This window comes from Sphaerodactylus townsendi, linkage group LG07 (assembly GCF_021028975.2).
Source record: "Sphaerodactylus townsendi isolate TG3544 linkage group LG07, MPM_Stown_v2.3, whole genome shotgun sequence".
In the NCBI taxonomy this organism is placed as follows: Eukaryota; Metazoa; Chordata; class Lepidosauria; order Squamata; family Sphaerodactylidae; genus Sphaerodactylus; species Sphaerodactylus townsendi.
Window position 1 is genome coordinate 21532292 of NC_059431.1, and position 133931 is coordinate 21666222.

Below are 133931 nucleotides of genomic sequence, written 5' to 3' on the forward strand. Positions count from 1 at the left end.
CTAAACAGGGCTATCATGTCACCTCTTAACCTTCTCTTCACCAAACTGCCCACTTGCCCAGATAATCCTGAACTTAATGGATCTCACAACTACAATGAATTATGATAATGTTATAATCATACTTGGCTGAGGGAACTGTCTCTGGATCCCAGGCAAGGGATTAGTTAAAAACAAGGTCAGACTTGAAAGCCAACCAGCTGGTTAGAATATGACAGGTGTAGTAAGACCCGAGTCATACTCCGCCTACTGACTTATGAATAAAGTTGCCAACCTCCAGGTGGTGGCTGGATATTTCCCACTATTGCAATCGATCTCCAGCTAACGGGTCGATTCACCTGGAAAAATGGCTGCTTTGAAAGTTGGACTCTATGGCATAATACTCCACTGAAATCCCTCCCTTCCCCAAACCCCACCCTCCACAGACTCCTGATCCAAAATTTCCCAGCCTGGAGCTAGTGTAACCCCCATGCTCAGAATGGGTTGACCCAGGAAGGGGTGGAGACTCAAAGCAGCAGAAGGCTGCAGAGCTCTTTGAAGGAGACAAGGCTACCAGACTCGGACCTTGATTTCTATAAGCCCTTAACACCTTGTTAAGGGTTTCTTTTTGTGGTTGTAATGGGTGAGAGTTCTCCTGGAAACCTTCATCATGTTGAATCCTGTTCACCAAGCCCTTGGAGTCTTCAGGAGCCAACCCACTTGCAAAGAAGAATTGGACTTGGCAGTATCAGTAGACTGTAAATATAAGGACTTGAAAATGCAACCTGAACAGGACCTTGAAGTGTGATGTTAAATGTTGATGTTATATGTTATATGTTAAGAAAGTAAACCATTTTGTTTTTAAAAATCGTTGTTGCAAACTCATTCCAAGTTCTGCCCCACAGAACCCACAAGCTGAGGTTACTCTAGCATTATGAATTGGTCTGGTGGGGAACAGGAAGCTCACATATATCCTTCCGCAATTGCTTGTTCCTCCGTTTCATTCTTCGAGAATGTGAATTCTGGTTCTAAAGAAAGGAACAGAATCCTGATTCAAATGAACCATCGCTTTCAATATGGGGATTTCCCAGTGTCTAGAATAGAGTGAGTCCAGGATGTACTGAGACGGGACTGCAATCATAGGCCAGCTTTTTTTACCCAGTCTTGCTAAATTCCCTTCCTTGTTACTGTCCCTGACCCATGTGGCTTTTGTCCATGCAAGTTCTATGATTCCCAGCACTGCATTTTTGGTGACCAAAGGGAACCCCATCCCCCGCACCGTTTTCATCAGTGGAGGAGCTGGTTGGTTCCAGCCCCCGCTTCGCTTGCCAACGAATCACAAGTTTTCGGCTAAAACTGGGTGGTAGACAGAACTGAATGAGACATGGGCATTTTCTGGAGCCAGACGTTCATAGAAGACTTATAATGAGGCTTGTCTCTCGTTTTCCCATTACACTGGCTTTTAAATGCTGTTTTCTAAGGTGCCTGTCTCATCTCTCATTGGCTCTTTTCAGTTTTTAGTACATTAAGCAAATGAAGGGCTTTTTCACATTCGGTTTTAAAGGACTGGATGTCGCCATGTCAAGAAGATTTGGCACCTGTTGCCTGCCAATAAGGACTTGCTCCCCTTCCCATGCAAAATGTGGGCACGGTTTCGAGTCTTCCCCAGAGTACATCTGCTTCGTTTAACTGATTCTGCAAAGCTGCAAGATATATATTTATTTAAGCATTCCTGACAGCTACTTTTCAGCTCACTGATAAGAATCATAGCAGAGTCCTCAGCCTAAGAGAAGAAGGGGGAAAAGCTGAAATGGGGTGTGCAGGTGTGAATGGAATTAATTAGAGATGTGTTAATATGACAACCTGGGCTTCCATCGGCTCTTAAAACAATTAGAGAAATCTGGATCTTATTAGAAGTGTTAGGACAAATTCATTAAGTAGAAGTATTAGGACAGGTTCATTAAGTTATCATAAATAGTTCAATGAACCCTCCATGCTCAAAGTTTGGGGAAAGATAACAAGGGGTAGCCCTAGTCACTGTGGGGGAAAAATATGGGACTAGACGAAGAGCCTGGCCTGATACTACAATACCATTCTTATATTTTCATGTTAGGATAATTGAATGAAATAATGGCTGAATCTGAAAACTGTGGGAAGGCAAATGGATGAACTACTTTTCAAAACATATGTTAAGGGAACAGAGCAGTTGTCTGCAATGGGGGATTTTTTATACTTAGGTTCATCATTGGCAATGACTACTAAGTGGAACTTCCATAGTCAAAGGCAGCATACCTTTGAATGTCTACTGCCAGCTGCAACAGCATGGAGTGGCTTTGTTCTTGCTCTAGGCATCTGGCTGGCTACTGAGTGAAATACCATGCAGGATTAGATTAAGTATAGGTTGGATGGATTATTCTTGTGTTCGTTTGTTTAGGATATGTAGAAAGGAACTGTCTCCAAAAATCGCATTGCTGTGTTCAGTTCTCTCCCAGTCGCCTGGATTGTCTCACTGTCTCCATTGCATGATGTCTCCACATCACACACTTACTTGCTCCCCGCACAAGCAACCAATAAAAGTATAGTAGGGGCTGGAAAAGTGCACTAAGATAGTGTTGTTCCTCAAGGTAATACCAATGCATAGAGGACATTCATACTTCTGGATTTTTCTGCTGTTTTTCTACTGTTTTTCTGCTTCTTTATATTTATGTTTCTTGCTTTTCATTGGCTGGGTTTTAATGGTACTGAATTGTAATTTAGGTTGCTGTTATTTTATTGTGTTTTCATTTATGAGCCTCCTCATGCCAGTCTCTGAAGCAGTAAAGGTAATGGTAGTCCCATGTGCAAACACCAGGTCATTACTGACCCAAGGGATGACATCACATTGCAATGTTTACTAGGCAAACTGTGGCTCATTCTGCACATGCAGAATAATGCACTTTCAAACTGCTTTCAGTGCTCTTTGAAGCTGTGCGGAATAGCAAAATCCACTTGCAAACAGTTGTGAAAGTGGTTTGAAAATGCATTATTTTGCGTGTGCAGAAGGGGCCTATGTTAATGCGGTGGTTTCCCACTGTCTTCCCCAGTCGTCTACACTTTACTCACAGCAAGCTGGGTATTCATTTTATAGACCTTGGAAGGATGGAAGGCTGAGTCAACCTCAGGCCGGCTGCCTGAAACCGACTTCCATTGCAATCGAACTCAGGTTCAAGCAGAGCTTTTACAGGAGCTCTGCAGTTTACCATTCTGCATCATGGAGACCACACATAAATACATTTCAACATGAGAACACCTCTATTTTAAAAAATATATATTTGCATTAAAGATAACATATCAAACCAAAGGCTCATAGATGGAGAAATTCTAACATTTTCACTTGTTGCTGAGGGGAATATCCACATCTATAACCTATCATGTTTTAAAACATACAAAGCAACAATCAATATTTGTGGGGGGAGAGCCATCAGGTTAGCTGCTTGCCCTTCATTTTGAGCCATACTTGTCTTGGAAGGTAGAGCTACCCTGTGAGGATGGGTTTGCTCTTTAAAGGAAGTAGTTTTGGATTATTGGATGTTGACAGAAGAGGAGGAAACAAGCTAGCTATCATAGCTGGTCTGAGCAGGAAGATGGCGAGAGGAGTCCTCCAGTATCTCCAATACACCAGAGGGACTGATAAGAATCCTGGCATTTGTTAAGATTCCGAAGTCCAGACAGAGTCAAAAGGAGCAAAGACCAGTGGAGGCCAGAACAGAAGGAAGGAATTGCTTGTGGAAGAGGCTGTGAGCAGCTGCTGAATAGAGCCTCCTGGCCTAGTACGATTGGGGGTCTAGAAACGTATCCCAACTCCCAAAGATATATCACAAGTGGCTGTATCGTTTTTATTTTTGAATAAAAACAATTGAGCTTGTTCCAATACCAGCCTATCCTTGGGTTTGGCCAAGAAGCTTGGGATAGACCATTCTCTCTTTACAATGGGTCCCTTTCCATCTGAGAGACTTACACTGATATCGTTTGGATATTGGTCATGTGACAATGCTAAATGTCTAGTATCACCTGTTGTTTCTTAATAGCTCTGCTATTACAGGATTGACTGTATGACAGTCCTACCAACTTTACCACTAGATCTTGTCCAACTCCCTTCTTCACTACAGTTCCCATTGTGCCTGTATTTTGCCCCCATGTATTCCACAGCACAGCCTTTTCTGGGATCAAAATGGCCCCTATCCTACCTTTTTTCCCCCCAGCTGAAAAGGTGGGAGATCCAGCCCTCAGTTTCCTATGGCCAAATACACCAGGTCCAAGGGCGAAGGTGAAGGTTGGAGACTCAAAAATGGAGTGAGAAAAAAAAACCCTTTAAATTCTCTCTACACATACTGAGTTTCCCTACTTACTAAAGATGTTAATAAGGCAGAGAGCTGTATTTTGTAAAGAAAAAAAGGGGGGGAAAGAGCCAACAAAACTTAATGGTTTTTAAAAATCTCATATAGCTATGTTATATATGACTATGGATGGTCCATGTGTGTCACACAGAAGACTTTCTGCTCTTCTTTTTCCTAAACCTGAAGCTACATTTTCCCGTGCTAAAAATCTGCATATTTTCTCAGAGCCCATTTCTTTCTCACAATAGACAATATCCCGTCTTCTTGCCAAAGAAATGTCCGAATGCTAAAGAGTGGTGGCTATAACAGTCATTATTACAAAAGCCACTTTGAGTCGCAAGCACTTTTTATTTTAGAATCATGACCAAAAAAAAAGATGTGTGTGGGTCTTCACTGCTGTGATTAATTATCCGATAACCATAAAGATGCAATTTTTAAAAAGTTATGTTCACCGGCCCAGCGTGAACAAACATTGTTAACAGTGCTTAATATTCACGGCTCATGGTTTGCATTTGCCCCTGAAAAACCAACTGAAATTCATTAAGTATCGGGCTTTGTAAACATTCACACCATTGGTGAGGATAGAATAAAGATTCATGAGACAGTCAAGACTGTGATGTGTACAAGTAATGCCAGCACAATGGAGACCATCAGGAACTCAAGCCAAACTCTATAGGGATCAACTAGGTCTGACCTTGAGAAAACAGTATGATCCAAGTTGGTGATTTGGCAATATGACTGTATGGTTCAGCGGCTGTATCATTTTATATGCTCTTTTCATCGAGCATTAGTGTCACTGCTCAAACTTTCTCAGGTTCCAGAGGGTACAGCACTGGCCCTTGAACTACAGCCCACTAGGCATCTAAATACTATCTCCTATGAAGACAAAAAATTTTTACCTCATCTATGGTGGAACTATGAAGTAGCTCAGAAATATCGGTATAAGGTATATTCTAATATTAAGAAAATAATAAATATAGAGGTTCCTTTAAAACCAGAAGTTTGTTTTTGTTGTTGAATATAATAGAAAGTAAAATATAAAGAAGAATTGAAACATTATTTTTGTATATGATAGTGGCAGTGAGAGTACAATTTGCGAAGAAATAGACGACACCTTTAACACCATCAATGGAATATTGGCTGACACAGTTGTTGGAATATGTAGGGGTGAGCCCTGCGAACCCAGCAGAGCCACAGAAAGAGCGCATGGAATGCCTGTGCCATCTGCACCCTTCTGGGCGCACACGCTCTCCCATCCCCCAGACCCCCCGTGAGTCACAGGTCATGAACTACCTGACTCACGGTCACCAGACAAAGGGACAAAGGGGCTCTTGCCCCCAGGTATGGATTAGACCCAGACGTGGACGCTTCCTCCTGCACGTAGCAGCCCCATGAGATCATGCATCACATGATGCTCTCCCCGCTTCTCCCCAGCTCTCCCGGCTTTCTCTGCCTATCCACCTCTCCTCTACATCGCTTCCCACAAAACCTCCTAATAAAAGGTGCCAGGGACTCAGCACACGGCAGAGCTGCCAGGCCCACAGATCAGAGTTACCCGGATCCAAGGATCTGCGCTTCACTGCTGCTTGGCTCTCCTCTCACGGGATGATATCATCATTGCCTCTGCATGCTTCTTCCTATGCGACAGGCCTCCGAGGCTTCAAAAAAAACTTCAGAATACAGCTAGTCATATAACAATGTATAAATTATCGAATTTGTTAAGAACTAAGATGATAGAGAACTATTTAGCAATATGGGACCCGCTTGTAAATTTTTTGCAAATGATAAAGATTATAAGAATTTACTTACTTGCAATATTGATGTTTTTCGAAAATAAGAGGTAATTAAAGGATGAAAGTTTATGTTAATACAAAATTGGTAGGAGGAAGTTTTCTTTTTATTGGTTCTCGTGGGTTTTCCAGGCTGTGTGGCCATGGTCTGGTGAATCTTGTTCCTAATGTTTCACCTGCATCTGTGGCTGGCATCTTCAGAGGTGTATCACAGAGAGAAGTCTGTTACACACTGTGTCCTGAGAGAAGAGAATGTTTGGGGTATATATTGTCCATGTCCCAGGGTGGGGAACCAATCAGTAAGTGTTTGAGTAGAACTTGTTATGCAAAGATGTGATTGATAGTATTGTATTGCGGGTGGGGCTTATCAGTCCAGTGAGTGATTCACCTTTTCATGCCCTGCAGCAACAGCAGTATTGGTGAATGCAAATCCTGTGTTTGGGTGGAGTCCATTGTTCATGAATTTAGCATGCCCTTGGGGTTTGCTTTTGGTATTGTTAAGTACTGGCAGCCAAGCTTTGTTAATTTCTCAGAGTCTCCTTTCTTTTCCCTGTGTTGAAGTTGTCTTGGTGTTTGTGAATTCTGCAATGGCCTCCCTGTGCAGATCTGGACAAAAGTAACCTCTCTGATTTGTCCAGACTTTCTCCAGTTTTTTTCAGTGTTTTTCAAATAAAATGTTGTGTCCAGTTTTTGTTTAAGATATTAGTTCTACAACTTCTAGATTTTCTAAGGATATTTCTGATTAAGCTGACAGATGTCCTTTTGTAGAAGTGCTCATTAATAATGACAGTCTAAAATGCTGGTGTTTTGTTGTTCCCATGTAGACCTTTTCCACAGCTTCTGCAGAGGTATGCAAGGCTCCTGCAGAAGTGGGAGGGGATCTCTCTTGTCCCTTTGCTGGCCTGTAGCAGCATCTGGCTGTGTATATTTTCCTGGTAGGTTTGAAGATGGTTTGTAGGTTATGTTTCATCATCAGTTTCCCTATTTGATTAGTGATTCCCTTGATGTACGGTAGAAATATTTTTCCTGTGGTGGGCTGTTTCTCCTCAGTCCTCTGGTTTTCTCTTGGTCTTAAAGTTCTTCTGATTTCTATTGTGGAGTAGCCATTAGCCTGCAGAGCCCAGTCTAGATGATTGATTTCATCAGGGAGGAGGTGAGGTTCACAAATTCGTTTTGCACGATCTGTCAGAGTTTTGATTATCCCCCTTTTCTGTTGTGGATGGTGGTTGGAGTTTTTATGTAGATACCGGTCTGTGTGAGTTGGTTTTCTGTATACTGTGTGGCCCAGTTGATGGTTGGGTCTGCGAAAGACCAAGACATCTAAGAAAGGCAGTTTTCCTTCTTTTTCAGCTTCCATGGTAAATTGGATGTTTGGGAGGATGCTGTTAAGGTGGTCCAGAAAATTCAGCAGTTCCTCCTCGCCATGGCTCCAGATTGTAAAAGTGTCATCGTTACCCTGTAGGGTTTTCAAGACAAGAGGCAAATAGATGTGGTTTGTCATTGCCTGCTTCTGGGTAGAGATCTTGGGCTTCCTTGGTGGGCTTCCAACCAAGGGCTAACCAGGGCTGACCTGTTTACCTTCGAAGATCCAATGAAACTGGGCTAGGGCAATTTCCCACTGGCGATTAATCCTGGGATAATCACCCGAAATAACCAGGTTTCCTCATGATCTACCCAATGCTGAATCATGGAACACAGATAAGTCCGATTTGTGGCACACCTCCCACCTCTTATCACAGGATTTTCCTGGACCTGCTTGTATATGCACCTTTTTGAAAAAACACTCCAATGGGAGCTAATAGGAGATGGGGGCTTCACATTTGAGGGTCCATAACTTTGGTCCCCATGAACCAAACTTCCTACTGGAAATCACTGGGTGGTATCATCCGGGAGAGCCTCCTGCACTGAGTACCACCCAGAGTTTTGTGAAGTTTGGTCCAGGGGGTCCAAAGCTATGGGCTCCCAAAGGGGGTGCCCCCATCCCCCATTGTTTCCAATGGGAACTAATAGGAGATGGAGGCTACATATTTGAGGGTCCATAACTTTGGCCCCCATGAACCAAACTTCACCAAACCTGGGTGGTATCATCAGCAGGATCTCCTAAAGATACTCTGAAATGTTGGTGCTGCTAGCTTAACAATTGCACCCCTGACTGCCACGGGCACCTTCCATGAGGGGGCAGGCCTAGACTTCTTCACTAGAAACATGTTGCAATGAGGATGTTGGAACCTGGATGAAAAGGTGCCGATTCTTTTGGAACTTGGCTGTATCTAAATTAAATTTTCAGTGGGAATTCCGCCCTAGTCTGGGCCATCCAGAATAGGGCTTTGGAACAACTGCCCATGCACTAAAACATCAGGGAGAGTTGCACTTGCATTTGTGTCATAAGAAACTGTAGTGTCCCCTCCCCCCAGTGTACTCAGGTTGCCATTTCTCCCAGAAGGGAAGTGTTTGGGGAATCACATCATCTGATAACATAAGTGAGGCCTCTGAGCCCCTGCTTTGTAAACCACAACATCTGGAAGGGCCCTAAGCAAACATTTTAATGCAAGACATGCCATTTTCCCCCCATTGTTGTCTTTACAGATTGGAGTATTTCAGCTAATTGTCAGACACGGGAAATGGGGTGGCGGAAGCAAAAAATCAGGCTATTTTACAAAAGCAAGTATAGAAATTTAATCCCAAGGAAGAAAATGGGGGGGGGGGGGTGTCAAAAATTTAGCATGCCACTCCAGCGCTGTTGAATTCTGTTCTTTTACTGCAGCTAATCCTTCCGTGTACTCAGTTCCTGAAATTCTTTTGTGAATCCCTGGAAATCTTTGTGTTAAATATGGAAAGACCTCCTTTCCCTTTTGAAACTACCAGCCCATTAATACACTAATACTCCATTCTTGATCTGGGAATGAAAAAAAAGAAAAAGAAAATATTTTGCTATGATCACCATGAAGCGGCCACTATGATGCCGTGCCTTCCAAGGCCGCGTTTAATAGCTTCAGACGTGTCCAGCATCCAAAGGCCGTCCCTGGTGACCAAACCAAGTTGGGCGATCCTAAAAGGATGAGAATTGACAAGTAAGAACCCCAATAAAAGATGCATTTTGGAACCGCCGCCCGCTCTCTGAACCCTTCCTAACTTTGGTTGCTGAAAATTCCAACTAGAATTGGATTTATTCTGCAAGACTGTGAAGAGCAAGTCCGGTCTTGTGTTCAGTGTTACTACACAGCCGAGGAAAGACTAGTCATCTCTGAACAGGCTTGCTGTCTTTTCCATAAGACTCCAGTTAAACTCTTGAGAAACTGGAAACAAGTTGCCCAGCCCTCTGAAGGATGCCCCTTCCCAGAGGTGGGATCCAACCAGTTCTCACCACTTCTCTAGAAGTGGTTACTAATTTTTTCCTGAGTGCCGAGAAGGGGTTACTAAAGCAACCTCCCTGCCCAATAGGGACTGCAGGTGCGTGTGTGCGGCGGCGCCACTGTTTGAATCCCACCATCATAGGAACCTGTTATTAAATTTTTCGGATCCCCTTCCCCCCCCGCCCCCAAAAAAAGAAGCGTCGTGGAAGGGTGCCCCCATTCCACCCATGGCCTTCTAAATAAAATCATAAAGTGAGCATGCTCAGTTTTTGCAAAGCCCCCCCCTAAAGGGAGAATATGATTCTGTCTAATTACGTTTGGAGGGACTGGATCCTCGTTTAGGAATGATCAAAAGGACAGCGAGAGCGGGGGAGAGGGAGAGAGAGAGCCTGTGTTTGTTTTCGGTCCTTCCTAGGTCCAGATTTTGCATTTATAATGAAGCTGAACCGACAAAGCGTAAAAGGAAAAACAAAAGCCAGCCACTCCGCTTGCAGGGTGCCAAAGCTCATCAATATTCCTGACGCTTCGCTGCCAGCCCTCCCAGCCACACACTCTCTCTCTTTCCCACTCTCTTGCTTTTTCCCCCCCCCCCCCCCCACCACTCCGCAATCGAGGTCCCTCCCCTTTTCTTAAGTTGCTCCGGCTTGTAAATTGCAGTCTGCAAAACCCATGCTTCTGGCTAGCCTTTGCCGTCTCTTCCGAGTTGGGTTTCCCACGTTTTCGCTTCCCTCGATCCCCTCGCTGTCTTCTGGGAATCTGACTTGGAGTCCTGGCTGCCCGCTTTGGCTTGGAGACGTGCAGAGTCTGAAAAGGTGAGTCCCTCATTGATTGAAATTCCTCCTCTGGTTTCTTTGGCACCGTCGTTTGGGAGTTCACCGGACTGGGATCCCACTTGGGTGTTCCTTGAATCGCGTCCCTCCCCCATTTTAATCATAAATTGTTATGGCAGGTAGGTGGGAACTCGAGTGCTCCTCTAGCCTGGAAGAGATTGGGTTGGAAATGGACACATCCACACTCATATTTAAGCTGTACGGACAATTGCCCCTACCAAGTTTGTCTGTGTTCTAGAGATGGCAGAATTGCACTCCTTTCCTCTGTTGTAAAAGGAGAGGGATGGAAATGTTAAAACAGGAGAGAAGAGAGGGAAATGTACTCAATAATTTGTGAATCGCTTGGTTATAAATATATTTAAAACCTACAGTGCCTGAAGCCACCTTGGAAGACGCTGTGGCAAATCCAGTTGTGCCTCATCCAATATATGTGATTTTTGCAGAGCGATTGTGCAGCTTTCACAGTGGGAGGCTAGGTGAGCAAAGTGTATTGAACAGTGGTGTCAGACCAGATAAATTAATTACAGGAAGCAATTGTGGTATACTTGAAGTTAAGCAGGATGGGTTTCAATCAAGATTTTTTAACATTATTATTCAAGAAAAATAAATCCTTAGAATCAAGTTCCAGTTCTGGTATTTGGTGTGCCTTGGAAGCAAAATATTTTTGCAGCTTTATATATAATAAGCCAACGGTGTTAACTTAGTAGGTGTTTGTAACTTTTAATTGATTCTCTTGACATCAGCATGCTGAACATCGTACATCTCAAGGTAGAGGAGTAGTAATTGTAAAAAAAGTTATAATAGCAGTGCATCTTGTAGAAATAGACAAAAAGTTTAGATGCTCTCGATTCTGGCCATGGGTTTTTGCGCAAGACATTTGAATTGTTTAGGAATAGCTGGGAGAAAGCACATAACCGCTCAATTTCTTCTGAAACACAAACTATATTGGATAGGGTGATTTCTGTTTTCAAAAAAGTCTCAAATATTTGAAGTGGAATGGATTTCTAAGAAAAGTTGTAAGCAGTATTCAAATGATAATGCTTGATCGGGTGGAAGATAAATCCTGTAGGTAGCAATGGGAGCATTAAGTGTGCACTTGAATGTCATCCTTTGAAATAAGTGGAACTTTAAAGTTTGGATGGATAGTGCTCATGTATCTTCTCTCTTGATGCGAACAGCTCTTTTTTCCTTTTATCACACTACATTATCAACTTATTCCATTACATCAGTTGCAGCGCCCTGATGTTTAATGCTCAAACCATGAAGTGGTTAAGTCAGTTTAATTTGTGCAATTTGAATAACCGCCTAAATCAACGTCATATTCAGAACCAACCATGCAGTTGAAAGCAGATATACATCCTTGTAAGAAGTGTGTCACTCCGCTTAAGGAGAGCAATCCTAAGTGTGTTTAATTGGAATCCTACTCTGGTCTGTTCAATGGGAGTTACTCATAGGAATTTGTTCTTAGGATTGCATTGAAGCTTCATCAAACACCTCCAGATATATGAAGTGTATTTCTTGGACATCATAATTCAGTTTTCTAAACAGATGGTTAAAATGTTACCATGGTCACCGTTCATGATTTTGAAGTTCGTAGCTTGATCTGCATTCTCTCTCTCTCTTTCTCGTACTCTCTCTAGGTTTTTGTTACCTTTGCTCAAAGCAAGAGAGATTTCCATTTTCCTCCTGGGGAAACCTTAGCATTGCAAAATTATAAAGACACATTTCCAAGATATAGATGACGAAGAGTAACGAAGACGCAAGATCCAGCAACAGGATGGAACGCATCCAGCAAGGAGTTCGGAAACGTACAGTCATGGCAAAAAAGAAGGTGCAAAGTATCACAAAGGATGATGTCAAAAGTTATCTGTTGAAGAATTTTTTTGTGCTGTTCACTATCATTGCCGTCATTGTTGGTGAGTAATTCAATCGAGACAATCTTGAAAAACATCACTAGAACAGAAGTGTTTCTATTCACTGTTCTTCCCTATTGAGAAGAACCTGTTGGCTTAGAGTTATTTTTCTATCTGATTACTCCAGGCCTGGAGAACGTTTTATTATTCATAGTATGGTTTTCAATCCTGTCTATGGACCCATTCAGTTTAAATTAGTAGCATTCAAAAGAAGTAAATCCGAAGGAAACTTGAAACATCGTTTTGCTAACACCTTAAAAAAAACCCTTAGATGCTCATTTGCTTAGTCAAAATGATTGAATTTATGAAAGAAAATCAACTATAATCTCAATATAGCCCCACCCAGTTCTCCAGGGGCACCCATTTCTCTTAAGCATTTCTCTTAAGCAACCTGTAAATTGTGTTGTCGAAGGCTTTCACGGCCGGAATCATCTTCAGATCCTCTGAAGATGCCAGCCACAGATGCAGGCGAAACGTCAGGAGAGAATGCTGCTAGAACACGGCCATACAGCCAGCACCCAACCTGTAAATTACTAGAAAGACCAAAATTCCCAGTGACACACGCATCCTAAATAGGGGTCTTCTTCCCATGGTCAAAGAATTGCAATTTGCAGCCCACTTACATCCAATGTCATTTTAGTACTTGTGCTGAAATTCAGTGGCCGATGCGAAGTCTGCTTGCTCAGGGAAGGCAGATGGCAACCCGATTAGGTATCATTTGCAAAGCAGATTAGGACAATGTTTGCAGACATTTTGAAGAAATAAAATTGTTGTTGAAGGCTTTCACGGACAGAATCAACTGGTTGTTATGGGTTTTCTGGGCTGTGCAGCCATAGTCTGGTAGTTTTTGCTCTTAACGTTTCATCCGAATTTATGACTGGCATCTTCAGATGTACGTGTGCCACAGAGAGAAACACATCTTACCATGACATACTTTTGAAGATGCTAGCCATAGTTGCAGGCAAAATGTTAGGAGCAGAAACAACAGCTGCCCAGAAAACTCACAACAGCCAGAAATAAAGTTGACTTATGTAATTTTTTTATGCTGCATTTACAATAAATAATATTTGCAATAAATAAATAATATTGAAAAACTACTTTTGCTATAAATAAGTACTGAACAAGATCTGAAGAACTGTGCAAGTAGATTGACGTTTGGAGGATGTTTTGAACTTGTTTCACGGTCTACTTCTTCGGAGCTGAGGAGAGTTTTGAATGCAGTTGATGAGATAATAAGGTAGTCTGCCGTTCAAAGTAGAATAGGTTGCATTCCTAGTGAGCATAGCCAGTTACTGGTGTGTGTGTGTGTGTCCACGCGTGTGCAAAGTGTCAACATGTTGCAGCCAACTTATGGCAACACAGTAGGGTTTTCAAGGCAGGAGGCTATTCGTTTGCTATTGTCTTCTTCTGCACAGTGGCCCTCAAATTCCTTGGTGGTCTCCCATCCAAGTACTAGCCAGAATTAACCCCACTTAACTCCTGATGAAATCAAGCTATCCTGAGCCATCCAGATGTGGGTTTCTAGCCATTTGGATACACTTAAAGTAGCTCTTTAGATCTCATTAGGCTTCTTTTGTGGGAAAGTATTTTTATAAGAGGAAAATATGTCCTCCAAGTTTGCTATGTTTGGGTGCATTAATCTAGAACTGTGTTTTCTGCAAAGACAAAAAAATTGTTTTGAAAAGTTTGAAGTTTTGGGTTTATTACAAGAGATTTGGAGAGCCAGCGTGCTGTAGTGGTTAAGAGCATGTGGATTCTAATCTGGAGAACCGGATTTGATTCCCCACTCCTCCACCTTAGTGGTAGAGCCTTATCTGGTGAACCCAATGTGTTTCCGCACTCCTGAGTTCCTGCTGGGTGACCTTGGGCTAGTCACAGTTCTTCAGAACACTTTCAGCCCCACCTACTTCACAAGGTGTCTGTTTTGGGGAGAGGAGGGGAAAGGAGCTTGTAAGTCCCTTTGAGTTTCCTTACAGAAGAGAAAGGTGGGGTATAAATCCAAACTCTTCTTCTTCTTGTTAGAACCAAAGGGACTGATATGGTTTGTTTATGAAATCTCTGCAGGAATCATACATGCATCACAGTTATTTTTGTGAAGGAAGTTGACAGGAAGGGTTCCTGTCTCAAATAAGAAAATTTAGAAATGTACCCAGCATGCAAGCCTAGTCCAGAATAAATTCCATACACTTTCTTGGGCACAATCTGGTGTGAAATATTCTTGTACAAATGCCACTAAAATTAATGGGACATGCACAAGAGATCCCAAGGTCAGACACAGGGCCTGTTCATTTCAACAGGGCTGACTTCCAAAACCATACTTATGCTTTTAAAGCGCAGTGTTGAACTTCAGAAATACTAAACATGGTCTATTAGAGATGTCATTGTATAAGATTTAACTATCAAAAGGTAACTATAGTCTTTGGCAGAACTGCCCCCCCCTTTTTTTAGTTGAAAAATCTGAACAAATATTTGATTTGTTTGTTACATGTGTATTGTTGTCCTTCCTTCTAAAATCTCAGAGTGGCTTTTCAGGTTGTTTCCCACCAAGGCACTGATTGACAAATAGGCTTAGTTAGCTGTAACAATTCATTAAACCTCACATACACTAAGAAAAAATAATAGGCAACTTCTAGGAGCAGCAGTGGCGTAGGAGGTTAAGAGCTCGTGTATCTAATCTGGAGGAACCAGGTTTGATTCCCAGCTCTGCCGCCTGAGCTGTGGAGGCTTATCTGGGGAATTCAGATTAGCCTGTACACTCCCACACATGCCAGCTGGGTGACCTTGGGCTAGTCACAGCTTCTCGGAGCTCTCTCAGCCCCACCTACCTCACAGGGTGTTTGTTGTGAGGGGGGAAGGGCAAGGAGATTGTAGGCCCCTTTGAGTCTCCTGCAGGACAGAAAGGGGGGATATAAATCCAAACTCTTCTTCTTCTTCTTCTAGGCACAACCAAGAAATTACCTCAGTGCAGTATTTATAAAACTATTCGATCAAAAGAGTGGCACAGTGGTTCAGAGCAGTGGACTCTAATCTGGTGAACTGTGTTTTATTCCCTACTCCTCCACATGTACAGCGGACTCTTATCGGGTGAACTGGATTTATTTCCCCACTTCTACACATAAAGCCTGCTGGTTGGCCTTGGGCCAGTCACAGTTCTCTCAGAACTCTCTCAGCCCCACCTACCTCACAAAGTGTCTGTTGTGGGGAAGAGAAGGGAAGATGTTTGTAAGCCACTTTTGAGACGCCTTAAACGGTACAGGAAAGCAGGGTATAAAAACCAATTCTGCTTCTGAAACTCATGCATCAGAAATTTATGTCTACAAATCCTGTCGAAAGTATGGTATGTAATCTCATTGGAGGAACTTGGTGCCTTACTTCTCATTAAACAACTGACTCGAAGGCCTGATGGATGTAGCTTCCTAGGATACTACAGCATAAATATCCCTATAAGAAAACACTTCCACCCCTTTTTCATAATAGCCATTTGGAAGAGTTTCTGACAAACCTCCAGCTGTTCATGTCTGCAAGAATATTATTTATGTGAGCAGTCTACTTGACTGAGCAGTGTAAGGTTGGAGCCAAAGAGTGACATGAGAGCACAGCTTCAATTCAATGAACCTGAAGGAGGGAATCACAATTTGACCTTTCACAGTTCATGGGAGGGAATTGATGATATTGGTTAACTTTTCTGCTCATATATTACACTCAAGAAAAAGAATGAGTTTGGATTTACATCCCTTCTTTCTCTCCTGTAAGGAGACTTAAAGGGGCTGACAATCTCCTTTCCCTCCCCGCCCACAACAAACACCCTGTGAGGTGGGTGTGGCTAAGAGAGCTCCAAAGAGCTGTGACTAGCCCAAGGTCACCCAGCTGGCGTGTGTTGGAGAGCACAGGCTAATCTAGTTCCCCAGATAAGCCTCCACAGTTCAAGTGGCAGAGCGGGGAATCAAACCCGGTTCTCCAGATTAAAGTGCACCTGCTCTTAACCACTATATCCCTACTGCTTCAGTGGTTCAAGAATAGAACCATGACATCAGTGGTGGGATCCAAAAATTTTAGTAACAGGTTCCCATGGTGGTGGGATTCAAACAGTGGCGTAGCGCCAATGGGGCTGGGCGGGGCACGATGGGGGTGTGGCCGGGCATTCTGGGGTGTGGGGCATTCCTGGGTGGGGCTGTGGCAAGGACGCTTGTGCCACTTGGCATGTGTGAATCCTTGGTAGCTGGAAACAAATGCACTCCAGGCCAGCCAGGCTGACACGCCAAAGACGCCCGGTGTACCTCCACTGCTAGAGGTAGACTGCTCTCAAGTTCTGCAGCTACTGCTGAAGAGAGAGAGAGAGAGAGAGAGGGGAGGGGTGTAACTAAGGCAAAAATCAGGTGGCAAAATCACCAATTAGTAACCCCCTCTCGGCACACACAAATAATTGGTAACCTACTTTCGGGAACCTGTGAGAACCTGCTGGATCCCACCTCTGCATGACATGAGCTATTTCTTGTGGAAGTGACCAGCTTGATCCTTTTCAGATCCTGCTGTGATTCACCGGTAATTGCTTCCACTTAGTATATGTTCATTGGAGAAGAAGTCATGTAAATTGCTTCTTTTCCCCCAGTAATATTTGTCAATTGTGAATATGAAGCCTAAAATGTAAAATTCAGTTCCAGCAATGCAGTATTCTGAATTGTCTTTATTGCAAGGGATAAAATTTGGAAAGCCTAGCTTTCTGAGTTTCCACAAATTAAATTACGTCAGTATAAGAGAAGGTCATTTTACTGCGATGTTTTCAAAGGGTTCATTTGAGTATTGAGTTTGAGCAAGATGATCTCCCAAAACAATCCAAACTGCAACAATATTTATTAACAACTCACAGTTACAAAACCATGATCTAATTTTATAATTTACTGAATTCTTCCTCAAGCTGGGCAACAAAAAAACAAAGAAACAAACAAATAAACAAATAAGACAGAAGAGAAACACATGTGACTTCTACAGACCATGATGAGACCTGCCATACATAAAAGCCCAGCTGCTGGAATTTGTCTTAAGATGGTGGTTCAGGAAACTGTATAAAGGCAATGACAAATTAACCCACTATTTGTGTCCAGTGCAAAAGATTTTAAGTTGCAACAATTATTTTTCCTGAATAGACTACCTGCATTTTTAAATGGTTTTTTTTCTTTGTGCATAGGTATTGTCTGTTCTAATAAAAATGCAAAAAGGCAACATGCAGGCATGTAAGACTACTTCAATGGTACAGGCAGTGGTAATGAGAAAGAACACACTTCATGGCTAAAGCCAAGAAGAAATGTCCAGATAGTATGGTTGCCTGTCCACTGGGGGCAGATTTCCTACCAGCACTCCACTATCTGGCAGGAGAAAGATTATATTTTTAAAAATGGAAATGATGTCAAGACTCTCTGGGGATTGTGAAAAACTTTATGGTAAAACCATAGATATTTTGGCAATTCCTTGAGAGGACTGACATCATTTGGCAGGAAGATCTAGAAGTGATGTCACAGCTCTCTTAATTCTGTGGTTTTACCATAGCATTCATGGTGATTCTTAGAGAGGCATGACATCATTTCTAGCTTTTCTCAGAAGGGTCATCACACTATCACAAATGGCTGCCCTCCATGTCCCCACCTCATCTAGTCTCCATTTGGTTGCTTGGCAACCATGCTACAAGACTATATAGCAAGATCACCATGGGAGACAGAGAAAATGGTAACACAGTCATTGGAACAGGAAATGAGTAGAAGAAGAAGAGTTTTGGATTTATATCCCCCCTTTCTGTCCTGCAGGAGACTCAAAGGGGCTTACAATCTCCTTGCCCTTCCCCCCTCACAACAAACACCCTGTGAGGTAGGTGGGACTGAGAGAGCTCCGAGAAGCTGTGACTAGCCCAAGGTCACCCAGCTGGCATGTGTGGGAGTGCACAGGCTAATCTGAATTCCCCAGATTAGTCTCCACAGCTCAAGCGGCAGAGCTGGGAATCATACCCAGTTCCTCCAGGTTAACCTCCTACACAACTGCTGCTTTAAGATGCCTTTTTCACAGTTGCTGATTGGAGGAAGATGGAGAGTCTGCCATATCTTAATTGTTTGACTTCTCTGCTAATACCTTCAGATTAACAGATGTTGTTAGTTTTATTGTCTGTATACTTGCTGTGTAACTACCACTTTCCCTAAAAAAGTCAATAATAAAAAGCACAAAAAGTAGGAGTATGTCAGAAGGACTCCTCAACATTATTATAATCCCAAAAGTCACTGGTTTTGAACCTGGATCTGGAGTGAAATTAAAGAAACCAAATGTAAAAGCAAGAAAAAAAATTGCCAGGAGTTCCTGTAATCCCCAAATGAAACAATGTACAGCTCTTGGGCTTGACTTTAAAAAGACAATAGTGTTATGTTCTAACAACTGAAGACTAACAACATTTTATTCCAGTATAAATTTATTTTAGCTGCAGCAGACTTCCCCTCAGGGACGAGGTTCAAGGAAAGACTTTGCTAAATCTCTAGACATCTGCGTTTTCTCTTTTCTCCTCAGCCAAGAGAACTCCATGGCCTTTATCCTTTTCTCTTCAGTCACTTCCTGTCTCCAGATGAAAAGAACTAATCAGGCCTCCCGGTGCCCATTTCCAGCTGCCATTGTGGGTGAACATTCTGATCTGTTCCCAGGCAGAAAGAGCTCGGAGCCTGCGTAGTCGTTGAGGCCTCCATTCAGTCTGCACCCTTGAGTGCCTTGTGGTAGCCAAGACTGAGTTACTGAATAAGGGCAGCTGAATCCCCTACACAGGAGCATGCACTTTGTTGTGCATTTGGAGTTCCCATTCCCCTCCCACTGGCCCTTGCTTCCGCTCATCTTTCTCAGATTCCCACCTTCCTGTCACTGCCCTTATGTCACACAGCTCTCCTGCTGTTACCATGCTGCTGCTTCTTCCTCATGGCCTTCCCCATCACCTTGTCCTTCTCCCAACCCTCCCACTACCACCTGCTGTGTGCTGCCATCAGCAGTTAGTTAAGGCATGGTCAGGCAATCCAGAGTCAAACCAGGAGGCAAGCAAAGGTGTAGTCTAGAGTCAAAGCATGCAGCAGACAAAGGTGTGGTCAGATGGTACAGAGTCAAGGCACAGGTCAGGCAGGCTGAGATCTGGAGTTCAGAGGAAGACCAGATACATGGAACTTAACATGAAGTATACTTGTTGCACCCAGGCTGAGCCAAGCCCAAGGTAGGGCTTAAGTAGGAGGCCCCTGCTAATGGACCCAGACTCCTGCAGAGACTCAGGCCCCTTCCGCACATGCAGAATAATGCACTTTGCAGCTGGATTTTACTGTGCAAAACAGTAAAATCCACTTGCAAACAATTGTGGAAGTGGATTGAAAGTGCATTATTCTGCTTGTGTGGAAGGAGCCTCAGTCCTCTTTGGATGCAGATGTCTCTAGTACTCAGAACCTTCTGCCATACCAAGCAGCAATATGGGTGCTTCTCCTTTTGTAGCTTCAGCCTCTGTCTCTGTCATGCAGCTGGCTCATTGTTCTGCTCATCTGAGACTCCTGATGGCTCTCCCAGCTGCACAGCATCAGGCTCTGCCTTGGCTGGCAGGGAATAAATTGGAGCTGGCTCTGATACCTGCATCTCCTTGATAGGAGTCAGTTCTGGATCCAGAGTGTCTTCAGGCTCTACGTCAGAGTTCTCATCACCCAGGGACTGGCTCATGACCTGTTGCTGCTTTCTCCTTCCATTCCCATTTTGGTTGCTACTACTTCCTCTAGCGTTGTCAGCCACTAGTCCAGATGGTGGTTGGAGGTCTTCTGCTATTAAAGCTGAACTTCAGGCCACAAAGTTTACCTAAAGAAAATTGCCACTTGGGAAAATGGCACTATGGCATTGAAGTCCTTCACCCCTTCACCCCAAATCTGGCAACCATAGACTCAGAGCACACTGTCTGTGCACATGAATTAGGCATCTCTTTCCTTCAGGTACTAAAGGACTACAAATTATGGCTTGTCCCGCCCAGCCCATGATATTTTATTATTTATTTATTTGTTGAGCTTTTATACCGCCCCATCCCCGAAGGGCTCTGGGCGGTGTACAACATAAAAGGAAACAATATAGGCAGTTAAAACATTTAAAAGCAGCGACAACCGTAAAAACATTTCTAATAAATATAATAAATTACAATAAGATAGATGGCGTTCAGCAATCTGCTATTATAGTTCCCTCCCCTCCCCTAAAGGGGGGGGGGGAAGAGATGGCGTCCAATGTTCCAATCTAAAAATTCCCTCCCCCTTCCAAAAGGGAGGAGTGGCGAGTCTGAGATGACAGTTGGCCCAGGGGTCAGGGCCAGGGAAGGCCTGCAATCCTAGTTCTCAGTTCTACATAACTGACACATACATTGCATTGTTTCTTTTTGCTTGTACAGAGTGAATAAAGATCTGGATTTGGAACTAGGCTACATTATGCTTTGGTTGGCTCTCATGTTCGGTTTTCCTCATGGCTGAAGGCCTCATAAAACTATTACCTCTCTAAAGCTTGTATTTGCACTGTCACCAGTTTACCAACCCAGCATGAATGGATTGCAAGGTTAATTTCCAGGGTGATTTCATCTCTTCCTTTCATCATTCATGAAAAGCTGACTATACCTTATCCGAACTAGAACCACCAAGCTGTCTATACAGCCAACTTAAAATAACATAGTAATATTTTGATCTCTCTCACTCTATTGTTTATCTCCCTTTCCTCCTGATGTTCTTAACAAGATTTAAAGCATCTGGTTGCACAGTATAGATTGTGGTTTCCTTTGTGTTGATGTAGTGAAGATCCAGTCATGAGGTTAAATCCAACCAGATTTTTTTATTCCACCTCTGACATTTCTCTTGCTAAGTACAGCTCCACATCCCACATGGTTTTGGTCCACACAGGTATCATGACCCCAAACAGAGCCTTGTGAGTGGTCAAAGATGACATTTCCCCCTCTTTTTCAGCTGTAGAGCATGTGTGAATCCAATGCATAGCGTAGACTTTGTATCACCAGTACAACTGAAATGACAGTAATGATCAAACTTATAATTTCAAAGAATAGTACCGTATAAGAAAACATAGGAACTTGTGAATTGAGTTATAAATGATGTGGTACATAGATCGGGCTTATATTGGCTGTAGCTACTCAGGAAAGAGATTTTGGAAGCACGGTGGGGTGCTCTAGGAAGTCATTAGCTCTACAGCAGAGGAGACTGACTAACCAAGGAATTCACTGTTAAAATGTATTAGGAAAGGAACTTTCTTATACTATTGCACAGATTTATGAGTGACTGATTTTTTTCCCACGTCTGGAAAAATAAAGTCCAGGTCGGGTAGGCTGAAAAACTGTCACAAATAAGAATAAACGATCACAAATAAGAATATTTATTTTTAATAATACATTTATGTTTAGAACATCTGCAAGTTTCTGCATCTGGTAGAGGAGTTTGTAGGGCTGGAGAGGGTATAGGAAAGGAAAACACTGAGGCCCCTTCCGCACACGCAAAATAATGCGTTTTCAAACCACTTTCACAACTGTTTGCAAGTGGATTTTACTATTCCGCACAGCTTCAAAGAGCACTGAAAGCAGTTTGAAAGTGCATTATTCTGCATGTGCGGAATGAGCCTGAGATTGGTACAGTCTGATATTACATGAACAGATCTTCAGGAAACTTCTGTTTTACTCATGTGTGGGTTTCTCCCAACCTCTCTTTTCGTCTGTTTTGTGATCCTTCTTTCCCTTCTCTTCTTTCCTTTATGGCCATCAGAGGATTGGGGTTTTTTTTAACTGTTTGAGGCAAACAGTCCCAAACTTACCTACAGGTTTGGCAGGCTGAAGCCTAAAGCCTCAAAATCTAGGAGGCCTCTGTCCAAAGTGTATGGTGTTTTTGACGCTGTCTTACACATGCTGTCATAACGCACTGTAGTCTCTAAACTACTCTTCAGTAATTTTTTTCCTTGTACCCCATTTCAGAATAATACTGTTTTAAGCCGATAACTGTGAATTGAGGAATAATTGTGAATTGTGGAATTTAAATTGCCATCATCATCTCAGTTTCACTTAATTTTGTTTAAAATACTCTGGTCTTCCTTTAGTTGTGAGGGTGGGGAATTGGGAGGGGCCTCACAAGTGGAATACCCTAGGGCCTCTCTTCATCTAAGTCCAGCACTGATGGGAAACAATAGGTTGGAAGCAGAGGTGGGATCCAACCAGTTCTCACCACTTCTCTAGAAGTGGTTACTAATTTTTACTGAGTGCCGAGAAGGGGTTACTAAAGCAACCTCCCTGCCCAATAGGGACTGGAGGTGCGTGTGTGCAGCGGCGCCACTGTTTGAATCCCACCACCATCGGAACCTGTTATTAACATTTTTGGATCCCACCACTGGTTGGAAGCCATTTTCAGGCAAATGCTTAGTGGTGCTGCTGAACCAAGAAATCAGCATCCAAGAAATCAGGAGAAGCAGGGGCATAGTGGTTAAGAGCAGGTGCACTCTAATCTGGAAAACCGGGTTTGATTCCCCACTCTGCCACTTGAGCTGTGGAGGCTTATCTGGGGATTAGCCTGTGCACTCCAACACATGCCAGCTGGGTGACCTTGGGCTAGTCACAGTTCTTTGGAGCTCTCTCAGCCCCACCCACCTCACAGAGTGTTTGTTGGGAGCAGGGGGAGGGAAAGGAGACTGTAAACCCCTTTGAGTCTCCTTCAGGAGAGAAAGGGACTGGTATCAATCCAAAGTCATCGTCTTCTTTTCAATGAAAATGCAGAGCAAAGAAAAGGAAGTATTTCTTCTCCTAGAGTAATGAACTATTTAAAAAAACATTGTAATGCTCACTAAAGTAGTCTGTTTAGGGATGAATTAGACAAATTCATGACAAACAGTTCTTTCAGGTTGTGGTGGGTTTTCCAGGCTGTGTGGCCGTGGTCTCTAGATCTTGTTTCTAACCTTTCGCCTGCATCTGTGGCTGGCATCTTCAAAGGTGTATCACAGAGAGAAGTCTGTTACACACTGTCTCCGGTTCTTTCAGTGTCTTTTACCCATGATCAGTGAAACTTTTATGAGCTGAACCTCTGATTAGTAGATGATAGGAACAAACCATAGGAAGAAGCTACCGTAATTCTCTACTTGTTAGCTTTCTGAGGGCATCTGGGTGCCATTCTTAGAGACAGTTTGCTGGATTAGACAGTTCTAACATTCTTATGCTCTCCATTAACATTCTGTTGAGCCATTAAACAATCTTGATTGCCCTTAATTAGGGTGAGGTCCAGTCATTGTAATTATGTGTGTTTCTCTAAAGGTATCAGCTCAAGGTTGTGTCTTGATGCATTTTTAGTTCAATTCTAAGCAGAATTACACCCTTCTATGTCAATGGGTTAAGAAAAGTATAACTCCATTTAGGATTGCAGTCTGTTTATAACTGCAATCCTAAGTATACCTTTCTGAGAGTGAAGTCCACTAAAATAATTTAAAAGGACTTCTAAATATGCTCCCTGTGTTCCTTCAGGATGACATTACAAAGAGCGTTCAGTGGATTTCTCATAACTGAATGTGACAGGTTGCACAGACTTAAACTGTATTTGTGTTCCTTAGTGGACAAGTGGGATGCAAATTTAATAATATAAATGGGTGAAAGAGATGTTTTATTCAACTCCTGGGCACTCTGTTTTCCATATCTTCACAGAGATCTTCAGCCAATCATGGAATCATAGTTGAATTTTTGTTCCATGTTTCTATTCCAGTTTAACTTGGATAGGAAGCACTGTTATCTTTACTTAACATAACATTTCACTGACACTTCTTAGCACAGAGGTCATCATTTTGGATGACATTTTGGATTCTAAACAGCTCCTTGAACTCTTTCTTGTTTCGGTCAGCTCTTGATATTCTGGATTCAGAAAAAATTCAGGAAGTCTAGAAAGTTAATGGCTTGTAATTATATAATTATATACCATGGTCTAATAATCCCGTAAGTGTATTGTCAAAGGCTTTCGCAATTGGAATCAACTGGCTGTTGAGGGTTTTCTGGGCTGTGTGGCCGTGGTCTGGTAGTTTTTGCTGCTGATGTCTTGCCTGCATCTATGGCTGGCATCTTCAGAGGCAAGTCCTGGTGAGATATGTTTCTCTCTGTGGCACAGTATGGAGTGATTGTGTGGCAGGGTATATGTATTGTCCACCTCACAGGGGAATGAGGCACATTTGCGTGTGTCTGCGTGGAGTTCATTTACAGCTATATTTATTGTTGCATTTGCAGTCACATTCACATTTGCAATCACTCTTGCAATTGCAGGTGTAATTGCATTTACATGTTTCTGGGTGGAGTTCCTTTGCAGTTGCCTTTGAATGTCTCTAGTTTTGGGGGGGTTTTTAGCACGGGTAGCCAGGTGTTGTTGATTTTCTGACTCTCTTCCTTTTGGTGAAACTGTCTGGAGTTTGTGGATTTCAGCGGGTTCCCAGTGCAGCCTGACATAGTAGCTGACAGAGTTGTCAAAAATGTCTGTTTCTTCTAATAAGATCCTATCTCCAGTTTGGTTTAGAGCATGTTCAGCTACTGCTGATTTCTCAGGCTTGATTAGTCAGCAGTGTCTTTCTAGTTCTTCAATTCTTGTCAGAATGCTGCGTTTTGTAGTCCCTGTGTATACTTGTCCACAGCTGCATGATATGTGATAGACTTCTGCGGAGGAAAGGGGCTTCTCTTGTCTTTTGCTGACAGTAGCATTTGGGTGTTGTTTTTTTCTGGTGGGTCTGAAGATTGTTTGAAGATTATGTTTTTACATCAGTTTCCCCATTAGATCTGTGATTCCCTTGATGTACAGGAGAAATACCTTCCTTGTAGCGGTCTGTTCCAATTGTTCTATTAGGGACGGTTCCTATTTTCTGGTAGATGTGCCTGGTAGATCACAATCGGTATTTCACTCTTGTTTTATTTACCTTTTAAAATGTTGGTCGTGACAACTTGTGTGCTAGAACTCAGCACTCGAGTCTACATCCCTAGAAATTAATAGCAGATTTACATCCTTCTAAATCCACTGAAGTCACTTGGCTTAGAAAATTGAACTCTGTTTCGGATGGCACCATGTCTCTTGTGGGAAGATACAGCTTGTATGCAAATCAGGATGCGTGTATTTGAGCATAAAATAATAATCTGTGTGGACAGTCAATGGTGCTGAAGCTGTTTGAGTTGTGGCTACCCTGTAATAATGAAACCAGATCTGTTGTAGGCTTAAACATTTGTTGTTGTTGTTTTTAATGGAACCTATGATGATCAATTTATTTACATAGAAGCTAGTGCAAGGAAATTAAAACTGGCAGTTATCCTTAGTCAGTTAATGAGCAAGGCTGTTAACGATAGGACATTTTGGAGGACATTGATTGATTGGGTCTCTGTGAGTCAGAAGTGACTTGATGGTGTAACCTCTTTCTGTGGGTTCTGTGGGGCAGTACTTGGAAGGAGTTGCAAAGAACCCACAGAAAGAGGTTACAAAGTGGCGCCCAACGTGGGGCTTGGAAGTGAGATTGCAAAGAACCAAATTTAAACAAAACAGTTTACTTCTCTTAACAAATAACACTTTTAAAACATTTAACATTTACACTTTGCAGTCCTGTTAAGTTTGCATTTTCAAGTCCTTATATTTACAGTCTACTGATATTGCCAAGTCCAATTCTTCTTTGCTGGTGGTTGGTTTTGAAGACTTCAGAGGCTTGGTAAACGGGCTTCAAGATGATGAAGGTTCTCAGAAAACTCTCACCATTTACATACACAAAAACCCTGAAACAATAAATTCTAACATTTACAATATAGCAAAAAAATTAAACTCCCTTCCCACTAGTTCCCAACAACATTGCAGTTACCTTAAACAAGGTGTTAAGGGCTTAATAAAATCAATCAAAGTCCCAGCCTGGTAGCCTTGCTTCTTCCAACCTCATGAGTTCTGCAGCCTTCTGCTTCTTTTCAGACTCCACCCCTTTCTGGGTCATCCCATTCTTACACAGGGGTTACAATGGCACATCATACACAGAGACACACACAATTATCCTCGGTGTGAAAATAGAGCACAAAAGAGTACTAGACATGTCTTGTGGGCTTAAACCTTCTGGTGAGATAAGGGGAAGATTCTGGCGTGGTAATTGACTTTCTCATCGGCACATCTGCCAGACCAGACGTGTGCAATACAGACCTAAGCATGTTTACTCCGAAGGAAAATCTAGCTCAGTTCAAAATCATATTTAGAATTGCAGCACTAGGCAAACAACTAGATCTGAGTCCAGTCGCACCTTAGAGACCAACGAGATTGTTGGGGTATAAACTTTTAAGAGTCAAAGATCCCTTTTGTCACATACAATTCCAGTTTATATTGGATGATGATATTATGTTGTTCACCACCCCCGAGCCTGGAAGGGGCTGTATCAAAATGTAATGCATGAAATGAAATAATTTTCTGTTTGTGCATTTTATTCAAAAACTCACACATCTAAACATGCAAACGTTTTTAAAACTTCAATTTCCCTTTAGTAAGCATTTCTCCAGGAAAAAATTAGGTATGTGGAATTGGTTTATCATTTGAAAACATGTGGTTTTCTCCTCCTTTTGCAAAATGTTTGCTTCTCCCCTCCCATGTGAAAGGTCAAGGGAAAAACCTGTATAACAACTCGGCGGGGGGGGGAGCTTTGTTCTGTTGAAGGGCTCATAAATGATTCGGAAACATGAAACTCTTACTGAGAAGTTGCTCTAGATGCAGCTGAGTCTGATCCTGGAGTGATTACAAAGCACCTTGGATTCTCAGTCAAGTACACCCTAAATGTCTATAAGAGCAAGATGTATCGTGTGTCTTGCAGGATCCACTTTGGGATTTGAAGCTTTCGGTGCAATTTGACCAGTAACACTATGGGCTAGTTCACCACATTATGTGTACGCTACTTGATCATCATTTTTTTCACTCCACATTTGATGGCAGACGAGGAACGTTATATCATCCCATGATTTTGCACTTAGAAACAGATGGACATGCACGTGTGAACATAGCTTTAAGCATAGTGTCTGAGTCATCTGTGTGTAAACCTCAAATGAAAGTTATGTAACAGCGTGGTGTAGTGCTTAAAAGCAGGTGGACTCTAATCTGGAGAACCAGGTTTGATTACTCACTCCTCCACATGAGTGGCAGACTCTAATCTGGAGAATCAGGTTTGTTTCCCTAGTCCTGCCCAAGACCCTCATGGGTGACCTTGACCTAGTCACAGTTCTCTCAGAACTCTTTCAGCCCCACCTCCCTCACAAGGTGTCTGTTGTAGGGAGAGGGAAAGGAGTTTGTAAGCCATTTTGAGGCTCCTTACAGGGGAGGAAAGTAGGGTATAAATCCAAGTATTTTTTGTTTGAACATTCCAATTTTGGAATTTAAATTGATACAAGTTGGTTTGGAGTGGCAGGGGTAGAAACAGCCATCATGTTGCAGCCATCGTACGGTGGCCTTGAAGGGTTTTCAAAGAAAAAGATGAACACAGGTAGTTTGCCCTTGTCTGCTTTTGTGTTGCAGCCCTTGATTTCCTTTGTGGTCTCCCATTGATGAGCTAATGGGGACCAATTCTGCTTGCCTTCTGAGGGCTGATGAGATCAGGTCTCCCTGAGCTATCCGAGTCAGTGATAGAGTACTGGTAAGAAAATGGCTGACGTGGTAGCCCTAATCTTTTGTCTCAAACCTCCTCTGAGAGTGTCTACCAGTGAGAAATGTAAGGTACATTCATGCCTGCCTATTACATGGTCATTCTAAAGTGGTTCCTGCTTGGAGGAAACAAGGGCAAACGCAACTTAGATGTTTCCTCTAGGGTATTCTAGGCTGATGCACACGACCACCCTGCTTGTGACAGACACACTGACGTACAAAATGTCAAGTTCTGCTCACAAGTCCGGCGACTCCTTCGCCATGAGAAAGGAACCACTACAGACAAAGGAAAACATCCATGCTATGTAGCCGGGCAGGTCATGAGTGCAGTGACCTTTGGTGATCGGCTATTCAAGTGAAAACAAATGGCACCGCAAGCAAATGAAGGCTTATGTGAGAATTTATCCTCAGGGACAAAGTGTCTGTAAATGAACTCAAACTGTTCGTTTCCTCTTTCCAGAAATCTCTGGGACTTGTCTTGCGGGGGGTAGGGCAGGAGGGGTAGGGGTTTCTAACAGAGTTATCTGTGGTAGCATAGTATTAACTTGATAGAGCACCAATTGGAATTTTGAACAATTAATAATGTTTTTAATCATACTTGCGTTTTATGTATTTTGTTTGGTTGTGTTTTAAATTGTTAGCTGCTCTGAGTGACATTTGTCAGGAAAGGGTGGAATATAAATTTAATAAAATATAAATAAATACAGTTTCCAAGGATTAGGCTGCTGAGGAGGGGGGGCGGTGGCTGAGGGGACAAAATGGGGGGGTCCCCAAGGCTCCCTGAAACCATATTGTGTTTAGGGTTGCCAGTTCGAGGTGGTTGCTGGAGATTTGCTATTGCATCCATCTCCAGGCAACAGAGATCAGTTCTCCTGCAGAAAATAGCTGCTTTGGAAGGTGGACTATATGGCATTTCATCACCGTGAAGTCCCTACCCTACTCCACCTTCCTCAAGTTCCACCCCCCAAATCTCCAGGTACTTCCTAACATGGAGCTGGCCATTTATTTGTGCTCCATTCAGGGAATGTATTTTTAAAAAATCTAATGCAATTCTAACTGCAGCCACAAGGGGCACAGGGAAGGCACGATAAAAAGAATCTGTGGGGCTGGCCCTTTTAACAAGGTTTACCAAGAGGCCGAAGCAAATGGTTTGCTGATCAGATCCTATTAAACCCATCAGCCAAGCCTGCTTTGTAACAAGGCAAGACCAGCCAGGGCAAGCTACAACCCTTGCCAGATTTCAGCCTCCTAACAAGGTCATTATCTCTGTCAGTCTATGGTTTGTTTCTTCCTTCAGTTCTATCCAACTCCTACAAAGCCAGATCTTGCAGAGGGGCAGCTGTTAGTGTGTGATAGCAAAATGATGATGATGATGATGATGATGATGATGATGATGATGATGATGATGATGATGATGATGATGATGATGATGATGATGATGATAATAATAATGATGGGCAAACCAGCTGAGGTCGTCCCAGTGGTAATCGGCATGCTGGGCGCCATCCCGAAAACACTAGGGCAGCACTTGAAACATCTTTGAATTGACAAAATTAACATCTGTCAACTTCAGAAGGCATCCCTGCTGGGATCCGCACGAATACTACGCCGATACATTACAACTTCCTAGGCCTCTGGGTGAGGCTCGAATTGTAATGAAGGCCAACAACCAGCTAAAGATCTGGCAGCTGTGAAATCTATAATAATAATAATAATAATAATAATAATAATAATAATAATAATAATAATAATAATAATAATAATAATAATAATAATAATAAAAGTGTCGTCTTTTTCCAAATTTGTCTCTTTTCCATACTTTTCTCTCCTTTCATTTTTCTCACTTTCTTTCACAATCTGTTATTCATTTATCCCCACTTCAAATTTTACTTCCCAACCAAAAGCTGTTGACATCATGCTCTCATCTATTTTATCCCAACAACAATCCTGTGGGGTAAGTTAGGCTGAGCATGTGTAACTGGCTCAACATCATCTAGCAAGCTTCCATGGTAGAGTGGGAATTGAGTTTTGGTTTCCCAGATCCTAGTCTGACACTTGAATCAGTACACAAGGTTAGCTTCCATTGCAAATAGCATTCATGTGGGGAGGGTCTGGGACTAACCTGAGCCAAGATATTCCAATTATGTTCATTTTGTCCCTGGAACTCCCATGATCATCTTAAAGCTGGTGGCCAGTTGTGAGACACCTAGTTTTATTTTCTGATAAGGTATCAGAGAGTGCATCCATCCATATATTCCTTCCCGGACACTGAGATAGGAGGGGGAGGCCCACCTGGCTGTCCCGCCCACTTGGGTGGAGACAGCCCAGAAGACCTTCTCAACAGTGGCCCCTGCACTGTGGAATGCCCTCCCACCAGAGGCCCACCTACTTTTCTGGAGTGTCAGCACTTGGCAAAGACCAAACTCTTCACCTGGGCATTCCCTACTGGGATGGGGGGGCGGGTGGCCTCAAGGTGTCCTGTACACTCCACCAACCTCTGGAGGAAGTTGGGGTGGGAATTTTTGAACTTGGAATGTTTTATGGTTTTCGATTTATCCCTTACAGATATCAGGAATCTACGATTCCTTTCATAATAGTACTATCAATTTCGTGGTGGAACGTAAACTGGTTTTCATCTTCTTTATGTCTCTATGTTACGAAGCTAAATAATTATTTACTCCTCCGTACAATCTCCCTTTACTATTAGGAACTTATTAGCTATGTCTCACTTATCCTAACACTACTTCTTCTTCATTAGTGCTGTAGACACATTGACAGATGTTGAAGACCTTTTCCATTTTTAATATAATTAACCAGAGGGTCCCAATCTTCTAGAAAGTTAGCCTGGTTCTTATATTTCATTAATTTGTACAGTTTATCTATTGCTAAATATTCCATCATTTTATTTATCCAATCCTGTTGAAGGGACTTCCTCTGAATTCCAGTTCTTCCAATTCTTGGCACTGAAATTATATAAAGTACCATTTCAATGAGATTCATATTTAGTTGCAACTGTCCCAGATACATGTTACAATTTGCTTCTTTACTGATTGAATTTGCTCGTTGATTTTCTTTCTCTACAGGAGTCATCCTTGGATTTTCTCTCCGGCCGTACAATCTGAGTTACCGAGAAGTGAAATACTTTTCCTTCCCTGGAGAACTGTTAATGAGAATGCTGCAGATGTTGGTCTTGCCACTCATCGTGTCCAGCTTAGTGACAGGTACATTTCAGTTCTATGTCTTGTTGGTACTGCAGTTATTAAAGCTCTGTTTTCTTTTTTTAGGCATATGTTGATAAAGTGATCACAGTAAATAATAGATGCGCCGCACTTTATGTGTATAGGGTTATAGTGACATTTTTGGCCTGATTGCTGTTGCCCTAGTCAACTGTAGAAGAATCTGCAAATAGTGGATTTAAATAATGGAGAAGACAAGGGGTTGGATCTTTTGATTCCCTTCCATTAAGTCAGGGGTCTTTCACCTTTTTGAACATTTGGAATCCTGATATTATTATGCATGGGGTAGAAAATGTTGACAGAGAGAAATTTTTCTCTCTTTCTCACAATACTAAAACCAGGGGGCATCCATTGAAAATGCTGGGGGGAAGAATTAGGACTAATAAAAGGAAACATTTCTTCACGCAATGCGTGATTGGTGTTTGGAATATTCTGCCACAGGAGGTGGTGATGGCCACTAACCTGGATAGCTTTAAAAAGGGCTGGGACAGATTTATGGAGGAGAAGTCAATCTATGGCTACCAATCTTGATCCTCCTTGATCTGAGGTTGCAAATGCCTTAGCAGACCAAGTGCTCTGGAGCAGCAGCAGCCGCAGAAGGCCATTGCTTTCACATCCTGCCTGGGAGCTCCCAAAGGCACCTGGTGGGCCACTGCGAGTAGCAGAGTGCTGGACTAGATGGACTCTGGTCTGATCCAGCAGGCTTGTTCTTATGTTCTTATTATGTTCTTATGATACAGTATGGTGTTGGGTCTCGGAATCTGAAGTATTGATCAGTAGTGTTTATTGAAGAGGTATCGAAGCACCACACTTGACAAAGCCAGTTCTGATGGTGCTGGCATTCACAGTACCCTTTATTCCCCATTGAAAATCCCCCTCCCGTTTCCCCAAGAGTTTGTGAAAAACAGTGTTTGGAGCTGAGGCACCTCAAGGTCAGCGGCAGGTAGTAAGAGAGAGCCACCTGGCTTCCTGCCCCCACGAGATAACTGATGTAATTCTTTTCTCATGGGACCGAGGTACCAGGGGAAGCCCAGTTGTCTACAAAGCGTGTGAAATCATAAAGTAAAGATCAAGGAAAGAATGCACAGATGGCAGTGGTTACATATAACAGACTGGTTACATAGATCTCTAAAGCAGCATTGATTTGTTTATCTTAAGCGGTTACACAGAATTGGGACTGCATCTCAATCACATAGATAACATCCCTGTGACACATGGTGGACACAACCATAAAGCAGCTGCTGCTGCAAGATGGCTGCTACAGGAGGCAGAACTAGCCACACAACAGCTGCTGCTGCTTTCCTTCACTCATACAGTAAAGATCTATGCTGGCTACTTATCACTTCCAGACACACGAAGGCATTCCCGGATGCTTCCACTTTCAGCAATCAAGCAGGTTGTGACTCTTGGGAAGTCCTTTTCAGTGGTGAAAATGAATTGCTGGGATGCTGTGAGATTTGACGTACCTGCAATGTTTGAATTTTGGTGCCAGGTCAAAGCCTTTTCGTGCTCCAAGGTTTTCAGCATGGATTGATGTTTCTGCTGCTGCATTTCTGCTGCTGATTTGAATGTAACTCTTCATGTTCTGCTTTCCCAATGTTGTCCTTAGTTTACTTTTCCCTGTGCTTTTGCTTGATATTTTATTGTGAGCTGCTTTGGAGGATAGTAGAGGAATGCCTTAGAAATACTTACTAGTGCAAGGTTTACTTAAAATTCTACTGACGTTCTGCCGCATCTCCATCATGAATTGTTTGGAGTAGTTCTTAAGGCAGGCCTGGCTGTAATGATGACAATAATCACAATGGACAGTGACAGTGACCATATAACAATGGCAGAGTTTCCCTTGAATCTGGGGCAGAGTCAGGGTCAAAAAAGAACTCTGATTGGTGCCAAGGCGAATAGAGCATGTTCTTGAACTCTGATAGAAGCATTAGCTGTAGCATTCTGGATTCCAGCTAAGGTTGCCAGCACTGCAAATTTTGGTAGAATTTGAGGATAGTTTCCGGGGAAAGGAACCCCATGGTACAGAGTGGTCAACTGCAGTACAGCAGTTAGAGCTCTGCTCTGAGCTCTGACCTGGGTTCAATCCTGATGGAAGTTGAGTTCAGGTAGGTGGCTCAAGGTTGACTCAGCCTTCCATCCTTCTGAGGTCAGTAAAATGATTACCCAGTTTTCTGGGGCTAAAGGAGGAAAGCAATGGCAACCAACCTATAAAATGCCTTGTAAATGTTGTGATGGGATATCACCCCATGAGTCAATAATGGCCCAGTGCTTGCACAGGGGACTATCTTTACCTTCCCCCTTTTCCGGGGAGAATGGAATTGATGTGACATCACTTCCAGGTGAATTTCCGGAATTTCCCCTAATTTCTACGAATTTCTGTAATCTCTATAGGAAATGCCAGAGAGATTGTATTTTCAGAGGTTTTCAGAACTGGAATCAACAGACCATTGTGGATTTTCTATGCAGTCTGGTAGTTTTTGCACATAACATTTCACCCACATCTACGGTTGGCATCTCCAGAGGTATCTCATGGTGAGATTTGACATGTGACATGCCCCAAAGGTGCCAGCCGTAGATGTGAGCAAAACAATAAGAACAAAATCTACCAGATCATGGCTGCACAGCCCGCCAGAGAGCCAGCCAGCCAGGCAGCCAGAGAGATTGTAGGAAAATTCCTAGAGCGTTGCTATGGAGGCCATTTTCTGGCCATTTTCCCCTCTCTCTGCTAAGGGCAGGGATTTCCCTGCCTCATGTGGGCCAATGGCAGTCCTAGGGTGAGGCCTGCTAATGTTATTTGGTCCCAATGTGAACAAACCAGTATAGAAATTTCACTAGCCAAGGAAGGTCTGATTAATGAAAGAAGCAGCATTATTGTTCTGTGCCATTTATCTTCTGTCCCCTTGCTCGGGGGTGTCTCTGTTAGACAAGACTAGCATTAGGAATGTCTCCCTTCCTGGAATCCACTCCCCATGGTCACATTGTGAACAACTGTTAGAGGGTTATTGCTGCAGGCTTAATATTGAAGTCTGCGTGAAGTGTAACTTAATTAGGAAATCAAGTAATTGGTGTTCATACAGTGTGTCCCTGAACTGAAGAGAACGCAAGATTCCTGAGCATTTTCCTGATTATTGCACTCAACGCTTCATCACTTGGTTCACAGTGACCCCAGAATTATATGAACAATTGTAAAACAACTGGTATTAACTGAGGTCCACTCCGCACAGGCCAAAAACAGTGCTCCGGGCGCTCTAAAAACACTGTACTTGGGGCACTGTTCGCATGGCTCCAGCCCCCAAAACAGTGGCATGCTTTTTCCTCCCAACTGGTGGGGAAACACTGTTTTTCAAACTCGCTCAATGAGTGAGGTTTTTGAAAAATAGTGTTTTGCACCCAATGCCATGCGAACAGCACCAGGTTGGAGGTGCCGCTTTTAGGTGCCTCCTATTTTTTAAAAATCTACCTTCTCTCCCTGTACAGCTCCGCAGGGGCGTGTCCCCTCATCCCTGCAGAGCTCCGCAGGGAGAGAAGGTAAGTTTTTTAAAAACCTATCTCTATGCAGAGGTGCCCCCATGGGCTGCTGCAGCTCTGGGGCTGCCCGCACGGAAATGTGCGAACCGTCACGGGGCTCCATCGGCATCATATATACCAGTCTGCAGCCGCTGCTGTGGTTTATGAGTACTAGTGGTCAGAGAGGAATCAGAGGGCAGGATTTGTGGATTTCATTAATACCCTCCTACCCTCTCCCCAAGGGCTGATTTTAATAGTATCAGAACTTTGAAATTACCTCAGAATTGGTAGATGCTCTTGAAAGCAAGCCAAACTTTCAATGATTGCTCTAGAAACTCACACTCAAGATTTCCACAAATCAATACTAGAAGGCCTATACAGAGATGGATTTTTTTTTTCTTGGATAGCAATAAGTGAATTAGAAGGTGTATGGACATTTTGTAAAGAATAAAAGCCAGTTTGGTATATAGGTAGGGTTTTGGATGTTTGGGCTTATAACGAGCAGATGTTCTGTGTATTAGAATATGTTTAAAGTCTTCTCATCTGCTCTTCATAGCTTAAAATTCAACAATATTGTTTTTTTAAAAAAACACTTTCCCTTTCATATTGTTCCCTCTACCTCCACTGCTTTCTTGGTAATCGAGGACTTCTGCATTCCTGTCTAAACCTTCTGACCCGCATTCCACCCCCACTTTGACTGAAACATGCATTTTTTAAAAAAACGATTCCAACCGCATGGCTGCATAACCCAAAGACACATGTTTTTGCAGTGAGAGAGCAAGGTTTTCATACTTTCAGTTTTCTTTCATTTTATCGTTTTAATTTGAAAAAAGGACTAATTATGGAAAAATAAGAATGTAGGAAGAGTTTTGCTGATGATATCAGCATTGCTTGAAAAAGAACATAAATGACTTTGTTGTTATCAGCCCTCTGTCTTTTCCAGTGAATTGGGGACTCATTAGAGCAAGAATAATGGAAAACAGTCCTTCACTGCCACAGGGCTTCTTATGCTGCATCTATAGTTAATATTTACATGATTTCATGGGAAAATGAATACATATTTGGTGAACACAATAACCCCCTTTTAGAGGATATCCTGGTCGTCAGACGATACATAGGTGACTTGTTCATTGTTGTGAAATCTGAGTTTAGAGCCCAGCCGTTCATTACCTGGATTAAGGCATTATATACAATTGGCCGGTAACATTGAAAAACGTTCAGTTAATTTTTTGGTCCTTGAGATGTTTGTCTCTGAGAACAACGCATTGCAGATGAGACTATTTAGAAAAAGCACAAATCGTAACTCTTTACTCCAGTTCAAATCTTACCATCCCTCACATTTAGGCAGGAATTAACCTCATGGTCAATTTCTCAGACTAAGATAAAATGCCACCTCAATGGAGGATTATAAGAAGCCTGCCCGCTCTCTTTCTACGCAACTTTAAAACTGTGGCTACCCAGTTCCCTCCCTCCTTTGTATGCCACTGCTCCCCCTCCCCTCCGTCTGGCAGGGTGGGCGGGTCATGTCCAGATGCCGGGCTCCCTCCCTCTCCTTCCCTTGCATGCCACCCCTCACTCCCCTAGGGGGTGGGTGGGCCATGTCCCCTCCCTTGCATGCCACCCCTCACTCTCTCTCCCCTTCACTCCCTTTCCTTTGCATGCCACCCTCCCCCTCTTTCCTAAGGTGACCAGATGGTCACCTTTGTGAACCGGGACGGGGGTAGGCAGCCATGCGCGCGCATGCGCGCGCAGCCACAGGAGCGCACCACTTCTGGGGCTCTGCCATTAATGGCAGCACCCCAGAAGGCCGTGCTCCTGAGGCTATGTGCGCGGGAGGCTGCTGCACTGCCTTGCACCCCAGAAGGCAGTGCAGCAGCCTCCCAAAAATCAGGACAATTGAAATAACCCATGGGTTGTTTGAAGGCGGGACAGTCCCACCAAAAGCGGGACGTCTGGTCAGCCTACTCTTTCCCCTCCCCTCCCTTGCATGCCAGCCCTAACTCCCTCCCCTCACTCCCCTTCCCTTGCATGCCACCCCTCCCCCTCCCTTCGCTAGGGTGGGTGTTCCATGTCCAGATGCTGTGACTCTTCCCCAGTGTCCTCTGCTTTGACTGTTTCCTTGAAATTCTGTTGAAACTGGATTACTTAAAATATCTATCTATCTATCTATCTATCTATCTATCTATCTATCTATCTATCTATCTATCTATCTATCTATCTATCTATCTATCTATCTATCTATCTATCTATCTATCTATCTATCTATCTATCTATCTATCTATCTATCTATCTATCTGTCTGCCTGCCTGCCTGCCTGCCTGCCTGCCTGCCTGCCTGCCTGCCTGCCTGCCTGCCTGCCTGACCTAACCTGCACCTGCCTACCTACCTAACCTACCTATTGGTTTTGTATACCGCCCTACCCCCGGAGGGCTCTGGGCGGTGCACAACATAATTTCCTCAATACAGCATATACAACAAAACCCCAATAATTTAAAATAAATTTAAAATTTAAATTTAAAAACACAGCGGTAAATTTAATAAAGATGGCGTCAGCAATAAACCCCAATTAAACCCTCCCAAGAAGGGGGGAAGCAGAATGAAAAAGTGGGTCCCCTAGATAGCAAAGGGGACTCCGAGCCGGAGGAGTAAAAGGGGCACTTCAATCAGCGGCTGGACACTCCAAAAGCCCGGTGGAACAACTCTGTCTTGCAGGCCCTGTGGAATTCACCAAGATCCCGCAGGACCCGGACAGCTGGAGGTAGAGTGTTCCACCAGGCAGGGGCCAAGGTCGAAAAGGCCCTGGCCCAAGTGGAGGCCAGCCACATCATAGAGGGGCCAGGAACCACCAGCAAATTGGCCTCTGCTAAACGCCGAGTAGGGATATATGGGGTAATGCGGTCCCGAAGGTACGAGGGTCCCAGGCCACATAAGGCCTTAAAGGTCAATACCCACACCTTGAAGATGATTCAGAACTCAACTGGGAGCCAATACAGGCGGCGCAACACAGGTTGGATGTGATCACGGAAGGCGCCCCCTGTGAGCAAGCGAGCCGCCGCATGCTGGACCAGCTTCAACTTCTGGATCAAACGCAAGGGAAGGCCCGCATAGAGCAAGTTACAATAGTCTAACCTGGAGGTGACCGTTGCATGGATCACAGTGGCTAGATCTGCGTGGGAGAGGAAGGGAGCCAGCCGCTGGGCCTAACAAAGATGAAAGAATGTAACCCGGGTTATATGGGCCCCCTGGGTCTCCATTGAAAGAGACAAATCCAGGTGGACCCCCAGGCTGCAAATGGAGGAGGTCAGCGCCAATGAGACCCCCTCCCACACAGGCGGCTGGAAATTCCCAACCTCTCCCCCACGGTCGAGCCAAAGGATCTCCGTCTTCGATGGATTCAGTTTTAACCTGCTCTGCTGCAACCAACCAGCGACCGCCTCCAAACAATGCTGCAGAGCTGCAGGGGCGGCGACAGCTCCCCCCTCCATCAGTATCATGGATCTTTTACACCTTACATTTAACACCTTATTATATGTCTGGGATATTGCTGTCTCCAGCCTTTCCCAGACACTTGAACTAAAAACAAAACTGTAAAACAGCAACTGCTAACCAATACGAATGCTATAGTGCTTTGCCGAGGGCTTCTTAAAGGGACAGGGTCTAACTAAGATTCCCTCCCACAGAATGCTGTACAAAAGGCAACAAACCCATTCTGACTAAGGATACAACTGAGGCTTAAACAAGGAAAATAGTGAGAGTGACTCTAGGGGCATGACACTGCTTTAAGTGGCCATTACAAATGTGGTGGATATTCTGTATGTAATTTATGTGTGACTACAAAGACTTTTGTACATCCATCCACAGGATGTCATTATGAGCTCAGGCATTTCAGCAGTTGTAACTCAAGACACATTATTTATTTAATATAGTGTGCGTGCAGGAAGCTGCAAATTGGGTCCAGTTTGAGAACTGTAAAGCAACGAATTTGTGAACACAGATCCAGAGTGAAAAATTGCATCACGGGTGCCCCTCTTGTCTAGCATTTCTGTCACTCTGAAAATGATTTGTAGGTTCTGGTGCTTCGGACTCTAATTCCCAGTAAATATGATTATGTGGACTCAAGAAGAATTCTTCTACAGCTGGAAGTGGAGTTCATACATAGGTTCAATTCCCTAGAACAGGGGTAGGGAACCTGCGGCTCTCCAGATGTTCAGGAACTACAATTCCCATCAGCCCCTACCAGCATGGCCAATTGGCCATGCTGACAGAGGCTGATGGGAATTGTAGTTCCTGAACATCTGGAGAGCCGCAGGTTCCCTACCCCTGCCCTAGAACCAGATGGACTTCATTCACAAATGAAATTGGGTTGCTTTCTGTAATTATGAAAATGTTTCTGTATTTATGCACTTGGTAAAATGGAGGGGTTGCTTTCTTTCAGTAATCTGGGTAAATATTTCTATGAACCACAGTTTAGGAAGACGTTTGCACCTGCACCTTTAAATAATCAGGCATTTGCCTGATTCTAGTATGTCCAGTGATATCTGGACACTCTTTCTGGATGCCATTATAGCACTTTGTGAACAGAGTGCTCCAGCAAGACCCTGAGATTGTAATACATTACATGGTAAGCATTGAGGGTAAGTAAGCCAACTCAGAAATATTAACTTCAGAAATTTAGAATGGCTGTAACTTAACAGCCAACTTAACAGTTGATCACTATGATTTTTGATTTCAGCAAAACAGGCTGGGCTACCAGGAGGATTTTGCCCAGGAAGTAAGCCAGCCAGGCCTACATGTATTTATCATCCCCGATGAAGCTATTTCTGCAAAATTGTGTACACATTTGGAGTGATTGTTGGGACTCATGCATTATTTGACAGCATTTAAGTCTGTACAGGACTATGCTGGCATTGGTTCTTTTACATTGCAAGGGGGTATTTTCCCAATTTTAAAAGCACTGTGAATTAAAGAGGCATCTCTGATAGTAACAAGTGCACTGCAAGGAACTTGTTCCCTAAATAAGTTTTGTATATGATTAAGGCTTTGTTTTCCTCCCAACTCTGTGTGAAGTCCTCATTAGTTGAATTTATTTGTAGTACAGTGAACTGCACGCAGGTTGCTTTTTGGCCTGCTGTCTTATTATGTTGAAACCCAGTGAGGCGTTTCTTAGGTCACATTAAATTTGTTATTTAGGTCTTTCTGTCTACGATTTAATTTTGACCAAGGTCACCATGGTTGTTCCATCCGCGTTGCCATTACTTTATCACCTCATGGATTTAACAGCTGTAAAAAAATTGTTGAATCAAAATATTCATGTTTAGGGCATTTGGAAATATGCATTATTCACAGCTAAAGCAAAGTCAAATCTCAAAACGACTAAGCATTATTTAAGATTCATTGTAATTTTTAGTTGCACTCTACTCAGTTGAGTTATGAATTAAGATTAAATAAATTTCTTATGACTCATTCTCTAATAAAGGATACAAAGCAGAGAAAGGGTTTTAAAAAATTACCTCACACTACATTTCCAATCTAAATTGAATGTGCCCATGGCTATTATTACAAAAATTCTCAAGAGATCAATTCATAGATTTTTCAACATCTTTTCTAGATTGGTCTTCCTTGATCTCTAAGGTTTAACTTTGCCAGCGTCTGACGGGGCATTATGCTGGTGCAGAGATGGTTTTGCCACAGAGTTTTTGAAAATCCTAGCGTGTCCAGTAATATCACTTCCAGGTTTTACTGGAAATGACACCAGTGCATCAGCAGGTAGGATTACCAGCTGAGGGTTGGAAAATACCTGGAGATTTTGGGTGTGGAACATGAGGAGTTGGGGTTTAGGAGGGGGAGGGACTTCAATGGAGTGTAATGCCATAGAGTCAACCTTCCAAAGCTGTCATTTCCTCTCTAGATGAACTGATCTCTATTACATAGATATCAGTAGTAATCCCAGGAGATCTCCAGTAATCTGATGGCCACCCTAATATCCCCCGTTTGCTCCCGGGGTTGCCAGCTCTGGCTTGTCACGGTTGTATATGTTGTCTTGGAGGCATATTTTCCAACGTTATATCTTTCATATACAGTGGAACCTCGTTTTTCATCCGTGATTCATTCAGAATCACACGACGAAAACTGAAATTGGCGTAGTCCGAGGTACGCCGTTTGCGCATGTGCAGCGTCGTTTGCGCAACGCAAATGGCGCACCGGATTTACGCAGAAGTTGCCTTGGAAGCCGACAGAATCCGAGGCGACCAACGATCACTGAGGCAACAAAACAGCCGTGGGTGACCGGCAAACACCGAAACTGGCAATCTCCAAGGGCAACGTTAACCGAGGTTAACCGAGGGCAACATTAACCGAGGTTCCCCTGTAGATAAGTAGATTTTCAGTACAGATTGCCTTTCTCCACTTCATGATGTTACTGTCTTTGGTGGTGATATCACCTGTTTTTGGGGTGATATCAAGTTTCAGTGGTGCCTGCTCCAGAACCAGTTGCATTGGGAGTACAGAAAACCAAAGTCTTATGGTATTTTTCTAAAGTCAATATACATATTAATTATGGAAGAGCAGGTATTCAGGCAGACTATGCTAAGCTTGCAGAAGCTATGCCCTAAAGGTCTCTTAAAAGTGGGAATGTATCATCACCCACCTGATCAAACCCTAGAGGCTGATCTGAAGATGTGAAAGAAAATGAGGGAGGTAGCTAAAACAGATAGTATTTTAGAACTGGGTGTCAGCTGCCCTCACACTGACTGGGTAAAAATGCTCTGTGTGAAATATGGTCTTGTTCAGAGATGAAAACCCAGGATATAAATTTATCAAGTAAATAGATAAAGTAATACCAGAGCGGTCCTGACTTGGATAGCCCAGACTACCCTCCTCTTGTCAGATTTCAAAAGCTAAGCAAGAAGGGCCCTGATCAGCATTTGAACAGGAGACCATCAAGGACTACCTGCATTGTGAAGCAGAGGCAAGCAATATCAACCAGCTCTGAATGTCTCTTGCCTTGAACATCCTATGTGTTGCCATAAATCAGGTGTGGTTTGACAGCAAACAAACAGAAACAGAGCTATATTGCAAAAGTAAATAGCAATTGCTTTAGAAAGTGGGGTTGGCAAACCTTGACCCTTAGTACAGGTTGCAGAAGAGCTCTGTCAAGAAACTTTTTACAGATCTTTTATTTTACTTAAAATACATTTTACTGCACAACAGTTGCTGCTCTAGACATCTGATCTAGAGTTTTGCAAACAGGCTATGCAAAAGAAGAATAACTCAGAATCTACAAACCTAATTTGTTTTTTCAGTCTTTAAAGGGACAGTATTAAATACCTTAGATCCGTGGTGGCGAACCTTTGGCACTCCAGATGTTATGGACTACAATTCCCATCAGCCCCTTCCAGCATGGCCAATTGGAGTGCCAAAGGTTCGCCACCACGGCCTTAGATCATACCTGCATTGCAGTTTAATGCCCAGGTAACTATTTTGCCAGTTTTATATGCAGGTTTACCCAGTGGTGGGATCCAAAAATTTTAGTAACAGGTTCCCATGGTGGTGGGATTCAAACAGTGGCGTAGCGCCAATGGGGCGGGGCATGATGGGGGCGGGGCATTAATAATTTCTCTGTTACTGTAAAAAACTCTTACTGTAAAAAAAAGTTCCTAATTTCCAGCTGGTATCTTTCTGTCCATAATTTAAACTCATTATAGCAAGTCCTATCGTCTACTGCCAACAGAAACAACTACTTCTCCTCTAATTGACTGCCTGTCAAATACTTAATACTTTCAAATACTTAATTTTGTTTCTAGAAATCAAAAGAAGGATACTTTCCTTAAACAAGGTACTTTACCGTATTACTAAAACATGTTTTTAAAACAGCCCAACAGGGGGAATTATCCCATTTTCTACCTTCGCTAACCAGCCACCTAGGAAACAACAGGACTTTATGATTTTTGGACCTCATGGAATTTCTAATGGAAAATCAGACCCAATTAGTAACCCCCTCTCGGCACACACAAATAATTAGCCACCCACTCTCGGGAACTGGTGAGAACCTGCTGGATCCCACCTCTGGGTTTACCACTTGGTCTCCCTTTAGAGAGAACTTGGTCTTAATTGCCCTCTGGATTTTCAGTACTGGTGGGTATGTACAAAAACGTGAGATTACTTAGTGGCCAATTATTTGTGGTATACGCTCTGGCTAAAGTGACTATGTCTCTAGATGCTCAACTTTTATTTGTGTAATTTAAACCCTAGTGTATTATGCATGTTTTGATTTGACAAGATACAAATGACCAGATTTGGGTGAATTCCAATTCCACTAAAATCGCCAGCAGGTTTACTGTTGACTTCATCAGGAATTTAATGACACTCTTTGAATTTATTCATTCAACAATTTGTGTTGATCAATGGATCTCCAAGGTGAATTATAATTTATAAAGAACTTACAACTGTTGTGGATTAGAACTGTACAGAAATGTGACTTCATGTGAAGTGTGAGTTGCCAGGTATCACTTTCATTGTTTCAACTGGGGACCTCAGATTCTCCCTTTAAGGTGGATTTAAAAGGAGAATTTGGGCTTGAAAGCGATGCTGTTTGGGGGTGGATTCCAGCATCACAGCGGCCGTCCATGGGAGGGGGGGGCACAAAACACAGATTTTGCACTGGGCTCCATTTTCTCTAGCTATGCCTTGGCTCAGAGGAGAGAGCAGAAGGGGCTGCCGGCTGGGAGCCCAGCCAATGGGGGGCGGGGCGGGGCAAGGGAGTCTACTATCCCTGGCCTCAGAGAACTGCTTTTATAAGCACTGAGGCCAGGGGGCGGGACTTGTGGGCAGAGCCCCACCCCAAGGCCGGGTTGAGCATGGCCCCACCCCCAGAGCCCCCCTATAAAAAAATCTATACCTACGTCCCTAGCAAGAGTGAAATCAGTGCATTTAGAAAATTTTAACTGTACCATTTTTACAGTCAGAGAGACCATCTTCTAATGCCGCTGTAGAATGACTACCCCAAACATAAACATAAGAGATGCCATGTTGGATCCAACCACAACTCTTTCAACAACAGTGGCCAATCAACTGTCCTGGAGGGCCAACAAACAGAGTACAAGAGCCAAGCCCTTCACCATGTTGCTTCTCGGCACTGGTACTCAGAGCTTTAGTGCCTCTGAATGTAAAAGTTCCCTTTAGTTATCATACCAATAATGGACCCATCCTCCCTGAATCTGCCTAGCCCACTAGCCATGTAAAAGCCAGTGGTCATCACTGTGTCCATTGGCAGTGAATTCCACAATTTAGATAGTGATTGACTAAAAAAGTCCTTCCTTATATCTGTCCCTATAATTCTGCTTAGTTCTTTTTATTGAAAAGAGTATAGAAACTGATGGTTGGATCCAGCTTCCTCTCTCTCTCACTGTTCCTTCCCAGTTGTCTAGACCAGGGGTCGGGAACCTTTTCCCCTCAAAGAGCCATTTGGCTCACCCCAACCCCCCCCCGCTTACCCCCCACCCACTCGCTCGCATGCTCCCTGTCCGCTCCCCCGCCCACTTGCTCGCTCGCCCCCCGGGGCCGGCGGGAGGCAACCAGCGGGGCGGGCAGGAGGCAAAGCCCGCGGCGCGGCCTAGCCGGCTGTGGGCGAAGGATGCGGGGCCAGCAGCTCAACTCATAGAGCCACAGAACAGCGGCTCTATGAGCTCGCATGCGGCTCGCGAGCTGCGGGTTCCTGACCCCTGGTCTAGACAGAGAGAATGGAGCCAAAAAAAAATCATTTTGATTTGGGGTTATGTTTTTTTAAGAGCTTGATTTGCAAGTGCTGAAATTCCCCAACCCAAAAACTCTGTGCAAAAAAAAGTATTGAACCTCCTGAAATCTCTACATACAAAAACTCAAGCCCTTCAAATAAAATCCAACCCAACATTAAAATGGAGTACTTCGAATTGCACACCCCTAGTAACATTGATTATTTCTGTTTCAACCCCTTTCCTAATAATTCCTAGGATGGAGGTTGCCTTTTTTCACAGCTGCTGCTCACTGAGTTGGCATTTTCACCAGGTTGGCCATCACAACCCTAAAATCTCTTTGCTTCTCAGTCACCACTTATGGAATATGCTGCCACAGGAGGTAGTGATGGCCACTAACCTGGATAGCTTTAAAAAGGGCTTGGACAGTTTTATGGAGGAGAAGTCGATCTATGGCTACCAATCTTGATCCTCCTTGATCTCAGATTGCAAATGCCTTAGCAGACCAGGTGCTCAGGAGCAGCAGCAGCAGCAGAAGGCCATTGCTTTCACATCCTGCATGTGAGCTCTCAAAGGCACCTGGTGGGCCACTGCGAGTAGCAGAGTGCTGGACTAGGTGGACTCTGGTCTGATCCAGCAGGCTAGTTCTTATGTTCTTACCACCAGTTTAGATCCCCTTTGCGTATATTTATTAACGCTTTGCTTATCCTGCTCAGTGAACTTCATTTGCCACCTTGTTACTAATTCACCCAATTGGAAGGGGTCCTGAAGGATCTCTGCACGTTTAGTTGCAAATTGGTTCATTCGTAATGAGCTGAGTGTCCCCAAAAGAGGCCAGAGTTCACAAAGCTTGGTGAAGATCGTCAAAGTGTTTTCAACAATTAACTTTTAAAAAAATTACTCAGCACCTGATAAATACATCCGCAGGAGCAAATGGCCATTCTTGAGTTTTCAAACGGAAAACTGGTTTCATTCTTTATTTGCTTATTTATTAATGTACTTTATTTATACCCCACTTTTCCCCCAGTGGGAAACCAAAGTAGCTTACACTATTATCACCTTTTTATTCTAACAACAACCTTGAGGAGTAGATTACTCTGAGAGGGCGTGACTGGCCCAAGGTCACCCAGCAAGCTTCCATAACAGAACAGGAATTTGAACATGGGGCTCCAAGATCCTGGCCCAATACTCTATCCACTGCACTGCGCTGCCCCTCAATTATTCACGAAAGCGACTAAAGAAGCTTCCTGTACCAGACTAATTTAGTGCAGTCTGTGTGTCCTCTGAAACTATATAAAAACTGTGCTGCTTTGGGGACCTTGTCTGACATTGTCCTGAATTTCATAGATCAAACTTCACTTCTGCTAATACTTACTGAATGAACTTAGGCCAGTGGTGGCAATTCTATGACACGGGTTCCAGAGGTGGCACTCAGAGCCCTCTCTGTGGGCACGCGCAAACAGAGTTCGTCATGTGGGGGGGGGGAATGGCCCCCCCACACACACACACAAATCTAGGCTGGCCTGTGCCGCTGGGCTTGATTATTAGCATTAAACCTAAGATCTAGTTTTGGGGAAGCAGTGTAGGTAACCCTGGTAAGCGCTGTTTAACCCCACTGATTTTCATGCGAAGTACTTAAGCGTGATCCTTTACCTGGCAATGGGGCTTGCTTCTGCGTAAACCCTCCTAGGGTCGTGATTCACCTGTTTGAAGAGTTGCACAGTTGCTTCAAAGCAAAACCACTGACTACCACCAAGCTTACTCCTGAGTAACGCATGCCTCAGAGCCAACCTTTTTTTCTAAACTAAAACCTCAGTATTCAGGTTAAATTGCTGTGTTGGCACTTTGCGATAAATAAGTGGGTTTTGAGTTGCAATTTGGGCACTCGGTCTCGAAAAGGTTCGCCATCACTGACTTAGGCCAACTACAGTTCATAGGGCCACTAATCCTCCTAGGTTGGGTTATTCCTGTATATTTGGGGGTGGATTCTGCTGGGCGTGGAGAGGGGTGACTCAGGAGGTTATTGTACCATACAGTTTGTCCTTTAAAGCAGTCATTTTCTCCAGGAGAACTGATCTGTGCAGTTTGAAGATCTGTTGCAATTCCAGGAGCTCTCCAGGTCCTGCATGGAGGTTGGCAACCCTATCTCTCAGCCTCAGTCCCCCAGCTTGATTGGGAGGGGGTGAATTTTGATTTACTTTCTAACAGAAATAATGTTTATGAAATCATTTTTGAGCATGCCTGAAGCTTAATCTAGACAAGATGGAGGTGCTGTTGCTTGCAGACTAAACCAATTTGAATTGTGCCATTCGCCCTGTTTGTAATGATGTTATAGCTCTCATAGAAGATGTCCAGGTAAGTGAAGAGGCATTCTTGGTCCAGTTTTGTTCCTGGAGGGCCAGGTGGCAGCTGTAGTTGAGAGTCCATTTTATCAGTTTAAGCCAGTGTACCAACTGTGACCCTTCCTGGGGTTTACCTTTGGGTCCAGAATACTTGAAGTCTTACGCAAAAGGAGATGCTTATGCAAAGGTGGGATCCAGCAGGTTCTCACAGGTTCCCGAGAGTAGGTTACTAATTATTTGTGTGTGCCGAGAGGGGGTTACTAATTGGTGATTTTGCCACGTGATTTTTGCCTTAGTTACCCCCCTCCTCTCAACAATAGCGTGCAGAACTTGAAGCAGTCTAGCAGGAGGTGCACCGGCGGGCGTGGCAGCCTGCGCCTGCGTGCATTCGTTTCCCACCCAAGGACCGGCGCAGTGGCTGCGTCCTTGCCACAGCCCCACCCAGGAATGCCACGCCCCCGGAATGCCCGGCCATGCCCCCGTCGTGCCCAGCCCAGCCCCATTGGCGCTACGCCACAGTTTGAATCCCACCACCATGGGAACCTGTTACTAAAATTTTTGGATCTCACCACTGCGCTTATGAAACTAAAGTTATCTATTGAGACTTAGCTTTATGTGCGGTCTTCAGAGACTTGGCATCAGGACAGCTCTGACATGGCCTTTTTGATGGTGGCACCAATTTTGTTTTAGACAAACAGATTAAAATCTTTAAATCTTTAAAAAAATTTTTACAGATTTTTGATTAAGTTCATTTGAGTTTCGTTGTTTCTGTTATCCTCTTCCTTAGTAGTGATTCTCATTCGGCTTTAATTATGGTCAAGATATTTCGCTTTGATTGCTGATCTTTTGTCATGGTCTTAGCACTGTTTTTACCCAATTACATTTTAACTATGTAATTATGATTTTATTATGTTATCCATTTGGGGGGCTATTTTATATGGAAAAGTAGGACATTTTTAGAATAAACAAATCAGCACTACCCTCTCAAAATAGTAGTTTATTATACATTAAGTTTTATGTAATTCAAATGAACTTAGAAGGGTCTAAATGCTTAGGATTGCATGGTTACTGTTTCAATAGAGATACATGGAATAATGTGCATTAGTTTTGAATGGTTTTGTAGTCTTTCAGATCCGTCTTATATTTCCTTTGTGTGCACACAAATTTGTTTGAATGTATTTTTTGGGAAGTCATTAATGGTTCATAGATAAGTGTATTTATCTTCAATAATTCAGCACAGTAACAAATACAAATGCCAGACAAATTGTGTATAATTGGCATTTAAAGGTATGGGAAATTCATAAAAAGAACAATATGAATCATATAGCCAGCACTGAAATTCAGCAAACCATTTGCAACGGCCATATCCACATCGCAACATTTTGCTGTGTTCCTTCCTTTTATCGTGGCATCGGAGCATGTGCGTAGCCATTTTCCTGGCAGTCTCCTTTCCCCACCCTCCATGGCTACCATTTTCCCATTACATGCCCCCAGAAGGTGGTAGAAGGTGCCATGAAGTTGCGGCTGCAACTTGGTAGCAATCTCCACTGTCACTAATAACCTGTGCAAGCTGTAAGAGAGGTCCTCCTTATGCCAGAGAATGGACCAGGTTGGTCATGGCACCAAAATGACAGAACTCGCTCTTCAGGGATATTCATCTCTTCTGTTGTATCACTGTGAGTTCTGTGGGGTTCTGTGGGGCAGATACTTGGAATGAGTTTGCAACCACAACTTTTAAAAACAAAATGGTTTACTTTCTTAACATATAACATTTAACATCACATTTCAAGGTCCTGTTCAGGTTGCATTTTCAAGTCCTTATATTTACAGTCTACTGATACTGCCAAGTCCAATTCTTCTTTGCAAGTGGGTTGGCTCCTGAAGACTCCAAGGGCTTGATGAACAGGATTCAACATGATGAAGGTTTCCAGGAGAACTCTCACCCATTACAACCACAAAAAACCCCTGAATCAATAAACTCCAACATTTTACAACATAGCAAAAAATAAACAACTTCCCCTTTCCCAGTAGTTCCCTAAACAACATTGCAGTTACCTTAACAAGGTGTTAAGGGCTTATACAAATCAAGGTCCGAGTCTGGTAGCCTTGTCTCCTCCAAACTACATGAGCTCTGCAGCCTCTTGCTGCTTTGAGTCTCCACCCCTTTCTGGGTCAACCCATTCTGAGCATGGGGGTTACAATAGCCTTTTGGAAGGGTGAAGACTTTTTTCTTTCATTTGCAGTTCCTTCCATAATAGGGTTGCCAGGTCCCTCTGGGCCACTTGCAAGGGATGGAGAAGTAGAATTGCCAGATTCAGGTTGGGGAACTCCTGGAGATGAAACCTGGGGAGGACAGGGTCCTTGAAGAGGACCTCAAAGGGGGCGGGGCAGGGTACAATGCTATAGAGTCCATTCTCCAAATCAGCCTTTTTTTCCCAGGGCAGCTGATCTCTGTAGTCTGGAGAGCTGTAGTCATTCCAGGCAGTCCCCAGTCATACCTAGAGGTTGGCATTCCTATTCAGTAATCCCCTCCTTCCTGCCATATTTTATTTATTTATTATTTATTTATTGTTTAGTTTTATATACCGCCCTATCCCCGAAGGGCTCTGGGCGGTGTTCAACAAAGTTAAATCATAATACAACTAAACACAATCAAAACTAAACAATTCAATTCCAATGCAAATAAATTACTAAATCCCCTTTAAAAACAGCGGCTAATACAAAATTTAAAATCAAAGTTGAGGCGCCCGGCAAAACCCATTTTTAAAACCTTCCCTAAACGGGAAGACTGCTTTTAATTGCTGTCCTTGTGTTTCATACGTGTATTTTATTTTTTTTCTCATTTTAATTGGTTTTATGATATACTTTTATAATGGTCTGTTTTTGATTGACATCCACTTTATTTATTTATTTGGATTTTTACCCCACCCATCCCTGAAGGGCTCAGGGTGGTTGGACAACAAGAAAACCCAATTAAAACAACAATAAAATCCTTAAAACATCATAAAAGCACAGCTACAATGTAACCATGGCTAAAACAACTAAGACTGCAGGATGGCAACTTAACCCAGATATCCCCTGGGAGGCCAATGAAGATGGATGTCAGCCCAGCTGGCCTCCTGGAAAAGCCCAGTGGAATAGCTCCATCTTACAGGTTTTGGATACTACTCAAGTCCTGCAGAGCCTTGATCTCATTCAGGAGCATATTCCATCAGATAGGGGCCAGATCACAGTACACCCTGGCCCTAGTCGAGGCCAGCTAGATATGTTTTGAGCCAGGGATTTCCAGAAGGTTCTCCTCCAAGGAGCAGAGGGACCTAACTGGACAATATGGGGAAAGGCGGTCCCTAAGGTATGTGGGTCCAAAGCCACTCACAGCCTTAAAGGTCAGCTCCAGAACTTTGAACGTGACCCGGAACTCGATAGGCAGCCATTGGAGATGTACTTAGTTGGCCCTGATTGGGCAGAAAGAAGGAATCTACATTTTGTAAACAAATAAAACTATACTGCACACCTGTTTATCCCAAGAGTCCTTTTGATACCTCTACCAAATCCAGCATGTACAGGGGCCCCGGGTACTCTGGTACTCGCTTCATGGCACCTTTCATGAAGCATCCCATCCTCCAGTCCTACTACCCATGCCTAAGAGTAGGTGATAAGCATCCTAACGGGGCCGGGGTGAGGGTGGGGAACACTTGAATTCCATATGGCCTCCCTTTGCCCGAAGGCTCTCCCCATCTAGAAGCATCTTGATAATATCACTGACTTTGTTCTGGGGCTGTATGTAAAGAATCCTGCAGCCCCAAGTGCCGGCTCTTTCAACAAAACCATGAACTTTGACCCACCTTGCCAGGGGTCAGAATGTAATGACTGATAGCTGGAAATCTGGCTTACAACACAACGGGGTGACCTCTGCCTGAAGCAACAGGGTCATAACAGTGTGTTGCAGAAGAATGCAGTCTCACTGGTTTCCGTCTGAAAATATAATCATCCAGCAATTATTAGGTCTTGGTTTTGGGGAGCAGTCATTGTATTTGGGGAGATGCTGCATGGTTAATGAGCAAGCGGTGCATCGCTGAGGGCAACAGAGTTGAAATCCTGATTCATCCCTTGCCTCAGCCTTGAACTTCCTGGGTGGCCTTAACCAAGTCATTCAGCATCAGGCACCCACCAATGTATGGGGAAAGTGGCTTGCTGTTTAGGGTTGTTGCAAAGATTCCTGAGCTCATGTATGCCACACACTGTATGTGGGCCAAAACACTATATAAAATGAGACATCATTATGCAACATTGGCTTTTAAAATGCCAGGATACAGATTCATGCCCAGACCGCGTGCATTCTGGCTAAGGATTTTGGTGGTTGTGGTGGAAAGCTCCATCAAGTTTCAGCTGATTTATGGCAATTGCATAGGGTTTTCAAAACAAAAGATGTTTAGGGGTGGGTTGCCTGCCCCTGCATAGCAATCCCGGGCTTCCTTGAAGGTCTCCCATCCAAATATTAGTTAGCATTTACCCAGTGGTGGGATCCAAAAATTTTAGTAACAGGTTCCCATGGTGGTGGGATTCAAACAGTGGTGTAGTGCCAATGGGGCGGGGCGGGGCGGGGCACGACAGGGGCAGGGGCAGGCATTCTTGGGGTGGGGCATTCGTAATTTCTCTGTTACTGTAAAAAACTCTTACTGTAAAAAAAAGTTCCTAATGTCCAGCTGGTACCTTTCTGTCCATAATATAAACTCATTATAGCAAGTCCTATCGTCTACTGCCAACAGAAACAACTACTTCTCCTCTAATTGACTGCCTGTCAAATACTTAATACTTTCAAATACTTAATTTTGTTTCTAGAAATCAAAAGAAGGATACTTTCCTTAAACAAGGAACTTTACCATATTTCTAAAACATGCTTTTAAAACAGCCCAACAGGGAGAATTATCCAATTTTCTACCTTCGCTAACCAGCCACATGGGAAACAACAGGACTTTATGATTTTTGGACCTAATGGAATTTCTAATGGAAAAGCAGACCCAATTAGTAACCCCCTCTCGGCACACACAAATAATTAGTCACCCACTCTCGGGAACTGGTGAGAACCTGCTGGATCCCACCTCTGCATTTACCCTGCTTTGCTTCTGAGATTTGCTGAAATCGGGCTAGCCTTGACTGTCCAGATTAGGGCAAATTTTTTTGTTGGAAAAGGCATAATAAATTTGGACAAGTGAACTTAACTCTCTTGCTGGCAGTACATTGCTTTAATGCATCATTTACATGTGTTATTTTTACTCACACTTTTACTAGGATATTTCTGCAGCTCTGCATCTCGCGCAGTCAGGTGGCTCAGCTGAACTTGAGAAGTCACTGCAATAAGCTTGCTTCTAATTAAATGGAAGTCATTCACCATGTTACATTGTTTTATTTAATGTTCGGAAAACCACCAACTGGAAAGTCTTTTTCGGAAGCTGGGACCTCTGCTTGTGAGCATTTCCCGCCTACCCCTCCCAAACACCAATTTTTGTGAATGGGCAACTTTAAACCTGTTCAAGAGGGGAAGGGGGGATTGCTCTCATAAAAGAGGGTGCTAATTTAAATGTCTCAGACATAAAAGGATGGTCGTTTCATGTCTCTGCTTAAGCAGGTATCAGCTGCGTTTTGTTACAAGAAAAAAATTTTGTGCCGCTATTCTCTGTGCTCCTGTGTTTTGATTCTTGGCACTGGTACAGTAAGCCCTTTGTGCTCCGGCATTACAACGAGGCTACCCAAGAGAAAGAGCCTTGGTCTGGGGCCGTCAGCTGTTACTAATCACTGTTCTATGGCTTGCTGTGAATCCCCACAGCTCCCTACCTCCTGCTCTGCTTAGCACACATAAAGAAGATAAATTACTCCCTTAGTGTCCCTTCAAAAAGCAGATTGTTTGGTGCATTCCAGTAGTCTGAGCAAAAGATGGAGTCGTGTGAAGAGTTAAAATTGGTATCTAAACAGCCTCCACAGCGGGGTCCTGCCCTGGCAGATGCAAGGAACAGGAAACAGACCGCTGTGCCGAGCATCCAGAAATTCTTTGTTGCTTCGCACTTGCCAAATCTGAGACTACAGATCAGTTGCAGTCTGAAGAACAAGGAGTCCGGAGCTGACTTCAAGCCAAGACTCACCAGGACTTAGCTGCAGAATTTGGTTTTAGTACCAGAGCTCACAGAAGTAATAATAAAGAAGAAAGTCCAACTGAGCATGTAAAAAGCATCTTGGATGCTCTGTCAAACGATCATGATCAGCTCTCAGAATCTGGTGTTGGAGCGAAGGACTTTAGACCAAATGGTCTTTAGGGTCTTGACTTGAGTTGTTTGTCATCCATCTATGAAAGGCTGAAATGTGGCCCAAATAGGTACATTCGTTTATCAATTTTACTGGAGATCCCCATTCAAACAAGCTATATGTTTACAGAGAGGCTTTGGGATGCCCCTCCCACTCGATGCTTGTGTAACCCCCATGCCCAGAATGGGTTGGCCCAGAATGGGTTGACCCAGTAAGGGGTGGAGACTCAGAGCAGCAAGAGGCTGCAGGAGAGAGCTAGTTTGGAGGAGACAAGTCTACCAGACTCGGACCTTGATTTCTATAAGCCCTTAACACCTTGTTAAGGTAATTGCAATATTGTTGGGAACTACTGGGAAGGTAGTTGTTGTTTTTGCTATGTTGTAAATGTTGGAGTTTATTGTTTCAGGGTTTCTTTTTGTGTATGTAAATGGTGAGAGTTTTCTGGGAACCTTCATCATCTTGAATCCCGTTCACCAAGCCTCTGAAGTCTTCAAAACCAACCACCAGCAAAGAAGAATTGGACTTGGCAATATCAGTAGACTGTAAATATAAGGACTAGAAAATGCAAACTTAACAGGACTGTAAAGTGTAAATGTCAAATGTTAAATGTTTTAAAAGTGTTATTTGTTAAGAGAAGTAAACTGTTTTGTTTAAATTTGGTTCTTTGCAACTCCTTCCAAAGAGTATCACTCTTCGCCCTTTACCAAGGAACCTTGGCTTTTCACAGAAAAAAGAAGGTTACACTCTTGCTTAGTGCCCGCAAGGCAGCTATATATTTTGAGTGTTAGGCAAAAACATTTATTTTTACCTACACTTTTAACTGAGGTGTTCCATCTTTTGTAGCAAAAAAAATTATCAGTATTTTTCAGGTTCAGGTTTATTCAATTTGGAAATTTTTGAAAAAGCCTAAAAAAAGGTGATATTACATATTGACTTTTTGGGCTTTTCAAAAAAATGTTCACGTTATTAAACTGAAAACCAAAAAAATAAAAATAATGCTGTACTCCACATGGTTTTGGGCAGTGGTGGGATCCAAAAATTTTAGTTAACAGGTTCCCATGGTGGTGGGATTCAAACTGTGGCGTAGCGCCAATGGGGCTGGGCGGGGCATTCCGGGGGCGTGGTCGGGCATTCCTGGGGCGGGGCATTCCTGGGCGGGGCTGTGGCAAGGATGCAGCCGCTGCGCCGGTCCTTGGGTGGGAAATGATTGCACGCAGGCGCAGGCTGCCACGCACACCGGTGCACCTCCTGCTAGACTGCTTCAAGTTCTGCGTGCTACTGCTGAGAGGAGGGGCGTAACTAAGGCAAAAATCACGTGGCAAAATCACCAATCAGTAACCCCCTCTCAGCACACACAAATAATTAGTAACCTACTCTCGGGAACCTGTGAGAACCTGCTGGATCCCACCTCTGCGTTTGGGAGGCAGCAGCAGGTGTTGCAGAGCTAAACCCCAATCTCCTGTTGCCTTCGAGACCCACGTGGAGTTCAGAGGCAGGTGCAGAGTTGAACACTGGGCTCAGGCGGGCCTAGCTCAGCTTTCAACTGTAGGCGCCCCCTCCAGGCTCAACAGGAAGATCAGAGATGGTGCCTGCAGTTCAGCACTGGACCTGGCCCAGCCAAACACATTTTTGAACCGCGCGTGCTGCCTCCAGTCTCCACAGAGGCAGCGTGCACAGTTCAACGCCGGACCCAGCCAGGCTGCGAGTAAGTGAGGGAGGAAGGAAAAGAAAGAAAGAAAGAAATTTCTTTTCTTTTTTTAAAAGGCAGCAAGCCAAACAGGCCCTGAGAAATGCTGGGGGAAATGGCATTTTTCAAGATCCACTTTTTTTGGCTCCCTTTTATCGCCACCTTTTTTTTCAGATTAAAAATCCTGAAAAATACCAACAAGATTTGTTTATTTATTTATTTCGGTGTTGTTGTTCTAGTTCAGCATTACCCAGAGGCCCACCCCCAGCAGGGCTGCAAACTCTTGAATGGACTATGCCAAGAGATTTGAGGGTGGAACCTGGGGAGTTTTGAGCAGCCCTTCTCCAAAATATTGCTTCTGGTGATAAAATCTAGAGTGTTTGCACTCTAGAGGAACAAGGAACCAGGGAACTTTTCACCGTTCTGCGTTAGAGAGAAACTGTACTTGAAAGACATTTTTAGTCCAATCCAGAACCCCTGAAGATGGGGTGCAGCGCCGTTCCGGTGCTGTCCCATTGCCTCCAGTAGGGCTTCTTGGCAGCCTTCCCACAGCCAAAAAGTCCTCCATTGGCATTCCAGACCCCCCCCCCCCGTTCCCCTGCATTCCAGTGGCCAAAGTTTGAGTGGAAGGCAACTAATGTCAGCTCCATCAATGGAATGCCCCTGCCAAGGTGACGGGGACACAGAAGTGCCACTGGGGTGCTCTGTGCCCTGTCTGCCTTCCATGGAGGGGAGGGCTGCAGCAGCCGCCCTCCAGTGGATTTGGTCCTCTGCTGGTGTAAGTGCCCTGGGGAGGGCAAATCCTAACCCTAACCCACACCACCTCCAATTCATTCCACCCACTCCCATCTGGTTTGGGCTGTTTGATTCTTATATTTTGATTGCCTATTTGGGAAGATTGATATGGTTTCCATCTCTGGTTTTGGAAATTTCTGGAGATTTAGGGATGGACGCTGGGGGGGGGGGGAAGAGTCTGGAGAAGGGAAGGACCTCAAGCAGGGACATGATGTCATAGAGTCCACTCTCCGACGCAGGTGTTTTCTCCAGGGGTAGTGAACTCTGTAGACTGGAGATGAATTGTAATTCCTGGACCCCCCTGCTGGATGACAAGTCTACAGAATGACTGGAGGCATTTTGTCTTCTGTCGCTGACACCTGTGTCTAGAAATGTGCGCCCTTTAAAGGATTGATGTACACATGCTTCTTTACGTTGTAATTTCAGAGTTCAGCCAGGTTAGTCTGTGGCAGAATAGCTAGATTTGACTCCAATAGAAACCCAGCTTTCCCCCACAATGTATGAATTTTTTTCCTCTATTATAGCTGTTTTGACTTGTATTAATGTTAGCTATACTGCAAAGGATCTCAATTGTAAAAAACCAATTAGCTTCAGTCAAGAGCTTTCCACTACCAAATGAGGCTTTTGTCCTCTTCTAGCCCATTTAATGCACAATGGAGTTGTCAATTTGATTCTCCAAAGTGCGGTTCTCATTTCATTAAAGAGCAATTTGATAAGAGCTTCCCCTCTTTCCCTACATGCTTCTGAACTCTGAATAGGCAACTGAACAGAATATTCTTTTATCAAACATGAACCACAGAGAAGCAAGTGCAAACTCCCTTTCGCCTTGAAGTGAACTCACTGGCCTTGGGTCAGTCACTGGAGGTTTCCACACACACATTTTGCACTGTTTTAGAATTCACACCAGAGTGGGGTTTTGGGGGGAATCCATAAGATGTCATCTCTTAATTGTCCACTGTGGCTGGTCGAGATCCAGCCCATTTCTTGAAAGCTACTGATCTCTTTTCAAACCTGGAATGTTCACTGAACGGGTATCAGTTGGATCAGGGCCCTTGAGGCCTTGACTGAGTAGACGGGAGAAGGAATTTGAAGCAAAACGTAGCTAAATAGCTGTTGAATGTTGTTCATTCATCTGACAGTGAGGCAGGCCAGGTAAACATTGGTCTCAAGAGACAACATGTCTCAGAGTCTGATTTCAGTGGAAGAACACTGGTAGAGGTCGATATCTAAGAGAGACTCACAATTAATGATTTAGTATTACTCTGATCTGGATGACCCAGGCTAGCCCAATCTTGCCAGTTCTTAGGAGCTGAGCAGGATCAGCCCTGCATAGTACTTGGATGGGAGACCACCAAGGAAATCTAGACCACCAACTCAGAGGCAGTCAATGGCGAATTACCACTCTTTGTCTCCGCCCTGAAAACTATACAGGGTCGCCATATGTCGGCAACAACTTGACAGTGATTCCTACCACCACCACCATTCTTTAATCTTCCAAGGATGAGAAAATCTAAAGGAGCAGATTGTGGTCTTATTCTGGATTCTGGGATTTAATAGCCCTGGGTCTAGTTAGTCATAATTTTCTCTGAAAGTGGCTATTATTTGGTTCTGGTGGGTTTTCCGGGCTGTGTGGCCGTGGTCTGGTGGATCTTGTTCCTAACGTTTCGCCTTCATCTGTGGCTGGCATCTTCAGAGGTGTATCACAGAGGGAAGTCTGTTACACACTGTGGCTATTATTTGTTCACTATCACCAGAATACACTATCATCTTATTAACTGTTTCTATGTCTTGTGCTCAGCCGAATCTGGGAATTACATTTGTAAATATTTTGAAGCCTTGTAGGTCTTCCTAAGCTTTCAACTCTTTCCTGGGAAATAAATAAAACTTGTCCCTCAGGTCTGTTGTGGGGTTATAGGCTGGGCAACATATCCCTAAATAATGGCCAGGTTATGGGAATAGATTACAAGTCTGTAACACCCTTACACGTCAATTAGGCTGGGAGGGACCACTTGAACAAGCTTTTATAGATTACCTCACAGGTGGGTGCTTTCATGCTCTTAAGACTTGACACACACCCAAATAAATACATTTGACCATTTGAATCAGTGTAAAATTTAAAGTGGGCTGGAGTGAGGGCAGCCTATAGAATTCAGAACATGCTACCTCATTGATTCTTTATATATATATTTCTACCCAAATCCCAAATCTACTACATCCACTTTCAAGGTGTTTTTTTTTTTGCATAACTGTAATCTTTTTTTTAAATCTGGTATGGTATGAACTTTTTGCAAAGATTGCAGTCAGTGTGTATTTGGAGGACACGCGTATGGGAAAACATACATTTTTGCAGTTCCTGTCCTCAGTAGCACCATTTTCCTTGCCTCAGTCATACAGTCATAGAGCCAGAGGCTCCTTCCGCACATGCACAATAATGCACTTTCAAACTGCTTTCAATGCTCATTGAAGCTGTGCGGAATAGCAAAATCCACTTGCAAACAGTTGTGAAAGTGGTTTGAAAACGCATTAGTCTGCGTGTGCGGAAGAGGCCAGAGTTTCCTGCTCCACCACAACAGAGTTTCCTGCTCCACCACAACAGATGGCTGTTGGGACTTTTTAAAAATCAGTAACTGATATATCAGTATCCCATTATGATGACCTATATACTTTGAATTCCCAGCTCTTGTTTGTTTGTTTGTTTGAGGTCTTTTCATTGCAGAGTTATTCTCCATAGCTCAACAAAAGGGGCTAGACACTCTTTTTACATGAAAGCTGGGAATTCAGAGGACAGAACAGATAGATTGTTATAATGCTATAGCAATATGCCAGTTAATAGAGCTTTAGCTTCAGTAGTGTAGGGGACAGATGGGAATGAGTTGAGTAGGGGCAGAGGAAATGAAATTGCTAGAAAACTGCCACACAGATACTCCATTGTGATTTAAAATGTCTCTGTATTTGCAGAGGCAGAGAATCATTGCTGTGTGGGAGCAACCACTTTCTCTCAGCCTACCCTGTCACATAAGATTGTTGTGAAAATGAACTGGAGAGACAAGTGAAGTGGTGTTGGCCAGAGGCAGAGCTTCCGTGGGCACATCTGGGGACAAATGCTCAAGGTGGCTGCCATTCAGTCATGTGGGGGGGAGGCGGGCACCAGCCAGGTCCTCATGCCCAGCGGGTCCAAAGCCAGTGAGTTAAGTCCCAGCAAGGCCGCCATGCCACACGAGAGGCCGGGCACAAGTCACAGCCAGCACCCGGTGGCTCTCTGCCTGTCAAGGTGCCACTTGCTGGCCGAGCTGTCTGCCATGGCCACAGGCCTCCTGCCCTCCCCAGCCTCCCTGTCAGGCGTGGGGGCCATCCTCGGGCCTGACAAGGAGGCTGGAAAGGGCAGGAGGCTTGCGGCCACGGCACACAGCTCAACCAGCGAGCGGCCCCTCAGCGGGTGGCTCAGGCGCAAGCTTCAAGAGCCAAGCAGCTCCAGCCTCCCTGCCCTGGCCTCTGGGGGCAGCAGGCTCCCGGCCTGGCTGCTCCTCCTCCAGCCGTATGAGGTAAGTGGGGCACGAGGGGCGCACTTGGGCAGGTCTTGCCCTGGGCACAGTTTCCCCTCCCTATGCCTCTGGTGTTGACTACCCTTAGGATGAGATGGGATGCAACTGTGATCCTCAGAAGCGCATGCTGTTTTATTATAAGGAAATCTGGTTTAATTTTTAAAAAAACATGGAAATGGCCCAGGTTTGGTCAGAAGTTGCCTGGCTTTGCAACATTATTATGCTTTTATCTTTGCTTTGCTTTGCAAATGGATTGTGATGCTTAGTTGGGTGATTTCGATTCCAACTGAAGAATCTTTTTACTTGCTGCTCAACCCCTCAAGCAGTGTTGAGGGCAATCCCAAAGAGTTGTGCTCAGAAGTAAGTCCCACTTTATTCAGTGAGGCTTACTTTTAGGGAAGTCATATTCATTCAGTTTATAGGCCACCCTTACCATGATGGGCTCAGGGCGGCTTCCAACAATAAAACCACAGTAAACACCAATAAATCATTCTCATTCAACATGGCACTGATAGTCTCCAGTGAGTTTATAATAACTAATTTATGCCTCACAAACTGCCATTCATACCATGCATCCAAGGAAAGGGGGAAAGGCAGGCCCCTGATACTGTTACTTCCTTAACCATAAGCCTGGTGTAACTGATCTGTCTTACAGACCTTCAAAACTGTACCAAGTCACACAGATCCCAGATATCACTTGACAGTACGGCTGAGAAGGGCCTGGCCCTGGTTGAGGATTGCTGAACAGCTTTCAGGCCAGGGATCACCAACAGATTGTTGTCAGCTGAGCATAAACCTCTCTGGGGAACATGTTGGGAGAGGCAGTCTCTGGTGAACTGGATATCTATAATGATGACCATTGCCTTTACTTGTTGTCTGTTCTTCCATTTTTAATTGTGTTTAACAGCCTTTTTATTTCTGCTTTCTCATTACTTTTATTGCTGTTTAGATTTACTGCTTTTAGTTGGTTCTTCTCAATAGATAAATTGTTTTGGTTTCGTTGTGGTATTTTGATTGTGGTCCCTGTTTTCCCAAACTTTAGCATCCACTCTTTCACCCTTGAGGGGTCCTCAAAGCAGGTCGCAAGGTTCCATGAGGCAAAAGAAAATCCGATCAATTTACATTTTTGCAATAATCAGTCAGAACTAGGATTGCCATCTCCAGCTTCGGAAATTCCTGGAGTTATGGAGACAGTGTCTGAGGAGGGCAGAGGTTGGGGAGAAAGCTCAGCAGGAATGTGCTGTCATGAAGTCCACTTTCCCCCAGGGCTACTGACTACTGAAGAAGAAGGAGGAGGAGGAGGAGGAGGAGGAGGAGGAGTTTGGATTTATATCCCCCCTTTCTCTCCTGTAGGAGGCTCAAAGGGGCTTACAATCTCCTTGCCCTTCCCCCCTCACAACAAACACCCTGTGAGGTAGGTGGGGCTGAGAGAGCTCTGAGAAGCTGTGACTAGCCCAAGGTCACCCAGCTGGCGTATGTGGGAGTGTACAGGCTAATCTGAATTCCCCAGATAAGCCTCCACAACTCAAGCGGCAGAGCTGGGAATCAAACCCGGTTCCTCCAGATCAGAGTGCACCTGCTCTTAGCCACTACGCCACTGCTGCTCCTGTAGGCTGAAGATCAGTAGTAATTTTGGGAGAACACTAGGCCCACCTAAATTTAGCATCCCAGGTAAATAACACTGAAAGTCCACTCCATTTTGCACCTTCTCCTAAACTCCAGCCAAGAGATGGACCTTCTGAGCACTCTTGAAAGTCCATTTTTTCAGGGTAAGAGGAATTGCAGCGAAAGCCTAAGATGAGGAGGAGGAGGAAGAGGAGAAGGAGAAGAAGAGGAGGAGGAGTTTGGATTATACCCCTCCTTTCTCTCCTGTAAAGAGACTCAAGGTGGCTTACAAGCTCCTTTCCCTTCCTCTCCCCACAACAGACACCCTGTGAGGTAGGTGAGACTGAGAGAGTTCTGAAGAACTGTAAGTAGCCTAAGGTCACACAACAGGTTTTATGTGGAGTGGGGATACACATCTGGTTCACCAGATAAGTCTCTGCCACTCAGGTGGAAGAGTGAGGAATCAAACTCGGTTTTCCAGATTAGAATCCATCTGCTCTTAACCACTACACCACACTGGCTCTCAATGAGGTTGTTCTTAGTGACCTTCATGTTCATGAGGAGCTGCTAGTCTGAAAACAGTTGTCATAGTTGGTGAGAAAGTAGCTGCTTTAAGCATTTTGAGGAATGAGCAGTCAACACATATATTAAACAAACAGTTTTTTCCTCATAAAAGTGTTTAATTAGCTATACTCTGTGCCACAGAAAGATAATAGTGTGATCAGTTGATAGGCAGTGGTTAAGAAAATAGTATGCAACATAACAACATAACATAACACAGCATAACAAAGTGTTAAGAATGGCCTTCTGTGTTAATCTAAAAAAAATGTTGGCATGTTTTCCTATAGCCCAGGTTCTAAATGCCAGAACTTAGTGGGCTACGCTAAAGAATGCAATATGTTTAGCTTTGCTTGCATGTCAAAATGTATTTGTGTTATAGGAGATATTTTAAATGGAAAGATTTTGTTTTTAAATTATTTTTACAGTGTGGATTGTTTTCTGCTTTTATATTGTATATAGTGTCTTTTATGTAACCAACTGGCAAATGTTTTGTAGAAGACGGTTTCAAAATGACTGGCTCTCTTCCTGCAACTTTTGACATATAAAACCAGTGTTTTATACTCGTAAAAAGAAAAAGAAAATAGTATGCTTCTGTATTAGAATATAGTCCTGAACGAATGTGAGAATCAACATTCATTTTTATGTGCTGCCTTTGCATTATTGAGCATAGTACTTTGATCCAACATCATTTATAGTTCATTGAACGACTATCTAACAGATGTGGGAGAGCAGGACTGGGTAGACACTAGGACCCAGGTGGAGCATTCTATAACGAAGAAGACAGGGGACATAGGTAAGGGGGGTTCTCGGGTTCAACCCCCCCATTGCATGTCCGAAGCTCCACCCCCCTGTTTGTGGGTTTTTGCATTTTAAAGTGGTTTTTTGTTTTTGGCCTGCAGGGGGTGCAGATTTTAGGCTAACGGCACCAAAATTTCAGGCTATCGTCAGGTGATTTAAACACCGTTGAAAGTGATGCTGTTTGGGGGTGGATTCTAGCATCACAGCAGCCGCCCATAGTGGGGGGGGGGGGTGCACAAACCTCAGATTTTGCACTGGGCTCCATTTTCCCTAGCTACCCCTCTACCTGGAGGGGAGAGAGAAGGGACTGCCAGTTGCCAACTGGGGAGCCCAGCCGGTGCCAACCTCGGAGAGCTGCTTTTTATAAGCACTGAGGCCATGGGCGTGGCTTGGGGAGGCGTGGCCTCACCCCCACCCCCACCCCCCTAAAAAATCTATACCTACGTCACTGAAAGAAGATCCAGCATTTTGTGGCAGAGGAATATACAACTCTTTTTGTGAAAAAGAGTATATGTGTGATGATTTCATATTCCAAGATATAGAGACTCTAGCCTTACTGTTACTGCTTGCATTTTCTAGGAGTTGCTGCCCTGGACAGCAAAGCATCTGGGAAGATGGGGCTCAGAGCAGTTGTCTACTACATGAGTACCACCGTCATTGCCGTCCTGATTGGAATAATCATGGTGGTCATCATGCATCCTGGGAAAGGGTCAAAGGAAAAGATGCACCGAGAAGGCAAAATTGTTCAGGTGACAGCCGCTGATGCCTTTCTGGACTTAATCAGGTAAGGCAGGATTTTCTATAGTGTTATTTCACACTTGCCACAGGTGACCATGTATGGCTGAATGAACTTAATGGCATGAAGCTTCTCTCAGAGTTGTATCCCCTTTTTCAAATTGGCTTCCTCAGGACAAAAAAAGATTTGTTTGTTTAGCATTTTTTAAAAAATTGGGGAAAATAACACAGGGCAGACTCATTTTGGGGGTGGGATCTGTGCAAAGTCCCTCCCCCGAAAAAATGGGTTATTTAGCATCCTACACCCATGTTTATTGGTCTGTGCAGAAGGGGCCATAGGGAAGTAAAACCAGTAGTCCTTCCCTGAGGCAAATGCCTTCAAGGAAAAGAGAGTGATCCCCATCAAGTGTTAAAAGGAAGAAAATTAAAACTTCTGGGTATGATCCTGCTTCCACAAACTTTAGAAATTTTGTGTCCAATAAATGTATGCCTGTTATCTAAGGAGTGACAGCCAAATGGTCTCTCTCACCAGTTACAAACTCCTGTCCACAGAACAACAAAGCTACATTCGAGTGACAAACTATCTATTGTATACAGTTATAGGAAGTTCTGCTCATTCCTGCTGCCTTTTCAGCTACCAAGTGTAAACCTGAAATCTCCCTTACACTCTAATTTGACCATTTTCCCATAGGAGTAGAATAAAAGTTTATTTGTTGAGAATTCATATCAGCCTCTCCTGAGCCAGATTCAGACATATACTAATGTATATATAAGACAGCCAGCATGGCATAGTGATTAAGAGCAGTGGACTGTAATCTGGAGAATTGGGTTCAATTCCCCGTTCCAACACATGAAGCCTGCCAGGGGACCTTGGGCCAGTCACAGCTGACCATAAGTCAGCTGTGACTTGACAGCACACAAACACACACAAACACACATACACTAACAAAGGGTTTTTCAGTTCCTTAGTTTCCTACACGAGGTTAGAAATTACAGTATCTTGGGGCTTGGGCAATCGTCATAGCATGTTTAACAAATAATTGGTTAGATTCATCTATTAAAATACTTTTGATCTATCAGAAGTTCTCAATTTATCAGCAGACTTTTTAAAAAAAAATACTGATTATTTTTAAACGCAATTACTTACAGAAACACAGGTTGGAGTTATCATCCTTGAAGAGGCCCTTTCTTAGTATGAGAACAATTATAGGGAATTCCTCTTTTAAGAAAATGGTCACCCTCTACATTTTTTAGACAATGTACAGATGTCTCATAGCAAGGGGGTCTTTTGCACCTTATGTAACCGGAGGGGGAACGCCTCTTTTAATATGTCATCAGTTACGAGAAGTGTATTTGCCATTTAAAAGCAAAGAAAGAATGCCCCTTTTTCTTCAGAAGCAGACTTTATTTTTAAAGGTTGATTAGTTCCATGATTAGTTCCATTAGTTCCAAGTGTATTTGTTATTTAAAAGCAAAGAAAGAATGCATTTTTCCTTCCGAAGCAGATTTGATTTTTAAAGGTTGATTAGTGCCATGAGTTTAAACCAGTGAAGAGCCCTAATAACTGTTTTTGTCTCTTCTCGCAGTCCTGCCCCTAGAAAAGCTATACAGTGGTCCACAGTGTAATGTCATGGTAGTAGATATGAGGCAACTCTGTGAACCTCTTGGTGCTTTTTCCAGGAAGAAGATTAGTCAAGTATGAATAGTGCCATACTTGTGCCTTTGTAAAAACCACCGGAGGGGTAAAACCAGAAGTTCCACTTGCAATTGGGGCAGAGGTGCAGAGAATAGCCCCACATGCCAAATTTGGGTTTTGCCTTAGTCTTGTTGGAATAAGGCACAGCCACAACATGCACATAATACCCTGGAGCAATTCTGAAGGTATTTTCAGTCATACAGACTCCTTCATGTGCAGTGTTTCATTTAAGCATCTGAGGCATCTGAGAGTCAGTTTTCATTATACACAAATACACCCGCAGCTCCATCAGACATGAAGAATGTGCAGTCATAGAAATGGGCATGGGACCATTCAAAGATGTTGGAAATGTTGGGTAAGAAGAGACTGAACTGCCATTTCCAAGAAAGTGGACTTCCATTCCCTAATTATAATCTGGAGAACTGGGTTTGATTCCCCACTCCTCTACCTGAGTGGCAGAGGCTTATCTGGTGAGCCAGATGTGTTTCCACACTCCTACATTCCTGCTGGATGATATTGGGCTAGTCACCGTTCTTCAGAACTCTCTCAGCCCCATCTACTTCACAAGGTGTCTGTTGTGGGGAGAGGAAGGGAAAGGAGCTTGCAAGCCACTTTGAGTCCCCTCACAGAAGAGAAGGGTGGGACATAAATCCAAACTCCCCCTCCTCTTCTTCTTAATTCTGACATTCATAACTATCATATTTTATGAGGGATGGATATATGTTTAGCAGGCAGTATACATTCTCAGTAGGGGTCCCAACTTCTGGGATTTACAGCTGATATCAGTGATCATTGATCAGCTCCTCTGGAGAAAATGGCAGCTTCCAAGTGTAGATTCAATGATATCACATCTTCACTGAGCCCCCACTCTCCAAGCTCCTCCCTCTCCAGGCTCCTCCCCCAGATCTTCAGGAATTTTCCAACCTGGAGCTGGAAATCCTAGTTCTCAAGTCCAAAAAGTAAAACAGTCATCTCTGAATCATTGTGGAATATCATCCTAGCAATCAAGTAGAAGCATGGAATAATTGGGTTGGTATGGAATTGTCACTGGATGAGAATATTATTATTTATGAAGCATCCATAATAACTTGCTGTCAAGACGTGCATCTCTGTTGTACTGTCTGGGAAACCTCCCCTTGATTGGAAAAATTAAGCAAAGAATGCATTTTTGGAGGGGAACAGAGGGAATATCTCCACCCCAACTCTCCCCATTCAGGATTCTGTAAACTTGAACAGACCAATTTCCCCTTCTCATGCCCTTTCTCCCTTTAACTGACTCTCTGCTATTCTCAACATTCCATCAGACCATTTTGAGGTGATTTCTGTAGGCCAATTTATAAAATCTTATTTTGTAAAAAAAAAAAAAAACCTGATGAGTCCTGTACATATGCACACCACAGCCTTGTCTGGATTTGGTGTATTGACTTGGTCAGTACCCTAGAAATTCGGTAAAATTTTGATTCAGAATTATTCAGGCATAAAATTGTCTGTATGCCCAAATAAGACAAATAACATATTCAGATATACCCAAATATTCGAGTATACCAAAAAAATTCAGGTCCGTCTGATTTGAACATAAGAACATCAGAACAAGCCAGCTGGATCAGACCAGAGTCCATCTAGTCCAGCTCTCTGCTACTTGCAGTGGCCCACCAGGTGCCATTGGGAGCTCACATGCAGGTGCCATTGGGAGCTCACATGCAGGATGTGAAAGCAATGGCTTTCTGCGGCTGTTGCTCCCGAGCACCTGGTCAGTTAAGGCATTTGCAATCTCAGATCAAAGAGGATCAAGATTGGTAGCCATAAATCGAATTCTCCATAAATCTATCCAAGCCCCTTTTAAAGCTATCCAGGTTAGTGGCCATCACCACCTCCTGTGGCCTCCTTGAACCTAATTTTAACAAACGTGGGTGGTATCATCAGGACAATCTTCGGATGATACTTTAAAATTTTGGTGCCGCTAGATTTAAAAATGTGCTGCCTGCAGGCCGAAATGTGAAAAAAACCCAAAAAAGCCCAAATACCTTGCACTTGGATTCATTCATATTCGGGCAGGACATATTTGGCTGATTTGGGCCCGAATATGCCGGAATTTGCCCAGATTTGGGCCGAATCTGGTATTTGTCGCACCCGAATCTCCAAGATTAGTATTAACTACTGAAGCAAACGATTACATGCTTGGACCCCTTCTGTTTAGAGCAGGGGTAGGGAACCTGCGGCTCTCCAGATGTTCAGGAACTACAATTCCCATCAGCCCCTACCAGCATGGCCAATTGGCCAATTGGCCATGCTGACCTAGCTGATAGGTGGACCCTGACCTCCTGGAAGCTCCCCAGTTTAAAGATCTGTGGATGATTATTGTTAGCTTCCTGTGGTATCAATATTCGAATGGCATCTGAAAATGGCTGTAGCTGTTGAGATAGTATTATGGCTGCCGAAGATATCCTTGTTTGCCAAGATGACCAGGTTTCATCTACGTCTGTGTATCTTTGCTATGGGGATAATGACTTTGCATCTTGTGGAATTGCCAGTTCTGTCCTCAAAGGTTTCTTTGCAGAATAAACTCCAGGAAGAATACACCATTCTCACTTGCATATCTTGCAGCATTGCCATACTTGACTGAGGATGGTGACTGTGGAGCCTGATCCTATGCATGTTTTCTTGGATGCAAGTCCCACTGAGTTCAATGGATTTACTCCATAGTAAGTGTGCATAGGATTGTAACCTGTCTCTGAAAGATGATGAATTGTATCTCTGCTGTATAAATTTCACAAAACAGGTGGCAGTTTTATTTTACTACTCTGTAAAAGTTGTTTCCTCCAAGGCTTCTGCTTGAAAATATGGCTAGTATGTCTCAAACAGATTTCTTTTTTCCCCCCTCAGAAATATGTTTCCTCCAAATCTGGTTGAAGCCTGCTTTAAACAGGTAACATTGTGTCCTTATTTTCATATAGCAATTTTATAGACCATCTTTTGAACTACACACAGTTTTTGCCATATTATTCTGTGGCATTTAATACCTTGCTTACTTCCATATAATGTTCACTTCCTTCCTAGACACAAAAGCACATTATCAATCTTAGGTGACAAATATCTATTTAATTACTTCATTCATAATCTTTCTCACAGAAACTCATGATGGATTATTTTTAAAATATATTTATTTATAATGAGAATCATACTCTCTCTAACCAATCTCACAAAGTTGTCGTGAAGATAAAATGGAAGAGAGGAGAATGATATAAACACTAAGGATCCCCACTGAGGAGAAAGACAGGGTATGAATGGAGTATATCAATCAATACTTCCTTATGTCTTTTATAATCCTCCTTTCTTGCCAAGATTTTTGTTATCTTACATCTTCTCAAGAAAGTTCTGATTGCTCTGGCAACTGGCCACCAAAAATGGCAGCCAAACTGTTGTAAGACAAAGGAACCTTGCTTGAGTTCAGGAACCAGCATACATGGTTACTCATGCTGTTTTAAAAGGGGAATAAGAGCCTGTGTGTTATCAATAGGAGTGGTGGACTCTAATCTGGAGAACAGAGCTCGATTCCCCACTCCTCCACATGAAACCAGCTGGCTGACCTTCAGCCAGTCACAGTTCTCTCAAAACTCTCTCAGCCTACATGGAGGCAGGCAAGGGCTAACCATCTCTGGCCATCTCTTGCCTCGAAAATCCTACGGGGTCACCATAAGTCAGCTACGGCTTGATGGCACGTTCCACCACCATAAGGAGGAAAGGATAAGGAAATTATTTCCTGTGGCTCTCTGATGGAGGCAACATATAGGTGGGCAGTCAACACAGTTGGTTGGCAGTGAGCAAGCCAAGAGGTTTCTGCCCCCAAATCTACCACAGAGAACCCCCTCAGGTTGCTTCATTATGCAGGTGGCCTACTCCAGGGCTGCCAGCACAGAAAAGTCTTTTTCTCAATCCTTGCTACTTTTGATTCTTTAACTAGAGATCAAGGACCTTCTCTAGTTAAATGTATGCGCTCTGATATTTGAACCATGGCTTTTGCAGACATGGACATATAATAGCTACTGTTTGTTTCACCACTAACAGTTCAAAACAAACTATGAAGAAAGAACACGCAATGTACCGGTTGCACTGAATGACTCCTCCGTCCTTTCTGCCATTATAAACAACGTGACAGAAGCAGTGGAAAATCTCACTCAGTTGAAAAAGGAGGTGATCCCTGTTCCAGGTGGTGTAAATGGAGTGAATGCCCTTGGACTGGTAGTGTTCTCAATCAGCTTTGGACTAGTGATTGGGAATATGAGGGAACAAGGACGGGCATTAAGGGACTTCTTTGATAGTCTTAATGAGGCTATCATGCGACTGGTAGCACTAATCATGTGGTAAGTGTTGAATGGTACATTAATATACTTGGTGAAAACTGGATCGCTTTACCACTAGCAAATGGACCAGTGCAAGAACTAGTATAAATATGGGTGACATGTGTTTCCTTCAACACAACTGATTTGGAGATCATTTTCAAACCAGTGTGGTGTAGAGGTTAAGAGCAGGTGGACTCTAATCTAGAGAACCGGGTTTGATTCCCCACTCTTCCACATGAGCAATGGACTCTTATCTGGGGAAATGGATTTGTTTATCGCTCCTAAACATGAAGCCTGCTCCGGGATTTTGGGCTAGTCACAGTTCTCTCATAACTCTCTCCGCCCCACTTATATCACAAGGCATTTGTTGTGGAGAGGAGAGGGGAAGGAGTTTATAAGCCACTTTGAGACTCCTTACAGGGGAGAAAAGTGGGGTATAAATCCAAACTTGTCTTCTTAATCAACCCAGATTGATAATCTAAATGAACTGATCTTTTAAAATAGTTTTTAGTGTCTGCTTCTAGCCTGAAAAAACTTTTACAAAGTCATTTATGATAAAAGTTTTGTGCTATGTTTATTATGCTTTGGCTGGCTTTTTTAATAGATGGATTCTTATGATTTGTTAATTGTTATGATTTTTATGCTGGTTTACTTTGTGAGTTGCTTCTAGCAGGCTCCATGCACAGGTGGCATTGGCATTTTATAAATAGATAAATAAACTGGTAAAAAAGATGTCTATATCATTTAAACATCAATAAACAATTGCCCCATATCCCAAAAGGAAGGCACAACAACCACCTGGTGTAGGAGAGCCAGTGTGGTGTAGGAGAGCCAGCGTAGTGTAGTGGTTAAGAGCATGTGGATTCTAATCTGGAGAACTGGGTTTGATTCCCCACTCGTTCACCTGAGCGGCGGAGGCTTATCTGGTGAACCAGATGTGTTTCCCCCCACTCCTACATTCCTGCTGGGTGACCTTGGGCTAGTCACAGTGAGTTCTTCCGGAACTCTCAGTCCCACCTACCTCACAAGGTGTCTGTTGTGGGGAGAGGAAGGGAAAGGAGCTAGTAAGCCACTTTGAGTCTCCTTACAGAACGGAAAGGTGGGATATAAATCCAAACTACTACTACTGCTGCTGCTGCTACTCTTCTTCTTCAAGGATAAACGAAGGTCATAGAAAGAAATCAAATGATTGGCAACATGCTAATATTCTCCATTTATTACCCACAAATTCCTTGTGCAGACTTTCTCAAGGATCATCATACAGAATGCATAGAATTTTTTAATTGTTAATTATTTAAATTATAGTTTTTTGATTATTGAATCTATGTTTATTGAATTCTGTATGTTAGCCGCCCTGAACCCCACTTAGGTCGGGGAGGGCAGGATATTAAATCAAATAATTAATAAATAAATAAGATTTGGATGGAATGGGACCAAGAAGTTTTAAGTGGGAAATTGTAAAACAGTACATTTGGTACATATGTGGACTTGTTGCTCTATAGCATAGTATTATGTGTCTTTCTTGAAGAAAGGCAGTATGCTATAGCCCGATCAATTCTTGGAAGCTAAGCAGGGTCAGCATTTGGAAGGGCGAACACGAAGGAGGATTCTGCAAGAAAGATATTGACAAGCTGGAACAGGTCCAGAGGAGGGCAACCAAAATGGTAAAAGGCCTGGAATCAATGCCCTACAAGGAGAGACTTAGGGAGATAGGTATGTTTAGTTTGGTGAAGAGAAGGCTAAGAGGTGACATGATAGCCCTGTTTAGATATTTGAAGGGATGTCATGTTGGTGAGGGAGCAAGCTTGTTTTCTGCTCCAGAGACTAGGACCAGAAGTAATGGGTTCAAGGTGCAGGAAAAGAGATTCCACCTACACATCAGGAAAAACCTCCTGATAGTAAGGGCTGATCGACAGTGGAATGCACTACTTCGGAGAGTGGTGGAGTCTCCTTCTTTGGAGGTTTTTAAACAGAGGCTGGATGGCCATCTGTCAGGAGTGCTTTGATTGTGTGTTCCTGCATGGCAGTGGGTTGGACTTGAAGGCCCTTGGGGTCTCTTCCAACTCTATGATTCTATGCAGAGGAAGGCCACAGAAATCACCTCTGCTTCATCACTGGCCTTGAAAGCCCCTTGCTTGGATTGTCATGTCAGCTGTGACTTGATGGCACTTGACACACACACACGCACCCAGAGATGTTTCTGTCTTGCTTGTAGGTATGCCCCACTTGGTATCATGTTTTTGATCGCTGGGAAAATTGTTGAGATGGAAGACATGGGTGTGATTGGAGGACAGCTTGCCATGTACACCATAACTGTGATCATTGGATTGCTCATCCATGCTATTGTCGTTCTCCCGCTACTCTACTTCCTGATCACTCGAAAAAACCCTTGGGTCTTCATTGGAGGATTGCTGCAAGCTCTCATCACAGCCTTGGGAACATCGTCAAGGTGGGTACATGTCAGAGGCGTAGCTGGGCCAACTGTGCCCGGTGCGCAATCTAATTTTCTGGCCCCATGGCCTCCCGCACTTGCTTACCATTTTGGCCCGCTCCCACAGTTCCTTTCCTTTTTCAGAACTTTTTCAGGCTGTAAAAGGCCTGTTCTCAGTAAAAACAGCCTGATGGAGAGCTATAATTCCCAGGAGACCTTGTGAGCCCCAAGGTCTCCTGGGAACTATGGATTCCTCTGGTCGTTTTTTGCACAAACAGGCCTTTGCAGCCTGAAGATCCTGAAAAGAACTCTTTAAGGTCGTGGGAAGGGATGGAAGAACTGCAAGGTGGGGAAAGGGGAAGACAGTGGAGTGATTTTTCCACGCCCTGCAGAGCGATTAAGCTTGATGCACAGTGCACCCTGCACCTACTTATGTAGCCATAACTGGTACATGTGTGTGTGTATATCGATGTAGATATACCCAATCCAGCTGTAGTCATATTTTGTCAGCATTGTCCATGAATAGCTAGCAAAATATTCATGGAGTTGCACATTCAAATGTGCAAATCGTTGAAACCAGTATCAACATTATCCAGTCTGTGCTTCAATTGGACATATGTACAAATTACTAGCAATTGGATATATGCACAAATGCCTGCTCAGGTGTACCAGTTTCCTTAACTAGATCAGAGTGCTGACTCACAGAATTAAATAATTTAACTGAAGAGCATTATATTCAGCATAAATGCATAGTGACAAGGTAGTTGTCCCTGTAGTATTTGTCCAGGGTTCCTTTTCACATGCAGTGTAATTATTATCATTGTTGCTGTTAATGGTATTCAGTCATGAGTTGCATCACGATTTCTTGGCTTTTGCAGTGTGGTAGTGTTATCTTTCTGCTTTTTTCCCCACTTGGGCTTTAGTTCCGCCACCTTACCCATCACGTTTTAAGTGTTTTGGAAGAAATAACAAGTGGAGGATAAGCGATATTCACGAGATTTATGTACTCCTAATAAGGTGCAACCATTAACATGGATGGCACAGCCCTTTATGAGGCATTGGCTGCAATTTTCATTGCCCAAGTTAATAACATGGACCTAAACTTCGGACAGATTATCACAATCAGGTACGGAACCCTTATAAAAAACTGTGAGGTACTTATTTGAATTAGTTCTTTTTTTGCAGTGCATATAAGGTATGGCTTATCATGTGGCAAAGAGGAAAATGTGTTTTCTTCCACCATGGTTATATGCAAGGTAAGATAAGCCTTGATAAGCATTTTATTTTCATTGTGCACGCACAACGAAATTTACAGCAGCATTCCTCGATGCACACAATTTCAGACTCATACATCATACTCATACAATTTCATACAATACATCATACTCATACAATTTCAGACTCATACATCATCCTCCACTTCCCCCTTCCTCCACCCATCCCTACACAGTCCCAAACACATCAACACGAAGCCGCGGAGTTTAGCATAGCCACAGCTCTAGAGTAGAAGCTCTACTATTGGTATTGGCCATAGCGGATTTCCACTCCTTGCCATGTTTACCCATGGTTGGAAACACCTGTTTGTCATGTTCACACTAATGGGGATCCCATGGATCTGTCCCACTAACAGCTGTGCTTTCCTGTGGCTTCCCCCCACAAGGCTCTTGCGCCAGAAGAATGTGCCCACCATTGACAGAATGGACCTGCAGAATCCAACTCAGCATACTTATGAGTTTGTATGGTTCCCGCCAGGGTATATTGAAATAGATGACCATATATTTTAGTAGTCCCTATGAACTTTAATGAAAGAATTTACAAGTCAAATTTCCAGCAATGGTGTCCTTTTTGCAGTTCAGGGTTTGCCACAACCAAAGAACATTGGTTGCAGCTTGGTGGGTGGTATTCTACTGCAGGCGGAAGAAGTTCTGTCAGACTAAGGAACATCCTTCCAAACTAAGGAGCTTTTCTCCAATCAGTGGCTGTGTCATTTGGAAGAAGCCTTCTTAGGTTGTTGTGACATGCCTCTGAACCTGCCAGCCGTAGATATGAGAGAAAGGTTAGGAGCAAAAACTACCAGACCACAGCCATGCAGCCCGGAAAACCCACAACAGCCAGTTGATTCTGGCTGTGAAAGCCTTCAACAACACAAGCCTCCTTAAGTTGGAAGAAGCTTCAGATGTGGCAATGTGGAGTGGAAGGATACAGGCTCTGTTTAATTTGAAGGTGATTAGTCCCATGCTGTGTTTCATTTTACTAGTTGTGACAGACCTGCCCCCCTTCCCCCACACACACACCTTTCAAAAACACCAAGGTAGGGAAACCACTCACTTGACTAGGCTTGTCAGATTTTTTTTCACCTTTTTCTCTTCAGGGACTGAGGTGCTTCTAATATGGTAGCGTAAATTATAAGAAGCACTTTCCCTCAGCCCTGTTATACTCTCAGAAGGTAAAGGAAGCCTTTTATAAGGCACTCCAAAATAATAACACTGAGGCAGTAACTTAAAAAGATGAAAAGATTTATTAAACAGATAAGAGATAAAAATAGGAGATTAATAACTTGGAGAAAGGAATAGATAAGACAGCAGAAATATATATCTCAGGGACCTTTGGCAGAAAAGCAGCATTTGTTTTCAGGCACAGGCTTAAATAAGTTTCTTCAGTTTTAGTTCTCAGTTTGCTTAGATGGTAAAGAGATGTTCTTAGGTAGTACAGTTCCTTATATAAGATGGTATTCAGACTAATTGATTAATTCTTACCCACATAGGGTCCTTCAGGCTTGGTGCATTAACTTCAATACCCTCACTGATAGAAAACCCTTAAAATAAAACATAAAACTATCTCTTTAAGAAAATAAAAGCAAAACCCAGTACAGCAAACCAACTGTCTTTGGGATTCTTCTTTCCCTTCCTGGAAGATCTATCCTTCCTTGGTTGTATATATGCCACTCAGCCTGGGCCCTCCATAACCTAACCACCAGTATACTCCAGTCTGTGTAATAATTGCTTAAACCACAGCACATAGGGCTGTCACATAGTAGGGCAAACCAGAATAAATGTTGGCATTCAGTTTAATTATCAAAGTACCATGTTCAATTATGCACAAAATAATGGTTTTGACAAAGGTAGCACGTACTGAAAATTCTCATTTTCGGGACTATATTCTAATGTGGAAGCATACAATTTTTTCAACCATGGCATCGTAACTGACCATACTAACATCTTTTTCTGAGATGGAGTATATCAGTGGTGGCGAACCTATGGCAGTCCAGATGTTCATGGACTACAATTCCCACCAGCCCCTGCCACCATAGCCAATTGGCCAATTGGCCATGCTGGCAGGGGCTGATGGGAATTGTAGTCCATGAACATCTGGACTGCCATAGGTTCGCCACCACGTGAGTATATAATCTATTAACTTTCTTACACATTTCCTACTACCTGAAATTTTAAAATCAATTTTTTTGTTAAAACTACAGATGGGCAAATGCAGCTTTGCAAATCAATAATTTAAATGCAGTGTACATCTCAGCAACATTTCAGCATATGTTTGATCAATTTTCTGCTAATCTGATTTGCCTTCCCTGCTGCACATGACATCTGTAGGGAACTTTATTCCAAAAGAGCCATAGGGCCTGATTTAGATCAGGTCATCAACCCCCCCACCCCAACCCCCAGTAGTGCATACACAGCTCTGCAATGGGCCCAAAGGAATGGCCAACTGTAATTTCTCCCTTAGAAGAATAATAGTAACAACAGTCATAAAGCTCCAGTTGGATGGGAGGTGGGAGTTGTATGCAGGCCTCCCAATACCTGCTATGCCTTATTATGTACAGTCAATCCACTTTTACACCCAAAAGGCTAATTCACTTGTCCCGAGACAATGATGATTTTCAAATGTGTATAAAATAATGTACATTCAGAAATGCCTCTGGAATCATTCACCAAACTTACAAACTTAGTTCAAACTTACAAATAACTACAATGTTTACAATACAAAGAAATCTTAACAACTTACACATTTGTCATTCATCAACCATATTTTGGCTTGGGCAGTCTTTTTTCGATTATTAAACAAGATTATTTAAACAATCAAACTTAACAACATGCCCATTAGTCAATCATCAAATCATTAATCATATTTTGGTTTAGGCTAACCAAACTCCAGTAGGTTTGGTCTTGGAAATCCTTCAATTAGGCCCATACCCAAGAGTCAGAGAAGCATGTTAATACAAAAGATATTTTAAAAATGCCTTATTATGAAGCCTGCATTGTGCACTTGTGTCCGTGAAATGAATGGTGGAAAGAGGGAAACCGAACTTTGTTAGATCTTAAGAGAATCCTTCTACTCTGAAACATTAAAACTATACACAAAATATATGGGCCCTTGTAAGGATTCTCAGGCGTGGTTGAGCTGCAAAAAGCATCTGAGGAGGACCTCAGTGTTGGGAAGGGGAAATTAATTCCCCTCATGCCATTTTCTCTGACTGGATGTTCCCACTCCCGTGCAGCTTTAAATCCTGGGAGGTCCCAAGTTCTATCCCCGGCATCTACAGTTAGAAGGATAAGGTAGTAAAGGATGTGAAAGATCGCCCCCTGAAACCCAGGATGCTGCTGCCAGTCTGACTAGACAGTTCTGACCTTGATGTGACCCTCGATTCTGCCAAAAAAAACCCCAAAGCAGTACAAATATAATTTATTAGTCAATCAGTTAAAATCCAGATGATTCATCAACGAAAAATGTATTTAACTAGTCAACATTCAATCAGCACAATAGGATTGTATAGATTAACCTTGCTTCCCTTGATGCGATATGAAATTCTGCTTTCAGGTTTACATGTACTAAAGGATACATTGCTGTGTGTATACATGCATGAAATACTCCATGGGTGGTTTGGTTTGTTGATGAATACTGCATTCATGCTGTATATGCATATGAATAGGGCTGATGAGTGCTTTATTTCATTTATTACCACGGTGTTGTCTGATTGATGAAGGAGTGCGGAAGTGTTGATGAATGATCAGGCTTAGCTGCCAAACCACATTTTTGGCCCTAAAACAAGCCATGGATTCAAGCCACAACATTCTCATCCAAATTGCCAGATTTGCTCAAAAAGTGTTCCTCGGGACATTTGCATTGTGAAAACCAACAACGAGTATTTCCTCTCTCTGCACAGCATCACGGCTACAGCTGCCAGTATTGGTGCGGCAGGAATTCCTCAGGCTGGCCTGGTCACCATGGTGATTGTATTGACATCTGTCGGCTTACCAACAGACGATATTACCCTGATCATTGCAGTGGATTGGTTTTTGTGAGTATTTCCCATAAGGGAAGTTAAGGTGGACTATAAAGGGACACAGGTTAGATAAACCTTGTTAAAATTGAACTTGCTAATGATTTTGTTTCATTCCTCTATGGAAAATTAGGTGTGTGTTTTTCTTTTAAAAGAATGTGCAACCAAAACCCTCTCTGTTCGTCTCTTACCTATGAGGTTACCATAAGTTGACTGCCACTTGACAGCACTATCCACCACCAATGTGTAGCCATATTAGATAGAATATTGGAATGTTGATAGTCTGCCATCAAGAGACCCAAGAGAAGGGAATCATAGAGTTTTACCATTGGAAGGAACCTTGGCAGTGACCTAGTCCAAATCTCTTCTCAGGGTAGGAATCTGCAAGTATAGTATCCCTGACGGATGGTCTTCCAGCCTTCTTAAAGACCTCCAGTGAATGAGAGTCTACCGTCCTCTTATAGCAATCGGGTCCACTGTTGAACAGCTCTTACTATTTCCAAGTTCCTCTTAAAATTGTGATTAAATTGACATCCTTGAAATTTCCACCAACTCATGTAGTTTCTAGCCCAGCCCTCTGGAGCTAGAGAGGACATATTTGCTCAGCTGTAGTTTCTATGTACCATTCCTTCCAATATGACTTTGCCTTCTCTTCTCCAACCTAACAGTGCCTAGTTCTTTCCGCCTTTCCTCATAGAGCTTGGTTTCCAGGTCCTTCACCATCCTGCTTGTCCTCCTTGGGTCCAGGTTTGACTTGGTCTAGACAGATCAAAGCTCAAAGCTCAGCTCATCCTTGAAGTTTGCTGAGTGACCTTGGGCCAACTGTCCTAGCTGATAGGAGGTTATGAGAAGGGTTACCAATTCCTGGATATTTGGGGGGCAGCAGGATTTGGTGAGGGCAGAGACCTCTGCTTGGTGTGCTTCTTTCCGTAAAGGCTTGAATTACACGTCATGCAGGAGATCTATTATGGGATCTCCTTTTTAATCCAAAGTATCTCATCAAGAGCTAAATCACAACTCCTCCCCAAAGCAGTTTTTAGCATCAGAAGGGAAAAAAGGACAGGTACCTTTTCCCTTGTGAAGCAGCTATAAGAAAGTGGTGGAGTCAATTCACACGTTGCAAAATTCCACATGGCAGTCATGAGGGCTTTGAATCTCACATGTGCTTAGAGTTCTGTGCTTACTTCTCAGGCATGGGCAAACTTGTTTCATATCATGACCATTGTGAAGAACGGGCTTCGGTTCCTCCCTGCTTCCATTTTCCTGACCTGAAATGGTCCCAAGGAGCTGCTGTTTGTGCTTTTGGGAAACTTTCATGTAATGATAGCTATGGAGCCACTTCCAGAAAAGGGTACAGGGAAGAAGGCTGAAGCTCTTTCCTCAACTGCATTGTGGTCATAATCTAAATCAGGTCTGTAAACACCCGGGAAACATGGAACTCCCGGGAAACATGTGATCCAAGCTCTGGTGACTTTGTAACGTATGAATTGACCCTCAAGAGTGATAAAATGATGTGTGGTGCAGAGGCGTACTGGGGGGAAATGGCGCCTGGGCAATTTTGTGCCTCCCCCACACCTGGCACCCGGGGACATATGACCCACATGTCCCTCTAGCACAGTGGTGGCGAACCTTTGGCACTCCAGATGTTATGGACTACAATTCCCATCAGCCCCCTGCCAGCATGGCCAATTGGCCATGCTGGCAGGAGGGCTGATAGAGTAGCAATCCTGCTTGTATGGAGATATAAAAGGTCCTACACCATGGCTCTAGCAGATACACCCCTGGTGTGGTGTCATGAGAATCAATCACAGATCGCCTCCGCGCTGTGACCCTTAGCAGGATTCACAATTTTATTTTCTGTATACTGTAACACCTTGTCATTGTGATAGGCTCAATAAAATAGTTTATACTTCCTAATTTCAGCTAAGTAATACATATATCATCACTGAAGAATATGCTTTCAACAGCTCTTTAGCGACTTGACTTGTTTCAATTATAACCTATTCCACAGGGACCGCCTGCGTACCACTACTAATGTTCTGGGAGATTCCATCGGCGCAGGGATCGTAGAGCACTTATCACGGCACGAGCTGAGGAGCAAGGATGCGGAGATGGGGAATTCTGTGATTGAGGAGAATGAAATGAAGAAGCCTTACCAGCTGATCTCACAAGAGAATGAGAATGAGAAGCCCGTAGACACCGAAACCAAGATGTGAGGTATAGACAGTTCAACACAAAGCACTACAATTGTGGGAAATGCACACTTTCTCCAGCCCTTCCCGTATCCTATGCTCACCTCTGTTCAAACAGAGCACTGGAGGGGGAAAGACCTAGGAGTTAATTAGACGTTATGAGAAATGCAGAGCTGCCGTCGCCGAACGTCTCTTCCCCCCCCCCCCTTTCCTCGAGTTGTCTAGGTAAATAAGAAGCGTTGTGTGATTTTATACATGAACCGTACAGCTGTCTTACACTGAGTCAGACCTTTGGTGTCTCCACATCAATGTTGCGTGCTCTGACTGGCAATGGCTCTCAAGCAGAGGATGTTCATAATAAGCGCTTGTTGATCCTTTTTAAAAAACTAGAAATGCCAGAGTGTGAACTTAGGTCCTTCTGTGTGCAAAATAGATACTCCACCCTGTGGATACTCCACTCTGCATGGTTCCACTCACGTTAGCAATACTGTGAAGTAGGGTGAAGACAACAAGCAAGACATGGACATGGTGCATATGTGGACGTTACAGCAAAGGGAAAATTTGAAAAGAAAATTCAAAGGGGGAGGGAAAATTCGATCGCAGCTCCACGTCTCTTGTGATGTCTACTAAACTCTTAGTGAAATAAAATTTCAAATTAATAGTGCCTATGGTATACTACTATGTTCCTTTTAAAAAAAAATAGTGTGCATCACAACGTTGTCATGCAACATGCTGTGGGGTAGGAAAATGTGTTTTTTTTAATCGAATTACCGAGAATATCAAAATGTACATGTTGCCTAGTTCTGTAAAATGTGATCTCACTTTATATAAGCTGAAAAGTCAAAGTAGACAAGAAGCCCAGAGAAAGGGTTTTGTTTTTTAAATGACTGTTACAACTTTTATCATGCCAGCAAGACACTTTTTACACTTGATGTTCTCCCCCAGAGAAATAATGATCAAGGTTTTTGGTTTCTCTTTATAAAGATATTATCTCCTTATTTTATTGCTGTTCGAGCAATGCAAAAAGAGAGACTGAGGTTGTATTAGAAGGAGAAATGTGTAGATAATCTTCTCCATATCTCACATTTGCTCTAATACCAGCTAAAGGAAAAAGTACACAACATGTCATTTCTAATCGATGGGATATTTTAGGATCAGGAAGATCTTGATAGCTTCCTGGTACTGTGCACCTTGGCGTCCCGTTGACTTTCCAGATCATGAGCCTGTAAATACCTCTGTGTATTCAGTAACATAACTGTGTATTCAGTAACATAACTCTTTGGGCTATAGTGTTACTACTTAAGATAAGTAATGCTACCTATGCACATGTCTTTTCAGGATCAGCGAACACACACAAACACACATGCACTTTGGAACAGGAATTGTGTCTTCACCCCTTTTCTTGTTCAGGATATTACACTGTAGATACCACTTCAGAGCCGAGTTTTGATATGGCTGCTAGGGTGCCTTTGGACATAATTATTAAACCACTTAACTTACACTAACATTCCACTGATCTGCTCAATTTGTAACTCACCAATCTAAATGGACCCTGACCAGCCTCTGAAGGTGGCATAATAGGATTTTGAGAAGCTTCCTGATTGACATTGCAAAATCAAGGGACTTGTCAAGTGTCAGGCAGATCATACAACCCATGACTGATGAGATATGTTTGGCTGCATAGTTGCACAGACTTGAATTAGAATCTCTTAGGGCCAAACTACAAGTTGAGTTGGGGTTCCCCAGACCCAGCTTATATTGCCTCAGTCACACAGCATTTACAAGGAAAGGCCTTTTAAAGGCCCCAGGAGTCCAGTTCTGCTCAGAACTGAAGTATGGGGGAAGGGGTTCTGCCTTCTTCTCCTCACTGTTTCCCCAAGGTGAAATAGTCCTGACAGGAAGTTATTTTCAAAATTTTGGAGCTGAATTTGCTTAGAATGATCTGCATGCAGCTCCAAAGTTATGGACATAACCCTGCAGGGGCTGTTTCGGCTCAGGAAAACATTGCAGAGTAGAAGGCAAGAGCCACAGTTTTGACCAGAATCAGGCTGTTGGGGAATTTAAAAACGTCTTTGTTTGCAGATACTGTTTGACTATTGGGAAAGCCAGTTGGATCTGGGGAATCATAATCCGTCTTGCCCTTACTGAGTGAAACAGAATTTCACACCAGAGTTGGGAATCTGACATATCTACAGTAGAAGCATATCAGTTTTATATCAATCTAACTGTAATAGGTTTTCTGGTAAGTCCTGGGAATTGTAGTTTGGGGGGGCAATATCTCATTAGCAGTTTCTAGCTGCCCTCACAGAACTACAGTTCCAGAGATTTCTAGAGAAAGAGTAACAAATAAGTTTAAATTTGTAGCACAGATACACCCTAACTGCTGAGTATCTCTTCTCTCGCTGCAATACAATTTTGTGGAAGTTGGTCATTGGATAAAGATAGACAGTCTCAAAAGAAGTTGAAATGGCTTGTCACTTACATTCACTGCATTCTGAGCCTTTGGTTTTCAGAGGATGTGTTCAAACCATTTCCCCTGCTCATAAAATGTATGCCATAATTCAGACATCAAGAAACTGTAGTGTATAAAGTATGGTTTGATCAAACTCTAGTTAGTTGTGACATCTGAATGCAGATAATTCTACAAACCACAATTTATTGGTTGTCACCAAACTGGGATCTCAAAGCACCATTTGTTAATGACATTTTGAACTAATTGTAGTTGACAGTGATTCACAAATAGCAGGTTGCCTGGCCTCAAAGACAGTAGTATAAGAAAGACTGTGAAGCAAGAGAGTGAGGCACAAAGCAGACAAACTAGTGTTTTTTGCACAAACCTGGATTTGTCACTTATCTTTGGTGCAGTAACCAGAGTTTGTTGCACTAATCATGGTTTATTGGGATGCCTACATGTACTGCCAGATTGGACCCTGAACTTACTGGGTATATCTTAATCAGCCACTGTCCTGGAGGGCCACCAGCAGCATAGGCGAAGCTACAAGGAGGCGGGGGGTACGCCTTGCACCCAACCCCTTCCCTCAACCCTTCGCGGGGCTTTTAGGGGAATAATATTCCCCATTCCACTTACCTTAGTTCTTAGTTTCAGGTTTAGTTTCAGGCTGGAAAGCAGCCTGTTCATTCAGGCTGAAATGGGCCCTCATGGGAACTACACTACCCAGGAAACCTTGCAAGCCCCAAGGACTCCTGGGTAGTGTAGTTCCCTCCTGGGCTTTTTCAGCCTGAACTGAACAGGCGCTTTTCAGCCTGAAAGTAAGAACTAAGGTAAGTGGAGGAGCGGGGTGGGGGGCGGGGCAGGAGTGGGGCCCGGGGGGGGGGGGGTGGATAACGCAGAATCCAATCCAGGCACAGTTTGGCTCAGCTACGCCTCTGACTAGCAGCCAGGAATAAACTGAGCCAAGTGGCTCCTTCAAAGCTCACTGAATTGCAGGGGCCACTTAAGCTTGGTGCCAGGCATGGTAAGAGTGTAAGTATGGGCTGGCACCACCACCAGAGACCGGTTCCAAACATTACAGGGTGCGCGTAGCTAAGCTTGCTCCAGGGTTATTTTAACATCCCTGTCCACTTCATCTCAATGTAGCAGCTATCTTCTTTCATGAACAAACCAGTTGTAACAAGAGCACAGGAGACATTGAATAAAACATCCTTTGTCATATCAAAACTGCGTAGGACAGGAGAGTCCTCCCCAAAAGGCTGATTTTCCAGTAAATTTGGCCTGCTTTTATTCTCTTGATAACTAATTGAAATTGCTAGCTAGATGTATTTTTAGGGGAATAATATTCCCCGTTCCGTTGCCGAGTTCTCCGTATTACTGGCAACTCCAGCCTAGGAAGTAATCTGGCAGCAATCAAAACTAATATGGTGCTCTGTTCCTTTTTACTAGGAAAAGGAATACATACACAGCAGAATAGGAAAGAAAAGCTTTTTAGTAAATATTGAAAATTTAAGAGAGGATTTTAAAAGAGCAATATGGTCGGCTTTCTTCCGGGAGTAGACAGAAGCAATTTTTAAAAGGTGAGCTAAAATTCAAACTTTGTAATTTTTTAAAATGCCAAGCTTACTCCTTGAAGATGCCCATTTATTAAAAAAAGTGATTTATATATATATATATATATTTACACATATTGTCATAAGAGTTAGGAAAGGTTTATGAAACCACAACCGTTAGAGGTGGGATGTTTCTGTGTGTGGACACACAAGATTAGTTGCATAGTCTACTAGAGGTTTATGTGTTTTGAAAAAATAGTATTGCTATGAAACAGGCACAATTTAGCCCCTGTATCAAAGCTACCATGCGAACATTTCAAGGTTAACACTTGTACCTGCTGTCTCTATGAGTTCATTCATTTTGATCACAGATTTGGAATGTGGAGAATCCTGAAAGAGGCCAGAACTGTGGTGTCTTATCTCCGTTCATTCTTGATACACTGTAAAATTAAACAGGTTTCTAGAAATCTCACTTCCCATCAGCAAAAGTTTGGAGTGGTCAGGGCTGGCCAGACTAGACAAGGGAGCCATGATTAAAGTTGCCAGGAGATCCAAAGTTCAAAAAGAGCAGCTGCAGAGCTGTGATACTGGAGTGGGGGGGATAACAACCCTCACCTTTCTTCCCCGTGTAAATATCTTGGAGCTGTTATTTGCTCCAGTAGGAAACATATCCTTCAAAAACTACATTCTTCCACGGGCACACCCTTGTTCAAACACCAGACATTCCAAAAAGGGTTTGTGAGCCAGAGGGCCATTTAAGCTTATCCTCACTTACATAAAAAGACACTAGAGAAGAAACCAAGTTGGGCAGGAAGCAAAACCTGAAGATTTCCAAAAGTTTGATCGTTGTATTCCGTGTGGCGTCGTGGTTTAGGAAGAGAGACGATTTCAAGCGGTCTGTATTTTTCTATTCAAAGGGAAATTAAATTTGTGTTCCATTGACATAGACACCCCACTTGATTATTCAAAACCCAAAAGGAATGATCTGGTCTTTTCCCACACCCTCAAACTATTCTGGGTGCGAAATTCCTTTTCAATTGATCCCCACATGAACCCATGAAGAATCATTGGCCCATGAAGGTCAGTAGTGTCACTCTACGCCACAGGTGTCAAACTCGCGGCCCTCCAGATTTTATGGACTACAGCTCCCATCATCCCCTGCCAGCATCATGCTGGCAGGGGATGATGGGAACTGTAGTCCATAACATTTGGAGGGCCGCGAGTTTGACACCTATGCTCTACGCAAACTAGCAGCAGCTCTCTTGGGTCTTAAGTAGACATCTTTCACATCACCTTTTAGGCGGAGGTGCTGAAATGGTTCAACCGAAATTTCAGCTTTTGGGCACCCTTCAGGGGTGGGCGGTTAAAAATTTTAATAAATAAATAAATAAATGTCACATGACTTGGAAATTAGAAGCCCTCTCCTTACTATGCAAATCTTCGTTAAAAGAACATAATCAATCCTTGGTTGTGGTGGGCTTTCCAGGCTGTGTGGTTGTAGTCTGGTAGAACTTGTTCCTAACGTTTCGCTTGCCTCTGTGGCTGGCATCTTCAGAGGTGTATCACAGAGAAAAGTCTGTTACACACTGTGTCTAGTGAGAAGGAAATGTTTAGTGGGGTACATATTGTCCATTGTAGACATTCCCTTCTCACTAGACACAGCGTGTAACAGACTTCTCTCTGTGATACACCTCTGATGCAGGCGAAACGTTAGGAACAAGATCCACCAGACCACGGCCACACAGCCCGGAAAACCCACCAGAACCAGATGAATCTGGCCGTGAAAGCCTTTGACAATACATAATCAATCCTTCTTTTCCATCCTGGACCCATGGAAACCAACAGAATATGGGTGATGTCATGCTCTGTAATTATTGCATGTTTCCTTAACCGCAAACAAGATCTAGCACTTCTCAACCTACCTCTTACATCTCTGAGGGCTTCCTATCACATCACCTTCAGAGCATGGGAACACAGAAAGTCAGGATGAAAATGGAACTTGAGATGTGGCTCCCCTTCACACCAGCCATACCCACATTTCTCAAGAGCAGCAGCGCCAGTTTGAGGAAGATCCATATCATGAACTTTTCCTATGCGGCCCAAAACCACTGATGCTACCCTTTCTGCAGAAGGGTCCTTTAGCATCTACCACCACCCAGTGAGTTTTCTGAAACTTCGAGACTGATCTGTTCCAAAGCGTGACCTATGAATGACTCCTGGAGACACTAACACTGCAAACTGTGAATTGTAAGATATTTTGAAAGCATAAGAATGCTGCTTATAGGCAGATCTTTCTTTGGAGCAATAAGGCAGACTTCTTATTCCTGGAGTAGCAAGTCCCATTCACTCCTCTAGAGCACCCTATCTAGAAAGCAAATAGGATTTAACCCTGCACATTCAGGAGTCAGGCGCTTTAACCAATGCAACGCTCTTGAGTTATTAGTGACTGAATGCCGTAATAGGTGACCCTTTTTCTTTGTTTGTCTCTTATTTTTGCTAACCTGAAAAGAAACCTGGATTACAGACAGGCATCTCCTGAAATGTAACTAGAGATATTTTTATATAGATGCTGTTTTCAGTATGTTGGTACAAATGTTAATTTTAGATTATATGGAGTAACTTTTTAATTGTTTTGCTTTTGATTGGGTACTGTGTTTGGAAATATGCTGCAAAGCCTTTATGTCAAAGGCTGATCTTCTGTGACATCAACCGCAGGAAGAATTGTGTTACCAAGTATGTCCGCTTATTATTATTTTGACACTAACTCTGTTTCTTATGGAAATCAGGTACCATAGAACAATCTCTTTTCCCTGCTTACGACAGGGTGGCAGCTGGGTACACCCAGCGTGACTCAACAAACATTACTTTGTAGATGTATTTTCCAATAAAATTAGTTTTACATTATTATTTTTTAACTGTGTGAGTATTTTTCCAGAAGGTAATGGATCTCCAGGTATGGAACATGCTACTCGCTAGCTCACACTTACCTCAACACCCAAGGTTAACACAGTAGTGGTATATAATGGTTAGAGTGCTGAAACCAGGACTGAGGCGATCTGGGTTAAAGTTGTTTGTTCTGCCATAGGATTCATTGGATGACCCTGGGAATGTAACTCTCCCTCAGCCTTCCCCATCTCACAGGAATCTTGTAAGTATAACATAGTGGAGGGAGAGCCACATGTACCTCTCTGAAAGCTTTTTAGAAAGAGCAGGATAAATATGTGTGTGTGAGAGAGAGAATTCTGTTTTCTCAGAGGTGAATTTTATTGATGATTATCAAAATTGCCAAATAAGTAGCAACAGTGTCAATAGTACATGAGCTGATTGCAGTGGGCATCACCAGTGGGCATCACCAATCACTGTTGCCAAAAAAGAAGACAGTTGCAATCAGCTCATGGTAACCACAACAACGGGGTGCTGAACACAAGACATGGGCAGCGATGCCATTGCCTTCTTCTGTGTAGCAATCCCATTCTTCCTTGGGGGTCTCCATCCAGGTACTAATTGTTGCTGACCCTGCTTAGCTCCCAAGCTTCCAAAACCATGGGCCAAACTGAGCTATTCAGGCTACTAATTACCATAGCTGAGCCTACCCAAATATTGTGACATTTTGCAGGGGGGAGGTATCCCTACCCAACAGATGGATCAGATGGAGTTCCTAAATTAAACTGGAAACCAAAAAGCGCATGTTATCCTAGTATTTCCATTTCTATATTTATTGCCTCACTCGGAATCTAATTCCCACTCCAAACCTCAAAGATATCTCTCATTGGTAGTAATTGGTAGGTGTGGATATTGGCTCCTCCTCCAAAGGAACTGTGCACCCCATTCTGGTTTTGCTTTTGAGCCACAATGCATTGTTCTTTTTCAGGAACTCTTCCGACTTAAGTAGCTATCTTATACACATAGACAGTGGTGGGATTCAAATAATTTAACAACTGGTCCCGAACTTCCCTCCTCCCTGTGCGGGCTACCCAACTGGCTTGGAGCTGAGGCGAAGACTCCTGTGTGGCACAGGAGTCCTCAGCTCCCAGCCAGCTGGGCGGATTCCCGTGGGGAGGAGGGAAGCCCCAGCCAACCCCCCCAGGAAACCCCTTTCTCCCTTCCCCACAGACTGGCAGAAACTCACCTGGGAACAAACTCCTGATTGGTCTGCTGCTCTGGAGGAGGGGCAAAGCCAAGGGCCAGGCCGAAGCCTTATAAAGGCTGCTGACCATCCCTCCGTTTATGCCTATTAAAGGTTAATAAAGATAAAGATAAAGAAAGACCATCCCTCCTGCTGACATCATGACACTGCGTCGGTGTCATAACGCTGGTGCCCATAATGGGCATGGCCGTCGCCTGCCTTCACTGAGCCCTTTGAAAATCTCTAACGTTCAGTGGTGGTGAGATTACTGGTTCGACGAACTAGCCACAAATTTAGCTACCGGTTCTAGTGAACTGGTCCAAACCGGTTCTAGTGAACCGGTCCAAACCAGCTGAATCCCACCTCTGCACATGGCCACATGGTTACAGTTTCAGAGGTTAGCTGTGTCAGTTTGCAACAGAACAACTAGATCCAAGTCCAGCTGCACCTCAGAGACCAACAAGATTTTCAGGGTATTTAATAAAGGAAACTTTGACTCTCAAAAGCTCATGCCCCCAAAATCTTGTTGGTCTCAAACATGCTACTGGACTCAAATACAGCTGTTCAATTATATTACAGTTCCTCAGATGAATCACAGCAGTATGTCTTCTGGATATGGTATTTGGGTGCGTATCTAAATTAGCCTTCAAATATGGTGTATGAAATTGGATATGCTCTCATTACATTGTCTCACTAACTGGTTCTTCTGCCCTGCGTGGAGGGGTTAGCACCATCAAACTGTCTGTTTAAATCATTTTGTGGCAGATGGAAATTCCCTGACTGCTTTTTTAAGGATTTTGGAGAAGATTCAAGAAAGGCTGTTGTGAGTTTTCAACAAATATGTTCAAGAAAGGATCTCAAACTCAGGTGCTGGAATGCTAACTGCAGCAGCAAACAAGTGGCAACATATTCACACAAAAAATGTATTTTCCACTAATAACGTTATCAATTATTATAATTTATTGAGATACCACAATAAGTAGATTCCTGAAGTGGCTGGCAAGCATTTAAATACCAAAATAATGATGAAATGATATGGCAATACAATAGCAACACTAAAAAAAATAAATTGTAAACTATCAGTCAAGGAATATATAAACGTAATAAGTTCTTCCAGCATAAACCAATCGTGACGCAACATAATATTTAAAGCAGCAAAAGATGTAAAAGAAGCATAAAAAGGAAGCCCATCTATTTGCAGCATAAAAAACAATATAAAATAGAATTAGTCTAAAAACTTAAGCAGAATACAGGGCTGATTTGGGGGGAATGCGAGTTGGGACAAGGTGCAAACCAGTCACCTTTAAAGAAAAAAGTCAAAAGCATTGTCTTTACCTGTTGCTGAAAAGTCAACCAGCTTGGCACTCAGTGAATAGCTGTGGAGAAGACAGCCCAGAATTTATGCTGGGGGTTACTTCCTTGTCACTAGGCAAAATTCAGGTGAAAGCTTTAAATTAAACTGAAATAAGTTTTATTTTACATGAGACAACATTGGTACAAATTAAATGAGTGTCACAGGATAACTTCTCAGCTATCAAACCTAATAGAGTCTCAGGGTGGCCAGCAAATGCTATACTAGGTTCAAGATAGAGGTGAATGGATTATTTCAGGATTATTCTTGCACATCACATAATATCAAGCTAAGTTCCCTACCACTTGAGGACATCTAGTTATTTTTTTATTACATTTTGGATAGAACTCTGTTAGGAGTAGTTCTGTGACTGTTTCTAAGGGACTTTTTTCCTTTGACAGATTGCATCCATGGAGGTATAGTTATCGGGGGAGGGAAATTTTTTACCCTTCCTCCCATGTTATTTGTGAAAAATCCCCCTCACTACACATACCTATACTGGAGAAAACATTTGGGGGAGTTTATGGATCAGTTTTACCTTAAGTTCTATGGGATACTGTGATGGACTGCAAAGGGAAAGTGTAACTTAAAAGTGCAGGTCTGTTAGGAGCCATTATTGTTTACATCCAGAGTGAGGCATAGAGGCCTAGGAACAGGGAAACCACCTGATTGGCTGAGGCAAACCTTCACTCTAATTGGGTAAAAGATCTGATGACACTGAGAGGGAGGAGGATATCTCCCTGTGGAGAACAATCAGAGAGGCTTTTGGAGTTTGAAGTTCTGGAAGTGGACAGGTATCATGAAACCAAGCCTGTGAGAGTCAAGCTTGTTTCAGTAAAATCTGGGTCCTTTCTCCAATAATTCCAACCAGCTGAGCTCTCAACGATTTTTATTGGAAAACAGAAATAAAATAAATAAAATAAAATGCAGTTATGGAGATTGTTCAGCTGAATACATTCTTGTGGATCTCTCGGGACATCTAGCCCAGAGGTGATTTTCTTAGCTTAGCCCATGATAGAGTCTAAAATCCTTTGTTTCCCCCCTCTCAGGAAAACTCTGTTCTGGCCACGAGGTAATTTAGGCCTTTGAAGTTGCATCCTGGCACCTTTGCATGGCTTCCTGCTCTCCCTCCAGGAGATCAAAAGGCAAAGATGCTTTTCATAGTCATATGTGATTTCCCTTTGCTCTAGCAATAGCATCATTCCATCACAACAGGTATCTCTGCCTTTGCTGTGCTTAGCACATAACCTCTCTGAGAAAAGTAGTTCAATCAGTGAAGTAAATATGTGTGATTCTACTGTGGACAGCCATGTGTGCTGTGGTTTAAGCAAATATACACAGACTGGAGAGGACTGGTGGTTAGATTATTGAGGAGCAAAGGCTGAGGGGCATAAATTTAACCAGAGAGGGATATATTTTCCAGGAACAGGGAAGAAGAATCCCAAATACCAGTTAGTCTGAGGTATTGGGTTTTGCTTTCAGTTTTCTCTAAAGAGAATGTTTTATGTTTATTTTGGGGTTTTCTATCAGTGAGGGATGAGTGAGGGTACTGAAGTTAATGTATCAAGCCTGATAGAACCCGGGGTATTTAATTCTTAAGCAGAACACCTTAAGTAACAGAACCAACTAAGTAATTGTACTATCTGAAGAACATCTAAGCTTACTGAAACTGACCAAACTTCAGCCTGTGCCTGAAAACAAGCCTGTGCTTATCTGCCAAACTTTTTTGTAAAAATATATATTTATGCTGTCTTATCTATTCCTTTCTCCAAGTTATTCATCTTCAATTCCCATCTCCTCTCTTGTCAAATAAATCTTTTATTTTATCTCTGCCTCAGTATTATTGTTTTTGCCTTATAAAAGGGTTAACCAAGAAAGGTTTTTAATAACTTCCTTCTGGGAAGTATATCAGAGCTGAGGGAAAGTGTTTCTTGTCACCAAACAAGTGGCAATTTCTGAAGTAGTTAAATTCATGAGGTGGACAATCTGACAATCCTGGTTCCCCTGCCTTGGTGATTTGAAAAATGCGTGGGGGGGGGGGGTCCACGTCAGATGCTAGTGTTATGTGCATATGGCATAGGCTTGTGTTCCCGCTGAAATCTACAAGATTACCTGGAGAATTCATGCCAATTTTAGAGGTGGTTTGCTGTTGTCTGCCTCCGTGTCATCACCTTAGTATTCCTTGGAAGTCTCCCATTCAAATACTAGCCAGAGTTTACCCTGCTTAGCTTTTGAGATCTGACGAGATCAGGGTAGCCTGGTGCTATTGAGTCAGGGCAGAGCATGCATACAGGATCGTTAATGCTGCAGGCTATTTAACAAAAGCAACAACAAAATCTAACACAAATCAGCACTGAGCATGTTCTGAGGTCACACCCATCCTGCAAAGCAATTCCAAAATGCAAGAGGGTGTTCCATCTTCTGTAGGTCTGTGAAAGACAGGTGGTTAGATATCTGTTTTCCCCTTCTTCTCATTTAAGACAATTATGTAGGCCCCTCCCTTCCTCGAAAGACAAGAGCTTGAAACAAACATTTCCAGGTGTGCCGCTGCTGTTAAAACAGAAAAGGAAAAAATTGGGCATCTGAAGACAGCAATTTGGATCCACCACTGATTCTACATACTGTCCCAGACTGGTTTCTTGCAATATGCTGTACAGGACTGCTCAAACATTTGATCAAAAGTACTTTAATCCAATGAAAGTAAAGCATCATGTGCTGTTACACTCCTGTCATTTGGGAAGTGGGAAAAGTATTTAGTTAGTTAATGTATATCTCACCTTTCTTCCTTGCTCACGATTTAAAAACCCGCAAAGTATACATTGGAAATTATCCTAAAATCAGCAGCATGATTCAGGAACACCAGCAAGAGGCAAATCCATTTACTTATCCAAAGGCCATCAAGGACAAAGTCCTTAGCTCCCTGCAGCAGGCCTGAGAAGGCAGCGCCAATTTAATTCCCTGGGGGTGCTTAACATTCACAGAAACTTCCTAACGCCTACTCATGGAAAAGAACATTTCCCCTGAATAAGCACTGGTGCAATTGTACACAAAACTGAGGTGAAACTTTGGAAGACAGCATGCATTGGATTGGATCCAGCTTTAGTTGCTCTACACGAGAGCCTTGCATGATCTAGCAATGAGATAGAAAGATAAGACACACATGAAGCTGCTGTCTCCTGAGACAGACCAAGCTCTATGACTCGCAGAGGCTACCTACAGTCTCCGGTTGAGGTAGTTTTCTTACCTGGAGATATTAGGGGCTGGAAGAAGAAAAGGAGTTGGTTTTTATATGCCCCTTTTCTCTACCTTTAAGGAGACTCAAAGCAGCTTAACCACCTTTCCAGAGGTAAGTAGGACTGAGAGAGTCCTGAGAGAACCGTGACTAGCCCAAGGTCACTCAGCAGGCTTCATGTGTAAGAGTGGGGAAACAAATCTGGTTCACCAGATTAGAGTCCACCACTCATGCGAAGGAAACTTGGTTCTCCCATTAGTGTCCACTGCTCTGAATCACTATGCCACCCTGGAACATCAGATGTTCTACCACTCCTTTCAAAGCACACACATGAAACTACCTTGTACTGCACTTCACCACTGGTATTTCAAAGTCAGTATTGTCTGTTCTGATTGGCAGTGGCTCTCCAGCTGGGATCTTTTACAGTGCTGGGATCTTTTACAGTGGAACCTCGGTTTTCATTGGTAATCCGTCCGAAAAGAATCGATGAAAACCAAAACCGATGAAAACCGAGGCAAACTTTTCCATAGGAATCAATGTAAATCCAATTAATCCATTCTAGGCACTCCAAAAAACATACCAAAACCACATTTTTTGTGAATAAACATAGGCTCATTCCGCACATGCAGAATAATGCACTTTCAAACTGCTTTCAATGTTCTTTGAAGCTGTGCGGAATGGCAAAATCCACTTGCAAACAGTTGTGAAAGTGGTTTGAAAATGCATTATTTTGCGTGTGTGGAAGGGGCCATAGTGTTTAATGCTGAAAACAGTAACAAACAATAACACTAGGACCAGCTTCAGAGCCAGTGGACCAATGTCACACCAGAAAGCTGTCCAAAGAGGTCTGTTTCTGACGCCTCTTTAAGATTTGTCTGAAATGGGACAAGACATTGTAATTAAACAAGTTGCAGACACGGCCTGCAACAGCTTTGTCTGGGTGATTTTTCTCCACAAACCCCTGCACCTTACTGCAAATCGATGAAAACCGAGAAAAAATTTTCACTGAAAAAATCGATGAAAACCGAAACCGATGAAAACCGAAGGCAATGAAAACCGAGGTTCCACTGTACTTACAAAACAGACGCTCTATCACTAAGCTCTCTCCATCAAAGCACGTTCCTATCCATGCTGCAACCAGCAATGTTAATCGTGGATCCATGTGTTATATCTAGATCCTGTCTGTTTGAGATCCAGGTGAATATTTGCATCTCATGTATTCTCGCTACCCAGAAATCCTGCCTTTTGCGCAGACCTCCCGTCCTGGACTATTCTGAAACGTGCTGGCATTCATCCTGATGTATTAGCGGCCAATGCAAGACACTAGCACATTTCTAAAAAGCATAGGGTACACAGCACCCTTTTTGAGGGAATGCATTCTCTGACTGGCCCACCTAAACAAATGAAAGTGACCACACAAGGGCTTATAAACATTTCAGAGACAATCCCTCTACCTGTTAAACAGTTAAATTCACAAACAGTGTGTTTCCTTCATGGAATAAAAGGGCCAAGCAATTCTATAGTGTTTCAATAGCGCTTTTATGTGGGGATGGGGCACATAATGAGCGCCCTATTCAGAAACAAGAGTTTGTGTCTGTGTAACAGCATGTGGGAAGGATAAAGGAGAGGGACCATTCATGTGGAAAAATCAATTATAGCCCAGCAAAGTGCTTCTGTTCCCCTGTTTGAAGGCTGTGCTTCCAAAAAAAAAAAAATCTGGAGTAAAGTTTGGGCTCCACTGTAGCTGGGAAATCCCATTTTATTCTTCCTGCACCACACAACATCTCGACACTACAGGGAAGTACAGTTTGCTTCTGCCAAACATTTATTCAGCAAACCCTTTACTTTTCATGTGAACAAGCAGGCTGAGCCAGCTGTTCAGTTTCTAACCTATTCAACAGGCTTGTAGAAAAGTTTTCGAACTGACAATATAGAGGAGCAAAGGAGGATAAAGGCAGATGTTTACAGAACTTTTGAAGACAAATTTATTTTTATTCCCTACGTGTTCTCTACCTAAGGAGTCTCAACATGGCTTACAATTCTGCCAGTTCTCTCTCTGTCCCTCCATCATAGAGCAGGAAATGAGGAGGCAGGGGACTGGAAGGAGCAAAAACCCCAAAGTGAGGGGAAACATCAGAGTTTCTCCACTCGCGAACCGCAGGGCTTCTGGAATCTGCAGCACTGTAACACTGAGCATATCGGCAAGGAAATCTCTGCCTCAAGGGAAATATTCTCTCGCTGCAGGGCAGAGCAGTAGTATATAATTGGCCAATGACTCTACTTGGGCTCATCAGTTTCACACCCAGCCTTCCCTTGAGGCTAACCAGATCTTATCCTCTTGATTTCCTTCTGGCTATGCATGCTGGAATTGAAATTAACCGGCCTTAATGTGTGTACAGTTATGAAACTAAAGTACATTCTCTGTGTTCGCACGTGCCATCATGGAAAGACCTGAAGTGCTTTCTTCTCTTCCAGCGTCACCTGTTTTGTGTACATGTAACCCCCATGCTCAGAATGGGTTGACCCAGTAAGGGGTGGAGACTCAAAGCAGCAAGAGGCTGCAGCAGAGCTCATAGTTTGGAGGAGACAAGGCTACCAGACTTGGACCTTGATTTGTATAAGCCCTTAACACCTTGTTAAGGGTTTTTTATGTTTGTAATGGGTGAGAGTTCTCCTGGAAACCTTCATCATGTTGAATCCTGTTCATCAAGCCCTTGGAGTCTTCAGGAGCCAACCCACTTGCAAAGAAGAATTGGACTTGGCAGTATCAGTAGACTGTAAATATAAGGACTTGAAAATGAAACCTGAACAGGACCTTGAAGTGTGATGTTAAATGTTGATGTTTAATGTTATATGTTAAGAAAGTAAACCATTTTGATTTTAAAAATTGTTGTTGCAAACTCATTCCAAGTTCTTCCCCACAGAACCCACAAGCTGAGGTTACATACACATATGCAAACTAGTGTTGCAAAGTTGTAAAGACAGATTTCAAACATATGTGGAGGAAAGGAAACAAGATTAGATCTTACTGGAGAAAAGTAACAATATTATTTAATAAGATATTAAAATAACATGCATTGGCTATTTTACTGACATCTATCCAGAAAATGTATAACCTACCCACTATAAACTTGTGAATGGAATTACTGGGGCTAGCTGAGGAAATATTCTCACCCTCCCCTATGTCAACAGAAAGGTTTAGAAATAAATTGTTTAATATATGAATTGACACATAGTGAATTGACATTTTTGAAATCAGCCTGAAAGGGGAAGCTATTTAAATCTGACTTTGAGGGTCTATGGAATCTATTTAAGTTCTAGAATACTGAAAATCCCAGCTGTGTAACGGCAGAGAGGATTTTTATGGTCAATAAAATGCCATTGCATTTGTTTGTTTGTTTGTTTGTTTGTTTGTTTGTTTGTTTGTTTGTTTGTTTGTTTGTTTGTTTGTTAGATTTGTATCCTGCCTTTTCCTATCTGGGCTCCGGGAGGCTAACAGCTTAAAAATTTAACAATCAGATTAATAAATAATAAAAATTAAGACCACAACAATTAAAATACCCATCAGCGCTCCGGTTTCATTTCATCACCCAAGTGACCAGCTAAGGAGAGAGAAACATAAAGGAGGAAATCCAAAACCAAAGAAATCAAAACTGGAAAAGGATAAATAAAAACAATGATGGATAAAATAAAGGTAGATAAAAATAAGGACTGGAAGGTCAGTAAAAATGTAATTGTTGCTGTCTCAATTTTAGGCTTGGCAGAGTATCTAACATTTACAGGCCCTGTGGAAGAAGAAGAAGAAGAGTTTGGATTTATACCCCACCTTTCTCTCTTGTAAGGAGACTCAAGGTGGCTTACAAGCTCCTTTCCCTTCCTCTCCCCACTACAGACACCTTGTGAGGTAGGTGGGGTTGAGAGAGTTCCAAGAGAACTGTGACTAGCCTACGGTCACCCGCAGGAATGTAGGAGTACAGAAACACATCTGGTTCACCAGATAAGCCTCTGCCACTCAGGGGAGGAGTGAGGAATCAAACCCGTTCTCCAGATTAGAATCCACCTGCTCTTAACTACTACACCATGCTGAATTGAATCCCATCCTCAGGACCCAGGTCTCAGATGACAGAGAGTTTCACCAGGCTGTGACCAGAGCTGAGGAAGCTCTTGGTCTGATTGAGGACAGTCAGAGGCCACCGGCAAATTACTCCCAGTTGAGTGTAGAGCCCTTTGGGGGTCGTACTGGGAGAATCACTGAAACATACTCCCTAAATTAATTATCAAGATGTCTTTTAGTTCACTCAGATGAAAATTGAAAAAGGACAGAGGATGTGACTCAAGATTTATCGAACAAAGATGGTACGGATGGCAATGAACCTCCCTGACTTGGTGAGAATGGGTACGTTGGACATTTCTTGTGCCCACCTGTGCCAATACACACTTATTGTCAACTCTGGCCTCTTGGTCTCTTCTAACCCTGCCTCTGCCAAGCTGTACAGTTACTTCATGAAAAGCATGAATGGAGCCGAGCAGAGAGAGACCACCCATTGCGTTGTTTTTTTAATGAGTGAAAGCCAGGATGTAAAACCAGGACTCTGGAAGAAAAAGGCCTGTGGCATTAAACTTCTGTAGCTCCTGCAAGAGCTAGGGGAGGAGAGAACCATTCAGCTTCTGCCAAGACTCCAATTTTTATATATAATATATATATATTTGAGCTTTGCGATAATGAGTGGCTGCCAGCCATAAATATTTTCTCAGTCCCATTTGCCAGCATGCTGGTTTATGCTGCCAGCATGTGGCAAATCAAGCAATGCAAAATTGTTTTAAATGCCATCATAGTTCAGTGTCTGTAGAAATCAGTGGGTTTAGGCTGAAGTAATTGATAACATCAAAACTATCAAGAGTCTCAGTGGGTTGTATCTTGGATGGCCAACATTCTTCTGTGTTGCCAGGAAAGACGGGTCTGGATGCAGGGTGTATTCCAGTACAACACAGCTGTGAGATGTGGCCAAAGTGGTATGGCCTGTCTTCTGCTTTTAGAACTGCATTCAAATGTATGCCCATGGAAGGCTCCTGAAGCAGCTGCCACGTGCCTGGCTTTAGGACCTGCTGGTAGTGGTGGTGGTGGTGTGTGTGTGTTTGTGTTTGTGTGGAGAGAGGCTTGTATGTGTCAAGAAAGGAAATAACTTTCAGTTCCAGCACTACTGAGATCTGGTCAGCACAGCAATTTGGGGAGTCAATGCAGGACTCAGCGAGGCAGCAGGCGGGGCGAGGGGGTCTGCTCACCAGGGGAAAATGATTGTGGCAACTGGTTCTGGCTCCCAGGGAGTGGGATTCACTTGCTGGGATTCAGCATGAAGGCTAGCTGAGGGCTTTTCACTGCTGGGACCCAAACCAGCTTTGATGAGAAGGAGAGATCTGTTGACATCCCTGCCAATCACCTCCTATCCCCCCCACACAGACACACCCTTGATCAGAAGACTCTGGAGGGCGTAATCTCCCAAAATGCACCACGATGAAACAGATAATGGGTTGACAAATGGCAGACTGGCCAGAGAGACACTTTGGAAGAGGTTGATGTAAACAAAAAGACATGTGAAACCCCACTTCGAAGCAAAGATTGCTTCTCAGCCATGTGTAACCCCTGTGTAAGAATCGGATGGCCCAGAAAGGGGTGGAGTCTGAAAAGAAGCAGAAGGCTGCAGAACTCATGAGGTTGGAGGAAGCAAGGCTACCAGGCTGGGACCTTGATTGATTTTATTAAGCCCTTAACACCTTGTTTAAGGGTTTTTGTGTAAATGGTGAGAGTTTTCTGGGAACCTTCGTCATCTTAAATCCCGCTCACTTCTGAAGCCTCTGAAGTCTTCAAAAGCCAACCACCAGCAAAGAAGAATTGGACTTGGCAATATCAGTAGACTGTAAATATAAGGACTTGAAAATGCAAACCTAACAGGACTGAAAAGTGTTAATGTTAAATGTTTAATGTTTTAAAAGTGTTATTTGTTAAAAGAGAAGTAAACTGTTTTGTTTTAAATTTAGTTCTTTGCAACTCCTTCCAAGTACTGCCCCACAGAACCCACGGAAAGAGGTTACACATGCAGTAAGCGGCATGTGCAAAAAAGGGCCTCTTTCACAGATAAACAGGATTTTTCATAAAGGTGGCATTTCTATGCCATTCTGGGATAACATCTTCTAGTGTGCTAATTCAGTTGATAACATGGTTTGCATCAGTTCCACATACTTTTCTTTCTTATATCTTGTCTGCATAGATATTGTCCAATCCCTAGAAAGCAGGGCTTAGTTGTGTTTCTCTGATAAAAATGATCAAATAAGGGTGGAAAGGAGAGTGGTAATTGGCCTACATTGTTATAGCAGTGCGCTGTTAAATTAAAAGCTAGTTTAAGTTCTCAAGGATTAAAAAAAACCCATTTCATTATTCCCAACATAAACCTTTTATGATTCAGCTCTTAATAAAGACAGCAAAATTCCAACAGAGTACATAGTTTTACATCTGCAATCCAGATGTGAAGGAAACTATGAACCAGACAGCTCTTGTTAAAGTTGGCAGGGGCAAAAATACACTTCTGCACATTGCAGCAAGCCATTCTTGTTCAAAAAGACCCATCAAAATTGCCGCCTTGTTCTGTAAACTGTCAGGTCCTTGAAAGTCCCCTTGGGGTACCACTTCAGGTGAGCCATAACAGCTGACATGTTCACAGTATGGCCTGGAAGCTTCAAAGACCTACTTTAGGTTTTCAATCAGTACCAAAGTACAGTACATAATAGGGATGCCACAAATTTCTCAGTGAACCTTTTCAGCTTATTAATTTATCTTGTTTGACACTCACAATCAGACTATGAGCCAATCCAGGATATGTTCAGATTGCATTAAGCAATTCAAACAGCAGCCAGATTATTCACTTGTGTCTGTTGATCAAAAACCAATTGATTTGGGAATCACCTGGGAGTTGTGTTCTTCTAATCCACCCCACTCCCTGAGCAAAACAGCTGCATAGTGAAGTTTCAAAAGGTAGCTCTTCCTTCCCCTCCTAGCTGAAGACAGAAGCAATACCTAATGCCTGCATTGCAATAAGAGTGTTGGAAAGATCTTCAGCTCTGCATTGCAAAGGCAAGAGAAGAAAGAGTTTCAGATTAGGTTGCAAAAATGAGAATGAATTTCAGGGCTGGGAAGCAGCCTTCAGCAGAGATTTCACCTTCCAGATCATTAACATAGTCGATATAATCAGGAAAGTGTTGGGATTCAGGAATTTTGGTCCCTTAAGAACCAGGTAGAATTCATAGGTGTCAAACTCGCGGCCCTCCAGATGCTATGGACTACAGTTCCCATCACCCCCTGCCAGCATGATGCTGGCAGGGGATCATGGGAACTGTAGTCCATAACATCTGGAGGGCCGTGAATTTGACACCTGTGAATTAGATTCTAGAACTGGTAGATTCTAGAACCAGTAATTTAGCAAAGTTCACAAGGCATTAGTGGGCAAAGCAGAATCCCACCTAATCTGTGTGCATGCCAGGAACAAAATAACTCCATCTTCTGTCTATTCAAATTAATATACTAGGTTTATTCTAGGAACTCAATTTCTGGATAAGACAGAGTGAATCTAGTTTCCTAATCTAGCCTAACTAACTAGGATGGAGGGAGATACAGGACCTGAGCCCGGCTCTCATGGCTGCAAGATGGAGAAGCATGCATGTGCGAGTGGAAGTGTGAGAAGAAACAGGAAAAAAGGAAGTTTCCTGAGAATAAGAATCTATCAATCAAAGGGATAGTGTCCGAGCAGTAGAGAAAGGATGCCCAGTGCCTTGACCCCTCTATCTCTCTGGGTCTCTCGTCAAGCCCCCCTCTGAAATCTGAAGATAAGAGACAGCACAAAGTTCTTCACCTACAACGCATACCATAAGATGAAATAACTCTTTAGATGGGGAGATCACATTTTGCTGAAACCAAACACATAAAAGGGGAAGATGCTATTTTCATATGTATATCGACCTCTAGTGGCATTAGACAGAAAACAACTTCAATCCTAACAGGGTTTTGTTTGGTTATTTCTGCTTATTTTTAATTTTCTATTTTTATAAATACTGTCTACATGATCTTTTAGGTGGACAAGAAAACAGAGGGGGTTATAGCAGCACAAGATGTATTGAAGTACATAAGAACATTGTCAAAGTGGATAAGAACATTCCAGATGACCAAAGTAACATATATCAGAATAAGGATGTCCAGGAATTTTAGTTTTGTTTGGCTCATATTGCTGGTTACATTTGGGGACAGATTCTTTAATATGCACACACACACACACACACACACACACACACACACACACACACACACAAGCCTTTATTGGCATACAAAACAGGACAATATTTTAAAGCAAAACGAAGTGATTCTTTAATATCATAATGGTATGCCATCAGATTAATTAGTTCCGTAGTCATGCCCAGTGGTACCAGCAGGAAATATATTTCCACCTGAAGTTTTCTGCTTCACACCAAGAAAATCAAAACTCTCAGCTATTGGCGAAGGCTTTCACAGCCGGATTCAACTGGTTGTGGTGAGTTTTCCGGGCTGTGTGGCTGTGTGGTCTGGTGGATGTTGTTCCTAACATTTCGCCTGCATCTGTGGCTGGCATTTTCAGAGGTGCATCACAGAGGGAAGTCTGTTACACACTGTTACAAACTACGTAGTACGTAGTGTCTGTCCCACCTTCCAATGTCCCCAACAATGTTTTAAACTTGTTTGGTCCTAATCGGGCATTGAAGTCCCCTGTTATTAATATTTGTGCTTCAGGGTGATTCATCATCAAAGATGTGATATAATGATCCAGCCGTGGCCATTTTTCTGTCACAAGGGCTTTTTGATGTTCTGGTGGTAAGTAAACATTCACAGTGATTAAGCTGGACTTTTCAGCTGTTATGTACAAGGCCATGGCCAGATGTGAAAGTGGGGGTTTCATTTTACAGTGAACATTTAAGGCTATGGAGACTAGAATACTTAGTCCGCCTTTTAATCTCCCCGGACCTTTTCCTGGGTTTGCTTCTAAATTAAAACTATAATATCCATCCAATTCTAAAGGAATATCTGTCCATGTCTCTTGTAAAATGATAATTCCATAGTCATGTTGGAAGAATGGGACATCTTGATAGGTATATAGGCAACGGTTCCACCCTGCCACATTCCATGAGATGATTTCAAGGGATAAGTCTCTTAGTCAGTCTGATGTAATTTGGTTCAGCTTTCCCAGATGGTCCATGTAAATACAACCATTATTTCCTTGTGTTCTGTTTTCATTGAGCTCCATTTTCTCTGGTGAGAGGCCACTATGATCTGACTCCTTTATAGATTTCTTAGCAGTGTTTTGGTCTAACTCAACCAGCTCCTGGGCCCATGATTTCCCAACCCTTTCACCATGTAATTCATAGAATAGAGCTCTGGAGAGGTGTGAGTCCAACTCTATTTCGCAAGATAACTTGTCATCCTGCACTTGGTGTAGAGTCTGTGCGGCCTCATCCAAAGCATTTGGCCCTTTGCATGGTAGTGGTTCTGGGTTGGTTGAGGCTCTGTTACTCGAAGGATCTCTTAGGGCCTGTGTAGGCTGCAGAGTCTCAGTTTGGCCATTTTTAATCCTAATTAGATCACACTTCAATATTTCCAATCTCTTTATAATTTCCAGCTGCTCTTGTTCAGGAAGAGCTAAGAAAGACTCCTTGAGATCTTTTTCCAGGGTCTGGTTTTGTATTTCTCCTTCTTGCTCTATTTCATTTCTCAAGTTCTGTTGCTCCTGTTTTGCATCACCTTTACGAGGTAAGATTTGGCACTGGGTAGATGACTGCCGTGATAAAGGTGTTTAGCTCTCGAGATTAGGGGAGATACAATATCGTTTTTAAACACACGGGTTGGAAAGATGCCTTTTGTAGCTAATTTTAATCTCAATCGCAATAACATAAGAGGAATGCGATCTGATTGAAAACCTAAGATGACTCGTGTTGGACAATTTCCAGAGTTCAGTGTTTCCACTGATTGAAGGTCTAGGTTTTTCGATTCACTCTTTAGTAAATTGTGTAGGTTGCCTTTTAGCAAGCTGCCTGGTGTTCCAGAGTGGGGTTGTTCCTCTATAATTGAAAATTGTCAAGCAGACTTTATTAGAAGCAAGCACCAGGTGAAAAGGGTTTCCTATTTTGTGGAATAAGAGAATAGGCTCCTTTAAGGATGCTTTTACAAGGGCTGCTTCACAAACTGGCAGCCTTTTCTCTTCCTGCTCCTTAATGATGGAATCCATTTCGCAGTTTAGCATCCTTATCTCCTTGTAGATATATTCAACTGTCGCAGCAGTGAGTTTCAATATATTGGAACATGCTACCTGGTCTAGCAGCTCTGGAGCTTTCGAGACAATTTCTTTTCCTTCTGTAGAGTTTTCAAACTCTTCCGTATTATTTATATTTTCACAAACTCGGCTTGCCTCCTTATCATCCACTCTTTCATCTTCAGATACAGTTAGAGCCGAGAAGCGGTTTACAGTAGGAACTTGGATGTTATAAAAGTCAGCAATTTTAAGTTGTTTGGCTGTTGGGGGAGTTACATACCATGTTTCCCCGAAAATAAGACAGTGTCTTATATTAATTTTTGCGCTATGTCTTATTTTCAGGGGATGTCTTATTTTTCTTTGTTCTGTTCGTGGGACATGCTTCCAAACAAAAACTTTGCTACGTCTTACTTTTGGGGGATGCCTTATATTTCGCACTTCAGCAAAACTTCTACTACGTCTTATTTTCCGGGGATGTCTTATATTTGGGGAAACAGCGTACATACCCCACCTTGACATACATACCCCACCCTTACAACAAAAAAAGTTGTAAGGGTGGGGTATGTATGTCACGGTGGGGTATGTATGTAATTTTCATACTCCTACATTCCTGCTGGGTGATCTTGGGCTAGTCACAGTTCTTTGGAACTCTCTCAGCTCCACCTACCTCACAAGGTGTCTGTTGTGGGGAGAGAAAGGGAAAGGAGCTTGTAAGCCACCTTGAGTCTCCTTACGCAAGAGAAAGGTGGGATATAAATCCAAACTCTTCTTCTTCGTCAAGAAGAAGGGAAGGCCTGCCTGGCAAACCCTTCATAGTCCTGCCCATTTCCGTGACACTATCACCCTTCATTTGTTTATTTTCCTCTAACGTTTCTTTTCTTGTTAGTTTCCTAGTTCTGCTTGACATATTTGAAACATGTGTATGGGGGAACACAGCATAATCCAAATGAGGAAGATTATGATTTACCTCTTTGGGTACCTTCAGATATTAGTGCCAGTCAGCCATGAATGTTGATAAAGAGCCCAGCTAAGTATCAAAATATATGCCTCCTCCCACCCACCCCAATTTTGAAATAGCAAGTAGACAGCAAAGATTGTAAGTTTATTGAGCCCCGGTAGGCCAGGATACATAGAATCATAAATTAATTTCAACAGAGATAAATGTAAGATACTACACTTTAGGCAGAAAAAATGAAATGCACAGATATAGAATGGGTGACACCTGGCTTGATAACACTATATGCAAAAGGGATATGGGAGTCTTAGAAGACCATAAACTAAACATGAGTCAGCAGTGTCATACAGCAGCCAAGAAAGCCAATGTGATTTTGGGCTGTATCAATAGGAGTATAGTGTCAAGATTGAGGGATGTACTCCACATTGGTCAGACCTCACCTTGAGTACTGTGTTCAGTTTTGGGCACTGCAATTCAAGAAGGATATTGACAAGCTGGAATGGGTCCAGAGGAGGGAAAAAAAATTGTAAAGGGTCTGGAGTCCATGCCCTATGAAGAGAGGCTTAGGGAGCTGGGGATGTTTAGTCTGGAGAAGCATAGGGTAAGGGGAGAAATTTGAAGGGATGCCATGTCAAAGAGGGAGCAAGCTTCTTTTCTACTGCCTCAGAGGCTAGGACACGGAGTAATAGATTCAAGGTGCAGGAAAAGAGATTCCATCTAAACATTAAGAAGAACTTCCTGACCATCAGGGCTGTTCGACAGTGGATTTCACTGCCTTGGAGAGTTGTGGAGTCTCCTTCTTTGGAGGCTTTTAAACAGAGGTTGGATGAACATATGTCGGAATTGCTTTGATTGTGTGTTCCTGTATGGCAGGAGGTTGGACTTGATGGCCCTTGGGGTCTCTTCCAACTCTCTGATTCTATGATTTTCAGGCCTAACCTATCCCACAGGGTGGTTGTGAGGGTAAAATGGAGGAAGGGATAATGATGTAAGTTGCTTTGGGTTCCCACTGGGAAGAAAAGCAAGGTACACATGAGTTAAGTAAATAAATAGCCAATAATTTCTATTCAGAAGGTGTTTACAAGCACAAAAAACTATTGCACTGATCTCTAATACTCAGACTCAGGACAGTCTGGTCTAAAATCTGTATTTTCTTCCTTCTTCGCCCATCCCCAACACCACAATGAGGCTCAGGTGTGAGCTGGCTCCCCACCTTGCTTTCATGAAATTATTTTTGTGAAATTGAAGCCACGTGGAATCAAAGGCAGTATACAATAATATCTGTATTTTTTTCAGGTCTTTCATGCCATGAATACTTCCTTCCTCCCTCCCTCCCTTTTGTGCCACTTTACTGTTAGAGAACGGTTTCTCCACTTCATTATTTCAGAGCCTAAAGGATAACTTGTTTATTAAGCTTCCCCTCTCTGTCCATTCTTTCCCAGAGGGGCAACACAGTCACCTGCTGCCAGCTTTTTAAGTGCTGTTGCATCAGACTATGAGCTGATTCAGTATGGGGGGGGAAGGGGGTGATGGGTTCCCCGCAGGTGGGCCTGCAAGATACAATAACACAACAGTGGCCAGGGGACCTAACATCAATGATGGCTTGCAAGTAGGAGAGCTGCAACCTCAAGCTAACTCCACAATGATGATTTAATTGCACATAACTTACATTGTTGCAAAAATGAACCAATGTCTGTCCTTTACGGAAGCCATATTGCACTAGTTTATCCAGAGATAAACCAGGTTCTGAGGAGGATGACTCCCTGGATTGAGAAAAACTCCTGGTGGAAACCAAGGGGGAAAAACACATCATTTTTGGCTTTTCTGTGTTGGTGCTTTGAGCACCATGCCAAGCAGTGCTCACATCAGGCAGAGGCGTAGTGCCAATGGGGAAGGGTGGGGTCCAATGCCCCGGGCGGAGCCGTGGCAGAAGCATGGCGGAAGCATGGCAGAGGGGGCAGGGCGGGCAGCATCACGGCAGGGGCACAGAGCGTGCATGTGTAACCCCCATGCTCAGAATGGGTTGACCCAGAAAGGGGTGGAGACTCAAAGCAACAGAAGGCTGCAGAGCTCATAGTTTGGAGGAGACAAGGCTACCAGACTCGGACTTTGATTTGTATAAGCCCTTAACACCTTGTTAAGGTAACTCCAATGTTGTTGGGAACTAGTGGGAAGGTAGTTGTTTATTTTCGCTATGTTGTAAATGTTGGAGTTTATTGTTTCAGGGGTTTTTTATGTGTTTGTAATGGGTGAGAGTTCTCCTGGAAACCTTCATCATGTTGAATCCTGTTCACCAAGCCCTTGGAGTCTTCAGGAGCCAACCCACTTGCAAAGAAGAATTGGACTTAGCAATATCAGAAGTCTGTAACAAGAAGGGCTTGAAATGAAACCTGAACAGGACCTTGAAGTGTGATGTTAAGTGTTGATGTTTGATGTTATATGTTAAGAAAGTGAACCATTTTGTTTTTAAAATTTGTTGTTGCAAACCCACTCCAAGTTCTGCCCCACAGAACCCACAGTTAGAGGTTACACATGCGCCCCGGGTGGAGTTTCCCCTCGCTCTGCCTCTGACATCAGGTATGCCTGACAGATATTGTGATGCCCAATGTCTAATACAGGACTCTTAGCATAAATTTCATTTGGCTTACAGTTAAACAACTGTACATTTGCAGGAAAGAATATGCCAGTACTGAAATACTAATATTGAGGTTGCTGGGAGGCCCTGTAACCTTTATTGGCAGGAGCAGGATGCTGTGGATCTGGGAAGGACGCCTGGACTTCCGGAAAGCTGAGGTGTTTTTTCCGGGAAGGGGAGTAATTTCTTAAAGGGAAAGTGCAACAGGCACAGGCACAGTAATGGGAAGGGGGAGCAAATATGAGTTGATTTGCAAACAGGGGAAGGGTTTTGTGGCCAAGCTCTGGGACATTAGCACTGTCAGCAGATAAGGAGGGGGAGCAGAGTCTGCAAATCCAACTCCTGTTGTTAGAAAAGGTCTGTCTGGTAGGGCCTGTTTGAAAGCGAGAACCAGATCAGTGGATGCTCATTCAACCCAATAATGGTCATCATAAGGGGATCTTTCTTAATGACTGAAAGCGGGGGGGGAATTACCTTCATGACATCTGTCCTCCGATGTAGGGCACCCTGCAGCCTCCCAAAGATGAAGCAGCTGGTCAAAGTGAGAGGCGAGCTGTCTCAAGAGGTGCTCTCCCAAGAGGTGTTGAAAGGAGCTTTTAGGTGCTTCGACTTAGAGTGGCGTTGCTCTTCAGATTTCTGGTATCCACCTGCATCTAGGTGCTTTGCAACCCCAGCACACATGCTGCAATTCTCCATGTGGGTGCTTTTCATGAGTCACTCAACTTCCACCCTCTACCCAAAGGTGCCTGTTCTGTTTTGAAGGCATGATCAGTTAATGAACGCTATTGCATATGAAAATGTTGGGAAAAGGCAGGTCTTTTTGAATTGGCCAATTGTGGTGAATGAGCAAGTGATTCCACGCTTGTACACTCAATGTTCAAGGTGGATTTTTGCAAACTTGGCTAATGCTCAGGGCCATTTTAATAGTTTCGGCCAGAGGTGGGATCCAACCAGTTCTCACCACTTCTCTAGAAGTGGTTACTAATTTTTTCTGAGTGCCGAGAAGGGATTACTAAAGCAACCTCCCTGCCCAATAGGGACTGGAGGTGCGTGTGTGCGGCAGCGCCACTGTTTGAATCCCACCACCATCGGAACCTGTTATTAAATTTTTTGGATCCCACCACTGGTTTCGGCTGCAAGTAAGATTAGCAGTAAACAGCATTTCAGAGTTTTGTTTCCATCATTCCACAGAAGGACATTGGAAAAGGTAAAACGTTAGCTGGTTGCTTGGTTGCTGTGAAGTGTGGATTTTTCCTAAATGCAAACCACACGACAAACAATCCATTATCCCCGCTTCTCCACACACACACAGACCCCAACCACTTCCACCCTGAAAACAGTACAGTAAGGAAAGCACTACAGATTCTGGGTGCTGCTACACCACGGCTCCTGCTCTCAACCTCCCCTGGCCCAGAAACATTGCAACAACAGCACAGTGCCCTGAAACTGGATTCAAACACTTGCATCTGCTCAGCAGTGGTGGGATCCCCATTTGTGTGCGTGTGTGCGTGTGTGCGTGTGTGTGTGTTTATGCCTGCAGCGAACCCAGAAGACTAAAAAACCATATGAGTGGACTGTCAATTAACTTTTATTTTATGGAAATTGAATGCAAGGTGCAGAGTGTGCTATGTTGAAGGACTCCAGGGAAACCAGCCCTACACCCAAAGGTGGGATTCAGCCGGTTCACACCTGTTTGGTAGAACTAGTAACTAATTTTTGTTGAGTTCGGCAAACAGTTGTTAAAAGCGGCTTTCAAAGTCCCGGAGCAGCTGGGCCCAGGGGAGGGGGAGTGAGAGGGCTTTCAGAGCCCCCCCCTCCTCCTCCTCTTCTCCTCCTCCTCCTCCTCCTTCTTCCCCCTGCTATTCCCCAGGGGTGCAGTTTGGAGGGAAATACTATTTCCGTACTTGCCCCAGGTTCGATACTCTGTTAGTGTTTCCCTGAATAAATACTCTGTTGTCCACGGCACTGCATATTGAAGAGTTGGTGAATACAAAGGAGTCATGGTTCCTCCCACTTTAACCAATCTCTGAATCACTGAATCTCCCAGTGTGGTCCACAGCACCCTGCCATAGGACAGAGGAGTAGTTCTCTCTGCTCACCCAACTTTCCTCGGGAGGTCAAACGAGCAGGCTTGAGCCATCCAGAATGCCATTGCAGTGGGGGTACCTCAGTTGGCTGAAACCACCATAATGTTGGCACACATCAGTGCTAGAGGACAGGCACAAAACCAAACAAAATCGGGAGCAGTTCAGCACGACCATCCATGATGTCATGTGATGTCATGTGATGCTCCCCACCCAAAAACAGCTTCCTGGGAAAACCAGTGCTGAAAAGATGAGACTGATTTAGAAGTGATCAGGAAAACAGAAAGCAAGTTATAAAAGAAGGCATGAGGAACTACTTTGTGGAATGCAGTTTTAAGCCTTGCAGACTGAGCATGTGGAAAATCTGGGGAGAGTGATGAAACACATGATTGTACAGCTGATGCAAGGCCTCGGGTCCTTAGAGGCCAACTGGGCCGGCTCACTGCCTTGAAGCTCAGGGGTTTGCAACGGAGCCTGCTTTGATGCAGGTTATTCTAAATAGCAAATGCACTCGCAGTGACCTTCTGTCATCTTTCATTAGCAAATTGGTGCAAAGCCTGTTCTCTATGCCTTTAATAGCAGAATCACAGGAATAGAAATGTGTCAGGGGATGTTTTTCCTGCCATTGATCTCTCTGCCAATAGAGCTGATCTTTTTCTAGGTAGGAGAATTATGTCTGCCAGGTAGGGTTGCCAACTCTCTCCTGGCCACTGGCATGGGTTGGGGAGAGAAGGCAGCCAAATCCAGGTTGAGAAACTCCTGAAGATTTGGGCATGGATCCTGGAAAGCAGAGAGACCTCAGTGTGGTATAATGCCATAAAGTCTGTTGACCAGAGCGTCCATTTTCTTTGGGGAAACTGATCTCTGTAGTCTGGAGGTGAGCTGTAATTCTCGGGGGTCTCCAGGTTCTACCTGGAGGCTGGCATCCCTATTGCCAGGTTCACTCTGCAACCAGTAGGAAGACCTACTGGGTGGTGGGAGCTCTCACCAGTGATGCATTGATGTCACCGGCCAGCGACACAATGACATCACTTCCTGTGCGTACCAGAAGTGATGTCATCATGGAGCTGGCAATACTCAGGCCTTTAGGCAAAACTGTTTAACCACAGTCAGGTCAAATTGTTGGGATACTGCTGATACCACCACCACCCATTTTGGCATCCCCCCCCCCCCACCAGCCATTGTTCCTATGCTTTTGAACAGGTGCCATCATACCCAGAGCCTCCCTCCCAGAATCCTGAAATTTTGCCTTCCCCTCACATTCATTGCCAAGCCATATTGTAACCCTACAAAGCAGCCCACCAGGGGAAAGGAAAAAGCCTAACGGGGGGAAGAATCATAGAATCAAAAAGGATATCGAAGAGATAGAAAATCGAAGAGATAGAAAAAGTGCAGAGAAGGGCAACAAAGATGATTGAGGGACTGGAGCACCTTCCTTATGAGGAGAGGCTGCAGCGTTTGGGACTCTTTAGTTTGGAGAGGAGACGTCTGAGGGGGGATATGATTGAAGTCTATAAAATTATGCATGGGGTAGAAAATGTTGACGGAGAGAAATTTTTCTCTCTTTCTCACAATACTAGAACCAAAAGGCATTAATTGAAAATGCTGGGGGGAAGAATAATAAAAGGAAACACTTCTTCACACAACATGTGATTGGTGTTTGGAATATGCTGCCACAGGAGGTGGTGACGGCCACTAACCTGGATAGCTTTAAAAAGGGCTTGGACAGATTTATGGAGGAGAAGTCCATCTATGGCTACCAATCTTGATCCTCCTTGATCTGAGGTTGCAAATGCCTTAGCAGACCAGGTGCTCAGCAGCAGCAGCAGCAGCAGCAGCAGCAGCAGCAGCAGGCCATTGCTTTCACATCCTGCATGTGAGCTTCCAAAGGCCCCTAATGGGCCTCTGCAAGTAGCAGAGTTCTGGACTAGATGGACTCTGGTCTGATCCAGCAGGCTAGTTCTTATGTTCTTATGTTCTAATCGTATCGGCCATCTAGTCCATCCCCCTATTCAATGCAGAATCAGCCTAGAATATCCCTCCCAGATATCTGTGCAGATGCTGCTTAAAGACTGCCAGTGAGGGGAAGGTCACCACCTCCCTAAGCAGCTGGCTCTACTGTTGAAATTACCCTAATCGTTAAAAAAAGGTGTCCTAATGGCAAGCTGATACCTTTCCACCTGTAATTTCCACCCATTATTGTGAATCTTATCCTCTGCTGTCAAAAGGAACAGCAGAGGAAGGCATGCAGCAAGAAAAGGATGGAATGAAGCAGGAACAGACGGAGTGCAGCAGGAACCAATTCCTGGCCATTTCAAAGGCGGATCTTAGTTTTCCCCTCCCATTTTACCCCATAGTGCACAGGTGTCAAACTTGCGGCCCTCCAGATGTTATGGACTACAGTTCCCATCATCCCCCTGCCAGCATCATGCTGGCAGGGGATGATGGGAACTGTAGTCCATAACATCTGGAAGGCCACGAGTTTGACACCTATGCCATAGTGGCAACAGAGGCAGAGTCCACGCATCCTTCCAGTTTCCCAGTTCATCCAGATTTCATTTAGTTCAATCCCACCCCACCCCCTCCATCTTGGAAGGCAAAGCTCTGAGAATGCTGTAAATCTTGCTCGAAATTAGCACATCATGTGGACATCAGCCTTTAACACAGGGACTGCTGTTCACATGGGGGAAATATCCCTACTCAGATGCAGCCCTAACAAGGCTGCTGTTGAATCTTTCTGGATTTTCAGCAGCTACATTTGCAGCAACTGTTTATCCATTTGCAATGCTGTGTACCATCACACACTGTGTTGTACCCCCAAGCACAGTGATGGCGAACCTTTTTGAGACCGAGTGCCCAAACTGCAACCCAAACCCCACTTATTTATCGCAAAGTGCCAACCCGGCAATTTAACCTGAATTCTGAGGTTTTAATTTAGAAAAAAACATTTGGCTCCCTCTTCAGGGGCCAGCCTGCTCTAGCCTCCAGCAAGTCCCACGCGCACCGCTCTGTGCTTCTCTAGCATCTCTGTCTTCTCTGCGCTCCCCCCCCCCCCGCCCAGGCAGCAGCCACCCAGAGCATAGGCACCAGGCCCTCCAGCCGAGTCCTCCCTGCTCACCGCGGTGTGCGCACGTCGTGCTCAGTGGCCAAGGCCAGCCTAAATGTGTGTGTGGGTGGGTGTGATTTTCCACCCCCCATATGACAAACTCTGTGTGTGCGTGCCCACAGAGAGGGCTCCAAGTGCCACCTCTGGCACCTGTGCCATTGGTTCGCCATCACTGCCCAAGCACCTTTCCTCTGCCCACTAGAGTCCTGAGATGATATTCGCTCCAAAAGCTCCACTTGTCACGTATGCAGCAATTTAATCTGCTAATATTGTGATACAGTAGTGTGAATGTGGTGATTTTACTTTTATTTCTTTTCACTTTGTGCTTTCCTACCTTTACAATTATAATAAACCATAAAATGCTCTTCAGTTGTTCAGCTTGGGGCACTTCTCTGCAGTCAGAGAAATTGCTCTGGGGGAACACCGAAATAACCCCTTTTCCTTCTGTCAGAAAATAAAAAGCAGCTACCAGAGGCTTTATAAAATGAAATGATGAAACAATATTTTTTTTATTTACAGGAACAAAAAAAACAAAAATGGTTCTGGCAAAGGAATAAATATTAATAAAAAAGAGGCTGGTATTGACTGGTTACTATATATAAGTTGTTTCAAGTTTGGCTCACTTCGCTAGTTTTGTACCTTGAGGGTGTAACATTCAATGTAATTTAAACTTATATAAACAAACCAATACAATGTATACAGTATTCAGTTTATCTTTTTATTTGTTTGAAAGACCTTCCTATTACCCTCAGGTAAGTACTTCAAAACAGTTCCTTAAAACATTAACTTCTAGACAATCCTCTCCACTAGACATGTCTAGCCCACACTTGCTTCAAAGAGCAGGAATTCCAGCTATCCCTCATGAAGCCAGTTCCCCTCCTTACCTCTGTATTAAAAATCCCACACTCTTCATAAGCTTCATTGATTAGTATCTGAGTGGGTATTTCCTCAGAGTAAAAACAACCAAGCAACCTGTGTGTTTATTTAGTGTCACTGTTTTTGTTTTCACTAGGGATGTAATACATATTCTCCTTTTAATCTGACCTTCCAGTCACTCAACCAGAGTAGCTTAACCAGTTTAGGACGAGCCCAATCAACACACGCCCATTCACTCCATTAGAGCTCCTTTCAAAATCTCCTCACACAGCCTTTAGAATTCTGCTTCTTGCCGTCAGTCAATGACAAGCAGTCCTGATGTAACACCTTGTGTGCTGCAGTCCACTTGCAGAAAATAAGGTTAAGTGTTGGTAATTGTCACACACAGCCAGTGACGAAGAGCGGGGGAAATGCGCCTTGGACATGAGCTGCCCGCGCACCCCCTCCGCCTCTGTCCCGCCCTGAAATGCCCTGACACGCCCCCACCCCCGCTTCCGGCACAGCAATGGCAGTGCCCGGAACAAGCCGTCCCTGATGTCCCCATTGCCACTACGCATCTGCACACAGCACAGGATATATTCTATTATCCTTGGCAATACTCAAGAACATCCAGGGCGCCCACATAAACAAAAACAAGTTTTTTCCTGAATTGTATTATTGCTGTGATTGATAACAGTTTTCTAGATAAGCGCAGAAGTGTCCATTAGAGGAACTGTGATAGATCACAAAAGTAAACCACTGTACTGCAAGAGCAGCCCAAGAGCTGCCTTTTCCTTGGCCCTGCTCTTGTGCTATAGCTGAACAGCAGCCTGATGTCACTGAAATGTGGCAGAAGAAACAGACATATATATGCTGTGATATGTTCCTGAGCATCAGGCAGCTGCTCAAAACAACAGAACAAGATGGAGGGGAAAAGAAGACACCCTGAATGGGTGTGCCACAGTAGCTTGCTGTATCCAAAGGGGCTTTGTAGTCATGCCAGGATCACTTCCATGACTGCTCTAGAATTCCAGTATGAGTCAAAGGTCACATCTGCACAGTAGGTTACCCTGTCATCTATTGGGAGCTAAGCAGAGGTGGGATCCAGCAGGTTCTCACAGGTTCCCAAGAGTAGGTTACTAATTATTTGTGTGTGCCGAGAGGGGGTTACTAGTTGGTGATTTTGCCATGTGATTTTTGCCTTAGTTACGCCCTCCTCTCAGCAGTAGTGCGCAGAACTTGAAGCAGTCTAGCAGGAGGTGCACCGGTGTGCCTGGCAGCCTGCGCCTACATGCATTTGTTTCCCGCTCAAGGACCAGCGCAACGGCTGCGTCCTTGCCACAGCCCCGCCCAGGAATGCCACGCCCCCGTCGTGCCCCGTCCAGCCCCATTGGCGCTATGCCACAGTTTGAATCCCACCACCATGGGAACCTGTTACTAATTTTTTTGGGTCCCACCACTGGAGCTAAGTTATAACCAAGGTGCGTAGGTACACTTCAGTAAGGGTACCCAACCCAGTAACTAGTCCTAGATGATCATCCAGGTTGCCAGAGCTGGACCAGGGTCTGCCTCAGGAGTTGCCACTAGTCCCAGTGTAAGCCTGCTTCCTCCTTTGCCCTCTCCACTGGGGGACAGGAGGGCTTGGCATGGAGTAATGGTTAAGAAGGATGAGCTCTAATCTAGAGAACCACATTTGATTTCCCTACTCCCCTCCCTACTGCTCTCCATTAAACCTGCTGCGTGACCTTGGGCTAGTCACAGTTCTCTCAGAACTCCCTCAGTCCTATCTACCTCACAAGGCGTTGGTTGTAGGGAGAGAAAGGGAAGGAATTTGTAAGTCACTCTGAGACTCCTTAAAGGTAGAGAAAAAGCAGGGTATGAAAAATAATTCTTAGCTTCCGGTGCGATTTCCGGTGGAGAGAGGAGCTTCGAGAACGGTCGGAGCGTGAGAGGCACATTAAACAGTCCTTTACAGTTGGCAAAGGCTGCAATGTATTTCAGAGCTCAGGTATAAAGAGCTCTGCGAAGGGTTTCGTGCGGGTAGAAGTCTGAAGAGACGACGGGCACACCCAGCGCGGCGCGGACGACGGAGGCGGCGAGTTCCTGGGGCTCCGGAACGCCGCAGCCCGAGTGCCTAGAGACCAGCAGCCCCGCGAAGTGAGGCACCAAGGTGGGGTGTCGAAGAGCGGTGAGCACTTTGGCGAACGGAGGGCGAATTCCGGGGGTGCGGGAGCCCTGTTCGTCACTCACAAGCGCCACGGGGTGCAGGGGCGTTGCCTCAAAAACTTTCTCCCTAGCAGCATCTCCCGAATGTGTCTAAAGCCAATAGGCGTAACTCTGCCAAACGCACGCCGAATAAGAAGAGTCTAGCCAACTGATTTTGTTTAAGTTCGGAATCTGTGCATACTTATTGACTTTTAGAGAGCTGAATAAAGCTCAAAAGTTGAACTGCTTTATAACAGACTTGTTAGTCAGAGACTTGTGCCATACCCCTGTGCCTTTAAGTGCCTTAAATCTACTTCTATGCGGGAGGGCATAAGAAACCAAAGATGACGCCTAGAAAACAGAACCAGAGAACTCAGCCCACAGCCCAAACAAACACCCCTGATAAGCTTGCTATCAGCGAGGTTCTGGCCAAACTGGATCGAATCACTGACACAATTATAGAAACCAATGAAAAAGTTAAAAAGATAGAAGAAGACCTAATTGGAATAAAAACTGAAGTCAAAAAAATAGGAACTTTAGAACGTGGTATGAACCAGATGATTGATGAAATGAAACATAAGGACCAGAGACTAGAAGGTGTCGAAAATAGAATTGAAAAATTGGAAACAGAGACTCTTCTTTGGATGACAACCTCTGGCTGGAGATGAAACACAAAGAAAAGTTTCTGAGATTCAGGAAGCTTCCAGAACAGGAAAATGAAGATTTAACAACTAGAATGGTGAATGCCTTAGCAGAATTTCTGGGAAAAACAAACAAAGAAGTGGAACAAGAAATAGATGAGATCTACAGGATCAACTCTAAAGTAGCGAGGGAGAGAAATCTCCCAAGAGACATCATTGTCTCTTTCCTAAAGAAATCTTTCAGAAATGAAATCCTCCACAAACATTATGATGGGAGACTTAAAGTGGGAGGGATAGAAATTATTATTCTTAAGGAAATACCTGCTAAAATATTAAACTCCAGAAGAGAATATATAGACTTAACAGCTACTCTTCAGAAGAAGAACATCTACTATAAATGGGAATTTCCTGATGGTTTATCTTTTCAGTTCAAGGGAAGCAGGAAATTCATATCGAACAAACCTGAGGCACTGGAGTTCTTGAAAAAGTTTAAGAAAGAACTGAAATAAGTGGTACTTAATATCTGAACTAACTAACCTTTCTGGTTGGTTTTAACCTTTTTTGTTTTTGTACATAACTTCTTGGTTTTCAAAAACTAACTTCTGATTAATAAATAATGAACATTATTACATGGAATGTTAATGGATGTAACAATCCAGTTAAGAGGAAAAATATTTTTAATTATTTATATAAGAAAGAAGCTCATATAGTTTGTTTGCAAGAGACCCATGTCTTGGCTAAAGATACTGGCTTACTTAAAAATTTGAAACTTGGAAAAGAATTTGTAGCAGCCAGAGAGAAAGGCAAGAAAGCTGGAGTGGTGATTTATGTTAAAGATATTTTTGAACCTTACCTAGTTGGTAAAGACCCAGAAGGTCGATTTCTTTTGGTAACTGTAATTATAAATGCGTTGAAAATTTTGTTAGTTGGTGTTTACGCTCCTAACTCAAACAAAAATGAATTTTATGGAAAATTATTTGATTTGGTTATGGAATTTTGGACTGAATGCGAAGGTCTCTTATTTATAGGTGATATGAATGGAGTTGTTAATGTTGATTTAGACAAATACTATGGAGGGAAACCAGCATCCTCAATGGATCAAGGAAAGTTACCTAAAAATTTTTTGAAGGTTTAGAAATGTTTAATTTGGTAGATATTTGGCGTTTCAAACATCCCAAAGAAAAAGACTTTACTTTTTTTTTCTTCTCAATTTCATACAGGTACTCGGATAGATATGATGCTAATATCTCAATCGCTTACCAAGTGGGTTAAGGAGGCGGAAATTTTGGGTTGTACCATGACTGATCATAAGCCTATGCTTCTAAAAATCAATCGGAAAGAAGCAAATCGTGAGCTTAGATGGTTTTTGGACAATAGATTATTACTAGATGAAGACATCTTAGACGATTGCAAAGAAAAAATTAAGGAGTTCTTCATGATTAATACTGAAGATAGATTTCCCAAAAAATTAATCTGGGATGCGTTTAAAGCATTTGTTAGGGGAATCCTAACCAGTCATAAAATTAGGAAGAAAAAAGAAGTGAATATGGCTATATCAAACATAGAAACACAAATAAAAGACAAAGAACAACAAATGATTAAAGGTGGAGATAGGAATAAAATAGAACAAGCTATTGCAATTCTAAAACAACAATTGCAAATACAGCTCACAAAAGACACCTATAGACAAGAATATAAATTTAAGAGACAAACCTTCCTGCAGGCTGATAAACCAAACAGATGGTTTGCATGGAAACTGAAAGAAAAGAAGGCAGAAAAAACGATACCTAAAATTAAAGTAAATGAACAACTTATTACTGACAATGAGCAAATTAAGGAGGAATTCCACAAATTCTATTCTAAACTGTATCAGAAAAAAGTCTATCTGAGTGGAGAAGACGATATACACAAATTAGCTCAACGGTTTAGAATAGAACCTATACAAACTAAATTCCAGGATTTTTTGAACAAAAATATTACAAAGGAAGAAATTTTGGGGGCAATTTGAAACCTAAAATTGAACAAAACCCCTGGGCCTGACGGCTTGACAAGCCTATTCTATAAGAAATTTAACGAAGAAATAATTGAATTTCTAGAGAAATTGTTTAATGATATACCAGAACAAGGTATACCTGATTCATGGAAACATGGTAACGTTTCTCTTATACCAAAAGAAGGTAAAGATAAAACTGACATCGCAAATTATAGACCTATTTCATTGATTAACGTCGATTATAAAATTTTTGCTAAAATTTTGGCTGATAGAATCAAAAAAGTCATGGTCGAAATTATACCCCACGATCAAGCAGGTTTTTTGCCAAAGCGGCACATGAAAGACAACACAAGAATAATTATTAACATTATAGACTATTTCGCAAACCATCCGGAGAAACAGCTGGCCCTTCTTTTTCTGGACATGCAAAAAGCCTTCGATAGTCTAAATTGGGACTTAATTATAGAGGTATTACAGAAGAAACAATTTGGCCATAAATTTACTAAATGGATAGAAAGAATCTATACAGACCAATTCGCAAGGATAATAATTAATGGAGAAAGAACCCGAGAATGCCAAATACACCGTGGCACCCGTCAAGGATGCCCCCTATCTCCCTTATTATTTATTCTGGTTTTTGAATTGCTTATTGACAAAATTAGAGGGGATAAGCAAATTCAAGGAGTCAGGATTAAAAAAGAGAACTATAAAATTCGAGCATTCGCAGATGACCTTGTTATAATTTTAGAAGATCCATTACAAAGTCTAAAATACATAAAAGAACACCTAGATCTTTATAGTAAAATTTCAGGTTTAGAAGTTAATAAAGAAAAAACGCAGATCTTGGTGAAAAATATGAAAAAGCAAGAAAGAGATAATTTTGAAGCTCAATGGGGGGGAAAAATTTCCCAGAAAGTCAAATATCTAGGAGTTTACTTAACCCCAACCAATTTAAATCTTTATGAAAATAACTATGAAGTGCTATGGAAAAAGATTAAGCAAGATTTTACTAGATGGACGAAACTCCAACTGTCTTATAGGTAAAATAACAGCTTTAAAGATGAATGTCATCCCAAAATTGTTGGAATAAGCGACTTCTGCATGCCTGGACACTGGGGGGTGCTGTATATCACTCTAACTGTGATGTTGCCTCTCTTGTTTGCCCTCCTTGTCTGGGCCAGGAGACCGCCCACTAACTTCCTTTCTTCCCCATGCTAGTCTCACTTCTGCTCTAGCCTTTGAACCGAGCGCATGGTCAATGGCAGCCTGCTCAGTGGGGCCTTTCCCACTGCAGCATCCACTCACTTCCACACACGTGATGGCGCGTTAGTTGTGCCCACTTGTCATAGGGAAAGTATTCTCTTTAGACTAGGGTTCTTTCTATCTACCTTTTCTTGGAACAAAGTTGTGAACTGAAGATGATTGAATAAATGTAAGTTTTACCTTTTACATTTATGTCTCTGAAGAAGTTTCTTTAAACTGCATTCACACACACTACTGGGCATATCCATGACTCTAAACGAAATCTAACAAAAATTACTGTTTCTTTTCCAGCATCTGCCCATTATCAAAACTAACAAACCATTTAAAATATGGCAAAAAGACTTATTAAAATTTTTGTGGGGAGGAAAAAAGCCGAGGGTTCGCTACAAAACACTTAGTGACTCTGTAGACAGAGGAGGAATGGCTGCCCCTAACATAAGGATATATTATGAAGCTACTAGTTTAACATGGTTAAAAGAATGGTTCATATTGAAAAATAATAATTTACTTACCCTAGAAGAAGCCGACCTAAGATTTGGTATTCATGCCTACTTGTGGTATGGCAAAGAAAAGATTAATAAACAATTCCTACACCACCCTTTCAGATTTGCCATTTTTAGGATTTGGCAGAAATACAGAAAGTTATTATACAGAAATACTCCAATGTGGCTTTCCCCACATGAAGCCCTATTAAACAGAAACAACTTAGAAAAGGGATGGCTTAAGTATGCCGACTTATTAGAAAGAAATCCCCATGAGGGGAATACAAAATGGAAGCTTAAATCAATCGCAAACCTTCACAAAGAAGGATGGAAAGTTAGCTGGTGGTTATATCACCAAATTCATAATATATTCACTAAAGAAATCAAGTCCCCTTGGAATCAAGGGGAAAAAGATATATTAGAACAAGAATTGATAAAGAAAGATGATTATTTAATCAAGAGAATGTATAAGATTTGTTTACAGCTAGAACAGGAAGATGAACCTGTCAAAGACTATATGGTCAATTGGGCAAAAGATCTGGGCCATCCAATAATGTTTGATGATTGGGAAAATACATGGAAGCTAGGGTTGAAATTTACAAACAGTAGCTATATTAAAGAAAATGTGTTTAAAATTAGATTTAGATGGTATCTTACTCCAACCCAAATATCAAAAATTACAAAGAAACCAACGGTATGTTGGAAATGCGGTTCTTCAAATGGCACATTTTTTCACCAGTGGTGGGCTTGCCCAAGAATAAAAATGTTTTGGACTCAAATCCATAAACAAGTTGAAAAAATGCTTAGAATACCACTAAAATGTAAACCTGAGTTGTATCTATTGGGAATGTGTAGTAAAATAACTGATAAAGAAAAAAATGTGATATTCCAATATCTGGCAACAGCAGCCAGACTGGTACTTGCGAAGAACTGGAAAAATTCAAATATTCCAACCTTGTTTGATTGGCATTTGAAAATGTTAGAGCTTATAAAGATTGCTCAACTTCAAGGGGACGAAATACTAGAAAAAAACCTATAATTTAAAAAATCAGTGGGATCAATGGAATAATTACTTAGAACAAAAATACGCTGTCCAAAACAAATAGGTGGATACGTAATTGTATATAACAACATTAATGTATGTACAGATAGAAGCCAAAGAAGACGAATATAAATTTGCTGAACGATTATCTTTTATTGTTTGAAGAAATGTAAATACAGATTGGAAATGTAAACCTTCTTTCTTTTCTCTCCCTTATTCTCTTCTTTATTTCTTTTTCTCTTTCTCCTGTTCCCTATTTTCTTCCCTTCCACTTATTATTTCCCACTTATTTCTCTTCTTTTTCTTCAATATTACACCATCTTCGCTCTTTTCTTTTAATTGGGGGATTTAAATGTAAAGATTACTATAATATCTTGATTATTTGCATTTGTAAAAAACCCCAATAAAAATCTGAAAATGCAAAAAAAAAAAAAACAATTCTTCTTGTTCCCTCCACCACATCTCCTGATTATATTTGGAGGGAGGAAGTGAGGAGGTAGGCAGTAACAAGGTTTTGAGTGCGGTAAGGAGGGTGAACCCTGCTGCACCCTGTTGCTGGGACTTACCCCACCACTTGCGACCAAGAAGGGCAAGCAGCAGCTTGTTGGTGGGAGGGGGGGGAGTCAAGAAGGGAGGCTGCCACCTTCCCAACTTTCTGCAGTATGGTGGGGAACAGCTTCATTGCCTTAGTGCAGGGCACCCAAAATCCTTCAGCTGGCTGTCAAAATGCTGCCAGGAATGCATCCAAGACCCAATTTAGCATAGTGAAAGTGTTGGACTATGAGACCCAAGTCCTAATCTTGGGTAAGTCATGAAGATTCCTGGGCAACCCTAAGACAGTAGGCCTAAACTACTTCACAGGGCTGCTGTGAAAATCTAAAGGTAGATTATGCACCTATGCACCTTGGTTATAAAGTGCTGCTCTGAACATTTTGCAAAATGGGTGTGATAAATATGGATGTACTGGCTGGCTATTTTGGGTTTTCTGGGCTGTGTGGCCATGGTCTGGTAGTTTTAGCTCCTAACTTTTTGCCCCCATCTGTGACTAGCATCTTCAGAGGCATGTCACAATAAGATGTGTTTCTTTCTGTGGCAAAGTGCGGACATCCTGGCTGTTCAATGTTGATGAGCCCATGCCAAGAAAGAAACCAGGCATGTTGATCAGGTTCGTTTTGCCTGATTGAAATCACTCTCACTCACATACTCCTCCGGTGAATCACTAATTCCAAGTGGTTCTGGTAGGTTTTCCGGGCTGTGTGGCCATGGTCTGGTCATGGCCACACAGCCCGGAAAACCCACCAGAACCAGTTGAATCCAGCCGTGAAAGCCTTCAACAATACACTAATTCCAAGCATCGTAGCTGTGTCAGCTGGTTGCAGCAAAACAAAATGGGAGTTTGGTGGCACCTTAAAGATTCACAGATATCATTCCGGCACGTTTTCAAGAATTTGTGCCCCCCCCCCCCCCATAAAGTGTTTGTCTTTTAAATCATCACGAAATTCTACATTTATTCCCAGGAAGCCATTATTTTCCAATTTTGCCTAGGAACCTAAAGGCAGATAGCAAGGCACCAGAAAGATCAGGAAGCTTCCAGCCATTCTCTGATGTCAGAATTTATTTTGGAGCATTAAATAATGGATGTTAATCAAGTTGGAGTTTTGTTTTCTGAAGGTGAGTAGGCAGTGGTGGGATCCAAAAATTTTAGTAACAGGTTCCCATGGTGGTGGGATTCAAACAGTGGCGTAGTGCCAGTGGGGTGGGGCGGGGCACGACGGGGGAGTGGCTGGGCATTCCGGGGGCGGGGCATTAATAATTTCTCTGTTACTGTAAAAAACTCTTACTGTAAAAAAAAAGTTCCTAATTTCCAGCTGGTATCTTTCTGTCCATAATTTAAACTCATTATAGCAAGTCCTATCGTCCACTGTCAACAGAAACAACTACCGGTACTTCTCCCCTAATTGACTGCCTGTCGAATACTTAATACTTTCAAATACTTAATTTTGTTTCTAGAAATCAAAAGAAGAATACTTTCCTTAAACAAGGAACTTTACCATATTTCTAAAACATGTTTTGAAAACAGCCCAACAGGGAGAATTATCCCGTCTTCTACCTTCGCTAACCAGCCACATAGGAAACAACAGGACTTTATGATTTTTGGACCTAATGGAATTTCTAACAGAAAAGCAGACCCAATTAGTAACCCCCTCTCGGCACACACAAATAATTAGTAACCCACTCTCGGGAACTGGTGAGAACCTGCTGAATCCCACCTCTGTGAATAGGGTAACAGTGCTACCAGGTCTGAAAATACACGCATAAGCAAACTTTTCAGAAAAGCAAACTTTTCAGACATGAGAGGGTTTGGAGAGATGTTGGGGGGGGGGGGGATCTGCCACTACTTTTACTTTTAGTATTTGTAAATTTCTTAATGATGGATTCTGCACAACACAAACAAAACGTTGTGAGAAAGGTAAATAAACCATTTGTCGCAGGAGTTCCACAAGATCTTTCTTTGCTTCTCCAGTCTCTGGGCCTGTCATGGCTGGGAATGTCCTAGATGGCTGAGCAACCACACCTATACCAAATAACACAATTAATATTTAAATTGAGCTTGCACCAGGCAGGCAACCCCAGCACAAGAGCCAAACATTCCCTAGAAGGGCTTTGTTAGGGAAAGGTGTGATGGTGTGAGTGACAGACAGGATTAACAAAGGAAATTAGATGCACACACATGGACTTTTCTGGCATGTGAAAAGAAAGGAGGGTAGGAGAGGGTGAGTTTGGAGAGAGCCCAGGCAAGGATAGGAGAAAATGATATTCTTTGCCAGGGGCCCACCAGCCGAGACTCCAAACAATGGTGTAAAATAGAAATGTATCTGCCACAGTGCATGAGATTTGTATTATGGAAGAGATAAGTGCATGGGTTGGGAAAGATATTAAAAAGTTTGTACTTGGATCTTAAGAGTGAGACATGGTATGTGTGTAATAAATCAGTTCTGTAGCGATAACTTTGTCTTGGCCCTGTTTTTCAAGTCCTCCCCTTTCCCTTGGGATTTTGTTTTTAAATTGAAATAACCTAAAAAGGCTCATCAATTGTAGTCCTAAGCCATTCGGGAAGGCCCAGATTCCAGCTCCTCAAGAGGGTCAAGGACAACACTTTCCTCCTCCCCAGAGATGTTCTTCTCCCTGGTGGCAGCAAGTCTTAAAAAGGGGAGAAGTCCAGGAGGGAGTCATACTCTCCCCCACCCCACCCATGGTGTGCTTCTTCCTACCAGGATTAGGTTCCTGTGATGAATTTTGAAGAACTATCGGATGGCAGGAGTGGGGAGGGGAAGAATCTGAGAAATAAGAGTCTATTTACAAAGTTAGGGGAGTCTGTGTGTGAGGGGGGGGAGAATCTGTAAGGAAGTTTTTTTCCCATTTAATAATTACTCTGGGTTGTTGTTATCTGTGGTAAATTGTGGGACCAAGCAGGGAGGAAAGGCAGAAGGGCTTGGGCACCATTAACCCACCAAAAGTTTTCTACAGCCCATACAATGGGCTTTACTGCTAGTCGCTAATAAACTTTAATGCACTGAATAGATTAGACATGGTACAGTGGTTAAGAGCAGTGGGATCTAATCTAGAGAACTGGGTTTAATTCCCCATTCCTCCACATGAGCGCCAGACTCTTATCTGGTGAACTGGATTTGTTTTCCAGTTCAAGCCAGCTGGGTGACCTTGGGCTAGTCACAAGAAGCCAGCTGGGTGACCTTGGGCTAGTCACAAGTTCTCTCAGAACTCTCTCAGCCCCACCTGCCTCACAAGGTGTCTGTTGTGGGGAGAGGAAGGGAAAGGAGTTTGTAAGCACCCTTGTGTCTCCTTACAGGACAGAAAGGTGAGATATAAATCCAAACTCCTCCTCTTCTTCTAAACAGAAGATTACTTAGCCTTCTTTTATATCAAGAAAAACATGACTTTAATGACCTTTATGATTGCCTGCATGGATCTATAAATCATCCTTGTAACTTTACAAGTCATTGTATCTGGACCTCATACAACAGGTACACCAGAGAATCAAACCTCTTACTGGCTTCTAGCTCAGGTTTTGTTTTAGTGTGTGTTTTTTTTTTTTGGGGGGGGGGGGTCATAATGATCAAACAAGATGGCAGGGCATTTAAAAATATTTGCTTGCCCATGCAATAAGTGGTAGAATGGGATTCCACATTATTCCCTCTTAACATTTACATGTGTAAATGAAAAGAAACAAATACCAATCCCACACTATTTATAAGGCGAGTTTGCAGAACAGAATCCTGATGAAGCCAAAAGGTTAGTTTCTCCATCAACAAAGCCATTAGATAATCCCATAATGAAAAGCGGCAGGAGGGAACTTTTGGTGATTCAGCAAGTTCTCCGCCCATGTATCCTTAGCAAGCAAAATGGTTTTCCATTTGTGTTGAAATCAGGGCAAAACTACCCAGATGCTCCACAAGAGGGCAATGACACCTGAGAGGTTTTGAATCAGCTTGAATTTAATTCTCTACCAGAAATTCCTGAATAATGTTTTCCCCCCACCTGTTCACCACTCAACCATGCTTACCTAGAACTGAAAAGATCCAAAGATCACCTTGCCAGGAAGACTTCAGTTACTAGGTTTTGAAAATCTTTTTTTTTTAAAGAAGCAGTGTGAGGGGGGAAAGCACTACTTAAAAAGATCACAATTGAGGCACCCCAGGTTGTAACAAAGATTTGCCTAACAATTTCTCCTGATGACTAATCACCGATTTTGCATCCTGAGGAGACAATCAGGTGCTGGCAGTATTAAGTTACTGAGATCCAAGGAGCATGAAAAGGACCTGCTCTCAAAGCTTTTGACTACAGCATCTGTAGGAAAGATGAAGTTGATTGTATGCAGTGAAAATTAGGCCTTTGCCTTACACTCATTTCAGTTAGCCTTCTTTCTGCATGATTAGGTCCTTTCTACTGGCTCCATGGCCTGATTTTTCATACCTTGCTGAGAGCAACTATCCCATTAATTCCTTCCCCATTCCCATTTCTACCTAGGCTGTCAATCCAGTTTATGCACTTATGCTTGCAGCCTTTCATGTAGAAATTAAGCTGGTGCAGTTTTCTGGCATATGGATAGCTGTTGGGGAAAGCTTTACCTGGTGGATTGCAGCTGGCCACTGGTGAAACTCGGGTTGGTAACGGACCTGGAGGAAACGTCCTGTCTCTTTAATAGATGTGGGGAAATTGGATTTGAAGCTTTTCATGACGTAGAAGTGAATAACACCACATTGAACCTGTACAAAAAGGACAGGATATTTGCTCCCTCCCACCCCACCCCTCCAGGTAGCGGGCAACCCTATTAGGTGTTATTATTTTATTAATTTTTAAATCTACCATTTTAAATACTTTTCATATTAACTGCATATAATGTGAGCAGAGGCAAGGGGGGAAAGCGCCCGGTGCACTGGTGCGTCCTCCGCCCTGCCACGCCCCTGCCCCACCCACCCCCACCCTGGAACGCCCCCACCATGCCCCTGGAATGCCCTCGAAATGCCTTCGACACGCCCCCACATCGCGCGCGCCCCCGCTCCCTTGGAGCTACGCCTCTGAATGTGAACCCCCAAAGGGGCCTCAGGAGAAAAGTAACTAGTGGGGCCCAGTGGGGTTCTGTCCTGGGCCCAGTGCTATTCAATATTTTCATTAATGACTTGGATGATGGAATAGAGGGCATGCTAATCAAATTTGCAGATGGCACCAAATTAGGAGGGGTAGCTAATACCCAGAGGAGAGGGTCAGAGTTCAAAACGACCTGGATCGATTAGTTATGGGCCAAAGCTAACAAAATGAATTTCAACAGAGATCAATGTAAGGTGCTACATTTAGGCAGAAAAAAAATGAAATGCACAGATATAGGATGGGGGACACCTGGCTTGACAACAGGTACATGTGAAAGGGATCTGTGTAGCAGACGACAAAACTGAACATGAATCAGCAGCGTGATGCGGCAGCCAAGAAAGCCAATGCAATTCTGGACTTCATCAATAGGAGTATAGTGTCCAGATCAAGGGATGTAAGAGAACCTCTCTATTCTGCACTGGTCAGACCTCACCTGGAATATTGTGTTCAGTTCTGGGCACTGCAATTCAAGAATTAAGAATTCAGAAGAAAATTACAATCATTGCTGTTCTCTGTAAAATCTGCAGTTTGATGTTAGGTGCGTGTTGCTATGTGTTGTTGTGTGTACTTGACAAGACTAGAGTAAATTACCCTAAAGGTAGAGTAAATTACCCCTTTAGGTACAAGGCCCAACTGGGAGCAATTGGTCCAACTGGCTTAAAGCCGGCCCTGCAGACTGCTGTTAGAGGCACAATAGCCCTGTGGGGGATAGGGCAGGATATAAATTCAATAAAATAAAGAGCAGCCCAAGATGGTGTCTTTTTTCTTTTTAGTTACAGCAGCTCTACTCCGAGGTTCATTAACTATTCAGTAACATAAACAGAAAGTCTTTATGCATTCTTTATGGTCCATAATTAATCCCCCTATTTTGTTTTTCAGGTTTCATTAAATATCAGAGACTTTAATGATATATACCCAATATGGTACATCATAATGCCTAGAGCTTGAGGTCTTTGTGAAGGATTTGTATCCACAATCCTCATCTTATGCTGTAACCAGTACATAATTTTAAAAAATATTTTATAAGTGAAGTTATTTCTAGTCCACCTTTCTCACTTGGACCCCAGGTACATTGGGCAGGGTAGGGTATTCGTCAAACAATAAAATAGGATTAGGTTTCTAGAACCAATAAAAAAATCTAAAAACATAATTGAAGCAAAGCAGAAATCTTGCCATGATACATTAGAAGATGCAAAAATGATTTAATAGGACCCTAGTTTCAGCAAGCTAAACACTGTAGCATAGACCACAATCCCTAATTATTTATGTGAATAATTTAGTTCAGTACAATTCTATTGCCTGTGTAAAAAAGCCCTCTTGAATAATTCAGTTTTGCATAGTTTTCCGAAAGCCAGGATTGTGGGAGCCTTTCTGACCTCCTCAGGCAGACATTTCATACAGTGGGAACCACAGCTGAGAATGCATTTGTACTGGCAGTTTTTGATTTTTGGCCCATTTGCAGGTGAAAATCTGTGGAAGAGCTTGTTCAGATGAGAGGTATTTAGCAGGTGAAGAACAGTGGTAAGGGTCAAAAGTTTTACCTCATAAATTTGTGTGTCCCTTGCTGCTGCTAAAGCACAGACTTGCGGCTAGAAGGAAAACTAAATGGAGCAAGCAAACAGCCGGCCTGCACTAATCCTGTGCTGGATTATTTATGCAAGGTGCTGATGCAGCCATTGTGTATTAAAATAATGCCACATCTGCCTTTGCTTCTACAGGTATCTAACAGCAACCAACTCTTTTTTTTTAACCTGCTCCAAATACTAATTGACCTTGGTTTTTGTACATATTCCACCTGTCACTCTGGAACAATGTCTTTTCGTCTAGTGAGAGGCCTTTTTGTTGTGAAGGGACTCCAACTGTCTGCTGCCAGTGGAAATGCACCTGACAGGTGTAGACATCTCCCTAATCCTCTTTTATCCTACAGAGAGAGCAGCAGACACCTGGTCTGCTGACTTTTTCCTCTTGATCACAACAACCTACTCTCTCCCCACATCATTTGAGTCTTTAGGAAAGACAGCCAGGGTATGAGGATGTTCAGAGGAGACATAGAGATGTTGGGCCCAGCTTTATCTGTTTGATCTTCATGGTCACATTAATAGGATTGCACTCCAGGTGGCACCTAGAGATATCCCGCTAGTACAATTGATCTCCAGGATCAGTTCCCCTAGGAAAAAGATCTCCAGGTGACCAAGATCAGTTTCTCTGGATCGGTTGATCCTAGAAATCCCTTCTGACTCTTACGTTTCTATGATTTTGTCATTCTAAATGGCTGCCTTAGAGAGTGGGCTCTATCACATTATACCATGGTAACGTCCATTCCCTTCCCAAACCCCACCCTCCTTAGGCTCCACCCCCAAAATCTCCCAGCTCAGAACTGGCAACTCTACACATTAGACATAATGGGGATTGGCTGTGTTGTGGTCTATCTGCTTGCTCCGTTATTAAATGGCAGGGAGTATCTAATTTTTGCAACACAAGTTCATGTGGTCAAGGGAACCTGAACTCTGAGGCGCCTTACCTCCCTAGAGGTCTTTTCTTCCAACACAACTATACTACCAGAAAAGAAGAATTGGATTTATATCCCCGCTTTCTCTCCTGTAAGGAGACAAAGGGGCTGACAATCTCCTTGCCCTTCCCCCCCCCCACAACAAACACCCTGTGAGGTAGGTGGGGCTGAGAGAGATCCGAAGAGCTGTGACTAGCCCAAGGCCACCCAGCCAGCGTGTGTGGGAGTGCACAGGCTAAGCTGAATTCCCCAGATAAGCCTCCACAGCTCAAGCGGCAGAGCGGGGAATCAAACCTGGTTCCTCCAGTGGAAATACAGGTACTTCCCCTTTCCCCTGAAACATGTCAAATGGTCCAGGAATGAGATCTGGGCATGAAGCAGTCAAATCAACACCCATCTAATCTGAATCTACTCACCTGTTGCATACTGCAGGCAGACAGCGCATCCTTTTTTGGAGAGCTGAAGGCTCCGTGGTTCATGGTACATATGCTCTCATACTTTTTGCTTTGGGTAAACTGGTTTTGTGAGTTTGGGAGATGGCATAAAACCCTGCAAAACCTGTCTGACCAGAAACAATAATATGACAAAAGAAACAGGAAGTAATTCTTTTCCCCAATCATGGCGAGCGCTATTAAAAATTATCTGTCTCTAGCCTTACACAGTAAAGCCCTCCTTTCTTGAAATCACAGAGGGTAGAGGAGACTCTTTATGGGCGTTTTCGCACACACTGTTTGTTGCAGATCCAGCATATGAGTTCATTGCTGTTTTCCACATTTTTTCGCACACACTTAAGCCGAAATGTGTCCCGACCCCCCTTCTGTGCCACATTCCAGCCGTTGTTCCACATTTTTCCTGTCGCTCGATACTTCTGCAACTTTCTTGGAAAAACCGGTTTCCCCCCACAATCTGGTGGCTAGGTGCGAAACAAATCTGGAGTAAGCGACAGTCAGGGGTGACGCCCACAGTGTGACGCGATTTGATCCAGCCAATGGAAACGTGATTGGGCTTGCTGGTTGCGCGCGCACATCCCATTGTTCTGCTTGAGTCTCACTCGACTCCCTCCCCTCCTCGCGTTCGGTTGTGTGCGCCTGATAGCTCGAGCTACCAAGTCCCCGTGGCAACGTTGCTTTGATACATTTGCAGCACGGTGACTCATTCGGTCGTTTCGCCTCCGTTAACACGGTAGCTCAACAGCCCGTCCACGGAAACAGGATGGGAAACAATTTGGAAGCCCGCCCCCGGACGGCCCCATGATGGCGCGACAGCCAATCAGAGCGGTCGTTTGCGCCGCATTCCTGGGCGATGCAGAAACCCAGGAGTTGCGAAGCAGGCAGAAGATGCGTGATACCTGGCCATGTGTGAATGCCATCGAGCGACGAAACTGCATCAAAAAGGTCAGGAATCAATGCGGTTTGCTTTTATTCTAGAATAAAAAGTGTGTGCGAAAACGCCCTGTGATATCAAGCAGGAGACAAACACAGGCTGCATATTTTCCTAGGGGAAGTGTTGTCTTTGGGTCAGGTTCACTGAAGGACCACCTATTCCCATATAAGCCTGCCAATTTACTAAAATAATCCAGGGAGGGCTATCTCTCCATCCCAGGTTATTGCATCAGTAGGAGCCACAAAAATCAATTCATTATTTATGTGATTTTGACAGATGTTGCAGTTTTGCAAATAAACACTGACAGCCCCATTCAGAGTGGGCTGAATATACAGCTTTTGGTGCATTTTGGTACCTTTTTTAAAATACCACCTTGGCTACCCTGATCTCAACAAATCTTGGAAGCTAAGAAGCATTGGCTCTGGTCTGAATTTGTTGTGGAGCTCAAACACTTCCTATTTTAAAGATATTTTGTTTGGACCTTATTGTCAGGGGGGGTTGCCATCAAGTCAAGAAGGGTATTACATGAATATTTTGGGGATTTTTCTATAGATCAATATGGATATCGACAATATTTGTGAATTCTTCACAAGCAATGGCCTCATAGGCAACAGTGTGAGAAGTCAACAGCAAAAAGATCAGGAAAGTGTTATTATTACACTGAGAAAGTTTTGTCTTTAAATACTTTGATTTAATCCAATTGAATATCCCTTAGCATCAAGCAAGCGTCTTTAAATAATCATCAATCATCTCCCTCCATTAACAGGATTATCTATGGAGATTACATTTTATCTCTTTAGTTATCTATCTGAACAATGACATTGCTTTCTACTCTTGCTGTAAATGACCTGCTAATATTCAGTGTGGCCGGAGAAAACTCAGCAATGAAGGAATAAGAGGGGAAGTCCTCCTATGGATTAAAAACTGATTGAGGAACAGGAAACAAAGGGTGGGTATAAATGAGAAGTTCTCACAATGGAGGGATGTAGGGAATAGTGTCCCCCAAGGATCCATTTTGGGACCAGTGCTCTTTAACCTATTCATAAATGACCTGGAAGTAGGGGTGGGTAGCATGGTGGCCAAGTTTGCAGATGATACCAAATTATGTAGGGTGGTGAGAACCACAAAGGATTGCGAAGAGCTCCAAGCGGACCTTGATAAATTAGGTGAGTGGGTTAAGAAATGGCAAATGCAGTTCAGTGTAGCAAAATGTAAAGTGATGCACATAGGGGCAAAAAATCCAAACTTCACATACACGCTACAAGGGTCAGTGCTATCAGTCACAGACCAGGAAAGGGATTTGGGCGTCTTAGTTGATAGTTCCATGGGAATGACAACTCAATGCATGGCAGCTGTGAAAAAGGCAAACTCTATGCTGGGGATAATTAGGAAAGGAGTTGATAATAAAACTGCAAGGATTGTCATGCCCTTATATAAAGCCGTGGTGCGACCACACTTGGAGTACTGTGTTCAGTTCTGGTCACCACATCTCAAAAAGGATATCGAAGAGATAGAAAAAGTGCAGAGAAGGGCAACGAGGATGATTGAGGGATTGGAGCACCTTCCTTATGAGGAGAGGCTGCAGCATTTGGGACTCTTTAGTTTTGAGAGGAGACGTCTGAGGGGGGATATGATTGAAGTCTATAAAATTATGCATGGGGTAGAAAATGTTGACAGAGAGAAATTTTTCTCTCTTTCTCACAATACTAGAACCAAAGGGCATTAATTGAAAATGCTGGGGGGAAGAATTAGGACTAATAAAAGGAAACACTTCTTCACGCAATGTGTGATTGGTGTTTGGAATATGCTGCCACAGGAGGTGGTGATGGCCACTAACCTGGATAGCTTTAAAAAGTTTTATCTGTACACCGCCCTGAACCCTTCAGGGATAGGGCGGTATACTAAATTTTGATGATGATGATGATGATGATGATGATGATGATGATGATGATGATGATGATGATGATGATGATGATGATGATGATGATGATGATGATGATGATGATGATGATGATGATAAAAAAGGGCTTGGACAGATTTATGGAGAAGTCGATCTGTGGCTACCAATCTTGATCCTCCTTGATCTCAGATTGCAAATGCCTTAGCAGACCAGGTGCTCAGGAGCAGCAGCAGCAGCAGAAGGCCATTGCTTTCACATCCTGCACGTGAGCTCCCAAAGGCACCTGGTGGGCCACTGCGAGTAGCAGAGGGCTGGACTAGATGGACTCTGGTCTGATCCAGCAAGCTAGTTCTTATGTTCTTATGATCAAGAACATATTTTACCACATGGAGGTCACAATCAGTGTCTGAAACAAGGAGTTCCCTGATGAATCTTAACAGTGCAATCCCAAACCATCAAAAACAAGTCCTATAGATACTTAAACTGCAATCCAATTCATGTTTAATGTTTTAATTTCTTGCAGGGAACAAGTACCATAAGCCCAGTGGGACATACTTCTGACTAAAAATGCACAGGACTAGGCTGCCCATCCCAGTGAGTTGAAGAGGGTTACTCCAGTTTATGCACAAAGCCACAGCAATGCTGGCTCATCCTATATGTCTTTACGCAGAAGTGTCCCATTAAATTCAAGTAAGCTTACTTGGAAGTAAGTATACCTCGGACAGCAGCAACCTCTTATGAATGTTAGCTTTTCCAGGAAAGAATTCCACTAAATAACATGATACGGTTCTGTGCTTCTTGAAAACAAAGGAAAGTCCCTTTTTAAATACAAGAGCATCCAATTTGCCAAATTATAGAACAGTGTGAAATATGTGTGTATTTATACTCTGCCAGTGGAATTCGAAAGCTACAGCTGATGGAGCATGTGTGAAAAGAACATGTTATTTCCATACTTGCTACTTTTGATGCACGTTATTTTTTACACTTGATAGTGCACCCTAACGATATCTACTCAGCTATGGCAGGGTGTAAGAAGCACCAAGCAAACCCAAAATAGAAAATTACGTCCTTCATACAATACTTCTAGCGCCTACAGAGAAAGCATTAAGCAAAAGGGAGGAGATGAAATCCAAACAAACCTAACATTAGTGTGCTGTGGCATTAAAAATGGGAGAAAATTAAGCTTACATCACTGAAGTGCAAATCAACACAAAAGAACAGGTGCTAAGACCTAAAATGATTTGTGGGTGCAAGAATATGGGTGCAATTAACAGCAGGTGCAAAGCCACCTCATCTGTGGAAAATCCCTTGTTTCTCCATTGAATTTTTTTTTCATTCAGATGCTGCAGCTCATGTCCACTGACAGCAAGGAATTATAATCCATCAAACAACATCCTCAAACAAGCCTGAGCCTTAGATCTGGCTAAAACATCCCACCACAGCAACCAAGTGTGCATGCTAGTCTGCAGTCCAAGCTTGGTCAATAGCACCACAAGGACAGGAAAGCTTTAAGTACAGGAATGGAGAAGCACAAAGTCTTGTATTCACATTTGTTAATTCTTTGATATTCCATTGGCTCTCTCCTGTTTTTTGATCCAAAGCTGCCTGCAGCAAAAATATTCAGTTACAAAATACAGCTACGTTAAATACACACACACACGCACACTTCAATATTCATAAAGAAAAAAATAGATAGCACCAAGGAATCGCTAGTCATTCGACCTAGTAATTCAACCTGCATTCAGATATCACATGAAGCCAACATGAAGCCTGAATGAGCACAAAATCTAGCTTCTTAACTATACTTTTTCCCACTGAAATGGAGGAAGCAGAAGCATGTGCAAGCGATACTCTTTTCCACCAAAAGATCTAAGAAGAATTGTAACTTCATCTGCCACATGCTGGAGTGTCTTTGTTTTAGAATGCTCCGCTTGGGTCCCAGGGCTCACTAGGACCCAAGCGGAGCATTCCAAAACAAAGACGGTCTAGTATGTGGCAGATGAAGTTATACTTAGATCTTTCAGTGGAAAAGAGTATCGCTTGCTTATGCTTCTCTTTCCTCCATTTCTGTATATCATGCATCTCATTTGATCTTCATGCATCTCATTCTATCTGTAAAATGCAAATCACAATCTTGTGTAGCCTCAGTTTGCATCAGGGTCATGCAAGGAAATGACCTCCAACATGACTATCACCATTAACAGCCTTGCTCAGGCCCTGCACACTAAGGAAAGCCAAAGAAGTTGAACCTTTTTAGGAGAGTTCATCCTGTTTGAAAGCATCATCTTACTTCTTCTTTCATATTTTAAATGAGATAATGCACAATTTTTAAAGACACATCTTTTCTCCTTTAAAATGCAAAGCTCGGTGAAGCAAGGGATCCAATTTCTATTAGCAAAACATTTCACGGATCTTCCAGCATCCATGGTGTTACATCCAGACTATTTTCATGATAAGTGCACAGGAAAATGAACAATTAGGCTCTCTCATCATAATTCCTGGGATATGTGGAATGTTTTCTCCACTCTGCCCCGTGAAAATTGCAAAACCTGGTTCACTTGGACTGGAGAATTTTGAGATGAAGTGAAACCAAGGACATCAAATCCTGATCGGGGCATTCCTTTCATTGAGCTCTGGAACTTTTGTGTGTGTTAAGCACCATCAAATCACGACCCTATGAATTAATGACCTCCAACATGACTATCACCATTAACAGCCTTGCTCAGACCCTGCACACTAAGGGTCATGGCTTGCTTGATTGAATCAATCCATCTCATGTTGGGTCTTCTTTTCCCTCGGCCTTCAACTTTTCCTTTTGAAATTTCTCCCCATGTCTCACTGTATGAGAAGTGGAAAAGTTGACAGTTCTTTAACACTTGAGCCCATGCAAAGCAGCTGGACCCTCTTTGATACAATATCTGAGGTTACAAAATCTGTGATTTGGTAGGGATGAAATGATTTAATCTTTCCCCACACTGTAATTCTCAAATGCCTCGCTGTTGGATTTTTAGGATTTGGGGAAAGAGCCCTTCCCTTTCCAGTACAACCGGATGTGTTTCCGCACTCCTACATTCCGCACTCCTCAAGGTGACCTTGGGCTAGCCACAGTTCTTTGGAAGTCTCTCAGCCCAACTGGGTGAGAGACACCTCACAGGGTGTCTGTTGTGGGGAGAGGAAGGGAAAGGAGCTTGAAAGCCACCTTGAATCTCCTTACAGGAGACAAAGGTGGGATATAAATGCAAACTCTTCTTCTTCTTCTTCTTCTTCTTCTTCTTCTTCTTCTTCTTCTTCTTCTTCTTTAATCCCAGTTGCTGGGTCAGAGTGGTGGATAATACACCACAAATCCATATAAGTGCAGGATAATACACCGTAGAGTGCAATAATACACTACTGATCCATTCCCCATTTAGCCGTAGTAAGGGCACAGAGGGTCCAACACTGGCTCCTGGTCAGCTTCTGAGCACAATTCAAGCTGCTA

At 43.1% G+C, this 133931-nt stretch overlaps 1 protein-coding gene across 1 annotated transcript; it reads left to right on the forward strand.

The window, feature by feature from the left end:
• Positions 1-10024: 10024 nt before the first annotated feature.
• SLC1A3 (solute carrier family 1 member 3) lies at positions 10025-79361 on the forward strand. The gene is given in 11 exon segments (XM_048502897.1): positions 10025-10307; positions 11966-12241; positions 30993-31130; positions 62593-62797; positions 67328-67370; positions 68510-68805; positions 71000-71233; positions 72139-72163; positions 72166-72341; positions 76389-76523; positions 78517-79361. Coding segments are annotated over 10 exon segments (1635 nt in total). The 5' UTR covers positions 10025-10307; positions 11966-12063; the 3' UTR covers positions 78722-79361.
• Positions 79362-133931: the final 54570 nt, after the last annotated feature.